This window comes from Castor canadensis, chromosome 8 (assembly GCF_047511655.1).
Source record: "Castor canadensis chromosome 8, mCasCan1.hap1v2, whole genome shotgun sequence".
Lineage (NCBI taxonomy): Eukaryota > Metazoa > Chordata > Mammalia > Rodentia > Castoridae > Castor > Castor canadensis.
This window is the reverse complement of record NC_133393.1, coordinates 22,506,045-22,620,917: the sequence shown is the minus strand read 5'-3', so window position 1 is coordinate 22,620,917 and position 114,873 is coordinate 22,506,045. Positions and strand designations below refer to the sequence as shown.

The 114,873-nt window shown below is 39.7% G+C and overlaps 1 protein-coding gene across 1 annotated transcript; it reads right to left on the bottom strand.

The window, feature by feature from the left end:
• Nucleotides 1–25,068: 25,068 nt before the first annotated feature.
• LOC109674703 (HLA class II histocompatibility antigen, DRB1 beta chain-like) lies at nucleotides 25,069–88,641 on the bottom strand. Its single transcript, XM_074084802.1, has 4 exons — nucleotides 88,587–88,641; nucleotides 62,279–62,564; nucleotides 57,709–57,739; nucleotides 25,069–25,311 (listed from the first exon to the last, which is right to left on the bottom strand). Exons 1-4 carry the CDS (start codon nucleotides 88,639–88,641, stop codon nucleotides 25,069–25,071), a joined length of 615 nt encoding a protein of 204 aa, XP_073940903.1.
• Between the last annotated feature and the right edge of the window lie 26,232 nt (nucleotides 88,642–114,873).

Below are 114,873 nucleotides of genomic sequence, written 5' to 3'. Positions count from 1 at the left end.
TGTGCTAGTCAGGGTGCATTCACAAGTTCCAGGATTGTAGGAACACTGGCCTCTCCCTTGAAGACAGTGCTCTTTGGACAGCTACAAGTGATGTGGTGTTTAGGAATGAATAAAGGGTGGAGAAGGAAGATGACTGCAAGTCAGGACAACTTTAGTGTTGCCTCACTATTCCATAACGTGGTACAGTAGATTGGGGAAAATTACTTCACTTTTCACCAAATGAAGGCACTGCAATCTTTCAGGATTTCAAATTGTGGGAAATGCTGTGATTGTGTGGACACCACAAACATCATTATGCCCTGGGCGCTGATCATGTGACTGAATTAGAGCCGTTGATTGGGGAGTAGAATCTGTGCTTCTTTGTTATTAGGGACACTTCTCATAAGCTAAAAGAAATCAAAAGCCATCAGTCAGTTAACTGAATAAAAGTGTTTCAAGTTTGTCTCCTGATGTTCTCACCGATTTCAGTGCACCTCCAAAACACATATATGTAATGAGCTGAGAGGAGGCCATCCATGAGGAATGACGGTCTTAATAATAACTTTGCACAGCACTCAAACTGATAGTGTGGTACGTCCACTGTCCAAATCAAAGTATGCATGGACTGAGAAATCTATAAAGAACTTCGGTTCAGACTTTGAAATCATTAATGTTTGGTCCAAAATACTTTTTAATCCTTTAATCCTGGTTTCCATTTTGATTTTGATGCTCTCCGTTCATTGAGGACATATCCATTTATTACTCCTTCACTGCCTTGCCTAAGGACTGACAGAAGAACATGTTGCTACAGAATACAGCATTGAATGTTCAGTAAACAGAAAACTATGAATTAAATCATTTAATGTAATTATAGAATTTCAAATTTATAATTCTACTTTTAGACAATTATCACATAATATGCAAATATATGTTGAATTTTCAGATTCAGAATACACTTAATGAGATAATTATGTATACAAAGTTCTTCATAAGCTTACAATCCATCAGAGTTCTGATAAGCAGTCACTCTTTATATCTTAATATTTCAGGAGATACAACAGTCATCATGCTGTGACAAATGACCCTAATATTTATTGAGTAGTTTTTGAGAATTTTAGTTTTTAGTCAGGAATGTCTTCTTGTCTTTTTATACATAAGATTTTTATTCCTTACTTCAGCTCAGTAAGTTAAGTCCCATTTGTATCCCTACTGATTCAGAGTGTACAATGATTGCAATTAAAAAGATTTTCTAAGAATACAAGGTTAATATAGGGCAGATTCTTTATTTATTTTTCAAAAAATTTCTTTGGACTGGAGTTTGTTAGGTAGGAAACTTATGTGACCCACACCACCAGCCCTAATGTGATAGTCTTCATTGAAACGACTTTTATGTGATTCCAAATTCCACAAGCTCATGCTCAATTTCTCAATAATAATGACATTAATATTGAAATTATTTTATCATTTGATTCCCTTAATTACTTGGCTGCACTTTATGCAATTTTATACACCTACCGAGTAGCAATTCTACCTCCTTGAAAAATTTCCCTCTTTGTCTTTGTTACCCTCCTAAGGAAATGACAAGATTTGCATTCATCTTATGCAATGACACCCATGTCCCTGCACTAATGTCCTTCTTATGGATAACCGTGACCCCAAAAGTTCTAATTTCAAAGTATGGCCCGTACCACTATTTTAAATTTCTGAGCATGATGCAGTGCAAGTTTGATCATCTTGTCTCTCATTGGAGAGGGTCACAGTTCTCGACCCTGCAGTTACTTGATCTGCCAGATAAAAGGATTGATGGGAAGCTGTGTAGGGGAGGAATTTCATGCCATGAGGCTTATTAGAAAAAAGAAACATTATACTCAGAGAAGTAAACAGCTCAATCAGGTGATCAAGTACCCCAGATTCTCAGGGGTTTAAGATTTTTTACACTAGTTAATGAGAGGGATAAGAAGATGTACATAATCATGGAGTTTCCCTGGAAGGGACAGGACAGGAAGGGGATTCACTTACAAAGTCAATTCTGAAACAAAATGGGTATCCCATTTTATAAGATAAGCACAAAAGTAAGGTAGCACAAAAGGCTGTGGTTATAATCATCTGGTAGAAGTGGAAGAAAGGATGTGAGGTATATGGCTGGCAGATCCTGCAGTGTGGTAGATGTCTCATCAACTGAGAAGGATGGTTTGCAAAGTACCTGGATGTGAGTAGAATGTACAGGGAAACAGAACGCTTTCACCTGATTTCACAGCTATCAGAATAGCAGGGCATTTATCAAACTAAAAAGGACTTTGAAGGCTTCCCTTTTGACCTGTGAGTGGTTGTTGACCAGATGCTTTCTTTTCCTAAGACCCACTCAATCTCAGAGTAGAATAGGAACTGTATCTAACTTTAACCTGAAAATAGTATTTCTACTAATGTGGAAGTTCAGCTTTTTGGAAGAATCACTACTGTCCCAGGACCTGAGAAGACACTGTCCCTAGACCCCAATGACAATTCAGAACTATTAGAATTGTGTGATTAAAACCAGCAGATAGCACATTTAATTTGACAAACAGAAAATCATCACTTACTCAGAAACTGATTGTGAAATGTGATAATTTCAGGAAGCCAAGAGGAGCTTCTACTTCATATCACAGGATAAAAATGATGGCAAAAGAAAGCAATGCATTTCAACCTCATATGAAATACAGCTAAAGTGATCATCTGCCAAACCACTTCACATAAATGTGGCTTCCAACTTACAAATCAGAAAAATTTATTTTTAAAAAAGAATGAGCTAAACACTATGCATAAATTCTGTAGGCTGCACACACTTGTGAGTAACAATGTCATACTGCTTTAAATATAATCACACACTCTTTTTCAATATGATTCAACATAATGACAGACAGGCAAAACAGTATGCAGAGATCAGCAAAGTCAATCCTATGGGTGATTTCTGGACTGACTGTCTTCCCCAAAAGCAAGAAGAGAAGACATCCTCTCAACTTCTGCTATGGAAGAGATATGGAATGTGAACTGATTCCTGAGGAAAAGGCAGCTGAGTTAATTCCTCAAAGAAATAGGTTATCAGAACAGATAGCCTATGTTCACTAATCTTTAATATTTTTTCCGTAATGGATTGATCTCAGGGCCTGGGATAAGTCTAGCAAGTACTCTACTATTTGAACTATGTACACCCGGCTCTTTTACTCTTAGTTTCTTTCAATAGGGTTTCACTAAATTTACCCAGGCTACCCTGGAATCTTATGCTCCTTGTGTCTCTGCCTCCCTAGAAGCTCAGATTACAGGCATGCAATCACATCCAGCATGGTTCTCTGAAATTTTTTCAAATTGTCTTATAAATTTGGTAATTGTTCATTTGTTATTTAATTAACAAATAGTCATGGTATATATTTATGTTGTATACTTCTATCAACTAGTGGTAGTTGATAGTTGTATACAATATGGATAGTTAATCAATATACAATATGGAACATTAAAACATATTAATTGACATATCCATCAACTCACATACTTAATTCTGGTGGTGAGAACATGTGAAACTTACTCTCAGCAATATAGAAATATCCACTAGTCACCATCCTATGCATTAAGATGTCAAAAATGTATTTTACGTATCAAATTAAACATTGTCTCCTTACCAATATCTTCTAACTTCTCTCTTGATGTATGAAACCACTGGGTGGTTCTTATGGGAAATAAATCATAACACTCTTAGGAACAAATAGGTGAACAGATTTTCTGGAAAGTTCAAATTTGGAGCATTTATTAAGACTTCAGTGCTATCAGTTGTCACAGAATGGGAGTCACTTCCATTAAGCCTGAAGGTTTGCAAACCACCTTGGAAAAACTGACCTTTGCAGTAACCAGCAAACCACAGTTAGCCTAGAATGTCTCCATGTTCCAAATGGACTCCAGGTATTTGAGGATTTTCCATAAAGCAACCAACACTAAAGTGGAAATCAAAGGGAGAAGCAGGTTACTGGTCTCTTCATCAAAGCATAGAATGATACTAACAAGAAATGGATAGATCAGTTTATTCTTGCAGTGGAAGGCATATATCCCCCACAGAAGAATGCCATTTAAATGCCATGTAAGAATTCAGCAGGCTTGACAAGCTTCTTCCCAGTAAACTGTCAGTGATGTCCCCCTTGAGGAACTTGAGGTGAAGCCATGTGCACAGAATGGCACTGAGTCAGAAGACAGAACTTCCCCAAATCTTCCCAGTGCCATTCTGTGACTCGATTTACCTAGGTTTTACAATCCTATAGCAGAGTACTTTTATTTTAGAACCAGAATGTTTTCCTTGAAGACTCAAAGACAAAGCAGCTAGAATTCTCTTTGACCTGTCCATTAACATTGCATAGGAACTGTTTCTCTTTAACTTAGATATTATATCAATTATATCTCAGCAGTGTCTACTTATACATCCAGTACAGTAAAAGTCCAGATAATTTTTCAAAAGGTGTTTTGATGTTCCACTAGCACACAGCCCAGTCATTCTAGGGCATGGACATTTGGGAAATTGATCAACCTACTGAAATGGTGTCCTCTTTATAATCTTTCCTGCAAAGTATACTCCTGTAGAGTTGTTTATATTCTCCAAAACAAAAACAAAATCTTTTGTAGTTACTTTTGTAATAGTCCATCTTTATAGATGAATAATTTTCTACTTTGAACAATGAAAGTTTGTATTAATAATATCTCTCTATAATACATTACCTAAATCTAACCTATTTTAATACTTGTGTATTGATCCCCAAGGGGAGAATAAGCTACTTCCACCTCATTGACTTCTTATCCAGGAGAGGTGAGTTTTACAGAGTGGATAAAATCAAATTATGGGAGCAAAATATATTTCAATCCCCACCCTTCTAAAGAGAGTACAGATGATCCTGAAGGAAAAGACACCTGTCAGGCTCTATAAGCTGAAAATTTGCTACCTGACCTACTAGAGAGGTATTCGGAGTATTCCAGTCAGATTTTAAAATTAGAACAAGGGACTAGTTAATAAAGAATGATTCAAAACATGGTCAAATTAAAACTACAAGAAAAGTGCTTTGGAATACCATGGGAAATGACAGAAGGGCCATTGAAAAACAAATTTTTCACACCATAAACTACTGATTGAAAAAACAAACTTGTGGCACAAAATCCCATTCTGTTTTCCCATTCATTCATTTCTTATTCTGCAAATTCTCTCACATTATTGCAGTCATCACTAAGGTTCTTCCTATTTTCTTAAAGGATTTCCCATCACTAGAATCATCACTTTAGATTCTTCAAGTGCAGATGTGAATTTAGAAAGCTGCTAAAATTTACCTGTCAGACCAAGCTAAGATTGATTCTGGGCCACTGTTAGAATCACCATATGAGACTTAAGTTTCTCATCCCACTGACACTTTCTTTCCAGGACACCTACCCCGGTCGGATTTCATTCATAACTGGGATTTTAAACCAGAAAATCATGGTCAGTCCAAATTAACAGAAAAGATATACTGAAGTTCTATCAACAAGCAGAATTTTATTGAAAGATTGAAAGGATTAAAGAGAAGGCAATTTAGCACTGTAAGGCTTTTTCAGAAAAAATTTTTGTGTGTACATGAGAAATTCCTGCTTTGTGTTTTGTTTCTTATAATGTCTGCAGAACAATAAGAAAATCCTTATTATCTTCCTTACCTTCAGTCTTTCTCTATACTATCTCTCATATGTTTAGTCATAGCAACCCTTGGTATACCTGTGGCAGTACACAAGAGTAAAACCTGTACATTCTTACATAATCTGGCTGAAAAGGACACCTTGCCAACATGTACAACTAAAAAATTAAGTCACTAGTTAATAAAAATCGCTGCACCATTAACCGGCAAAAAGGCACTTTCTAATAAGCCATGGCAGAAGGTGGCAAGAGGACTGTTGGAAATGCTCAACTTCTGCAGTTCTAAATATATGGAAAGAAACTAATGCGTAACAGCAGTCCCTTCTAAAGACGGTGGTTTCTTACATGGTTCTTTTTTAGTTTGTTTGTTTTTTATTCATTTATTCACATGTGCATATTATTTGGGCCATTTCTCCACCCTCTGTCCCCACCCCGCCCTCTCCCGCCCCCCCAACCCTCGCTTCCAGGCAGAACCTGTTCTGCCCTTTTCTCCAATTTTGTTGAAGAGGAGACATAAGCAATAAGAAAGACAAAGCATTTTTGCTAGTTAAGATAAGGATAGCTATACAGAGAGATTCCTAGCATTGCTTCCATGCACAAATGTGTTACATCCTAAGTTAATTCATCTCTAACTGACCTTTTCGCTAGTTCCTGATCCCCTTCCGATATTGACCTCTGTCGCTTTAAGGTTTCTGTATTAGCTCCTCTGTAGTAGGGAAATCAAAAACTTTCATATTTTGCATTTCCAGCATATCCCCATACCTCCCGTGTGTGCTCTCCCCTCATCATGTGACCCAAGTCCAACAACATTGCTGTATTTGCCCTGGATCTAAAGTCCACATATGAGGGAGAACATATGGTTTTTGGTCTTCTGAGCCTGGCTAACGTTGCTCAAAATAATTTCCATCCATTTACTTGAGAATGATAAGATTTCATTCTTCTTCATGGCTGCATAAAATTCCATTGTGTATAGATACCACATTTTATTGATCCATTCATCAGTAGTAGGGCATCTTGGCTGTTTCCATAACTTGGCTATTGTGAATAGTGCTGTAATAAACATCGGTGTGCAGGTGCCTCTGGAGTAACCTGAGTCACATCCTTTTGGGTATATCCCCAGGAGTGGGATTGCTGGATCATTTGGAAAACCTATGTTTAGATTTTTTAAGTAGCCTCCAAATTATTTTCCAGAGTGGTTGTACTAGTTTACATTCCCACCAGCAGTGTACAAGTGTTCCTTTTTCCCCACATCCTTGCTAACACTTGTTGTTAGTGGTGTTGCTGATGATGGCTATTCTAACAGGGGTGAGGTAGAATTTTAGTGTGGTGGCTAGAGATGGTGAGCATTTTTTCATATGTTTTTTGGCCATTTGAATTTCTTGTTTTGAGAAAGTTCTATTTAGTTCAGTTGCCCATTTCTTTATTGGTTCATTGTTTTTGGGAAAGTTTAGTTTTTTTAAGTTCCCTGTATATTCTGGTTATCAGTGCTTTGTCTAATGTATAACTAGCAAATATTTTCTCCCACTTTGTGGGTGGACTCTTCAGTTTAGAGACCATTTCTTTTGTTGAGCAGAAGCTTTTTAATTTTATGTAGTCCCATTTGTCCATCCTTTCTCTTAGTTGCTGAGCTGCTGGGGTTCTATTGAGGAAGTCCTTGCCTATACCTATTACTTCCAGAGTGTTTCCTGTTCTTTCCTGTACCAACTTCAGAGTTTTGGTTCTGATATTAAGGTCCTTGATCCATTTTGAGTTGATACTAGTACAGGGTGATAAACATGGATCTAATTTCAGACATTTGTTGAAGACACTATCTTTTCTACATCGTATGTTTTTGGTGCCTTTGTAAAAAAAAAATAAGGTGGGCATAACTGTGTGGATTCATATCCAGGTCCTCCATTCTGTTCCACTGGTCTTCATGTCTGTTTTTGTGCCAGTACCATGCTGTTTTTATTGCTATTGCTTTGTAATATAGTTTGAAGTCGGGTATTGTGATACCTCCAGCATTGCTCTTTTTGCTGAGTATTGCCTTGGCTATTAGTAGTCTCTTGTGTTTCCAAATGAAATTTAGGGAAGATTTTTCAATCTCTGTGATGAATGTCACTTGGATTTTGATGGGAATTGCATTAACCATGTAGATTCCTTTGGGTAGTATAGCCATTTTTACTATGTTGATTCTACCAATCCATGAGCACGGGAGATCTTTCCACGTTCTGTAGTCTTCCTTGATATCTTTATTCAGGAGTTTGTAGTTCTCCTTTTAGAGGTCATTCATATCTTTTCTTAGTTTACTTCTAGGTATTTGATTTTTTTGAGGCTATTGTAAATGGAAATGTTTCCATATATTCTTTCTCAGTTTGTTTGTTATTGGTATATAGAAAAGCTAATGATTTTGTAAGTTCATTTTGTATCCTGCCACCTTGCTGAAGCTGTTGATGATGTCTAGGAGTTTTTGGGTACCTTTTTTTGGGTGTTTAAGGTATAGGACCATGTCATCTGCAAATAGGGATATTTTGACAGTTTCTTTATCTATTTATATTCCTTTTATTTCTATTTCTTGCCTAATTGCTCTGGCTAGGAATTCCAGTATTATGTTGGATAGGAGTGGGGATAGTGGGCACCCTTGTCTCATTCCTAATCTTAAGGGAAATGGTTTCAGTTTTTCACCATTAAGTATGATGTTGGCTGTAGGTTTGTCATATATAGCCTTTATAAGGTTGAGGTACTTTCCTTCTATTCCTAGCTTTCTAAGAGCTTATATAATGAAGTGGTGTTGGATCTTGTCAAAGGCTTTTTTCTGCATCTATTGAGAAGATCAAGTGGTTTTTGTCTTTGCATCTATTAATGTACTGTATTACACTTATAGATTTGCATATGTTGAACCACTGCATCCCTGGGATGAAGCTGACTTGGTCGTGGTGAATGATCTTTCTGATACGTTGTTGGATTCAGTTTGCCATTAAATACACTGATGTTGATTAAGGAGATTGGCCTGTAGTTCTCCTTTTTGGAGGTGTCTTTGCCTGGTTTGGGGATAAGTGTAATACTGGCTTCATAAAATGAGTTAGTCAGTTTTCCTTCCCTTTCTATTTAGTGGAACAGTTTAAGAAGGGTTGGTATCAGTTCTTCTTTAAAGGTCTGATAGAATTCAGCAGAGAATCCATCAGGTCCTGGACTTTTCTTTTTTGGGAGACTCTATGGCTGCTTTAATTTCATTTCATGTTACAGATCTATTCAGGTGATTAATATCCTTTGGTTCAGTTTTGGATGTTCATAAGTTCTAGAAATTTGTGTGTTTCTTCAAGATTTTCAAATTTATTGGAATATAGGTTCTCAAAGCAGTCTCTGATGATTCCCGGATTTCCTTGGTTTTTGTTGTTATCTCCCCTTTTGCACTTCTGATTTTACAATTTGGGTTTTTTTCTCTCCTCATTTTAGTCAAGTTTGCCAGGGGTCTGTCAATCTTATTTATTTTTTCAGAGAACCAGCTTTTTGTTTCATTGATTCTTTGAATGGCTTTTCTTGTTTCTACTTCCTTAATTTTGGCCCTTATTTTTATTATTTCTCTCCTTCTGCTTGTTTTGAGTTTCACTTGTTCTTGTTTCTCTAGGAGTTTGAGATGTCTCATTAAGTCATTTACTTGAGTTCTTTCTGTCCTTTTAATATATGCACTCATGGCTATAAACTTTCCTCTCAGGACTGCCTTTGCTATGTCCCATAGGTTCTGGTAGGTTGTGTTTTCATTTTCATTAACTTCCAAGAGCCTTTGAATTTCCTCTTTTATTTCATCAATGACCCATTGATCATTGAGCAATGTGTTGTTCAGCTTCTAATTGTTCACATGGTTTTACTGTTGTTTTTGTTGTTGATTTGTAGTTTTAATGCATTGTGATCAGATAGAATGCATGGGATTATTTCTGTGTTCTTATATTTGCTGAGGCTTGCTTTGTGCTCTAAGATATGATCAATTTTGGAGAAGGTTCCATGGGCTGCTGAGAAGAATGAATATTGTGCAGAAGTTGGATGAAATATTCTGTAGACATCAGCTAGATCCATTTGACCTATGGAGTGATTTAGTTCTAGAATTTCTTTATTGGTTTTTTTTGGATGACCTATCTATTGGTGATAGGGGGTATTAAAGACTCCCACTACCACTGGGTTGGAGTCTATATATGTCTTTAGGTCCTTCAGAGTATGTTGACGAAATTGGGTACATTGACATTAGGTACATATAGTTTGATAATTGTTATTTTCTTTTGGTGTACTTCACCTTTTATTAGTATGGAGTGTCCTTCTTAATCTTGTCTGATCAATGTAAGTTTGAAGTCTCCTTTGTCCAAGATAAGTATTGCTACTCCTGCCTGGTTTTGGGGGCCATTGGTTTGGTAAATCTTCTTCCAGCCTTTTACCCTCAGCCAGTGCTCTGTCAATGAGATGGGTCTCCTGTAAGCAACAGATTGTTGGATCTTCCTTTTTAATCCAGTTTGCCAAACAGTGTCTTTTGATGGGGCAACTAAGTCCATTAGCATTCAGTGTTAGTATTGATAGGTATTTGGTGATTCCTGTCATTTAGTTGTTTTTGTTGTTTGAGGGTTCAGTTGTGTGCAGCTGAATCAATGTTACTCTCTACTTTCTTGCCTTTTCTTCTCCTGTGGTTTAGGTACTGCCTGTACTTTCTTGGTTTTGTTTGCTTTCCTTTTCTATGTGAAGAATTCCTTGGAGAATCTTTTATAGTGATGGCTTGGTGGTCATATATTGTTCTGCTTATCATGGAAGACTTTTATTACTCTGTCTATTTTGAATGATAGTTTTGCTGGGTAGAGTATTCTAGGATTGAAGTTGTTTTCATTCAGTGCCCAGAATAACTCACTCCATGCCCTTATTGCTTTTAAGGTTTCCATTGAGAAATCTGCTGTGATTTTGATGGGTTTACCTTTGTATGTTATTTGTTTTTTCTGTCTTACAGCCTTCAATATTCTTTCTCTATTCTCTGTGCTATTTGTTTTAATGATAATATGTCATGGGATAGTTCTATTTTGGTCAAGTCCGTTTGGTGTCCTGGAGGCTTCCTGAACCTGAATGGACATAGTTTTCTCTAGATTTGGGAAATTTTCTGTTATTATTTTGTTGAATATATTATGTATTCCTTTTGCTTGGACCTCTTTTCTTCTTTGATGCCATGATTCTCAGGTTTGGTCTTTTGATGGAGTCAGTGAGTTCTTGAATATTCCTGTCACAGGTCTTGAGTTGTTTCACTAATAGCTCTTCAGTTTTTCCTTTAATTTCCATTTCATCTTCAATTTCTGAGAGTCTGTCTTCTGCTTGTTCTAATCTCCTGGAGTGGCCTTCCATTGTGGTTTGTGTTTCTGTTTCATTCTTTTTTCTGAGGTTTTCCATATCATGGGTTACTTCCTCTTTAATATTGTCAGTTTTCATCTTTAATTAATTTATCTCTCTATAGTGTCATAGTGTCTCTATTTCACTTTGGTGTTTATTTAGGGCTCCTATGAGATCATTTATTTGTTTTTGTGTCTTGTCATATTCTTTATTTTGTTGTCTTGGAATTTTTCGAGTGTCTTTTGTACATGTTGGTTGATCATGTCTACTAACTTCTCCATGAAATTCTCAGTGATTACTTCCAGGATTTCTTCTTTTAGTATGCTCTTGTGGGCTTTGTTGGGTTCCTTAGCATAGTTCATCTTTGTTTTGTTGGAGTCTGGAAATGGGTATCCATTTTCTTCATTTCCCTCTGAATACTGTATTAAATTATTTTGGGGGAGAGAATGGTTTCCATCCCTTCTTCATCTTCCCATCATGCCTTTGGCACTGTGTAACTATGTTCTTGATAGACTATTGATGTTAGTCACCTGTTTTCTTTCCCTTGGTTTAATTTTGTTTTGTGGGTGTGTTGGGTTTTAGGTTAGTATGTATGCTGTTTCTGCATACATACTAATTTAGTGTTAGCTAACTTACAATAGTAAAACTAATGAAAGAAAGAAAGGAAAAGAAAGAAATCAACAGGGAGAGGTGGTGGACAAACAAACAGGGAACAAAACCAACAAACAAACACATAAAAAAATTCCAAGTTCAGGAGCAATAGTTCAGTCTTAGTAGTTCTGGTTACTCCTTCAGCATCCAGTCCTGGCATTGGTATATAAGCAGAAGCTCTGTCTTAGTTAGTCTCACCAGGTGGTTGGGAATACTCACCAGTTTTTTTTTTCCTGTATTTCAGCAGCAGCTGCTTAGTCAGCTTCTCCCTCAGTGAGAAGTGAATGTGGCTTGTCTTCATGTTCTGGAGATCAGCTCTGTGCCTCACCAGCTGTCCTGTTGGTCTGCTGGATGTCTCCCAAACAGGTTTGGAGCTGGCATCTGGCAGCATGGAAGCCCTCCTGTTTTCTCAGTGTAACATGGTGTGGAGAAGCTTTGTACGGGCTGGGGGTTCTCGGTGTCAAAGTTTTGATTCTCTTGGTGCTTTTGTTCCTGCCAAGTGTGGCTCCAGCATCTCAGCAAAATTTTTGATTTACAGAGCTCATGCTGTCTGCTTTTGCACTGTAGTTGCCATCTTGGATCCTCCCTTACATGGTTCTTTGCCATAGATCATACGGGTGCATTCTGAGCAATAATGAAATTTTCCCTAAAATGGTTTCTGCAGTTTAGCAAGTCTCATAACAATCAATTGGTTTATTTTCCTTCTATAAGCAGAAGTCGAATACTAAACACTTCCATTTATCAACATCTTCAATGATATTACTGATATTAATTGTGGTATCATTCACCTTGACCATGGTGTTTGCACATAGCCATGTGACCCTCAGAAATGAGCTTGCTGAGCTGCCATCTGTGCAACACATTGGACTGTGGACCTCAGTAAGCTTCTAAGGGAGCCTCTAATTTTTCCATCTGTGAAAAACAGAATCACAACCTTTATTATTTATTTAAACTCTCCAGTGTATGTAAAAATTCAATATGCATTCATGTAGGCCATATAATCCTAGAAGAAATGTATCACTTCCAGGAATCTTTGGCACACCTTTATCAATGGATGCTGTTATTAACCTAGGAAGTTGAAATATACAACTTCTTGGAAAATAAATAGCAATACCTGAAATCTTCACAAGGTTTCTCACCAAGAAGTGCGGGAAATTAACACTGTGCAAATTTTCCCAATAAGGAAATAAGAGAATATAGCAAAATCTAATCTTTCTGGTTAATGCAAAAATACTTGAGACCAAGAGCTTCCTGGAGTAAAAAAAGAAGAGTTCTCTTTGCCGTTCCATATGCTAGCTAGGTAACAGTACCTGGTCCTGGAACAAGTTTCTACAGACTGTCAACAGTAGGGCTAGGTAGTGTTTGAGTACATGTCTGCCAGACCTAGAGCTAAGAGTATTTCTAGAAATGTGGGACAAGGAATGCTTTCTTTAAATTAAGCCTTTATTGGCTTTGGAGAAGAGGAGTTGAATATCCTGAAGCAAGGAATAGTTAGGTGTGGGATGACACTCCTGAAGAAAACATATTTTTCATTGCAGGATTGGTTAGGATTAACAGCCTTATGTAAATAGGGTGCTTTGGCTCCAGTGTTTAACCAAATGGGATTTAAGTCAAGACTTTCATATGAGCAGTCTTTTTGTTCATTTCCCCCAGAGCTATTAATTAATTAACTTCCCTTGTCTCTTCTACCCTTTTATCCTTCAGCCTTGGTAATTAATTATTGGAGATTGGAGAATTTTTCTTTCATCAATCTCACTGGCACAAATTGATAGTCCTGTCTATATTGAAACTCCATAGATGAAATTGATAATCAGATATAAATTCAAAAACCTTCCAGAATTGAATTCTGATAAAGGTTCTGAAAAGTATGGTGAAAATGTGCTTTAAAATCTACAGTTCAAAAATATTTTTGTCTGTGTAATCTTTGTGCCAGGACACATTAGGTACATGGAAAGCAGGTTGCCATCTCCTATCATTAGTTGCTACTAGATGTGAGTATAGATTTCAGTCCATCACACCAACCCCCAGATCTATTTCAGCTTTGCTGGTTCATCCTTGCCCATCACAATATAATCCTTGCACCCTCTAAGAGACAGTTTCCATGTTCTACTAGTGTTAATCTTCAGCAGATTTCCAGGGAATGAAAGTGGACACTTGTCCCTGCTTGCCTAAGCAGAACTTGTCCAATTTGGAATTGGAGATTTTAGACTTCTTTATATAGACAACATTTTGATGACTTCAAAAATTAGACTGTTGCCAGGCATGGTAGTTCACAGCTCTAATTCTGTTCAGACAGAAATCAAGAGGATCAAGATTGAAGGCCAGCCCAGGTGAAAATTTATAGAGACCCCATATCATTAGTAATCCAGGCATGGTGGCATGTGGCTATGATCCCAGCTATGGGGGAGGTGGTAGGTAGGAAGATCCTGGACATAGTCTGACCCCACACAAAAATTTGGGATAATTCATTAAAAATAGCTAAAGCAAAAATAGGTGAGAGCATGTCTCAATTGATAGAGCAACTGCCTACCAAGTGTGTGATCTGAATTCTAACTCCAATACCTACATAAATATAAAGAGGTAAATAAAAATGAGATTTTTTCCTGTTCACTCATTTAATTTAGTTTCTTCATTTTTTCTTGCCTTAATAGTGATAGTGAGATGCTTAAAACATTTCACATAATTTTTTTGGGGGGGGGTGGGACTGGGTTTTGAACTCAGGGCTTCTTGCTTGCAAACACTCTCCTGCTTGAGCCTCACCTCCAATCCATTTTACTCTCATTTTGGGGATAGGTTCTCAAGAACTATTTGCCCTGGGTGTCCTTGAACTGTGATCCTCCTGATCTCAGCCTCCTAATTAGCTGAGAGAACAGGTGTGAGTCATTGGTACCCGGGTACTTTCTCTGTCTTAATTGTCTTAATTGGCACGGTGGTTTGTGACTTTTGTTCTACTCCATTTTCATAGTTCTACTTCATGGTTTAAAACCCTGTCTGTTTGTTATTCCCTGAAATGACTAACCAATAATTTATCTGCCCTCTATTTAAAAATTCACAGTGTTGTTTTCCTCTGGCATCTTTTACATGTTATCTTGCCTGCATCTGTGAGAACATCAAGATGAATGTCTGCATTATCCAAACTACCCACAGGGGCTGCCAGTTCATGTTGTTGGGGTAATACTGAATATCTAAATATCATCTTGCAGCTTGTGAGAGAATCCATTACATAGTACCTTCTAGTACTTTCTAAGTCCCTGGTTTTAAAAAAAAAAAAAAAGCTGTCTAATTCCCAAGTTGGAAGAGAAATATTTTTCACATTTTTTGAATTTCCATTTTTCTGATTATTTGAAATTTTAGGGCAAAAATTTTACATTTACCCATTCTTCAAACATCTCCTTTGTAAAGACTCAGTCTACATATCCTTTGCTCAGCTTTCTGTTGCATTTTTTGTTCTTAGCTTATGGCTTTGTTAATATTTTCATATAGTAAGAAAGTCAGCCAAAAATTTGCTTTGTGTTTTTTTAAGTTTTTCCTTCAAATATTTCTTTTGATTTTATTATTTTTCTCAATGAAAACAAATTTATAAAATTTTCCAAACTTTTAAAATTACTTATCTTTTTCCAGGGCATGTGTGTGTGGTACTGGGGTTTGAACTCAGGGCCTATACCCTGAGTCACTCCACCCCTTTTTTGTGAAGGATTTTTTTTTGAGATAAGGTCTCACAAACTATACCTGGGCTGGCTTTGAACTGCCATCCTCCTTATCTCTGCCTTCTGAGTAGCTAGGATTATAGGCATGAGCCACTGGTACCCAGCTAAAATTACTTCTCTTTATGTCTTGTGAATTTGACTTTGTCAAATCTCTTTTCTTAAAAACAATCTCATTAACAAATTTATTAATGCATGGTTTACATACAACAAACACAGTTTCTATATATAAAATGCTACTTTAGTAAACTAGTATTTCTTCATCTATCACTGCATTGTATTATCAGAAAATTTCTATCATTCCCAACAATTTCTGCTTACAGTTCATTCCAATCTTTGCCCTACAGCCATCTGCTTTCTGTGTGCACAAATTGAGCTCTATATACATTTCCTGTAAATGGAGTCACATGACATATAGCCTTTTCTGTCTGGTTTCCTTCACCCTTTCTGTGGTTCATCCATAGAAACCAGGGAGAGTGATTTTTTTTTTTTAACCCCAAATCCAACTTTTTTCATTGAGACCCTGAGATCCACAGCTTTGACTCAGAGTAAGAAGTCTACTGCATTAGAAGAACTAGATTTAGCCATTCCTGGATACAGAAACTGTTAGGGTACAAACGTTAGGGTACCTTTGAGGCTTGCAGCCCACTCAGCCTGAAACCCACCATGGCTAACATGACCCAAGCCACCACTTAATGGAACAAAGGGAGGTGGGACGGTTTCTGGGAACACGGACTGTTTCTGGTTAATCTTGCTAAAACGGTATGTGAGTCAATGAGTTGAGACACCTGGTGTTTACCAAATTCCTGATAAATAATCTTCAAGTAATCTGGCCCCACCACCAGGATGTGGGAGATATCAGAAATATGTGACCCCAGGGATCATAAAAATTGCTGTGTAACCGTGACTAATGTCTAAAAAAATATAAAAGCAGCCTGAGTTTTGTATTCAGGGTCCGTGTTGAAACCCACTGCATTGGGCAGATACCCAGACCCCAGCTGGCTGGAAATAAACCTTGCTTTGTGACTTACATTATCGTGAGTGTCTTTTTGTTCCTCTGAGGGGTGGGGTCAACTCTGGACCCCAACATCTGGAGGTCCCACCGAGATCTGAGCCCCTCCCTGAGAGGAACAAATGGCCTCTGATACCGAGGTTTAATTGGGAAAAGACTGCGGAAGGAGGATTGGCCACCTCCGTTTGGAGGGACTTAGAGTCCCCGTCTGAATTTGGTTGAGAATTCTCATTGAGTGGAAGGAAGGGGTTACAGCCCTGGAGGCTTCACTATTGGAAGTTGTGGGAGACATCCCCGATGGTCAGGAGCCGCGCCGGCGTCCCCAGTGGACACCGTTTGGGCGGTCTTTGGGTAAGGATCCAGAGTCTGGTGTGAATGGAATTGCGCCTGTGAGAGTGGTCTGGTTGACCAGCCAGTACTTGTGTATGTTAGAGAGTCCTGTGCGAATTTGTTTGTCTGCTGGAATTGTCTCTTTTGTTCTTTGCTGTCTCCTCTGTCCATCTCTCCTGATCATCATGGGACAGGCTCAGGTAACTCCTAAGACCCTTCTTCTGAGTCATTTTTCAGAACTGTGCGCTAAGGGACACAATTATGGCATAAAAATTAAGAAAGGTAAGTTTGACATCCTTTGCTCAGCGGAATGGCCAACCTTTAATGTAGGCTGGCCTCCTCAAGGTACCTTCTCCTTGGACACAATTAAGAAGGTCCGAGATGTCATTAATAGACCCGGTCTTCATGGCCACCCTGATCAATATCCCTACGTCCTTATGTGGCAGACTTTAGTAGAAGACCCCCCTTCCTGGCTGCGGCCATTTATCCATGGAGCACCTACAGACCGGCCCGCAATACTGGCCATGTCGGGGAACACCCCCACTCCCATTAATTCCCCTAAGAAGCCTATTCTGCAGGAAGACCCAACTCTCCATCCATCCTTGATAGACTTAGATTGTGAAGTAAATCCCCCACCATATGCCACTGCTGCGCCACTCCAGCCAGAGGCAGCTGGCTCCTCTGAGCCTCCCCACTCATCAGCCTCCCTGTCTGCACCCACTGCCTTGGTCTCTGGACCGGCAAGGGGACTCAGGCCCCTTGAGAAGAAACCCCAGAGGAGGAGCCCTCCTCCACTTCCACCGGGCCCCCATCCTCCCGGTGCGGGCCCTGGGTGGTGCTGGTCCCGATGGAGGACGCACCTATCAGTATTGGCCTTTTTCAAGTAGTGACCTGTACAACTGGAAAGCCCAGAATCCTCCTTTTTCTGAGGACCCTAGAGGCCTGACTGATCTGTTCCAGTCCATTTTGCATACTCACAGTCCCACATGGGATGACTGTCAGCAGCTCCTTCGGACCCTATTCACCACCGAGGAACGGGAGCGGATTCTCACTGAAGCCAGAAAGAATGTCCCCGACGACAATGGGCGACCGACCACCCTGCCAAACCTGATTGATGATTGTTTTCCTTTAAACAGACCTGACTGGGACTATGGGACTGCAGAAGGTAGGGAGTGTCTCCAGGTCTACTGCCAGAATCTTATGGCAGGCCTCCGGGCGGCAGCCCGCCACCCTACCAATTTGGCTAAGGTAAAGGCAATAATGCAGGGGGAAAATGAAAGCCGGGCCGCATTCCTTGAGCGTCTTTATGATGCATACAGACAGTATACCCCCCTAGACCCACTAGCAGAGGTGAATCAGTCAGCTGTGATAATGTCCTTCATAAATCAGGCTGCCCCTGATATTAGGAAGAAACTATATAAGCAAGAAGGGCTTGGGGAGATGACTACCCGGGATCTGATGAAAGTAGCTGAAAGGGTTTTTAACACCCGAGAAACCCCGGAAGAACGAGAGGATAGAATCATGAACTACAAGAACGGATTCGGAAAGAGGACAGGGAACACCAGAGTAGGGAAAACAAGAAACAGCAAAAAGAGATGGCTAAGATATTGCTAGCAGGAGTCCAGGGTCTGGCCAGACCGAGTTCTGGATGGACCGGCCCCACACGTCCCTGAAGAGATCAACCCAGGCTAGACCAGGGACAATGTGCCTATTGTAAGGAATACAGACACGGGAAAAAGGAATGTCCCAAACTCCAGGGTCAGCCGGGACCAAATAGCAGCCCTAATAATGACGCCCGAGTCCTGTTAGCTGGAATGGACAGTGACTAGAGGGCACGGGACTCGGACCCCCTCCCCGAGTCTTGGGTAACCATATATGTGGAGGGGAAGCCCATGAGATGCATGGTGGACACAGGGGCCCAATATTCAGTCCTTAATAAACCTACTGAGCCACTGTCCCAGAGAATTAGCCTTGTGCAGGGAGCCACTGGATCCAAGGCATATCAATGGACTAGCAAACGTCAAGTGGATTTGGGCTGACATCAGGTGACCCATTCCTTTCTGGTCATTCCTGAGTGCCCTGCCCCCTTTCTGGGACGCGATCTGCTAACTAAGGTGAGGGCTCACATTCACTTTGAGCTGGACGGTATCAAAGTGACAGATGGACAAGGACAGCCCCTCCAAGTCTTGACCATGTCTCACGAGGTTGAACATCGCTTGTTCTCCTTGCAGGACCCTCCCCCAAAACCTATTGAGTGGTCCCCTGAAATGGCTTATTGGATTCAAACCTACCCCAGGCTTGGGCAGAAATAGCAGGTGTGGGGCTGGTGGAACATCAAGCTCCAGTAATAGTAGAGATCAAGGCTTCGGCTCAGCCCATCCAAGTCCATCAGTATCCCATGTCTTCTGAGGCACGGAGGGGCATTGCCCCTCACATAAACCGTCTCCTGGAGGCTGGAATATTACGGCCCTGCCGTTCTGCTTGGAACACTCCACTCCTCCCCGTTAAGCAACCTGGGGGAAAAGACTATAGGCCAGTCCAAGATTTAAGGGAAGTAAATAAGAGGGTTGAGGACATCCACCCCACAGTCCCCAACCCCTATACCTTGCTGAGCCATTTGCCCCCCTCCCATGTTTGGTATACCACTTTGGACTTAAAGGATGCCTTTTTTAGCATAGCCCTGGCACCCAATAGTCAACACATTTTTGCCTTCGAATGGCATGATGAAAATACGGGAACCCCCGGACAGTTAACATGGACTAGACTTCCACAAGGTTTCAAAAACTCCCCTACTCTGTTCAATGAGGCTCTTAATCAGGATCTGGACTCATATCGCTGGAGCCACAGTTCCGTCACACTTTTGCAGTATGTAGATGACTTGCTTCTGGCAGCTGCATCTGAAGCTGAATGCCGGCAAGCCACTGGAGACCTCCTCCAGAAGCTGGGGAAGTTGGGCTATTGGGCCAGTGCAAAGAAGGCTCAAATTTGTAGACAAACAGTCACCTACCTGGGGTATGAGCTAAAAGAGGGAAACAGATGGTTAATGAATGCTATGAAAAAAACTATTCTCAGACTCCCCGTCCCCACCTCGGCTCGAGAAGTCCGCGAGTTCCTGGGGACGGCAGGCTACTGCAGGCTGTGGATATTGGGATATGCTGAACTGGCAAAACCCTTATACAAGGCAACTAAGGACAAGGCCCCTTGGGCCTAGGGGCCAGATCAACAAAAGGCCTTTGAGGAGTTCAAGACCACCCTCTTGAGAGCCCTGGCCCTGGTGCTGCCAGACCCTCTAAAGCCCTTCACCCTCTTTGTAGATGAAAGAAGAGGGATAGTGAAAGGGGTACTAATGCAGCGCCTAGGGCCCTGAAAGCATCCAGTTGCTTATCTATCCAAAAGGTTAGACCCAGTTGCAGCGGGCTGGCCCCCATGCCTGCAGATCATAGCGGCAGTTGACCTAATGGTAAAGGACGCAGATAAGCTCACTTTTGGGCAACATCTGAAGGTGGTAACCCCCCATGCAGTAGAGGGAGTCCTAAAGCACCCTCCAGGTAGATGGATGACCAACGTCCAACTGACTCATTAGCAAGGGCTCTTGCTGGATGCTCTCCGAATCCTCTTCTCCAACCCAGTCTCTCTAAATCCGGCCACCTTGCTGCCAAATCCGGACCTGGAAGCCCCTCTACATGACTGTCAGGAGATTATAGCTGAAATCACCCAAGTGTGCCCTGATCTCCAGGACTCAACCCTACCCAACAGTGAACTGGTATGGTATACAGATGGGAGTAGTTTCGTCTTGGATGGGGTGCGTAAGGCGGGCACAGCGGTGGTGGACCAAGGTGGGAACATAATTTGGAGTGCCCCGCTGCCCCCGGGGACCTCAGCCCAGAAGGCCAAACTGATCGCGCTGACAGAGGCACTCGAGCGGGCTGAGGGAAAACGAGTGACTGTTTATACCGACAGCCGTTATGCTTTCGGCACTGTCCATGTACATGGCACCATCTACCGGGAAAGGGGTTTCATTACAGCGGAAGGAAAGGAGCTACATAACCTCCCGGAGATCCAGAGACTACTGACTGTGGTGCAGAAGCCCCAAGCTGTGGCAGTAGTACATGTTCCTGGTCACCAATCTGCCCAGACTCCAGAAGCTACGGGGAGCCAGCATGCAGACATAGCGGCCCGAAATGCTGCTTTGGCCCCCACAACTCTAGCGCTGACCTTACCCGTGCCCAAGCTTCCATGCTTGCCACCGCGACCCGAGTACACCCTGGAAGACAAACAATGGATCCAAGATCACCGGTGCCCAGAGCCCAATCAGCAAGGCTGGTATCGTGATATCGAAGGGCGACTGATCCTTCCTGAAAAGTTAGTACTGTTTCTCTTCTCCAGTTTACATCGAGCCAACCATTTAGGCAAGAAGAAACTACTCGGCCTCCTCAAGTCGGCCCGCCTCCGGTTCCCGCATCAAACAGCCCACGTTCAAAAGATTGTGGACCAATGTGCCGGGTGCCAGGCTATGAAACCCAGCAAAAAGGGACTCCTACATACAGGTACATGGGTACGGGGGAGGGTGCCAGGACAGAGCTGGGAAGTGGATTTCACTGAGGTGAAGCCAGGAAGGTATGGGTATAGGTATTTGTTGGTTCTGATAGACACCTTCTCAGGCTGCGTGGAAGCCTTTCCTACAAAACGAGAGACTGCTCAGGTTGTAGCTAAGGTTTTGCTGGAGGAAATCATACCCAGTATGGCATCCCCAAAACTCTAGGCTCTGATAATGGTCCGGCTTTCATCAGTAACATCCTACAAGGGCTGGCCCAGGCAGTGGGGACTAATGGGAAGCTGCATTGTGAATATAACCCCCAGAGGTCAGGGCAGGTAGAAAGAATGAATCGGACCCTGAAGGAGACCTTATCTAAATTAGCCATCGAGACTGGCGGAGACTGGGTGGCCCTCCTACCTTATGCCATCTTCCGGGTTCGAAATTCACCATATGTACATGGATTGACACCTTTTGAAATTCTATATGGGGCTCCGCCCCCCATTATTGTCCAAACCCTACCGGACCAAGACCCCAGTATGGCCCCAAATTACTTGGCCAACTTAAAAGCCCTACAGGAGGTCCAACATGAAATCTGGCCCATAGTGCATGCCTTGTATGAGACAAAGGACACATCGAACCCGGAATATGGCATCGTCCCAGGGAATTGGGTATGGGTAAAGAGGCACAGAGCCCGCACTCTGGAAGAAAGATGGAAAGGCCCTTACCTGGTCATTTTGGTTACCCCCACTGCTCTTAAGGTTGACGGCATCGGGCCTTGGGTCCATCACTCCCATGTGCGTCAAGCCAATCATCAGGAACAGAAAAAGGCTAGAGAGTGGACCGCACGGCGGCACCCAGACAACCCATTGAAGCTGAAGCTTTTGCGGCCCTGGGAACATGCAGAGTCTTCAGGAGCAGCCACGGATGGGTTGGCTGGTCACTCTGATCTTGCTCAATGCCCAGAGCAGGAGCCTCACAGAAACCAATCCTCACCAGCCCTATAAGCAAACCTGGATACTCACCAATGGGGAGACTCATACCACCCTTAACAAGACTACTCGCACTGCCCCCATAGGAACTTGGTGGCCGGAGCTTCAATTCTGCTTCAGAGACATCAATCCTGCCTACAAGTCTACTGCCCTGGAGTCAGCCTGATGTTATGGTTTTTATGCTTGCCCTGGCCACAAAAAGAACAAGGACTGTGGGGGGATACAATACTCCTTCTGTAAGTCATGGGCATGTGTCACATCCAACGATGGTGAATGGAAGTGGGGGATATCAAAACCGGACCTAGTCAAATGTGCCTTTGTAAACGGGATATCCTGGGGGCACAGAATTCCGTCACCCACCCATAAATGCCAGCCCACAGATACAGATAGAATCAAGGTCACCTTCACTGACAGTGGCAAAGAGGACACCCCTGGGTGGATACAAAGTAAGGTGTGGGGACTTGTGTTTTATAAATATGGTGGACATTCTGGCTCGACCATAGTAATCAGATTAAAAGTTGAGCCCATGGGGCCACCATCCAAAATGGTAGGCCCCAACAAAGTACTTAAGCCACCCTATGTAGGGCAACCTCTCCAACCTCGCACAACCCCAGACCCTACCCAGCCTCACACAAAGGCTAGTATTAAAACTCCAGGACCATTAGGCACCGGCCCTCCCTTGGTGAAGCCCAGTCTCATGACCAGGTCCACAGACCCCCTCTGGAATCTGGTAAATGCTGCATTCCTAACATTGAACCACACCAACCCTAATATGACTACCTCCTGCTGGCTGTGCTATGATGTGAGGACCCCATTCTATGAGGCAATAGGGCTAAAAGTCACCTACGATATCTCAACTAGTGAAAACCCCACCCAATGTTCCTGGGGAGACCATAAGAGAGGTCTGACCATACAACAAGTGAGCAGCCAAGGAACCTGCTTAGGGAAGGTGCCAGTGGGAAAACAGGACCTATGTGCTGTTGTAAAAGACAACCCCACCTGTGGCGATGGTATTAAGTGGGTAATTCCAAAAGGCAATGGATGGTGGATATGCTCACAGTCCGGGCTCACCCCTTGCCTATCAACTAATGTGTTTAACGGCTCTAAAGAATTCTGTGTCCTAGTGGCTGTGCTGCACCGCATCCTCTATCATTCTGAGGAGAGCCTATATTCATACTGGACTACAGGAACAGGTGAGGGAAAGAAGAGAGAGCCTATTTCTGCATTAACCATTGCTACCCTACTTAGCCTAGGGGTGGCTGGGGCAGGAACTGGCATAGCCTCCCTGGCTACTCAACATAAAGGGATGTCCTCGCTGCGCGGCCATAGACGAGGATATAGAGAGGATAGAAGCCTCCATTAGTCACCGAGAAAAATCCCTTACCTCTCTATCTGAGGTAGTGCTTCAAAACCGACGGGGCCTAGACTTGTTGTTCCTCCAACAGGGGGGACTATGTGCAGCCCTAGGGGAGGAATGTTGTTTTTATGCTGATTATTCAGGGGTAGTTAGGGATTCTATGGCTAAAGTGAGGGAAGGACTGGCAAAAAGGAAATGAGAAAGGGAAGCCCAAGAAAACTGGTTCGAAGCTTGGTTCAATAGGTCCCCCTGGTTCACTACCTTGGTCTCTACCCTGGTGGGCCCTCTGGTCATACTACTGCTTATCTTAACCTTTGGTCCTTGTATTCTGAATAAGATAGTGACCTTTGTGAAAGATCGAGTTAGTACAGTCCAACTAATGGTCCTGAGGCAGCAATATGAACAATTACCTAGCCCTGAGGATGTTTACGCTCATTGCCCAGATGAGCATGATTCCTCATTATGAACAACTAAAGGGGGGAATGTTAGGGTACAAACGTTAGGGTACCTTTGAGGCTTGCAGCCCACTCAGCCTGAAACCCACCATGGCTAACATGACCCAAGCCACCATTTAATGGAACAAAGGGAGGTGGGACGGTTTCTGGAAACACGGACTGTTTCTGGTTAATCTTGCTAAAACGGTATGTGAGTCAATGAGTTGAGACACCTGGTGTTTACCAAATTCCTGATAAATAATCTTCAAGTAATCTGGCCCCACCACCAGGAAGTGGGAGATATCAGAAATATGTGACCCCAGGGATCATAAAAATTGCTGTGTAACCGTGACTAATGTCTAAAAAAATATAAAAGCAGCCTGAGTTTTGTATTCGGGGTCCGTGTTGAAACCCACTGCGTTGGGCAGATACCCAGACCCCAGCTGGCTGGAAATAAACCTCGCTTTGTGACTTACATTATCGTGAGTGTCTTTTTGTTCCTCTGAGGGGTGGTCAACTCTGGACCCCAACAAAAAGTCATACTGAGCAGTCACAAGACTCATACAATGACCTTATTTAAATATTACCACCCTGAAATACCACCTGATGTGTGGGAAGCCTAGAACTCAGTGAGGTTACAGAGCTTGTGAAGGATGGTAGCTAATAAAAAGCAGAACAGAGATTGGACTTCCTCATGTCAGGAAAGACCCTGCATTGCTCCTCTTCTCAGATCACAATGAGCAACTTAGAAAAGTGGCAGCAGCAGAAACACAGGAGTAGCTCTGAGACAGAAACTGGAGTCACAGCATAGGGGGTGACCCAGATCTATGTGATCACAGGAAACTTTAAAACAGTATCTCATAGTCATAATTGATTTCCTAGGGGGCATAGGTATTTGTAGAAACATCACAGGGACACCCCCCATGACCCTTGCTGAAAGAGAAAACATGGAATAAATGAAAAGCCAGTGTAGAAAGAGAAACCTGAAGTCTTGGCCTAGGGACAAAAACCTGGCACTCATGAGTAAACCAGGTCTCTATGGACTGTGTGGAATCTATAAGTCAGGGAGCTTCTCACTCACTCCACTCCACTGCAGCAGGGCTCTTCAGGATTGGGTGCTCCACCTGGCAGGTGTAAACCTCTCCACTCTGAGGAACTGTTTCCAACATCACCAGGGTCTGGAAGGTCCAGTCTCCATTCTGCAGCAGGCCTGTGGACAAAACTCCAGCCTCCTCCTCATGGCCATTCCAGAACCATCTGATTTCAATGTGGCCTGGGTAGAACCCACTCATTGAGCAGACCAGGAGGTTGTGGTCCTGCAGGGTGCTATGCACCAGTTTGAAGTGTTGCAGGCTGGTGTAGAGGGTCCTTGCCTTCACAGGCCAAGGAACTGGCTTGTGAAGCAGCTGAATGATTGGCCAAGGCCAGTGTATTTAGTCGGATTTATTAGAGAGAAAAGAAAGGCTACAGTGAGAGTGTGCAGTGGAGCCCAGAAGCCAGTAGCTCGCTGCTCAGGTGAAAGCTGGGGCTTTTATGGATGTTTTAGTTCTGGATTAGGTGATTTTTTTTATCATTGGCTGTGGATTTGTGGGCTTTTCTAGGTGAACTGGTTTGGTTTGCACATTTATTGGGGGAGGGGAACAATTTGAGAGCATTTTGCTCATCAGCCTTGTCACAGATCTATCAGGCCTGTATCTCCTCTTCAGAGTATAGGAGTGCAGGTTTATAACCCTTTCTCAGGATGCAGGAATGCAGGCCTTCAACTTCTCAGGATGCAAGAAGGATATGGCTCTCCATGGGGGGATGGGATGCTCATTCATCTGCCTTAGGTCTCCAGACCCAACAAGGGGGAGGGTCTTTGTGAAGCACATGGTCACCCAGGTGCAACTAGGGGAGAAAAAGACAAAGAAATTAAGTCAGGAAGGCAGAGTAATCCTGCTTGGTCAGCTGCCTCACTGTCTCTGTACAAGCCCAGGCTCAATTCCTTACCAGCTTCAGTCAAAGTGTCCCTAGGAATTCAAGAAATTAAAAAATTCTTTTTCAGCTCCAGCTCTCTACTGGAAATTCCATGCTGGCAGTAAAAATGGCCTAGCCAAACCTCTGAAGCAAGGAGAAAAATTATGTTCCAAAATCACTGGTTAACTGGGGCCCAGAAATATACTTACATATGTATATTTCCTGAGTTCTATTTCAGCTTTCCTAGCACTGGTCTGTGCTAGGCAAGATAGACTGAGAATTTCTTTCTCCCCAGTTTTGGCCAACACTGTAAATATATTCATTTTTCATTTATACACACATACATTATGACATTTTGTCTTAAAATGCTGAACATTTGGACCCAGAGCCAAACCCTACCATTGGTTGGAGGAGTTTTGGGGCTTAAGGCCTAAATTCTTGGGTTTCAAAAGGTCAGAACTGACCGGTTGCTCCAACATGTCCCAATATGCACAATAGAGCAACAAGATGTCAGAGAAAAGAAATTTAATTGACAGGGCATGGGCAGAATGATGGAAGAGGAAGGGTATGCATTTCAACAAATCTTTCTCTTGCAGACATTTGTTTGGGGTTTAAATAGGAGAGGAAGACTTCAGGGCAGGGAAAGAAGTAGGCATAAATATTAAGCAGTCCCAGCCACAGGTGTGTTTTTGTGTTCTAGGAGGCTAAAAGACCTGGTCATTGTCTCAGGATTGGTCAGGTGGGGCCTTGTTAGTAAGTGTCATTGCTTCCTGGCAGGTGGTCTGTCCTGTAGAGGCTCTGCTATTCCTTTCTTTGGGGGGTAGTTTTGGTTGTAAACATGTTATCTCATAAGTCCTGTTCTTCTGGAATACAACCTGATTATAGAAGAAAGATGCAAATAAAGAAGACAGGTGCAAAACAGAGGCAAGGATACTAATCTTTTATGCTACTTTAGTTAATTCCTGGACTCTAGGAGGGAGATAGTGCTTTTCAGCAAAAGCAGCTTTTGAGTAACTGTTAGACTCACAGCTGGCCATGGGGCATAACAGGAGCCAACATCATGAGCTCTATATTTAATTCCTACAGCAAGGACCCATTAGGTTTGATGAACATTGAGGAAAGTTTTCTTTTTTTAATTAGCAATATTTTATTAGTATATAATAATTGTAGGAAGGGGTTTCATTGTGCTATTTCCAAACATGCATATAATGTACTTGATCATATTCATCCTTCTATAACTTCTTATCCCTCCCTTTCCTTTTCTCACAATTTTTAATGATTTTCATTATCCTATTTTTATGCTTGCATAGAATATATTTTAATTGCTTTTTAATAGCTTGAAATGATTATCCATTACAAAATTGTTGAAAAATCTTTCTGAAGCACATAGAGCATTAATCAGAGATTTGATTTCTGGAGCTACATTCCCTAGGTTCAAATCCAGGGTCTGTTTCTTTCTGGTAGACCCTGGGAGAGAGATTTTGTATTTCTTTGTCCCTTATGTTCTCACCTATACAGAGGATAATTATATACACTTATGTCTTAGGGTTATGTGAGAACACATACATGTATAATATGTAACTACTGTTATAGCCAGAAGTTAGCATATTTATTTATTATTCTCATTTCTTCTGAGAGAAGTCAAAGTAGTATGGATAAACTGGAAACAACCAGGGAATGGAATGGAAGGGAGTGTAGAACCCTGGGAATGCCACCACCACACACTCACACTCTCAGATGCCACAAGGGCACTACTCTGGAACATAGGACAGACAGAGCTGGTTCTTTAGGCTGAGAGCTGAGCCCCAGAAGAAGCAGGAGTGCTGAGGGAAGGAAAGCCTCAAGGGAAGTCATGCCTTAAAAAGGACTTAACTTTACACCCACTGAGAATCCTTTTTGACAATACATCCATGTCTATAACTAGAATTATTATCCTATCTCAACTGTCTCTCTTTCTTCGTTGACATTAGAGGTCAAACCACATCAGGGACTCATTAAGTTGGGTACTTTGTGCCTGTGACATTCCCTCATATCAAGCTCAATAAATGCATTTTTTAAGAAGGAGAAGTCTCAGGAAAACATTTTCACAATATCACAGAAATGATAGATTTAAAGATGGATGGTAAGTAATTATTAAAATCTGGAAGCTTATTTCCTTAAGTAAAATAATTACATCCTTAATATGGAAAGTAAAGAACAAAAGTAAAATATGAATCACAAACTGAATAAAATGCTGATTCAAATATCAACAAAGTGTCAAGAATCTTACAGTACAGAGAACATATAAAATCACTTAGAAAAACAATAGAATCCCAGAGACAAGCGATAATAGATAATCATTCTTTGAGTGATGAAACTTTAGGACAATAAATGTGAAATTCTTTGATAAACTTAGAAATCAAGGAAATAAAAAGCAAACACTGAAAAATATGTTTTTAGAGTATGTTGGCCTTCTAGATTACCAGGTTCCATGTTTGAGTGAGGCAGGAGAAATAAGTGCCTGAAGTTCAGAGGTAAGCACTGTGTTAGTGAAGCACTTGATTAAAAAGCAGCATGTTCTCTCTCATGTGTGGATTATAGACCTAAAACAAATGAAACAATATTATGGGACATGGGTCAGGGGAGGTTGAGCATGGGAAAGAGAAGGAAACTAAAAACTTGAATGTGGTTGATGTGCCCTCTGTACAGGAATGAATATAGAAATCTTAAACTGACTGGGACCACCATGGGAGGGGACTAGGGAGAAGTGAAGAGGACTAGAAGAGATGAACCAATGAGGGGTGTAATACATGTATGCATGGAAACAACACAAGGAAACTCCCTGTGTAGCTATGTTTATCTCAAACTAGCAAAAACTTCATGTTTTTCTTTTTATCTTTTGCTTTTTCTTTTCTACAAAATTCGAGAACAGGAGGGTGGAACAGGATCTGCCCTGGGGTGGGAGGGGGCAGGTGGGTGGGGAAGGGGTAGGAGGATGAATATGGTACAAATAATGTGTACACATGTATGTAAATGCAAAAATGATACCTGTTGAAACTGTTCCAGGAATCAGGAGAAGAGGGGTGAAGGATAACTGTGGAGGGGGTGAAGTCAAGTATGATATATCTGATACATTGTAAGAACTTTTGTAAATGTCACAATGTATTCCCACTCAGCACAACAATAAAGGAAAACACACACACACACACACACACACACACACACACACGCACTATTTTTTTTTCTTTCCTTTAAACTACACAAGTGCTCCATAAACTGCAACATATAGTAAGAAAGACAGGAAAGAAGGGGAGAGAGAGAGAGACAGAGAAAGAGAGAGAGAGAGAGAGAGAGAGAAGGAGGGAGGGAGGCAGGGAGGGAGGAAGGAAAGAAAGAAAGAAAGAGAAAGAAAGAAACTCCCTCTGACTTTGCATGCTTGTTCAAATAGCACATTCTGGTAAATAAGCAAGGATATGTTAAATAAGACACATCTCAGAAAAAGAAACATTTGGTAAAATGACTTCTTTGATCACACAAGTGTTTGCAAAACAGACAAAATCATCTGCAGAAAAGATGCCTGGCTTAAAAGGATCATCTGATGAAATCTGTCCTTTGTTTAAACAGATGTTCAAGGAAAACAGACATGTATATCACAATGACCCAAATTTCTTAAACTTGGGCTTTATCTCAAGGCATACATGTTTGGGCTTGATATCTCAGGCACACATGATAATGTCAAAACAGCAAAACAGCAAGAATTTTTGGATGTGTTAAAACACAGGGGAGCACTTATCCTAAGGCAAATTTAAACCCGGAAGATTCTCAAGCTTTTATCAGCTGTATCAATTAAGAAGACTTGGTTCCTATGAATCCCCAATTTATCAGTTCCAAATCCATAAGATACAATTAAAGGAGGGGTGACACAGCAAGAATTTTACAATACAGCTGGTCCAAAAGAGAAAGCACGCACAGAGATGAGGAGAGTTATGATAGGTAATAGACAGATATGAGAAGTGGCCACAGATGAAGAAAATCATTGTAATTAAACTTCCCAATTCTGAGGGTGACTAATGTAGGTTGAAATCAAAGTAGCCCATGAAGGCCAGGGAAGATCACAGGATGCTTTTAAGTTGCCACCCACCTAAAGCTCTATCCTTTCTTTACAGAAGAACAAGCCAGACCCTAAACATCAGGTAGGCTTGGAGCTGAGAATTTCACACAGATAGACCAAGGGCTGATAATTTCACATAGGTAATCTCTTTAATTTAATAAGACAAAGACCCAGGACCATAGCCTGCATCCAAAGGATCAGATGGACCTAGGACAAGGAATTCCTCAGTAAATATTCCAGCCCCAAAAGCTCATACTGTTATTCTCACTCTAGAGATGGCTCTGCTTTCAGTCTATTGAAACTGTACTCCTCTCCTAATAATTTTTGGTATAATTTTCACAATATTTTTATGTATTTTCTGAATTCTTCTCTCACTGATGCAAGGACAGAGGTAGATACCAGTGGTAAACATTTCGATAACACCTATTAGACCTCGAGACTGACTTGAACCTTATAAAATTTGCCTTATACAAAGGACTTGGCTTGCTTCTCATGTTTCCACATCTCCAGTCTATCAGGAAGTGCTTTGTTTTCCTACTTTTCTGCTCTGCTAATAAAACGGGTATACTCTTCTCATCTAATTAGATTCATATTTAAATTACTTTCTGTAATGATGTCACAGATTTGTTTGGCATGGGTACCATGAATACAGAACCCCATGGCACAAGCTTGGCACCCCAGGTTGAGATTGTGCTCTCTGGGAACCTCTGGGCTCTGGTGTCATAAGCATCCAGCTATCTGCAGATGGAAATATTTGGGGGAAAACTGCATTTGTATTGACCATGTGTAGACTTTTTTCTTGTTGTTTACCAATACAGTATTTCCATTATGTACTTAGCATTTACATTTTATTAGGTGTTATCCTAAATGAGCCTCTTAATATTACAAGTTTAAAGAACTCTTAAAATTGTTTTTGGTGTGCTTTGTTTTGTTTTTCAGTTTAAGCTTCCTATAGGAAATCTTATGCTGGGAGCAGAAACTGTCAACCCTAGCCCTAGAACCAAGAAGCTTTCAACAAAGGTCACAACACCAGAATCACAACAAGCATCTATGCTGGACCCAAGGCCCACAGTTTGGGGAAATCCACATATGTGTATTTATTACCTGAGTATTATTCTAGCCCTCCTCTAAATTGTGACACCTCTGTGAGTTCATGGAAGGACACATTGCTTTTATTCCTGGCCTGGCCAAGCTGAGAGTGAATAAATTCTTTTCTCTCTTAGTCCTGGAGTGAGTAGGTGGCAGAATCTCATCAGTTAGGACCCCAAATTGAGGCTTTTGACATAGGTTTGGAAATATGAATCACCAACAGATGATTTAAAGATTTAGGCTAAATGCAAATACAAGGCCATTTATATAAAGGATTTGAACATCCACTGGGGTCCAGGAGCAAATTCCCTTCCTCTACACCAAGGGGCTACTCTATTTGGCAGTTTTGAAAAAAAATAAAAAGATCCAGCAAAGGGAATGTGGGTTAATTTGTGTTACAATTATACAAAGAAATAATCCTGGTGCTGGTGGCTCAAGCCTGTAATCCTAACTACTCAGGAGGCAGAGATCAGGAAGATCACTACAGGAGGCCCCAGGCAAGTAGTTAACTAGACCCTCTCTTGAAAAAATCCAGAGAGGGATCCAAGATGGCAACTAGAGGGAGGAAGCAGACAGTGTGAGCTGTGTGGATCAAAAATCTTCCTGAGAAACCAGAGCCACACTTGGCAGAAGAAAAAGAAAAAAAACCCAGAAATAAGCAAGACTCTGACACCCCTAGCCTCCAACCAGTACAAAGCTTCTCCATGCTATGTTGCATTGAGAAAACAGAAAGGCTCCTGTGCTGCCAAATGCCAGCTCCAAACCTGCTTGGGAGATGCAGACCAACAGGTGAGCAAATAAGCAGCATGCAGCATTCCTACAACCACCCCTGGGATAGACTGATTCCTGCCCTGCAATAACAACAACAAAAAAAAAAACTGAATAATAAACAAGGAAGTAAAAAGGCATGCAGCAGAAAGAGTGGGGTCCTTCAACTGCACCAGACTGGGGGGAGGGGCAGCTCCCTGCATGAACTTTCAAATAACAGAGCCCTGCAAGAGTTCCCAGTTGACAGCAGGTGGCAGATGAGCTGCTGCCTGAAATAGGACAGATAGCAGTTCACAAAGTTCATCTCCTAAACCAACCACTTGGCAAGATGACGACAGGACTACTGCTTAAATACCAGCACCAGGACTGGATGCTGAAGGAGCAACCAGAACTACTAAGACTGGAATTCCATTTTTCTTGCACCTGGAATTTTTTTTCTCTCTTTCTCTAAGTGCTTGTCTTGATTACTATCTGTTAGTCCACCATCTCTCCCTGGAGATTTCTTTGGTTCAATAATTATTTTTATTTTATTTTAATTTTTTTCGTTTTTCCTTTTCCCTCTTTTCTCTTTCTCATTGTTTGATAGTCCACCATCCCCCCTGTTGATATCTTTGGTTCTTTTTTTTTTTTGCTTGTCTTTTCTTTCTTTTTCTTTTCACTTTTTCCTTCTTTGTTTCATTAGTTTTAATATTGGAAGTTAGCTAATACTAAATTACACACAGAACAGGGAAAGAAACAGCAGCAGGTGGAATGATGGGAAGACACAAAAGGGACAGAAACCATTCTCCCGCAAAAAATAAGTTAGTACAGAATTCAGACGGAAATGAAGAAAACAGATACCCAGTTCCAGACCCCAAAAAAACAAAGATAGACTATCCCAAGGAATCCAATGAAGCCCACAAGAACATTCTGAAAGAAGAAATCCTACAAGAAATCACTGAGAATTTCATGGAGATGTTACTAGACAATGTCAACCAAAACATACAGGAGCACTCAAGAAATTCCAAGACAAAAACAAAAAAAGAATATAAGAAAACACAAAAACAAATAAGTGAACTCATAGGAGCCCTAAATAAATACCAAAGTGAAACAGAGACCACCATAAATAGAGAGCTAAATGAATTAAGGGCAAAAATTGACATATCAAATCAGAAGTGACCAATGATACAGAAAACCTCAGAAAAAAAATGAAACAGAAGTACAAAACACAATGGAAGGCCACTCCAGCAGACTAGAACAAGCAGAAGACAGAATCTCAGAAAAAGAAGATGAAATGCAAATTAAAGGAAAAACTGAAGAGCTATTAAACAACTCAAAACCTGTGGAAGGAATATGCAAGAACTCACCAACGCAATCAAAAGACCAAACCTGAGAATCATGGGTATTGAAAAAGGAGAAGAGATGCAAGCAAAAGGAATTTATAATATATTCAACAAAATAATAAAAGAAAATTTCACGTATCTAGAGAAAACTATGCCCATTCAGGTACAGGAAGCCTTCAGGACACCAAACAGACTTGACCAAAATAGAACTATTCCATGACATATTATCATTAAAACAACAAGCAGAGAGAATAGAGAAGGAATATTGAAGGTTGTAAGAGAGAAAAAACAAATAACATACAAAGGTAAACCCATCAAAATCACAGCAGACTTCTCAACGGAAACTTTAAAAACAAGAAAAGCATGGAGTGCCATACTCCAGGCACTGAATGAAAATAACTTCAACCCTAGAATACTCTACCCAGCAAAACTATCATTCAAAATAGATGGAGCAATAAAAGTCTTCCATGATAAGCAGGAACTAAGACAATATATGACCAAGCCACCACTACAAAAGATTCTGCAAGGAATTCTGCACACAGAAAATGAAAGCATACAAAACCATGAAAGAACAGGCAGTACCAAACCACAGGAGAAGAAAAGGCAAGAAAGTAGAGAGTAACATTCATTTAACTGCACACAATCAAATCCTTAAACAAGAAAGACAACTAAATGACAGGAATCACCACATACCTATCAATACTAACACTGAATGTTGATGGACTTAACTCCCCCATCAAAAGACACCTTTTGGCAAACTGGATTAAAAGAGAAGATCCAACAATCTGTTGCTTACAGGAGACCCACCTCATTGGCAGAAACAAGCACTGTCTTAGGGTGAAAGGCTGGAAGAAGATTTACCAAGCCGATGGACCCCAAAAACAGGCAGGAGTAGCAATACTTATCTTGGACAAAGTAGACTTCAAACCTACATTGATCAAAAGAGTTAAAGAAGGACATTCCATACTAATAAAAGGGGAAATACACCAAAAGAAATAACAATTATCAACCTATATACATCCAACATCAATGCACCCAATTTCATCAAACATACTCTAAAGGACCTAAAAGCATATATAAACTCTAACACAGTGGTAGTGGGAGACTTTAATACCCCCTTTTCACCAAAAGATAGGTCATCCAAGCAAAAAAATCAATAAAGAAATTCTAAATCACACCACAGATCAAATGGATCTAGCTGATGTCTACAGAATATTTCATCCAACTATTGCACAATATACATTCTTCTCATCAGCCTATGGAACCTTCCCCAAAATTGATCACATCTTAGGACACAAAGCAAGCCTCAACAAATATAAGAAAACAGAAATAATCCCATGCATTCTATCTGATCACAATGCATTAAAACTAGAACTCAACAACAAAAAAACAGTAAAGAACATGCAAACAGTTGAAAACTGAACAACACATTGCTCAATGATCAATGAGTCATTGATGAAATAAAAAGGAAATTGAAAGGTGCCTGGAAGTTAATGAAAATGAAAACACGACCTACCAGAACCTACGGGACACAGCAAAGGCAGTCCTGAGAGGAAAGTTTATAACCATGAGTGCATATATTAAAAGGACAGGAAGATCACAAATCAATGACCTAATGCTACATCTCAAACTCCTAGAAAAACAAGAACAAGCAAAACTCAAAACAAGCAAAAGGAGAAAAATAATAAAAGTAAGGGCTAAAATCAATGAAATAGAAACAAAAAAAGCCATACAAAGAAACAATGAAACAAAAAGTTGTTTCTTTGAAAAAATAAATAGATTGACAGACCTTGGCAAACTTGACTAAAAGAAGGAGAGAAAAAAACCCAAATCAGTAAAATCAGAAATGAAAAAGGGGAGATAACAACAAACACCAAGGAAATCATCAGAGACTAGTTTGAGAATTTATATTCTAATAAATTTGAAAATCTTGAAGAAATGGACAGATTTCTAGGTACTTATGACTATCCAAAATTGAACCAAGAGGACATCAATCACCTGAATAGATCTATAACACAAAAGGAAATTGAAGCAGCAATAAAGAGTCTCCCAAAAAAGAAAAGTCCAGGACCTGATGGATTCTCTGCTGAATTCTATCAGACCTTTAAAGAAGAACTAATACCAACCCTCCTTAAACTGTTCCATGAAATAGAAAAGGAAGGAAAACTGCCTAACTCATTTTATGAAGCCAGTATTATACTCAACCCAAAACCAGACAAAGCCACCTCCAAAAAGGAGAACTACAGTCCAATTTCCTTAATGAACACTGATGCAAAAATCCTCAATAAAATAATGGCAAACCGAATCCAACAACAAACACATCAGAAAAATCAATCACATGACCAAGTCAGCTTCACCCAGGCGAAGCAGGGGTAGTTCAACATACGTAAAGCTACAAATGTAAAACAGCATGTTAAAAGAAGCAAAGATAAGAACTATTTGATTATCTCAATAGATGCAGAAAAAACCTTCGACAAGATCCAACACCACTTTGTGATATAAGCTCTTACAAAGCTAGGAATAGAAGGAAGTTACCTCAACATTGTAAAGGCCATATATGACAAACCTACAGCGAAAATCATACTTAATGGTGAAAAACTGAAACCATTTCCTCTAAAATCAGGAACGAGACAATTGTGCCCACTATCTCCACTCCTATTCAACATAGTAGTGGAATTCCTAGCCAGAACAATTAGGCAAGAAGAAGAAATAAAAGGAATACGAATAAGTAAAGAAACTGCCAAAATATCCCTATTTGCAGGCAATATGATCCCATACCTTAAAGACCCAAAATACTCTACCCAAAAACTCCTAGATACCACCAACAGCTTCAGCAAGGTGGCAGGATAAAAAATCAACTTACAAAAATCCCATGGGCAGTGTGATTCAAGCAGTAAGAGCACCTGCCTAGCAAGACCCTGAGTTCAAACTGGTACCGCCAAAAGAAAAGTATACAAAGAAATTATATGCAACTACTTAAAATAATGTTAGTATAAGATGGTAAATAACAAAATAATAAATTAAAAGTCAGCACACTATCATTTCATCTATGTAAAAATGCACTAAAGTAGCAAACAACAACAACAAAATATTAGAAAACTTAGACCTAAAAGAAACCTAAGAAAAGTCAGAGGTGCCTCACAGGTCACAACCCAACCTACCTACCCTCAGATTCACACATGCAAATTATTCTGATGCTTTATTTTCAATGAATTATTTATGCAAACAATACAGCACACTTTTATTTCAGGGGTGGCTTCAGAATAAGAAGAGGGCATATCAAGGACAGTCTATGACCAGCTTCCTTATACTGTCCCTAGCCATTTACAGACCTCATCTCTCCTCCTCCTAAACCTTCATTCCAACCATAACAACTAAGTTTCTCTTTCCCACAGTTACCACTCACTCTTACTCTCCACAGAGGTCACCAGGAACTCTTGATGTCACCTCCTGCCACTCTTATCCCTTCTCTCCCAGGACCTCACCAACTCACATGTACTCACTGTCACTGTCAACGCAGGGATACACCCCTTCTCTCTCTCTTTCTCTCTCTCTTCCTCTCTTTCTCTCCCTCTCTCTTTCTCTCCCTCCCTCTCTCTCTCTGTCCCTCTCACTGTCCCTCTCTCTCTCCCTCCCTCTCGCTCTCTTTCTCTCTCTCTCTCTCTCTCTCTTTCTCTCTCTCTCTCTCACACACACACACACACACACACACACACACACACACTCACACACAGGTCCCTCCCACTCTCCCTGGCCATCTCCCTCCCGATGCTCACCTCTCTTCTGCACAGTGAAGCTCTCACCAACCCCATAGTTGTATCTGCAGTAGGTGTCTACCTCCACCCACATTAGCTCCAGAAAGTCCTTCTGGCTATTCCAGTACTTGGCATCTGGCTGCCCCAGCTCAGTCACTGCCCTGTAATGCCCCAAGTCACTGTCAAAGAGCAAGTTCTCCTCCCGGTTATAGATGTGTCTCTCCAGGAACTGCACCCACTCCATCCGGTGGGAGAAATGACACTCAGATTTAAGATACTGCAAGAAATGTGCTGTGGAAAAGAAACTTGTTTATCTTTGAGGACTGAGTGCCTGAAGGATCAAGTTCCTCCGCAGTAGCCCAAACCTGCTGAACCTACAATGGCTGCCTGAATGACCCAGACATCCTCTACATTCACATGATGCCATCTGCATGCATGACACACAGGGCAGCGTGTGACAGTTGATGATGGCAATGAAGGAACCATAAAAGAAGAGAAAAGGGTTGGTGCTCACATCCAGGGACATCTCCCTGTTTCCCAGAAAGGCTGAACACTTCCCCCTTTACTAGCTTATCCTTATCCTGCATCTCTTTTACCCTGTATCTGTAACTTCCCAGTCCCAAAATGGTGTTGAAGGGAAATTGCAAGTTGATCAACAACTTTTCCTATTCTTGGTCAAGAATAAAACTCACTCTTTCTATTCGTTCTACAATTTCAAAAGGGAAAAATGACCAGTTAGGATCACAAATTGGTAGCTGAACCAATCCTTTCACAGACCAACAAGAAGAGACTGATGCGGACACCCACAATCTGGTCACTTTCCCAAAGATCAGCCTCCCACAGGCTCATCTTTCATATCACAGAGGCAGAGGATGCCCATGGGGCTGGAACACCATTTTATTCCTTTGCCAGTAAGGACAGGCTTCTTCTCGGTGCTGGGCAGGAGAGGACACCAAAAAGTAGGAGCTATACAAAGATTTGCCCCTCATCACTGCCTGCACCACCTCCTGTTGGAGCCACTACAGGGAAGACCCCACTCCTGACTCTCATGGCCACAGCTCTGCACACTTTCCTTAACAGGACTGTCTAGAATATTCTGTGAAATCTCCCTTGGTGCGACCATGTGCCAGGCCTGTGCTGCTCTTGACTTTCTAAAGAGGGAACAGCAGACACCTGCCCCCAATTCCTAGAGCTTAAGTTAGTGAAACTGAGGGACAAAGCCAAACAGTCCAGAAATTACCCAGGAATGAGACATGTCAGAAGAGACGTGTGGAGATCTGTCAACAGAACAGGAGGACAACCTAAATGAAATGGGCCAAAGAAGGACTCTGGGAGTCACATTTAAGATGTGACATGGAAGGTTAAGTTGATGTGAGCAAGAAGAAGAGTGTGGTGTATGCATAGATTTTGGGGAAAAGACGGTGAGACGAGGAAAGCATATTTAATTTTAAATAAATCTTTCTACATTATGTTTTGTTCATTTCTGCACATAGAGCTCTAATCTTATAGAGACCCCACAGAGATTGGTAAACAGTCCTATTAACACGCCAGACCTTTACAAAATATGTTAAATACCAATATCCACATGAAGTGTGCTCCTGTAGACTAATACTTATAAATAACTATGAGTCCTCTAGTTTGCGAGGGGACTATTGAAAATCACATCATAGGGACAGGAGTCATCTGATAAGGCTCAAAAACAGAAGCCTCAGATTAGAAAGAGTAAAGTCAAAGTAAAAACCGAGGAACCAGAAGGTCAGTTTAAAAAAAAATCATATAGATCAGATCCCCTAAAATTAAGTGTAGAAGTATGTGTGTGTGTGTGTATGTGTGTGTGTATGTGTGTGTGTGTGTGTGTTGCTAAAGGTGGGATGGAGGGCTTCTGTAGGTCTACACTCAACTCCCTGTGTATCCTATTTTTGCTAATAAATCTGCTTAAATCTCAGGTCTAACTTGACTTGCCTTTAAATTCTTTTCTGCATCCAAGTCAAGATATCTCCCTCCTCTTCTCTTCTCTTCTTCTCTTCTCTCTCTCTCTCTCTCTCTCTCTCTCTCTCTCTCTCTCTCTCTCTCTCTCTCTCTCTCTACACACTTGATAGGCACATTTCAGAATTACATGAAGAAACCAGAAGAATGAAACCAGGTAAAAATTGTTCGAGAAAAGAAAGGGGGGAGAGAGGATACAAAAAATAGAGTACATTTGATCAAACTACATTATATACATGTATGGAAATATCACAATGAAAAGGGAAATCCTTTTATTTAAAAGAAAGAAGGAAGGAGAGACAGACAGAATAGAAAGAAAGGAAGAACAGAATTAAAGAAAGAATAGAAAAAAACCAGAATTTAGGCAGGAGCTGGTAACTCAAGCGATAACCAAGTACTTATCAAGTGGGAGGCTGAGCAAGGCATGGTGGCTCACACCTGTTATCCTAGCTACTCAGGAGGCAGAGATCAGGAGGATCACAGATATAGGCCAGCTTATGCAAAGTTAACTAGACCCTATACCAAAAAAAATTTTTTTAAAGGTTGGAGACACTGCTCAAGTGGTAGGGAGCTTGCCTAAAAAGAACTAGGCCCTGCGTTCAAAAGGAAGGAAGGAAGGAAGGAGAGAAAACTAGACTAGAGAAATCATGGGGAAGCCAGGGTTTAAAAGCCTTGGTCAGCATCAGGATTTGAATTTATACAAAGGAATTTTGAAACATTTGGAAAGATTTTAAAATATTAAAATTATGGTCCTATTACAAGTCCACAGTCTTTTTATCTGAACTTCCAAATTGGAAAGCTCAGAAAAGCAGATCTTTTAAAAATTTGTAGCCACATTTATTTGTCAAATCTCACCTAATGAGGCAAAATAAAGATGGGCCTCTTTTTCCTTACATTCTCGCCAACATTCATTGTTGTTTGGGTTTTTGATGGTAGCTATTCTAACAGGAGTGAGGCGGAATCTTAATATGGTTTTGATTTTCATTTCCTTTATGGCCAGAGATGTTGAGCATTTCTTCATGTGTTTTTGACCATTTGGACTTCTTCCTTTGAAAAGGCTCCATTCAGTTCATTTGCCCATTTCTTCATTGGGTCATTGATTAATGGGGAGTTAAGGTTTTTGAGCTCCCTAAATATTCTGGTTATCAGTCCCTTGTCAGATGTATAGCTGGCAAAGATTTTCTCCCATTCTGTAGGCAGCCTCTTTGGGGGAGGATGTGGGGAAGGGGTGTAAGAGGATGAATATAGTGCAAATACTGTGTACATGTGTATGTAAAGGGGAAAATGAAACTTGTTGAAACTATTCCAGGAAAGGGAGGAGGGGTGATAAAGGAAAATGATTGATGGGGTGAGTTCAAGCATGATATATTTGCTATATTGTAAGAACTTTTATAAAAGTCACAATGTACCCCCAGCACAATAAAAAATTTTAAAAGAATGAATTCTATACATAAAGATTATACTAATACTGTGTACATTTGAGCAAAAAATCAAAACAAAAGATGAAAGAGAGAAAATTCTTAAAAAAAAAAGATCTCTTGTGGGTTGTCAAGTCATGTGTGCTACTATGGTTCCAGTATATAGAAACATACATGCCTAGGAGAGTGAGAGAAAGAGAGAAGCACACACATATAGTATAAATGTTTTTATCTTTAGTTTACTCAGAAAATGTTGTAAAAACAGTTTTAAAACTGTGTGGTTGGGTGGGGCATGGCTCAAGAGCACCTTTCTAGTAAGTGCAAAGCCTTGAGCTCAAATCCCAGTAATGCAAACAAACAACAACCCTGTAGCTAAAAGTGACACAAATAAATGGACACATCCACCATTATCTCTAGTACAGAATGTAGGATAACTGCAGAAAACATTTTACTGAAAAAAATGGAAGTTAGCAGATATGTTGAGGACCGAAACTCATAAAATATTAAAAACATTGCATAAGGCAAAAAGTAAATAATAATGATCTTGAATTTGCATTGATTGACTGTATCCCAAAAGTGGTGATTTTCTGCAATTGCTTAGTTTTGGTGTGTTTCTTCCTTTATGGGACAGCCTAAAATAAACTACAAATGACTTACTTGGAAAGTGGGTGTTTATGAAACTTGTGAGTCTAGAATTTTAGAAGCAGCACAATGTAAAGCAATGATTTCAACCTCAACACTATTGACACGTCGGACTGGAGATTTGCTGCATGTCCCCTGGTGGGTGCAGGGAGCGGGATGTGGCATGTATACTGCGCTGGGAGAGAACCACTGAGGGACTCATCTGAAAATCCATGGTGAAGAAGACAGGGGTAATTGTGAAGTAGCTGAGAAATACACTAAAAAAATTACCTATATACTGTCAGATGAAAACATAGTGACTGAACAAAATTATTTATCTTGAAAAATAACTCTTCACTGGGATCACATTCCTAAATATGTTCATAATGCTTAATAAGAGAATTTTGAAAGTTATCAATTTTCAACCAAAAACTTGGTTGTTCTTGGGTGTGATAATGCTGTCCCCACACCAACGGGGCAATGACAAGAAAAAGCCAAAACTCAGGATGCCTGAAAAGTGTATTTTACTTATACATTATTTTTTTAAAAAACAGAAAATATGGACAACTACAGATCCAGTTCCTGGATGGTTCAATAGACACTTTGTATCAGTGGCTTAAAATCATCTTGGTCAATGTTGAACAGTACACAGTAGGGAGGAAAGAATAAGGAAGACTAAAAGAGGGGATTAGACTGATTAAAGGACAATATATTTACAGGTAAAATACCAATGCAAAACCCCACTGAACAATGAACAAACAAACAATGAAGGACAGGAATGTAAAGCAAGTGATGTGAAGAGAGGGTGCTGACAGAAGGTGGAGGGTAAATGAAGAGGGTAGAGAGTGAATGCAGTTGATGTACTTTCTACACATGTATGAATATGGAGCCCTGCAACCTGTCAAAACCAATTTAAGAAAGGGCAAGAGGTAGAATAATGGAGGGGATGAACCATACTAGGGTATGTTGTATGCATATATGGAAATATCAAAATGGAACAACTATTATAAATAATAAAACTATTATTATAATAAAAACGTTAAAAAAATTTGAAAGACTTTTCAGTCAAGCAGGGCTCTGAGGAACTGCAAAATGTTCCTGTACACCTGCTCCATGCACCACACTGGGGAACTTCTTGCCTAATGGGAGTTTGGGCATTTGTTTTTCAGTGCTGGATTTGAACTCAGGGTCTCACAGTGGCTAGGTATATGTTCTACTACTTTAATCACACACTTCATGCTTTAGTTATTTTTCAGATAGAGTTTCACACTTTTTGCCTGGAGTGGCCTAGGTCCAGGATCCTCCTATCTCTCTGCCTCCCGGTATTGGGATTACAGGTATTAGTCATGGTACTGGTGAGCTTTGAGGTTTTAATGTCCCTCAGCATGACATCTATATTGAAATATTGTGTCCAAGGATTCTTGCCCCACAAAGAACAGGTATAAATAGTTTTTAAACTCTATTTTTACTGCAATTTACAGAGACCTAACAACCCACAGCTTTCTGAAGAAATCAGTTGTTGGAGCTTATTCCAAAGGTAGTAACTAATAAATCAGCCTTAGCAAATGTTTGTCATGGATGTGGGGTTATACTCATGTTATCAAAGGAACTTGAAGATAAAGACAGGGGACTACTAGGGAGGAGGAAGGGGAAGGAAATGGGAGAATAAGGAGAAGAGAAATAGGAGCATAGAGGGGATGAGTATGAGCAAAGTACATTATATGCTTGCATGGAACTGTCATGATGAATCCCTTTACTATGTACAATTCAATATATACCAATAAAAAAGTCACTTTACCAAAAACAGATTGTGAACTATTATGCCATTATGAGAAAAAATCACATACATTTCAATATGTGATAAAGGTTTAACAGTTAAAATCTAAATAAATCAAAGGAAGTTGACATCACCAAAATACTGAGCAAGGCCATGAGGCTCTGGTGGGTCCAGGGAGGGAGATGTGGGGTACAAAACTGTCCCTGGGTGAGAACATGGCACTGGGGACCATGAGAGCAGAGGGCAAGATGACCAAAGGTGACATGGTGAGAATGGGATCAGCTATGCTGTGGCCTTGACAATGAGCATTCACCATGGAGACAGAGATAGTGAAGCCTCCTCAGTGTCCTCAGTGACACAGCTGAGACATTGCAAGGACATTGAGAAGTCTTTAAATGGCACCACTGGGCCTGCTGCTTCACCTATGTAAATCTCATCCATTGAAACCATTAAGTATTCAACTCAATTTGTTCATGATAACAATAGCGACCCTGATGTATCTTCAATTTTCAGTTCCTCCCAGAATCAGATACAACAGCCATGCTTCTATATTAGCTTAGTTTTAGCTTAATATGAGCCACATGTATGTTTGAAGTTTTACTGTATTACTAAAGGTTCTTTTCTTAATAATAGGGTACTAAACTTCATTCTATGTTTATTCTACTACTACATTTATAATTTTGTTGTTATGAAAATATATGGAATTCTATTTATTGTCCTTAAGAAAATGGAGATAATCCTTTCCTCCTGCATGGGTGTTCACAGGTTGGGATATAGAAATATTGGTAGATTTAATTACAGGCTTTTTTGCCTTTATCTCTCTGAAAATGTTATATAACTATTTGGGAAAAGAACTATTAGTTTTCTAAAATTCAAAATACCAATTCCCCAAACAGTTTGAGTTTCAGAAATGGGATTGTGCATCACTGACAGCAGAGTAGAGAATGGTTGTGATGAATAAGAAGGGAAAACTGAGAGAAAGTTGATGGGTTTGGAGGATGCTGAGATAATCCAGGTACAAGATTCTGACAGCTAGCAGTAGGCATTGGGACTGACAGCTATTTGAGACAGCATGTGTTGATGGATGTGCTATGGAAGGGGAGGATGTACTAGCCTGCACAGAAGTAAGCACACAGCGTGGCAGGTGTTATCCCTAATGTTTCATGCACATTGTTTCCTCTAACTAGCAATACAACTCTATAAAGTAGAGAACATCTTCTCATTTTACATTTAAACCATTAAAAAGGGACTAAATGACTTGTCTGTAGTCACATAGTGCATGACAGGTCAGGCAAGTATTAGAAATTGGGAAATCTGGCTCTAATGTCCTAGCATTTAACCATTACATATACTCCACAAAAATTCTTAGATATATTTAGTATATTTTTTTTGCCTTGTGTCATAGCTACCCTGCAAGTCTTCATCTGATTTATGGATTTAAAGTAACCTAAAAATCCCTAAAATCAGTCTATTCCCAATAATTTAAATTTCTCTACAACTTTTATGAATGGTTTGACTTTTCAAAAAGTGGGAGAGGAGGAATGGAAATATTATGTTAAGGTGAAATTGTTCAAAGTACACTGTACACAAATATGGAATTATATCAATGCAATGTTCTCAGTATTAATGAATGCTATTTCAAAAATATTCTTAAAAACTATTTTTAAAAAGAATGATACTGTTTGGATGAGTGTGTGCCAAAGATCCCTGCGTTAAAAGATTGGTACCAAATATGGCCCTATTGGAAGGTGGTGGAACATATTAGAGGTAGAGTCTAGTGTGAAGACATTAGGTCAATGGTGTCTGCCCTTCAAAAGAATGTTGGAATTCCCTCCCTCTCTTTCCCCTCCTTTCTCTCTCTCTCTCTCTCTCTACTACTGGTTGCTATAAGGTGAGCAGTTTTCCCACAAAACACCCCCATCCTAACATACTCCTTTACTACGATCCCCAAAGCAATAGGGACAACTGACCAGTGACTGACACAACAAGCCAAAATAAACCTTTCCTCCTCATAACTGGTTCATCTCAGGTAATATTTCAAGTGATGAAAAGATGACAAACAAAAACATTATTAGCCATTCTATCTTCTAAAATTACACTAACTTCTGAAATGTTTAAATGAGGTTATCGCATGTGTCATCAACACACTTCATCATCTCATGTTTTTGCAAACAATCATGTAGTCAATACATAAATTCTATATAGAAATTTCTATATAGAAAATTTTAGAAATTTCTCTCTCCTCAAACAGTCCAATCTGTTTTCTGTCCTGGATACTCCACTGACTGCAAAACTCATGTGCTGGAAACCCAGTGCTCACTTCTCTGTCATGTCTCCCTTTAGCTCCCCTGGCATCTCACTTTCCTTGGGAAAGTTTCCTTTCTTTGACTTCAAAGAGTAAAATTCCCTTGCTTTTTCTCCAACATCACTGGTCCTCCTTCTCAATTCCCTGTGCTTGCCCTGCCCTTTTTTTGTTCTCTACAAACATTCTTTCTCTTCACCCTGGACTCTAGTCTCTTATATTCAACTGACCACTGAAATGTTCCACATAAATGTGTAAAAATCATCTCACACTTCACTTAAACAAAGTCTGTATTTTCAAGTCTCACTCTGTCTTCTCTCTGTCACTAAATACCACCACCATTTACCTATGTACATAAGACATAATTCTTAGGATAAAGCTTGATATTCTGACCCAACATACATTTAATCCATTAACAACTTACACAAAAACCTGCACAAACTCTCCACTTTATTATTGTCTCTACCATAACTGCATTACTTGAAGCAACATCTTGTCTTCCCTAGAGATCTGCTGTGCTCCTGCATGGTCTGCCTGCTTCCACATAGCACCTGCAGTTAATATTTGCAATTGAATTAAATTGCCTGTCCTTGTAACCCTAAGTAACTTCCCATATCTGTTTAGATCAATGGCTATTCCTTACCCTGGGTCTCAGGATCTACAAGGATAGATCTGCTGAATTCCTTTAGCCCTACCTTGCCTTATGCCACTCCACACACACCTGCCTCATTGCACTTCAGACTTTCTAGCTTTCTACATGTTCCTAAAACAGCACACATCTTGCATTACATAAGCATTTCCCTGTTCTCTCACCCTTCATGTTTTTCCCCTTGGTTCTCACAGGCTGTCTGCTCCATATTCTGCTCTCAGCTAAATCCATGTGTTCAGGGAAAGTTGTGTGGTGCCCGAACAGAAGTTAGGGCAACCTATATCCCTGTCTCATCACCCTAATGTCTTTGCTTCAGAACATAATCCTCTCTGAAATTTTCTTCTGTGTCCTCTGTATTTGATATTTGTCTTTCTTCCCCATTGTTAGGAAGTTCCATGGGAGTAAGAGAGGCCAATTCTATTTTATACAATAGAATCATCAAAGTCTAGAACAGATCCCAAAATACAATACTTGCTCAGAAAGTATCTGTGAGGTAAAGGAAATAACAAGGGATCTGTTGAACTGATAATTCTGAGGATTATTCTCAGAATAATACTGATAATTCTGTTCTTTTTGAACAGCACGTAGCATCTCTCCTTTCTGTGAAAAATTTAGAAAAACTTACATTTTATCTTTCTTCTAATTATGAGGATTCACAGAAAGGAGAGTATGGCTGTAAGGAACAGGAATTCTGGGCTTGGTGGCCAGTGCCTATAACCCCAGCACTTGGGAGGATGAGGCAAGAGGGCTGCATGGGAAATTTTGTTGTTTCATGGTTCTCTTCCATTGCTGGGTACCTATGCCTAGTCCAGGTATTTTCAATCATGGTAGTGGATGGATGAGGAAAGAATAAGGAGCAGGTGAAGGTAGAGGTAGATATGTCTAATTGAAGAAAAGAGAGTTTGATGAAGGCCTATAAAATTGGACATAAATCTGTAGGACAATGAGTGCAATTGGATTACTGGCTGTGAGCACTATGAGGTGTTGCCAACGTGCACTTTCTCTCTGTACCTCTGTTCATCTGTAGGTTTTGGCACACAAAAAATTTCTAATAATTTATTATTTTGGCTTAAAATGGAATTCCATATAATTTATTCTGTAGGACTTGTTTTCCTTCTTGAAGTCTCTAACACTGTAGAAAAAATAATAGTGTAGAAAGATTCAAACAGTATTTCCAAGTCCTCCCAAGAACATCAGGGAATGTCATGTAATATTGGCAAGGTTTCATTGGAGGGGAACAGGGAATAAACGATCTATATAGAGTCCCAATATGCACATCTCATGGATAGAATACTCATCCAGGCTCCATTATTGTGTGGAATAATTTAAGATCCACAGGATAAATATAAGTGCCCACAATATTTAAAGGATACAGCCTAGAAACAATGTTGTTAACACTTTTCCTTCCCCCACTCACAGTATCTCAGAACTTTAGTTGCAACTTACATGAGGTATCCCTGGACAAAGCCAGAGGATGGCAAAGGACCATCAGTATCACTGTCAGATCTGCCATGTGGGAACCTCTGACAAGCCACAGTTATACCAAGCTGGAGAATAGGTTAAGATGGACGCCAGAGGAGAAGACAAACCTCACTGATCCTTCTCCATATCCAAAATAATGAGAAGCAAAAAATTCATTGCTTTGATTTGGGTTGGGTAAGATCAGTGTAGTAAAACCACTCAGCATCAGCAGTGAGTAGCATCATCAGTTGAAGGTCAGATTTTCAATATGAAGAACTCTGCTGAAACTTAGAATTTCCCTCTGTAAGTCATTGTTTGAATTTAGTATTTTAAAATTTGATCCAGTTGTATTTGAAAAACACATTAACTGGGCCACCATGATGAGTCATCTCTGTGCTTGTCAATATTGCATTCACAAGTTCTAGCATCGTAGGAGCACTGGCCTCTCCCTTGAAGACAGTGCTCTTTGGACAGCTACAAGTGGTGTGGTGTTTAGAAATAAAGGGTAGAGGAGGGAAGACAACTGCAATTCAGACAACTTTAGGCTTGTCCTCACTATTACAGTACTTGGTAGAGTTGATTAGGAAAAATTACTTCACTTTTCACAGTTGAATGAAGGTATTGTAATCTTTCAGGGATTTCAATTGTGGAAAATGCTGTAGTTGTATGGACACCAGAAAGACCATTATACCCTGGCCAGATGATATGACTAAATTAGAGCTGTTGATTGAGAAGTAGAATCTGTGCTTCTTTGTTATCAGGAACACTTCTGATAAGCTAAAAGAAATCAAATGTCATCAGTCAGTTAATTGAATAAAAGTGTGTTTCAAGTTTTTCTCCCAATGTTCTCACTGATTTCAGTGCACCTCCAAAATACATATAGGTAATGGGCTGAGAGGAATCCATCCATGTGAAATGAGGGTCTTAGTGACATCTTTGCAGAGCACTCAAGCTAATAATGGGGTAAGGTCACTGTCCAAATCAATGTGTGCAGGTACTGAGAGACCTGCAAAGCACTCCAACTCAGACTGACAATCTCTGCTTTAAACACATTGTTTTCTTCTAAATAGTTTTCAATTCCTTAATCTTGGTTTCCATTTTGATTCTCTCCTTTCATTGAGGATGTATCCATCTATTACTCCTTCACTTCCTTGCCTAAGGATTTACGTAAAAACAGGTTGCTACAGAATACAGCACTGAGTGTTCAGGGTATAGAAAACTATGAATGAAATCATTTAATATAATCATAAAATTTTAAATACATAATTCTACTTTTAGACAATTATCACACAATATGCTAATGTATATGCAAACTTTCAGATTCAGAATACACTAAATGAGACAATTATGTATAGAAAGATCGGCATAAGTTTACAATCCATCCCAGTTCTGATAAGCAGTCATGCTTTATATACCTTAATATTTCAGGAGACACGACAGTCACCATGCTGCAATAAATGTCCTTAACATTTATTGAGTAGTTTTTGAGAATTTTATTTTTTAGTCAAGAATGTCTTCTTGTCTTTTTACACATAAGATTTTTATTGCTTACTTCAGCTCATTAAGTTAAGAATCATTTGTATCATTACTAATTCAGAGTGTGCGATAATGGGGATTAAAAGTTTTTTAAAGAATACTAGATTAGTATATGGCAGATTTTTTATCTATATTTTTAATTTTTTGGTACTGGGGTTTGATCTCAGGTCCTCTCACATGCTAGGCAGGAAACTTATGTGTATCACACCATCAGTCCTACTGTGATATTCTTGATTGCACCAAGTTTTATATGATTCTAAATTCCAGAAGCTCATGCTCAATTTCTCAAAATAATAATGAAATTAATATTAAAATTATCACTTTATTCTCTTAAATACATGGCAGAATTCCATATAATTCTGAGAACCTGCTGAGTGGCAATTCAACTCTGTGGGCAATTTTCCTCATTGCCTTTGTTATCCTCCTCTGGAAATGACAAGATTTCCATTCATCTTATGCAGTGACACTCATGTCCTTGCACTAATGTCCTTTTATTACAGATAACAGTGACCCCAAAACCCCAAGTTCAAAGTATGGCCCTTACCACTGTTTCAGAATTCTGTGCACTATGCATGCAAGTTTGATTATCTCGTCTCTCACCGGAGAGGGTTGAAGATTTGGACCCTTCAGGTTCTTCATCTCCCAGATTAAAGGATTCAGGGACAGGTTTAGGGGGAAGAATTGCACACTCTGAGGCTTGAAAAAGAAATATTACACACAGAGAACTAACACACAGCAATCAATTAGGTGATCCAGTACCCCAGATTCTTTGGGGCTAAGGATTTATCACACCAGTTAATGAGTAGGATAAGAAGATGTACATAATCATGGAGTTTCCCTAGAAGGGACAGGAGAGTATGGGGATTCACTTACAAAGTCAATTCTGAAACAAAATGGGTATTCTAAAGAGTGCTTGCACAAAAATCTCTAGGTGAAATCTTGGTAGAAGTGGAAGAAGATGTGAGGTGGAGGGTTTGGGAGAATCAGCAGTATGAGAGGATGTCTCATCAACTGGGAAGGATGGTAAACAGAGTAGCTGGATAGTAGTAGAATTCACAGGGGGAAAGGATACTCTTATCTGATTTAACAGTCATCAGAATAGGAGGACATTTATCAGACTAAAATGGACTTTGAAGGCTTCCCTTTGACCTCCAGGGTGGTTGTTGACTGGACCCTGTTTCCCTTCTTAAGACTTTCTCAATCTCAGAGTACAATAGGAATGGTATCTAACATTAACTTGAAAATAATATTTCTATTAAGGTGGAAAGTTCAGCTTTTTGGAAGAATCACTACCGCCCCGGTTCTGAGAAGACACTGTGTCCCTATACTTCAATGATAATTCAGAACTCTTAACTGCTGTGCAGTTGCAAGCAGCAAAGAGCACATTTAATTAGACAAATAAAAAATCATAACTTACTCAAAAACTGTGAAATGTGATAATCTCATAAAGCCAAGAGGAGCTTCTATTTTGTATCATAGATAAAAATTATGGTAAAGGAAAGCATTTCAACCTCATGCTGAAATATAGTTAAAGTGATCATTTGCAAAACTACTTCACATGAATGTGACTTCCAACTTACAAATCAGACCAAGTTTTCTAAAAAGAATGGGCTAAACACTATGCATAAATCCTGTAAGTTGCACACACTTATGAATAACAATGATATGCTGTTTAAATATTATAATCTCACACTCTTCTTTAGTATTGATGTAACATCATGACAGCTCAGGCAATACAGAACAACGGAGATCAGCAAAGAGTCAACCCTATGGGTGATTTCTGGGATGAATGTCCTCCTTGAAAGCAAGAAAACAAGCCATCCTCTCAACCTCTGCTGTGGGAGAGATATCTAATGAAACCTGACTCCTGGGGAAAAAGCAGTTGAAATGATTTCCCAAAGAAAATGGTTATCATTACAGACATCCCACATTCATTATTTTTAAAATATTTTTTGTACTAGGATTGAAACAGCACCTGGGATCAACCTAGTAAGTACTCTACAATTTGAACTATGTGCCCCCAGCTCTTTTATTCTGATTTGGTTCTCAAAATAGGGTTTCACTACATTTACCCAAGCTACCCTGAGTACTCATGATTCTCATGCATCTGCCTTTCTAGCATTTGGGATTATAGGCATGAACCACCACACCTAGAATGGTTCTCTGATTTTTTTCAAATTACTTTATAAATTTGGTTATTATTCTTTTGTTATTTAATTAACAAATATCCATGGTATATATCTATGGAGTACAATGTGATAGTTGATAGATGTATTCAATTGACATATCCATCAACTCACATACTTAATTCTGGTGGTAAGAACATTTGGATCTTACTCTTAGCCATATAGAAATATCCACTAGTCACCATGCTGTTCATTAAGATATCAAAAATGTATTTCACTTATCTAATTAAATATTGTCTCCTGTGACCAATATCTTCTTGCCTTTCTTTTGATGCATGAGACCACAGTTTGATTACTATGGGAAATAAATCACAACACTCAGAAACAAGCAGGTGAACAGAGATGAACAAGTTTTCTTGAACAACAGGGAGGTTCAAATTTGGAGCATGTCTTATGACTTCAGTCCTATCAATAAAGAATGAGAATCTCTGTAGTAAGCCTGAAAGTTTGCAAACCATCTTGGAAAAACTGGCCTTTGTAGTAATCAGCAAACCACCATTAGCCTAGAATGTCTTCCATGTTTCCAAGTGGACTCAGAATATGTTGAGGATTTTTCATAAAGCAACCAGCACTAATGTGGGAATCAAAGGGAAAAACAGGTTACTGGTATCATCATCAAACTATAAAATAATACTAACAAGAAATGGATACACAAGTCAGTTTCTTCTTGCAGTGGATGGTATATATCCTGTCACAGACGACTATGCCATTTAAAGGCCATGTTAGAATTCAGCAGACTTGACAGGCTCCTTCTCAGTAAGCTCTCAGTGATGTCCTCCATGAGGAATTTGAAGAGAAGCCATCTGTACAGCATGGCACTGAGTCAGAAGGCAGAACTTCCCCATCTTCCCAGTGCTATCCTGTGACTCAACTTACCTAGGTTTTATAATCCTGTAGAAGAGTACTTTTAGAGCCATAATGTTTTCCATGGAGGACTCAAAGACATAGAAGCTAGAATTCTCTTTGACATATCCATTATATTATATGGAAAGATTTCTTTTTATTTCTCTTTTACCTAGATCTTGAATCAATTATACTGTAACAAAATGTCTATTTATATATCCAGTATATGAAAACCCCAGGTTTTTTTTTCAACATTCTAATTTGATGCTCCACTAGCACAATGCACAGTCATTCTAGCTGTATGGATGGTAGAGAAATTGAGCAACCTATTGAAATGGTGTCCTCTTTATAATCTTTCTTATAAAGTGAACTCTGGAGGGGGGGTTGTTTATATTCTTCCAAATAAAAACTAAAATCTTTTGTAGTTACCTTTGTAATCATCCATCTTTATAGATGAACAAGCTTATACTTTGAAAATAGAAATTTGTAATAATTATGCAAGGAGTGATGTTTTGTCTAAATACAGTCAACTTGAACATAGTTCCCCAAGGAGAGAATGAGGTACCCCCATTTCATTGATATCTCATCCTCAAAGAAGCAGGTTAGCTGAGGTGACATGTAACATAAGCAAATAAGGAGCAAAGCATGTTGTTGTACATTCTCCTAGAGACTATAAAGGTGACCTAACTGAAAAAACAGTGACATGACTGAAAAGACACATTGCCAGAGTCTGTAACTCAAAATTTGCCACCTGATATTCAAGAGAGATATTCAGAGGAGTCAGTCAGATTTTAAAGTTAGAATAAGGTAACCACGAATAACCAAGGCAATACTCAGTAAAAAGAACAACGCTGGAGGTATCACAATACCCGACTTCAAACTATACTACAAAGCAATAACAATAAAAACAGCATGGTACTGGCACAAAAACAGACAGGAAGACCAGTGGAACAGAATAGAGGGCCCAGATATGAAGCCACACAACTATAGCCAACTTATCTTTGACAAAGGCACTAAAAATATATGATGGAGAAAAGACAGCTTCTTCAATAAAAACTGCTGGGAAAACTGGTTAGCAGTCTGCAAAAAACTGAAACTAGATCCATGTTTGTCACCCTATACCAATATTAACTCAAAATGGATCAAGGATCTTAATATCAGACCTGAAACTCTGAAGTTGGTACAGGAAAGAGTAGGAAATACTTTGGAACTAATAGGTATAGGCAAGGACTTTCTCAATGAAACCCCAGCATCTCAGCAACTAAGAGATAGCATAGATAAATGGGAACTTCATAAAACTAAAAAGCTTCTGCTCAACAAAAAAAAAAAATGGTCTCTAAACTGAAGAGACCACTCACAGTGTGGGAGAAAATACTTGCCAGCTACACATCAGACAAAGGACTGATAACCAGAATATATAGGGAATTCAAAAAAGTAAATTCTCCCAAAATTAATGAACCAATAAAGAAATGGGCAAGTGAACTAAACAGAACTTTCTCAAAAGAAGAAATTCAAATGGCCAAAAAACACACGAAAAAACACTCACCATCTCTAGCAATAAAGGAAGTGCAAATTAAAACCACACTAAGATTCCACCTCACCCCTGTTAGAATAGCCATCAGTAGCAACACCACTAACAGGTGTTGGTGAGGATGCGGGGGAAAAAGGAACCCTTGTACACTGCTGATGGGAATACAAACTAGTACAACCACTCTGGAAAAAAACTTGGAGGCTTCTTAAAAATCTAAACATAGATCTACCGTATGATCCAGCAATACCACTCTTGGGGATATACCCAAAAGACTGTGACACGGGTTACTCCAGAGACACCTGCACACCCATGTTTATTGCAGCACTTTTCACAATAGCCAAGTTATGGAAACAGCCAAGGTGCCCCACTACTGATGAATGGATTAAGAAAATGTGGTATTTATACACAATGGAATTTTATGCAGCCATGAAGAAGAATGAAATGTTATCATTTGCAAGTAAATGGATGGAACTGGAGAACATCATTCTGAGTGAGGTTAGCGTGGCCCAAAAGACCAAAACTCATATGTTCTTCCTCATATGCGGACATTAGATCAAGGGCAAACACAACAAGGTGATTGGACTTTGATCACATGATAAAGCGAGAGCACACAAGGGAGGTATGAGGATAGGCAAGACACCCAAAAAACTAGATAACATTTGTTGCCCTCAATGCAGAGAAACTAATGCAGATACTCTAAGGTGACAGAGGCCAATAGGAGAAGGGGACCAGGAACTAGAGACAAGGTTAATTCGAGAAGAATTAACTTAGAAGGTAACACACATGTACAGGAAAGCAATCAGAGTCAACTCCCTGTATAGCTATCCTTATCTCAACTACCAAAAACCCTTGGTCCTTCCTATTATTGCTTATACTCTCTCTTCAACAAAGCTAGAGATAAGGGCAAAATAATTTCTGCCTGGTAGTGAAGGGGTAAGGGAGGAGAAGGAGGAGGCGAGAGGGTAAGACAGAGGGTGGGGAAAAGTGGGGAGAAATGACCCAAACATTGTCTGCACATATGAATAAAAGAAAAAAAGAATAAGTTGATGAGTTAATAAAAATGGTTTAAACCATGGTTAATTTATAATCATAAGAAAAGTGCTTTTGAATAGCATGGGAGATGACAGAAGAACTAATGGAATTTTTTTTCAAATCACAAATTACTTTGAATAAAAAGACATATGACTCACAATCCAGTTCTGTTTTTTGCATTCATTCATTTTCTATTCTTCAACTTCTTTACATTTGTATTCATCACCAAGTTGTTTTCAATTTTCTTGAAGAATTTCCCATCACTAGATCCATTCCTTTTGATTCTTGCAGCTACAGAACTGAGTTGAGAAAGTTGCATAAATTCACATGCTAGACCAAGCTCAGATTGATGTTGGCCGCTGGTTCCCTCATGGGCACCTTAGGGTCCAGTTCAGCCAAGGGGCATAACTGGGGAACAACAAAATGGCCCAATACCACTTTTTTGCTTCTTTATAGAATGTAGACCTAAAATGCTGCTGCTGATGATAACAATAATGGGATGTTGATATATATATATATATGGGACTGTCCTGGGGAATCAGAGGGATAGGGGAGGAAGAAAGGAAAGGACACTGAGGTATAAAGAGGATTGGAGCATGATAGACAGATATATAGAAGATAGATAGATAGATAGATAGATGATAGATGGATAGAATATTTGAAATAAATCAAACACTATTTAGAAGGGGGAAGAGGAAGAAGTAAGGGAATATAAAGGAGGGTGTAAACTTATTCAAAGTACACCATATGCACATATAGAATTATCACAAAGACACCCCCTTACACTATTAATGTAATGTATTAGAAAGTGTGAGGTCTTGAATTCAAACTCCAGTACTGACAAAAAAAATCTAATTTTCATGGGATGGAGTGGCTCAAGTGGTACAGCACCTGACTAGCAGGTGTGAGACCCTGAGTTCAAATACAAGTACTATAAAAAGAAAAATCTGATGTTCACATTTTTATTTCAACATATTCATGCATGTGTAAATGCTTTTTGGTTGTATTTGTTGGTTGAGTGCAGCTAGGGACTTAAACCAAAATATATTGAAATGTATCATCACTTTACTATACTGGGAGACTATGTATTATAATATGAAGTCACTTTCTAAATTCCTGATTTTCTTTTTGCATCAAAGCATTAATTTTGTTAGCAATAGTTAAGATAACCAGTTTCTACCAATTTTAATTTTAACATATTCAGCACAGAAGAAGAATAATTTCCCACAGGTTCAGTTGGAGTTGAAGTGAGCATTGAATAGACACAACAGTAGTCCCAAATTATGGTGGGAGAGTTAAGATGCTCATCTCCCTGATGTTTTCTCTCCAAGCCACACTCCCAATACAATAAGATTTCATTCATAGCTGGGATTTGTAAACCAGAAAACCATGGTCAGTCCAAATTAACACAAGAAGCTTACTAAAGTTATATCAATAAGCAGCATTTTAATGAAAATTTGAAAGAATGAAAGAGGAGGCACATTATCACTGTAAGCTTTTTTTTTAAGTGTGCACATGAGGAAACTACACTTTCTTTTTGTTGTTAAAAATGTCTGCTGGACAATCAGAAAAATCCTTAATGGTCTTTTTCCACTTTGCTCTTCTCTAAACCATCTCTCATAGGTTTAACCATAGAAATCTTTGCCATACCTATGGCAAGACACAAGAGTAAAATCTTTTGCTATTACACAGCCTTCTGGACACTGCTAAAGATGATCTAGCTGAAAAAGACACCCCGTCAGTACATATAGCTCAAAATTTGGGACCTGAACTTAAAAAACACTAGGATTATAGAAAAGTCCCCATATTTTAAAATTAGAACAAGACTTTAATTAATAAAAAAGCTACATTAAAAAGTAAGTGAAAATATGTTTCAAAATCTAAACTTCTAAATTATTGTTGACTATGTAATCATTGTGCAAGGACACATTAAGATACAGTGGAAAGCAGTTTGCTGTCTCATGTCATTAGTTGCTAGTAGACATGTGTTTTATTTGGACCTTTGTATATTTCAATCCATCCCATAATCACACACTTGTTCCTGCTCACCTAAGCAGAACTTGTCTGTTTTTGAAATGTGAGCTCTTCTTTATATCAATCTCTTTGAAGACTTTAAAAACAACATTTTAGCCAGAGGTGGTGGTTCAAGCTTTAATCCCAGTTATTAAGAAGGCAGAAATGGGGAGGATTGAGGTTCATGGCCATTCTAGGTGAAAAGATCCCATATAAATCAATTGTCCATGGGGCTGATGATGCCTACCTGTGTTCCCAGCTATGTGGGAGGTGGTAGGTAGGAACATCCTGGTTGTAGTCTGGCCCTAGGCAACCATGTGAGACCCTACTTAAAAAATAAGTAAAAAGGAATGGGAATGTGACTCAAGTGGTCAAATGGAATTCTAAGCCCAGTACCGAAAAAAAAAAGTATAATAAAAATAAGAGTTTTTTCCTGTTCACTTACTTAATTTCATTTCTTCATTTTTTTTCTGGCTCAAATAGTGATAGCCATCATCCTTGTAACTTTCTATGTCTTTTCTTTTTGCTGGTACTGGTGTTTGAACTCAGGGCCTCAAACTTCCTAGACAGGTACTCATTTTTTCAAGACAGATTCTCAAGAACAGTTTTCCCAGACTGGCTTTGAACTATGATCCTACAGATCTCTGCCTCCAGAGTAGCTAGGATCAGAGGTGTGAGCCACCAATCCCTGACATCTATGTCTTAATTGGCACTGTGGTTTGAACCTTTATTCTGGTCCATGTTTTATTTACTTCATGCATTTAGAGCCTTGACTGTTCATTATTCCCTAGATTGACTAAACCACAATTTATCTGCCCTTATCAAAAAATTCACAATGTTTCTTTCCTCTGACATCTTTTATATGCCATTTTGCCTGCCTATGTGAGAATATTTCCAGGGTAAACACTAAAATGGATTTTTCAAGATTATCCAAACTACCACAGGGGCTGTTAATTCATGGTCAAGGTGTCATGCTGAATCTCCAAGTGTCATCTTGCAGCATGTGAGAGAATTCTAAGTCCTTTGTTTAAAAAGAAAACAAAACATGACAAAAAAAACCCTCTATTATCCCAATTTGGGGGAGAAATACTTTTCACATTTTTCATATTGGCACTTGGGGATTAACAAGTTTAGAAGGCATGGCCCAACCACAAACACCGATAGGAGCATCAGAAGGGGCCCTGCAAGGTGCAGCAGCCAGCATGTACAATTTTTAGTCTTAAGTTAGGTAAACTACACTGTTTTTCTAAGAAAAAGACAAAGCCTATCTTTTTTTATCTGTCAAAAGATCTACTTATTCATTTTGAAAAGTGACAACCATCAGAGAGTCTATTGGTTACTTTTCCTATAGGTGTCAACACCTGTAGCTATCCGTAACCATTAAATGGCCCTCTTTGTTTGGACTGCCACTGTAGTGGGGCAGTTAAGGACTGATTGTTTGGGAGTAATACTTACATCAGGGGCCAGGTGTACCATGGGCAAGTATATACAGGGACAGTACAGTTAGAGGGTAAACATCAATAGTGTAAGGTACTGCTGAATTAAGACCATGCCACGTGTGGAAAGGAAAGATTTATTAATCCAGACCGTGGGCTGTCACTCTCGGGTTCAGAGTGAAAGCGGCTTGGTTGAATTGGGTAGTGGGCTTTATACTAGGGGCCAAGCCATGGGCGAGGGAGAGAGTCTCTGGTCTCTGATTATCTGTGATCACCAGATGGAGCAGGTCGACATGCCTGGCTAGTTGAGTAATTGGAAGTTCCTGAGTTGTTTTGCAAGCCGAGAAACAATCAGGCAGGGAGAAACAAGTGGTCATAAATCAGGGGGTCTGGTTTTAAGGTGTAGCCTCGGGTCCTTCCGCCTGCCCCAAGAATGCCAGGGACCTAACAAATAGCAGTCAGTTATATGATAAAAGAAGACTCAAGGGTCTTTAAGCAGAAGTTAAACACCATTATAAGGTAGAAAACAAGAGGGATTAAGCAACTCTATGAGTATGAGCTATTAAAAGGACATACTTGGAGCTAGAAGAAATAGTCAGATTGCCTCTGTTAAGCAGAAGGCTCTGGCCAAAGACATGAGTTTGCCTTTTGCCAACTCCTAGAAGGCTTTAGTACCAGACAGCACAAGTGTAAGATCCCCATTTTTTAATCTCTTAGCTTTGGTTAATTTTAAAGATCTAGCATAGTTGACTCCATCTAGATCTGGAGGAAGTCCCCTCCTTTGTGTAGTCCTTTTAAATTGTAGTCCTCTTATACTGTTTCTCTGAACAGTTGCTTCTGAATATTTTGCTGATTTGGCAGTTTGGTGCCTTATCACCAGAAGCAGCTTTCTCCCAGAAAGGCTGATTTGGTCCACCATTGGAGGGGAAGTAGCACAGCAGTCAGATCAGAAGTTAGTGCCAATGTGAACTTTCTGGCAAAATTAAGCAACAAACAGATTTACAAAAAACGGATCCTGGGCTGTGCTTAATTAAGTCTAGTTTTTGTCTGTCTTATGGGGAATGTACTGGCATCTTAAAAGTGTTGTAAAATATCAACAGACAACAGTTACAACGTTTTATAAAAAAAAAAGTAGAAAACAACGGTATCTTAAGAATGTCTGACTTGGTTGACAGATCAGTGCTTGTCAGAGTCATTTTCCATGGGCTTGTCTGTAAATGTTTCAGAAGGACCAGACCCTCTTGGCCTCACCCTTTCTTTCTATCAACAAAGGTAAGATTTTGCTCCTTTCCTTCCCATGACATAGGGCCCAATATGAGGTGGAAGAGGTGGATAAGGACACAGAGAACACACACTATTTTAATAAATATTTGAAGGGCCAGACTCAGACATTGGAATAAGGAAGTAAAAACTGAAAAGCCACAGTACAGAGCCCTGTCCCGTCCCCTTTTAGATGTTAATTTACAGGAGCAGACAGACTTGAAGGGCTACCTGCATCTGCCTTCCTCTGAGATGTTAACAAGTTACAGTGCTTCTTGAATGGGTAGAAGGAAAGACTTGTCTGGCAAAGGGAAATGCTAACATTCACCTATTTTCCCTTTGGATAGGCCTAGATAACATCTCCTTATTTTGCAATAATAAATATCACTCATCTTGGGCACTTGTTTAGAGTTCCTAGACTTCTAGTGACATGGATTTACCCATCCCAGGAAAGATTAAAATTACAGATACTAAACCTCCATTTTGAGTCTATTCCCATTTCCTTTGTGGGGAACAGAAAATGTTTCTTTCTCCTCTTCCACCACCACCTTGTTCATACTTCCTTATCCTGTTATAATAAAATAAATTATTTCTAAAACTTCTACCTTGTGAGACTTCATGTTGTGAGATAACTTTAAATGCTTTACACATCTCTGGATCTCAAGAATCTGTGATTTTCTGTGGAGACTGGGAAGCTGTGGGAAAAGCCCCTCATCTATCCCCTGGCAACATATACACATGTCTGAATCATAGTTCTTCTAAGCCAGCTATGGTGATCTGATCCAACTTTCCTTCCCATGTGTGAGGAGGTGTGTCTACTGAGCAATCTGGGAGATATTTATCTACTTCTTAACAGAAGCACACCAGAGGAAACAGTTTCCTTTTCCTGCCTTTGGAAATTGTTGTGAGAATATGTAAACTAAAGTGGCAGCAGGTATCCTTTTAACCTCTCAGGGAAACTGACAAGCTATGAATGAGAAAGAGATGATCTGTGAAGTTCCAGGATCATTGCAGATATCATTGGCCTGCAGAACTGAGCAGCCCTGGAGATGCACCATCTTGGAGTCAGCTGCTGTGGAATGTAATGAGTTATAGTAATGCAGACTAGAAAATAGGGAAAGATGGGACTATTAGAGCATATTGCATTTCAAATTGTATATTCTCTCTCTCTCTCTCTCTCTCTCTCTGGACTCCTTTTCAATTGCAAATATGTGCAGAGTAATCCATCACTATCCATATCTCTACCCGCTCACTGATTATTGCTGATCTGGAACTGCTGGGTCTTTCCCCTCCCACAGATTATTATGGTTTTAAACACCTTGAAACAGAGAGAACTCTCTCTCTCTCTCTCTCTCTCTCTCTCTCTCTCTCTTTCTCTCTCTCTCTCTTTCTCCCTCTCTCTCTCTCTGCTTCTGGCTCCTCCCTTCCACTTGGCCCACCTAGTCAGATGAGGCCACCGTTGTTTCTTGTGATGTGTTCTCTTTACCTTTAATAAGTATGAGGGTTGAGACCTGTAGGGAGGAGATGGTAGGTGTGATCTAACCAATGTACAATGTAAGAGTATTCAGAATTGTCACAAAATCCCCCCTATATAATGAATATATCCTAATAAAAAATTTTAAAAGATTCCACCTTACTCCTTTTAGAATGCTATCATCATGAACACAAACAGCAACAAATGTTGGTGAGAATGTAGGGGGAAAGAGCCCTCATTTACTGTTGGTGGGAATGTAAATTAGCACAACCACTATGACTATAGTATGGAAGTTCCTCAAAAAACCAAAAGTACAACTACCATATGATTCAACAATACCAGTCCTAGGGATATACTGAAAGGAATGTAAGTCAGGTTACAATAAAGTCACCTGCACACCCATGTCGATTGCAGCATTATTCATAATAGCCAAGCTATGGAAACAGCCAAAATGCTCCACAACTGATAAATGAAATAAGAAAATGTGATACACATGTTTATATACAATGGAATTATATTCAGCCATAAAGAAGAATGAAATCTTGTCCTTAGAAGGTTAATGGATGGAACTGGAGAACATTATCCGAAGTGAGGTTTGCTAGGCTCAGAAAGCCAAAGGCTGCATGTTTGTTCTCATATGTGGAATATAGGCCCAATACAAATACAAGCAATGTTACATATACATACAAATACATACAGAACATGTACCCAAAAATGGGATTAACCAAATCGGGATATGTCATAATGAAACTTTCTGTGTAGCTATCTTAAACAAAAATGTCATTTTTCAAAAACAAAGGACAGGAAGATAAAACAGGCCCTGTCCAAGGGTGATACTAACAGGAGAGGTAACCTTAGAAAGAGAAGGTGAAGGAGGGTGAATATGGTGGAAATATTATGTACTCATTTATGAAAAAGGAAAAACGAGACTTGGTGAAACTATTCTACCATGGGGGAAAGAGGATAAAGGACAATGATGATGGAGGGGGAGAATTTAACTATGATATATTGTATGTTCTTTTGTAAATGTCACAATGTACCCCCAGTACAATAATAATATGATAATAAAAATAAAATAAATTTAAAAAATAATATAAAGGCCAGTAGACTATCATTTCAACTATGTAAAAGTACACTAAAATAGCAAACAAACAAAAAATAATAACAGGGAATTTAGATCGAAAAGAGACCTAAGAACGGTCAGAGGTGCCTCACAGGTCACAACCCCACCCACCCACCCTCAGACTCACACATGCAAATTGGTCTGATACTGTATTCTCAATTAATTGTGTGTGACCAACCTCCTCACACTGATCCTAGCCATTTACAGACCTCATCTCTCCTCCTCTCTATACCCCAACCATAACAACTACATTTCTCTTCCCCACAATTATCATGCACTCTCACTCTCCACAGTGCTCACCAAGACCCCCTGATGCCACCTCTTGCCATGCCCATCCCTCCTCTCCCAGGTCCTCCCTAACTGACACACACCCTCATTTTCATTGCTACTGTCACCTCAGATATACCTCTTCACATACACACAGACATGCATGGTCACTCCATCTCAAACCATTAAACACAGACAAAATCCCACACTATCTCAGGACATACACTCATAGTGACCTCCTGATGTCACCTCCCTCACAATACCACACAGCCTGGAACAAGTCTCTCTCTCTCTCTCTCTCTCTCTCTCTCTCTCTCTCTCTCACACACACACACACACACACACACACACACACACACACACACACACACACAGGGTCCCTGGCCACCCCACCCTATGTTCACCCCTCCTCTGCACAGTAAAGCTCTCACCAATCCTGTGGTTGTCTCTGTAGAACCTGTCCACTGCAGCCCGTTTCTGCGCCAGGCAATCCTTCTGGCTGTTCCAGTACTCAGCATCTGCCTGCCCCAGCTTGGTCACCACCTTGTATTGCCCCAAGTCACTGTCGAAGCGAACATACTCCTCCTGGTTATAGAAGTATCTCACCAGGTACTGCACCCGCTCCATCCCATTGGAGAAGTGACTTTCATGTTTAACTTGCTCCAAGAAACGTGCTGTGGAAACAGGAACTGTTACTGGCTCTAATCTTGCTTTGAGGACTGGGTATCTGAAGGATCAAGTTCCTCCTCAGGAGCCCAAACTCTCTGGACCTATGATGGCTGCCAGAGTGACCCAGACATCCTCCACCTTCACATGATGGCATCCGCATGCATGACACATATGGCAGTGCGTGACAGTTGACAATTGCCATGAAGGACCCATAAAAGGAAAGAAAAGGATAGATGCTCAAATCCAGGAAAATCTCCCCTGTTTTCAGTGTTTTCAGAGAGGCTGAACATCTCTCCCTTTATTAGCCTATCCCTTCCTCCATTTCTTTTATCCTATGATGGAGAATTTCATGTATCACCATTTTACCTATTCTTGGTCAAGAATAAAACTCACTCTTATTATTGGTTCTACAACTTCAAAAGTGAAAAATGATCCAGTTTAGGGTCAAAAATTGGGAAAAGATCAATACTGCCACAGACCAATTAGAAGAAATTGACAAGTATACCCACAATCTGGTCACCTCCCCAAAGATCAGCACCCCACAAGTTCATCTTTAATATCCCAAAGGCAGAGGAAGCCCGTGGGGCTGGGACACCCCTCTTTTCTGTTGTCTTTAGGGACCCACTGCCCCTCAGCTAGGCAGGAGACCAACAAGTAGGAGCTGGACAAAGATTTGCCCCTCATCACTGCCTACACCACCTCCTGCTGGGAGCTTCTAGGGGAAAGAAGCGACTCCTGACTCCTGATTCTCATGGTCACAGCTCTTCACCCTTCCCTTAAACAGGACCCATCTGGAGCATTCTGTGAAATCTCTCTTAGTGCTGACTATGTGCTGTGTTGTCCCTAATGCTTTCTGTGCATTGTCTGTTTGAACCCTCAAAACAACTCTATGAGAAGATAATATCTTCTAACCCTCAAAGTAACTCTACAAAGTAGATAATTTCTTCCTCATTTTACATTTAAACTAAAGCAAAAAAGGAGCCAAATCACCTGTCCACAGTCACATAGTTCATGACAGGTCAAGCAAGTATTAAAAACTGAGAAATCTGGCTATGGTGTCCTAGCATTTAACCATTACATATACTCCATATAAAATTTCTTGGAAATGATTAAGTATGAGTTTTATGCCTTGTGTCATAGCTACCATACAAGTCTCCATCTGTTTGTAGATTAAATGTAACTACAGAAATCATGAATCTAACTTATTCTTCTCAGTGATTTCAATTTTTAAGAAAGATATGGTTTGACTGTTTTTTAAAAAAAAGGAATGAAGAAGAAGAAAGAGTTGAAATATAATGGAAGGGGTGAACTTGTTCAAAGTACACTCTATGCATGAATGGAATTGTTACAATGAAACCCCCTCATATTATTAATGTATGCTATTTCAAACATATTATAAAAGTATTTTTAAAAAATGAATGATATGGCTTGGATAAATGTGACCCAAACGTTGCTGTGTTAAAAGGCTGGTACCAGCTGTGGCCGTATTGGAAGGTAGTAGAAACTTTTTAGAGGTAGGGACTAGTGTGATGAAGTGACATCACTGAGATGTGCTATTCAAGGTGATACCAGAATACGACACCTCTCTCTCATAACCACCTGGCTGCCACAACACACTCCCACCCTGACATATGGCCTCACCACAGTACCCAAAGCAATGAGCCAACTGACCATGGACTGAACCATGGGCCAAAATAATTCTCTCCACCTTAGAGATGGTTTATCTCAGGTAACTTTTCACAGTGACTAACAGAAGCATTATTAGCCATCCTGTCATTTAAAATCCTACTACCTTTTAAAAATGCTTATTTGTGCTTATCTCATGCCATGTTCTCAACATACTCCATCACCTCATATCCTCTGAAACAATAATGTCATCAGTACATAAATTTTATGTAGAAACTCTACCAATTTTACTCAACATACTTATAACTGATTTTCAAGCTTTTCATTTCCTTTTCTCTTGCATACATAGATATAAATAGAGATATACTGAAACACATAATACTTTAACTGAGATATATATGTGTACATTGTTTTATGTATATATTTGTACTCAATTGTACTTCAGAGTATATGAACAGGATTTGAGTTACTCAACAGATGAAAGTTTCAGTCACTTATCTGATGTCCGTGTCTTTTCAACAGTCATTAAGCCAAATGATTTGATTTTACATCACATTCCCGTGTTTTCTCTCCACTATCCACTACTTATCAATAGCAATCACAACCACTTCTTTTCTATTCAATTGCTCCAAGTACTTTTCTTCTGATTTTCAGTCTCCACCTCCAAATATTCATCCTGTGGATGCAATGCCTCTGTTTGTAGGCCCCCACAGAAAGGGCGAAGCTAAGAAGAAGATGGCATCCACATATGCACAGTGTGGAAGAGCAATCCGTCTCCAACTTTGAATAGAGACCTTCACCAAGCTCCCTCTGCATGGAAAAATGCAGCACTGGAAAATGAATTGTGGACCAGAATAGATCTGTCTGTTCACAAATCCTCTAGGTATCTTCTTACCAGATGAAAAAGGTAAAAAATAAAACAGGGAAATTGTTACTCAGTGTCACCTGTCCATATCACCTCTGCAATTAGCACTGTTGGCCCATGCTCTCATGCTGTCTGTGAGAGCATGAGACATTCCCAGCCATGTGCCCAACTTAGGATGCCAGCTACAACAAATAAAAACAAATGATGTACAATTGAATTATTGTGTTATCTGAAATTTAGATATAACTGGGCATCCTACATTTTATTTGTCAATGTTTTCAAAACAAATAATGAATTTAGTATTTCTTTGTCTTCTTGAATTCAGCCTCCACCCTTACAACATGTACTGGCACATGTAAAATCACAAGCTTTACCAATATTTCACACTCTGTTTAGCCACTACTCACTAATGGAGGGGGAAAACCCAGGCTCTAGAATAAGATTATCTGAATTTCAAGGTGCGCTTTTCTACTTGTGTCTGTTTCTAATATCTAGCCTTCTTTCTTTGTCCCTAAAATGGATTTTAAAATAGCATATTCCTTACAGCACTACTGTTAAGGGATACAATAAATAGTGACTCTCTCTAGTGGTGACCACATAATAAATACTGAACAAACATCATTATTTTAATTTTTATCACTATTGTGAAAGCAAACTCATGAGATTTATTCTCTAATTTCTTAAAATAATACATTTATCATAATATGGCAATTTTCTGTGCTTATTTTATCACTAATTGCCATTTTACCACTTCAGGGCAGAAACACTGGTTTACGTATACTGATGCGGCATGAATACATCACACATAAGAAGTACACTGACATGGAAGAGGAAATAGTGAACCTGATTTGCACTATAGTCTGGGTTCTAACACTAACTGTGTAAAACTAATTATGAGCTACTTGAATCATTTGGGTTTAAAATTCCATAAATATATATGCTGTTAAATGCTTCAGAAATGACAGCATAATTGTTGCAATGTCATGCTAAAATGCATAGGTCTGTGAAATGTGACAGTGCAACATGCTGCAAAGCTGATTTGTTTTGCTCATGTCTGCATTGTCATCAGTAGTGTAATAACTGATGTATTCTGAGTTATTGAGAAATAATGGCTATGTGAAGAATGAAGTTTTGCATGACTTAAGGCACAAGTCCTTTTGATACTTTTTTGTGACCATCTCTATCTCTGGTTGTCACGTCCTCTCATTTATCTTCAGTCACCTTATTTTGTTACTTTAGTTTAAGTGGCCTCTTGGTCCCACAACACAGTTCTTCCCTTTGACAAATCACTCACAGTCATCTCTACTCCAGCCTTCACTTTTCCACATTCACCCTGCTCAAACAGTCCAATCTGTTTTCTGTCCTGGGTACTCCATTGACTACAAAGGTCAAGCCGTTGGAACCAAGTGCTCAATCTCTCTCATGTCTACCTTCAGCTTCTCTGGTATCTCAACTCCACTGGCCACAGCCTCTTCCCTGAGAAGTATCCTTTCCTTGATTTCCATGAGTCACATTCCCTTGGTTTTCCTCCAATATCACTGGTCTTCCTTCTCAGTTCCTTTTGCTGGTGTTGTCCCTCTTTTTGTTCTCTACACACACTGTCTCTCTTTGGCTAATCTCCTTTGTTTTTCCATAAACTTAGCTCAATACTTCTGTCACAGATGCCAACAAATATCCTTACAACCTTTGCCTCACACAAGACTCTATTCTCTTATATTTAACTGAACTCTTCACATTCCACATAAATGTGCAAAATTATCTCAGACTTACCCTGAACAAAACCTGTATTTTCATGACTCTCTCAGTTTTCCCTATATCACTAAATACCTCTACCTTCTACCTATGTACTTAAGACATAATCCTTAGGGTAAAACTTGGTATTCTGACCCAACTTATATTTAATACATTGATAATTTATACAAAAATATGCCCCAAACTCTCCTCTTCATCACTGTCTTTACCATAACTGCACTACTTGAAGCATTAGCTTGTGTTTCCTAGAGATTTGCTGTGCTTCTACATGGTCTGCTTGCTTTCACATAGCACCCTTAGTTAATATTTGTAATTTAATATAATTGCCTGTCATTGTAACCCTAAGTAACTTTCTATATCTGCTTAGATCAATGGATGTTCCTTACCCTGGGTCTCAGGATCTACAAGGATAGATCTGCTGAATGCCTTTAACCCTATCTTGCCTTATGCTACTCCACACACATCTGCCTCATTACACTTCAGCCTTTCTAGCCATGTTCATTTCCCTAGAACATCACACATCTTGCTACACATTAGCCTTTCCCTGTTCTCTCACCCTTGATGCTTTTCCCCTTAGGTTCTCAGTAGGCTGTTTTCTACATATACAATGCTCAGGTAAATCCACCTGCTCAAGGACAGCTGTCTGATGTTTGAACAGAAGTCAGGGTAATGTACAACACTGTGTCCCAATACCCTAATATCTTAGCTTCAGAGCACTTATTGCTCTCTGAAATTTTCTTCTATGTTCTCTGTTTATTAGATTTTTGTCTTTTCCCCATTGTTAGATGAGTTCCGTAGAAGTAGAGAACAATTCTATTTTATGCAATAGAATTATCAGAGTCTAGAACAGATCTGTGAATACAACACTTGCTCAGAAAATATCTGTAACCTAAAGGAAACAGCTAGGGATCTGTTGAATTGATCATTGCAGAAATCTTTGAAAGGAAGTGGGGCTCTAGTCTTACACTCTTTTATTTGAATGGCACATAGCATCTCTCCCTCTTGCTGTGAGAAATTTAGCCAAATTTCCTTTCTGTCATTTTTCTAAATATCCATGTTCACAGAGAAGGAAACTGTGACTGTAAGGAACAGGAGTACTAGGTTTGGTGGCCCATGCCTACTACCCCAGCATTTGGGAGGCTGAGACAAGTGGGCTGTATGTCCCACAAAGTGGGACATTTTTGTTGTTTAATGGATCTCTTCCATTGCTGAGTATTTGCACATGGTCCAGTTACTTTCAATCATGGCAACAATTGGATCAGAACGAAATAATTACCAGGTGAAGGTAGAGGAAGCCAGATATGGCAAATTGAAGAAAAGATAGGGCATGATAAAGGCTTCTAAAATCTGACATAAATCTGTTGGACAATGAGTACCTTTGGATTATTGGCTTTCAGCACATGGAGGAGTTATCAGTATGCACATTCTCTCTGTACCTCTGCTCATCTGTATACTTTGGCACACAAGGAATTCCTGATATTTTACTATTTTTGAGTTACAAAGTAGAATTTCGCATAATTCATCCTCCATAACTTGCTTACCTTCTTGAACTCTCAGACAATGTAGAAAAAAATATACTGTAGAAAGATCCAGGGAGTCTTTTCTCTTGTTTCCTATGTGGGGTGCAAGAACTCTTACTCTTTCCCCGACTTCTCTCTATTTTATCCTGTTATACTAAAATAAATCCTTGCTAAAAAGAAAAGAAAAATTCAAATAGATTCATAGAGAATTACACCTTCAAAATTTTTCATCATATGCCTTCAGTACTTTAAGGCACCAAAGAATAACCCATAGATACTCATTAAGTATGAGATCATCTAAGTATTAAGGTCTGTACTTCAGCAACAGGATGCTTTCCAAAGGAAACATGAAACACACAGATACAGGCTATATAAACACTGTGATTGAGAGAGACAGAAAGAAGACAATGGAGGACAACTCTAGGTGTTCCAGGTATATTACAGAAGTAGCAACATCACAGGATTTTGAAGACAAAACACAGGAGGGACACTAATGAATCCTTTTGACTTCTCATAAACTTCTCTGGAGAATCACTGCATAAAAAAGGGTACTGATGAATGAGGAATTATTTTAACATCATTATTTCTAAGTGCTTTCAAGATCCTCAGGGAATGTCCAGTAATATTGGAGAGGTTTCATTGGAGAGAATTGAGAATAAATGTCCTATATAGAGTCCCAATATCCATGTCTCATAGACAGTATACATGACCAGGCTCCATTACAATGTGGAAATAATTTAAGATCTGAAGGATAAATGTAGGTAACCACAATTTTTAAAGGATACAGCCTAGAAACAATGACAAAATTAACTCTCTTACTTCTCCAACCCACAGTAGCTCAGCACCTTAGTTGTGCACTTATGTAAGGTGTCCCTGGACAAAGCCAGGAGAGGACAGAGGACCATCAGTATCACTGTCAGATCTGCCATGTGGGGTCCTCTGGAGGGCCACAGACCTCCATGCTGATTAATAGAAGAGGATGGGAGACAGAGAAGACAATTCTCACTGACCCTTCCACCCACATCCAAATTAATGAGAACCAAGGTATCCATTGCTGTGATGTGGGTTGGGATAATCAGAGTGTGAGAAAATCAATCAACATTAGCAGTGATTAGTATCATCAGTAGACAGTCAGAATTTCAGGATGAAAGTGCTCTATCTAAAACAGGATTTCCTTCCTTAGGTCATTAATTGAATTTAGTATTTTAAAATTTGATCCAGTTGTATTTGAAAAACACTTTAACTGGGCCACCATGGTGAGTCATCTCCATGCTAGTCAGTGACACATTCACAATTTCTAGGATTGTAGGAGCACTGGTTTCTCCATTGAAGACAGTGTTCTTTAGACAGCTGCATATGGTGTTGTGTTTAGGAATAAAGGGGGTGGAGGGAAGACAACTGAAATTCAGGATAACTTTAGTCTTGTCCTCACTATTCCATTACTGTAGATTGGGGAAAATTACTTCACTTTTCACACTTGAATGAAGGTACTGCAATCTGTCAGGAATATCAATTGTAGAAAATACTTAGATTCTGTGGACACTACACACACCAGAATTCCCTGGCCACTGATCATATGACTGAATTAGAGCTGTTGATTGGGGAGGAGAATCTGTGCTTCTTTGTTGTTTAGGACACTTCTGATAAACTAAAAGAAATTCAAAGTTTGTCAGTCAGTTAATAGAATAAAAGTGTGTTTCCAGTTTGTCTCCTGATGCTGTCACTGATTTCAGTGGTCCCTCCAAATTACATATAGGTAATGAGCTGAGAGGAGGTCATCCATGTGAAATGAGGGTCTTAATAATAACTTTGCACAACTCTCAAATAACGTTGTAAGGCTACTATCCAAATCAAAGTAGGCAGGGACTGAGAAATCTATAAAGACCTCAAATTTAGACTTTTGACAATTTCTGCTTTAAAATCATTAATATTTCCTATAAAATAATTTTCAATCCCTTAAACCTGGTTTCCATTATGATTCTCTCCTTTCATTGAGGATGTATCCATCTATTATTACTTCACTTCCTTGCCTAAGGACTGACAGAAGAATAGATTGCTACAGAATACAGCATTGAATGTTCTGGAAATAGAAAACTATGAATTAAATCATTTAATATAATCATAGAATTTCAAATGTATAATTCTATTTTTAGACAATTATCACATAATATGCTAATATTATGTGTAATCTTTCAGATTCAGAATGCACTAAATGAAACAATTTTGTATACAAAGTTCTGCATAATTTTCCAGTCCATCACAGTTCTGATAAGTAGTCACTCTTTATATACTTTAATATTTAAGGAGACATGAGAGTCGCTATGCTACAATAACTGTCCCTAAAATTTTTTGAGTAGCTTTAGAGAATTTTAATTTTTAGTCAGGAATGTCTTCTTACCTTTTTACACACAAGTATTTTATAGCTGGATTCCAAGATGGCGGCTAGAGGGAGGAAGCAGAAAGCGAGCCTCCTATAGTGAAATCTTGGACAGAAACTGGAGACACACTTTGCAGGCATAATCACTGAGAAGAGGCATAACTTTGACCCCTCCACACCTCCAGCTGGCACAGAGAATCTCCACCTCACATTAAACGGAGAAACCAGGAGAGCCCCCAGGACGCCAGTCGCCAGCGCCCAGACGGCTTGGGAAGACGCAGACCAGGTGAGCTTCGTGGTATGTGGTACTCCCACAGACAAGCCTTGGCTACAGCAGCATAGCCCCCTGGACAGACTGACCCCAAACCAGTTTCTCCAGGAAAAAGGAGAAACTGAGTAATAAGCAATAACAATAAAGACACATTGCAAAGAGAGTGGGGCACCCTGAGCTCAGAAGAGGGGGAGAGGGAAATCCCTCCCAGAACTGTAAATAAACAAGCTGGACCTGGCTGGAGAGGGTGGGAGTGGGGGCGCGCGCCCAGCAACCAGGAGCGGGAATGCTTGTGAGAGTGGCGGAGGGAGGAAAACTCCACAGGAGAGGAGGGAAGACCCACTTCCCACATGAACTGTAAACAAACATGGCAGCTGGCAGGAGCAGCAGCACCACCCAGTAATCAGGAGCAGGAAAGCTTGTGAAAGTGGCGGTGGGAGGAAAACTGCAGAGGAGAGGGAGGAAGACCCACCTCCCATGTGAACTGTAAATAAACACACAGGCCTAACAACGCAGGTGCAGTGTCACCTTTCCCAGTGTGCTTTTTAAAGGGGAAAGCTTGTAGCAGAGGCTCACGCACAGGAGGAATCTGAGTAAACAAAGCCTGCAGGGCCAGGTGAGTGCTAAGCTCACCCCAGAGGTCTGCATAAATAATGCCACCAGCAACAGCAGGCTGACATCAGCAGGCAGGGAAGCCACAGCTGCAGATACCATTCTCAGAACTGTCTCCACACTCTTTTTTTTTTTTTTTGTCTCCCTACCTTTGATGAGAAAACAACCGAATTACACCTGCAAGCTGAAAAACTTACTGAAACTGTATTGCATTTGAACTTGGGACACATGGTGGAGGTTTTTTTGTGTGTGTATGTGTAGTTTTGTTCTACTTTATGCGTCCCCTTTGATGACACAACTACAGAACAATATCTGAGGCACTATCTCCAGGATTGGAGACTGAGACGGACACCCAAATTATTAAGACTGAAACTTCATTGCATTTGAACTTGGAGGGTTTTTTGGGTTTTTTGGTGTTTTGGTTTTTTTAAATTTTCTATTTTTTACATTTTATTTTAATACATTTTTATATATAGATTTTTCTTTCAATTACTTATTTTTTATTTTTATAATTATCTTTATTTTTTTATTTTTGATTTTCAATCCTCTCTCTATCTCTCTAATGTCTGTTCAGCCTACTGTCAATTAGTACACTAAACCTCCCTGTTTATACCTTTGAAACTTTCTTGTCTGATACCTTGTTCTGTTTTCTCCTTCCAGTCAGTGTTTTTTCCCATTCCTTTAACTTCTTGCTTTCCATCTCAGCTCACCCTTCCATTCTAAATATTACCATTGTTATTATTATAAGCTAGAAAATACTTAATTGCACACAGTACAGGGACAGTAACAACACCAAAGACAATGACGAGAAGACAGAAAAAACAGGGAAACCAGTTTCCCTACAGCAAAAAATTAGTACAGGAACCAGAGGAGAATGAAGAGAACAGAAACTCAGACCCAGACTCCAATAAAATGAGGATAAACTATGCCAAAGGACCCAATGAAGCCCACAAGAATAATTTAAAAGAAAACATACTACAGGTACTCAATGAGAATTTTATAGAGATGATACTGGATAGGGTCAACCAAAATGTACAGGAGACACTCAAGATATTCCAAGACAACAAAAATAGAGAATTTGAACAAGCAAAATAAGAAATAAAGGAAACCATAGAAGCACTATATAAACACCAAAGTGAAAGAGAGAACACGATGAATAAATGGATAAATGAACTCAGGACAAAAATAGACAACATTAAAGAGGAAACCACTCAGTATATGGAAAACCTCAGAAAAAAGAATGAAGCAGAACTGCAAAACAAAACAGAAGGCCAATCCAGCAGAATAGAACAAACAGAAGACAGACTCTCAGAACTTGAAGATGAAATGGTAATTAAAGGAAAAACCAAAGAACTATTAATTAAACAACTCAAGACCTGTGAAAAGAAAATGCAAGAACTTACCAACTCCATCAAAAGACCAAACATGAGAATCATGGGCATCAAAGAAAGAGAAGAGGTGCAAGCAAAGGGAATGCGTAATATATTCAACAAAATAATAATGGAAAATTTCCCAAATCTAGAGAAAGATATTCCCATACAGATGCAAGAGGTATCCAGGACACCAAACAGACCAGATCAAAATAGAACTACACCACGACATATCATTATTAAAACAAGTTCAGAAACTAAGGAAAAAATATTGAAGGCTGTAAGAGAGAAAAAATAAGTAACATACAAAGGTAAACCCATCAAAATCACAGCAGACTTCTCAACAGAAACATTAAAAGCAAGAAGAGCGTGGGGTGAGATCTTCCGGGCACTGAATGAAAATAACTTCAACCCCAGGATACTCTACCCAGCAAAACTATCATTCAAAACAGATGGAGCAATAAAAGTCTTCCATGATAAGCAGAAACTAAAACAATATGTGACTACAAAGCCACCACTACAAAGGAGTCTTCAAGGGATTCTGCACACAGAAAGTGAAACCCAACTTAACCATGAAAAGACACGCAGCACCAAACCACAGGAAAAGAAAAAGCAAGATAGTAGAGAGTAACCTTAACTTAGGTACATACAATCAAACCTTCAAGCAACTAAGAAAACTAAATGACAGGAATCACCACATACCTATCGGTACTAACACTTAATGTTAATGGACTTAATTCACCCATCAAAAGGCACTGCTTGACAAAATGGATTAAAAAGGAAGATGCAACAATTTATTGCTTACAGGACACCCATCTCACTGACAGAAATAAGCATAGGCTAAGGATGAAAGGCTGGAAGAAGATTTACCAAGCCAATGGCCCCCAAAAACAGGCAAGAGTAGCAATACTTATCTCTGACAAAGTAGACTTCAAACCTACAATGATCAAACGAGATAAAGAAGCACATTCCATACTAATAAAAGGGGAAATAGACCAAAAGAAATAATAATTATCAACCTGTATGCACCCAATGTCAATGCACCCAATTTCATCAAACATACCCTGAAAGACCTGAAAGCATATATAAACACCAACACAGTGGTTGTGGGAGACTTTAACACCCCATTATCATCAATAGATAGATCATCCAAACAAAAAATCAGTAAAGAAATCCAAGATCTAAAATATGCAATAGATCAAATGGACCTAGTTTATGTCTACAGAACATCTCATCCAACTTCTACACAATATAACTTCTTCTCAGCAGCCCATGGAACCTTCTCCAAAATAGATCATATCCTAGGGCACAAAGCAAGTCTCAGCAAATATAAGAAAATAGAAATTATACCGTGCATACTATCTGATCACAATGTAGTAAAAGTAGAACTCAACAACAAAAGTAAAGACAAAAAACATGCAAACAGCTGGAAACTGAATAACTCATTACTAATGAACAATGGGTCATTGATGAAATAAAAGAGGAAATTAAAAAGTTCCTGGAACTCAAAGAAAATGAAAACACAACCTACTGGAACCTATGGGACACAGCAAAGGCAGTCCTGAGAGGAAACTTTATAGCCATGAGTGCATATACTATAAAGACTGAAAGATCCCAAATCAATGACCTAATGATACATCTCAAACTCCTAGAAAAACAAGAACAAACAAATCCCAAAACAAATAGGAGAGAAATAATAAAAATAAGAGCTGAAATCAATGAAATTGAAACCCAAAAAAACCATACAAAGAATTAATTAAACAAAAAGTTGGTTCTTTGAAAAAATAAACAAGATGGATAGACCCCTGGCAAACCTGACTAAAATGAGGAGAGAAAAAACCCAAATTAGTAGAATCAAGAATGCAAAAGTGGAGACAACAACAAACACCATGGAAGTCCAGGAAATCATCAGAGACTACTTTGAGAACCTATATGCAATTAAATTTGAAAATCTTAAAGAAATGGACAGATTTCTAGACACATATGACCATCCAAAACTGAACCAAGAGGAAATTAATCACCTGAATAGATCTATAACACAAAATGAAATTGAAGCAGCAATCAAGAGTCTCCCCAAAAAGAAAAGTCCAGGACCTGATGGAATCTCTGCTGAATTCTATCAGACCTTTAAAGAAGAACTGATACCAACCCTCCTTAAACTGTTCCATGAAATAGAAAGGGAAGGAAAACGGCCAAACACATTTTATGAAGCCAGTACTACACTTATCCCAAAACCAGGCAAAGACACCTCCAAAAAGGAGAACTATAGGCCAATCTCCTTAATGAACATTAACGTAAAAATCCTCAACAAAATAATGGCAAACTGAATTCAACAACACATCAAAAAGATTATTCACCATGACCAAGTAGGCTTCATCCCAGGGATGCAGGGGTGGTTCAACATATGAAAATCAATAAATGTAATAAACCACATTAACAGAAGCAAAGACAAAAAACACTTGATCATCTCAATAGATGCAGAAAAAGCCCTTGCTAAGATCCAACACCATTTCATGATAAAAGCTCTAAGAAAACTAGGAATAGAAGGAAAATACCTCAACATTATAAAAGCTATATATGACAAACCTACAGCCAGCATTATACTTAATGGAGAAAAACTGAAACCATTCCCTCTAAAATCAGGAACCAGACAAGGATGCCCACTATCTCCACTCCTATTCAACATAGTACTGGAATTCCTAGCCAGAGCAATTAGGCAAGAAGAAGGAATAAAAGGAATACAAATAGGTAAAGAAACTGTCAAAATATCCCTATTTGCAGATGACATGATCCTATACGTTATAGACCAAAAAAACTCTACTCAGAAGCTTCTAGACATCATCAATAGCTACAGCAAGGTAGCAGGATATAAAATCAGCATAGAAAAATCATTAGCATTTCTATACACAAACAATGAGCAAACTGAAAAAGAATGTATGAAAACAATTCCATTTACAATATCCTCAAAAAATCAAATACCTAAGTGTAAACCTAACAAAAGATGTGAAAGACCTCTACAAGGAAAGCTATACACTTCTGAAGAAAGATTGAGGAAGACTATAGAAAGTGGAGAGATCTCCCATGCTCATGGATTGGCAGAATTAACATAGTAAAAATGTCGATACTCCCTAAAGTAATCTACATGTTTAATGCAATTCCCATCAAAATTCCAATGACATTCATTAAAGAGATTGAAAAATCTACTGTGAAATTTATATGCAAACACAGGAAGCTCGAATAGCCAAGGCAATACTCAGTCAAAAGAACAATGCAGGAGGTATCACAATACCTGACTTCAAACTATATTACAAAGCAATAACAATAAAAACAGCATGGTACTGGCACAAAAATAGACATGAAGACCAGTGGAACAGAATAGAGGACCCAGATATGAAGCCACACAACTATAACCAACTTGTCTTTGACAAAGGTGCTAAAAATGTACAATGGAGAAATAGCAGCCTCTTCAACAAAAACTGCTGGGAAAACTGATTAGCAGTCTGCAAAAAACTGAAACTAGATCCATGTATATCACCCTATACCAAGATTAACTCAAAATGGATCAAGGATCTTAATATCAGACCACAAACTCTAAAGTTCATACAGGAAAGAGTAGGAAATACTCTGGAGTTAGTAGGTATAGGTAAGAACTTTCTCAACGAAACCCCAGCAGCACAGCAACTAAGAGATAGCATAGATAAATGGGACTTCATAAAACTAAAAAGCTTCTGTTCATCAAAAGAAATGGTCTCTAAATTGAAGAGAACACCCACAGAGTGGGAGAAAATTTTTGCCAGCTACACATCAGACAAAGGTCTGATAACCAGAATATATAGGGAACTTTAAAAACTAAATTCTCCCAAAACTAATGAACCAATAAAGAAACGGGCAAGTGAACTAAACAGAACTTTCTCAAAAGAAGAAATTCAAATGGCCAAAACACACATGAAAAAATGCTCATCATCTCTAGCCATAAAGGAAATGCAAATTAAACCACACTAAGATTCCACCTCACCCCTGTTAGAATAGCCATCATTAGCAACACCACCACCAACAGGTGTTGGCGAGGATGCAGGGAAAAAGCAACCCTCTTACACTGTTGGTGGGAATGTACACTAGTACAACCACTCTGGAAAAAAATTTGGAGGCTACTTAAAAATCTAGACATTGATCTACCATTTGATCCAGCAATACCACTCTTGGGGAATATACCCAAAGTACTGTGACACAGGTTATTCCAGAGGCACCTGCACACCCATGTTTATTGCGGCACCATTCACAATAGCCACATTACGGAAACAGCCAAGATGCCCCACCACTGACGAATGGATTAAGAAAATGTGGTATCTATACACAATGGAATTTTATGCAGCCATGAAGAAGAACAAAATGTTATCATTCGCTGGTAAATGGATGGAATTGGAGGACATCATTCTGAGTGAGGTTAGCCTGGCCCAAAAGACCAAAAATCGTATGTTCTCCCTCATATGTGGACATTAGATCAAGGGCAATCACAACAATGGGATTGGACTTTGAGCACATGATAAAAGCGAGAGCACACAAGGGAGGGGTGAGGATAGGTAAGACACCTAAAAAATTAGCTAGCATTTGTTGCCCTTAATGCAGAGAAACTAAAGCAGATACCTTAAAAGCAACTGAGGCCAATAGGAAAAGGGGACCAGGAACTAGAGAAAAGGTGAGATCAAAAAGAATTAACCTAGAAGGTAACACACACGCACAGGAAATTAATGTGAGTCAACTCCCTGTATAGCTATCCTTATCTCAACCAGCAAAAACACTTGTTCCTTCCTATTATTGCTTATACTCTCTCTACAACAAAATTAGAAATAAGGGCAAAATAGTTTCTGCTGGGTATTGAGGGGGTAGGGGGGAGAGGGAGGGGGCGGAGTGGGTGGTAAGGGTGGGGGTGGGGGAAGGGGGGATAAATGACCCAAGCTTTGTATGCACATATGAATAATAAAAAAAAGCACTACCTGAAAGTCCAGAAATAAAAAAAAAAAAGATTTTTATTGCTTACTTCAGCCTAGTAAGTCAAGTGTCATTTGCATACCTAGTGATTAAAAAGTTTTGCAAGGATACTAGATTAGTACATGGCAGATTCTTTATTTTTTAAATCTTTTTGGTTCTGGGGTTTGATCTCAGTTAGTGTCACATGCTAGGTAGGAAAATTTTGTGACCCACACCACCTGCCCTAATGCTATATTCTTGATTGATCCAAGTTTTATGTGATTCTAAATGCCACAAGCTCATGCTCAATTTCTCAATAATGACATTAATATTAAAATTATTTTATCACTTATTCTTTTAAATACATGACAGTACTTTATATAATTTTGTGCACCTGCTGAGTGGCAATTCTACTCCTTGGGCAATTTTTCTCATTGGCTTTGTTACCCATGAATGACAACATTTGCATTCGTCTTATGCAATGACGTCCATGTCCTTGCACTAATGTCCTTACTATGGATCACAGTGACCACATGCAAGTTTCATCACCTTTTCTCTCACTGGAGAGAGTCAGAGGTCTGGACCCTGCAGGCTCTTGATCTCCCAAATAAAAGGGTCAGGGGCTAAGTGTATAGGGGGAGGAATATCGCCCATGAAGCTTATTAAAGAGAAGTAAAAAGCAGGCAGCATTGATCAGGTGAGCCAGTACCTCAGATCCTCAGGGGCTTAAGATTTATTACATCAGTTAAGAGCAGGATAAGAAGATGTATATAATCATGAAGTCTCCCTGGAAGGGACAGGAGAGGATAGGGATTACCTTACAAGGTCAATTCTGAAACAAAAAGAGTGCTAGCACAAAAGGCTCTGGTTGTAATCATTTGCTAGAGGTGGAAGAAGATTAGAGTTAGTGGTCCTGGCAGAACCTGCAGTATGGGAGGATATCTCATCAACTTTGAAGGATTGCTTACAGAGTAGCTGGATGCTACTAGAATGTACAGGGAAACAGAATGCTTTCATCTAATTTCACAACCATCAGAATAGCAAGACATTTATCAGACTTAAAAGGACTTTGAAGGATTCCCTTTTGACCTCATGTGTGGTTGTTGACTGGGCCCTATTTCCCTTCCTAAGACCCCTTCAATCTCAGAGTAGAATAAGGAACGGTATCCAACTTTAACTTGAGAATAATATTTCTATTAATGTGGAAAGTTCAGCTTTTTTGGAGGAATCTCCTGAGAAGATACTGGGTCCCTATAACTTGATAATTCAGAACAATTAACTGTCCCGCAGTTGCAAGGAGCAAATAGAAAATTATAACTTACTCAGAAACTGACTGCGAAATGTAATAATTTCAGAAGGCCAAAAGGAGTGTCTCCTTCATATCACAGGATAAAAATGATAGCACAGGAAAGCAGTGGTCTTCTGAGCCTGGCTAACCTCGCTCATGATGATGTTCTCCAGTTCCATCCATTTACTTGTGAATAGTAAGATTTCATTCTTCTTCATGGCTGAGTAGAAATCCATTGTATATAAATACCACATTTTCTTAACCCATTCATCAGTAGTGGGGCATCTTGGCTGTTTCCATAACTTGGCTATTGTGAATAGTGCTGCAATAAACATGGGTGTGCAGGTGCCTCTGGAGTAACCTGTGTCACATTCCTTCAGGTATATCCCTAGGAGTGGGGTTGCTGGATCATATGGCAGATCAATGTTTAGATTTTTGAGAAGCCTCCATATTTTTTTCCAGAGTAGTTGTACTAGTTTGCATTCCCACCAGCAGTGTACAAGGGCTTCTTTTTCCCCACATCCTCACCAACACCTGGTGGTGGTGGTGTTTCTAATGATGGCTATTCTAACAGGGGTGAGGTGGAATCTTAGTGTGGTTTTGATTTGCATTTCTTTTATGCAAACCATCCTCTTAACTTCTGCTGTGGGAGAGATGTCAAATGAGAACTGATTTCCTGAAGAAAAGGCAGCTGAATTGATTCCTCTAAGAAAATAGTTATCAGTACAGACATCCTATGCTCAATAATTTTTAATATCTACTCACCTAAATGCTCCAAAGAGTGTTATGATTTCTTTCCCAAAATAACCAACCAGTAGTATCATGCATCAAGAGAGAGGCAAGAAAATATTGGTCACAGGAGACAATGTTTAATTTTATATGTAAAACATACTTTTGAGATGTTAAAGCACAGCTTGGTGACAAATGACTACTTGCTGAGAGTAAGTTTCAAATGTTCTTACCACCAGAATTAAGTATGTGAGTTGAATAGTCAATTTGTTTTAGTATTCCGTATTGTATACATCTATCAAATATCACTAGTTCATAAATGTATACAGTATAACTATATACTCTGGCTATTTGTTAATTTATAAAGCAATTTGAAAAATTTGGAGAACCACGTTAGGTGTGATGGTACATGTCTATAATCTCAGCTACTAGGGAGGCAGAGACATGAGAATCATGAGTATCGAAGGTAGCCTGGGTAAGCTTAGAGAAACCCTAGCTTGAAAAGTAAATAGGAGTAAAAGAGCTGAGTGTACATAGCTCAAGTAGTAGAGTATTTGCTAGACTCAATACTAGTACTGAAAAAAATGTTAAAAATTAGTGAGCATAGGATGTCTGTACTGATAACTATTTTCTTAGAGCAATCAATTTAGCTGCCTTTTCTTTAAGAAATCAGTTCTCATTTGACATCTCTCCCACAGCAGAAGTTAAGAGGATGGCTTGTCTTCTTGCTTTCAGGGAAGACATTCAGCACAGAAATCACCAATAGGGTTGACTCTTTGCTGAGATCTGCCATACTGTGTTGTCTAAGCTATCATGATGTTGCATCAATACTGAACAGGTAGGTTTAAATTTGTAGCATTTCTTCTGAATTCAGTCCTATCAACAGTCAGAGAATGAAAGTCTCTTGTAGTAAGCCTAAAGATTTGCAAGCCATCTTGGAAAATCAGGCCTCTTTAATAATCAGCAAGTCACAGCCTAGACTGTCTACCATGTTTGCAAGTAGGCTCCAGATATTTTGAGGATTTTTTGTACAGCAACCAACACTAATCTGGAAATCAAAGTAAGAAGCAGGTCTTCATCAAAACATAAAACAACACTAACAAGAAATGGATAGATAGGTCAATTTATTCTTGCAGTGGAAGGTATATACCCTCCACAGAAGACTGTGCCATTTAAAGACCATGTTAAAATTCAGCAGGCTTGATAGGCTCTTTCTCAGCAAGTTCTTAGTAACTACTCCTCCAGGAGGAACTTGAGGTGAAGCCATCTGTAATACATGGCACACTGAGTCAGAAGACAGGACTTCCCCCATCTTCCCAGAGCTATCCTGTGCTTCAAACCTGTGCTCAATAGGTTTTATAATCCTGTCGCAGAGTATTTTTATTTTAGAACAAGAATGTTTTCCATGGAGGACTCAAAGAAAAAGTAGCTAGAATTCTCTTTGACCTGTTCATTACTATTTTATAGGAAGAATTTCTTTTTATTTCTCTTTAATTTAGATATTGTACCAATTATACTGTGGCCAAGTGTCTACATCAACATCCAGTACAATAAAAGGCCAGATAGCTTTTCAAAATCTGTTTTGATGTTCCACTAGGACACTGCCCATTCTAGCATATGGAGAGTTGAGAAATTGAGCAACCTATTGAAATGGTGTCCTCTTTATAATCTTTCCTATAAAGTGCACTTCTGAAGAGTTTTTTATATTCTTCAAAAGAAAAACTAAAATCTTTTATAGTTACCTTCGTAATGGCCCACCTTTATGGATGAACAACTTTCTACTTTGAAAAAGGAAAGTTTGTGCCAAATATGCCTCCTCATAATCCTTTATCTAAATCTAATCTATATTAATATTTACATATATATCCCCAAGGAGAGAATAGCTACTCTGAATGCACTGACATCTCATTCAGGAGAGTTTAACAGAGAGGACATAAGGAAATTACAGGAGCAAAATGTATTGCAATCACACACCCTTCTAGAGATAATACAGATGATCTCAATAAAAAGACACCTGTCAGGGTCAATAGATAAAAATTTGCCAACTGACCTTCAAGAGAGGTGTTCAGAGTAGTTCTATCAAATTTTAAAATTAGAACGAAGGGACCAGTTAATAAAGAATATTTCAAACCATTGTTAACTTAAAAACCACATGAAAAGTGCTTTTGAATACCATGTGAGATGAGAGAAGGAATACTGAAAAACAAATTTTTCAAACCACAAACTACTGAATGAACAACAAACTTGTGACACACAATTCCATTCTCTTTTCTCATTCATTCATTTTCTATTCTGCAAATTATCTCACATTATTACAGTCATCACTAAGTTGTTTTCCATTTTCTTAAAAGATTTCCCATCACAGGATTCATCATTTTATATTTTTGTAAATACAGAGGCAAATTTAGAAGGTTACTAAAATTTACCTGTCAGACCAAGATTAATTCTTGTCTGGCACCGGTGCCTCAAGCCTGTAATCCTAGCAACTCAGGAGGCAGAGATCAGGATGGTGGTTTGAAGCCAGCCTGGGCAAATAGGTGCAAGATCCTATCTCAAAAAAACCATTACAAAAAATGGCTGTGGAGTGGCTCAAGTTGTAGGCCCTGAATTCAAGCTCCAGCATGACCAAAAAAAAAAAAAAAAGATTGATTCTTGGCCACTGGTTCCCTCACCTGACTTCAAAATTTTAAAACACTAAAGACAAAATTACATTATACTGAGTGACTGCTTACAAGTGTATCAGAATAACTGTTTACAAACACCAGCACTGGAAAGACAGAATATTAAACAATTGATGTGGTAGAACTGTGAGAAAATTTGTCTTCTTTTTCACTGTTACATTTGTACAATGAATAATAAAGTAGAGAAAATCCTCCATTATGTAATGGTAAGGTTCTGATATAAACTAATACTTATATACTTCTCCTTAGCAACACTCTTGACCATAGATGACTCCCATGTTCTTAAGATTTTATCCTATTTCTACAGAACAGCTTAGAAACAAATAATGTAATTACATTGTAACAGAAATAGACTTCCCAAGTTTTTATAATTGATGATGTGATGTCTTTATGGAATTTTTTTCTGTTGCGTTTTTGGTTATCATTTTTTGTTTGTTTGTTTTGTTTTTCATTTGCAGAGCTGAGGAACAATCCTATGACCTTGTTCTTGCTAGGCAAAGGACTTTATTTCTGAACGAGCTTGGTTTTTTTTGTTGTTGTTGTTCTTTTTCTTCCTTTACTAGGAATGGAACTGATATCCTCATACCCACGAGGCAAACACTCTACATCTGAGCTACATCCCCAGCTCTAAAAGAACTATTTTTAAGTAACTAATTAAGAATCCCAAAAATATAACGTTGGCAGAGCATTGTAGTGTAAGCCAGAAATCTCAGTTTCCCAAGAGTCTAGTAGGAATGTAGTACTCAGAAGCTGTTTACAGGTAAAAACCAAATCGTTCTCTGAAATACCAAAAGCAAAGAAAGTCTAGCTAAAAAGATCAGGTTGGTTTCTTTCCAGGGAGTCAAGGATGGTTTAACATACACAAATCAATTAATAGATTACAGCAAGTAAACAGAAACCAGGAAAAAAATCACACAATCACATCAATTGATGTAAAAGGTCTTTGACAAAATTCAACATCCTTTCATGATAAAACCTCTGAAGAATCTAGGAATAGAAAAAACATACCTCAACATAATAAAGGCTATATATATGACAAACCTAAAGCCAACATCACTCTTAATGGGGAAAACTTGAAATCATTTCCTCTAAAGTCACTAATGAGACAAGGGAGTCCACTCTCCACATTCTAATTCAATATAGCTCTGGATTCCTAGCTAGAGCATTAAGGCAAGAGAAAGAAATAAAAGGGATTCATAGGGAAGGAAGGAGCCAAATCATTACTATTTGCAGATGATATGACCCTATACTTAAAAGACCCTAAAGATCCACCAAATAAACACTTACATCTGACTGGCATCTTGGCAAAGCAGCAGAATACAAAATTAACATACAAAATATAGAAGCTTTTCTATATACCAACAACGAACAGACTTAGAAAGTAATGAGGAAAACAATTCCATTCATAATAACCTCAAAAAAATTGAATTAGCTATGCATAAACCTTACTAAATAAGTGAACGTCCTCTTCAATGAAAACTTGAAAAAAAAAAAAAAAAAAACTAAAGAAGACATTAGAAAATGGAAAGACTTCCATGCTTATGAACTGCAGAATTAAAAATGTGAAACTATCTTTACTACCAAAAGCAATCTACAGATGCAATGCAATGCCCATCAAAAGTCCTAATATCATTCTTGCCAAAATAGAAAAATCAATCCTAAAATTCGTATGGAAGCATAAAAGAACCCGAACTACAGAAGTAATCCTGAATGAAAAGAGCAACACTGGAGATATCCGAATATAGGATTCAAATTATTCTACAGAGCTGTAGTAATAAAAAACAGCATGGGACTGGTACAAAAACAGACACGATGACCAATGGAACCAAATAGAAGACCCAGAAATAAACCCACACAGTTATAGTCACCTGATTTTTTACAAAGGAGCCAAAAACATGCATTGGAGAAAAACAGTCTTTTCAAAAAATAGTGTTGGGAAAACCAGTTATCTACATGTAGAAGATGGAAGCTAGACTCCTATCTCTCACCTTATGTGAAAAATAACTCTAAAGAGATCAAAGATCTTAATGCAAGATCCAAAACTGAAACTACTATATGAAAACAAGGCTGCAGTATTAACTGGCAAAAAAAGTCATTTCTAATAGCCATGGCAGATGTTGACATGAGAACTGTTAGAAATGCTAAACTTCTCCAGTTCTAAATGTATGAAAAGACTAAAGCATAACAGGAATCCATTCTAAATAATGGTTTCTTACATGACTCTTTGTCATAGAGCATACAGATGCATTATGAGCAATAATGAAATTTCCTCTAAAATAGTTTTTGCATCTCAGTAAGACACAGAACAATCAATTGGTTTGTTTTCCTTCTATAAGCAGAAGTCAATACCAAATACTTCCACCTATCAACCTCTTCAATGCTATTGCTAGTATTAATTGTGGTGTCATTACCTTGACCATGGTGTTTGCACATAGTCATGTGACTTCAGATCCTCAAAAATGAACTTGCTGAGCTGCCACCTGTGCAGTACACTGGAGTGTGGACCTTGATAACCTTCTAAGGGAGCCTGTAATTGTCCTTTCTATTAAAGACAGTCTACACCTTTTTATATATTTAAACTCTCCAGTGAGCAGTAAAATTCAAGATGCATTCTCAGAGGCCATGTAATCTTGGGAAAAATTTATAGCTTCCAGGAATCTTTGGCACACCTCCATCAGAGGATGTGTTATTATACCTATAAAGTTAAAATATACAACTTCTTGGAAAATAAATAGCTATACCTAAATTCTCCACAGGTTTATAACCAAATAATATTGGAAATTGTGCAAATTTTCCCAATAAGGAAATCAGAGAACATGGCAAACTCTACTCCTATTAATGCAAAAATCCTTGAGACCAAGAGATTTCTGAGGAAAAAAAAAAGAGTTCATTTTTGCCTAGGTAACATAGCCTGGTCCTAGAATAAGTTTCCACAGACTGTCAGAAGGAGGGTTAAGTAGTAGTTGGGGAAATGTCTGCTAGCACTGGAGCTAAGAGTATTTCTTTAATGTTGGGCAAGGAAAGCTCTGTTTAAATTAAATCTTCATTGACTTTGGAGAAGAGGAGTTGAATATCCTGAAGCAAGGAATGGTTAGGTGTGGAAGGACACTTCTCAAGAAGACACACTTGTCATTGCAGGATTGGTTAGGACTAACAGTCATATGTAAACAGGGTGCCTTGGCCCCAGTGTTTGACTAAATGGGATTTAAGTCAAGACTTTCATAAAACAGTCTTTTGTTCATTTGCCCCAGAACCATTAACTGAATAACTCCCCTGGTCTCTTCCCCTTTCATCCTTTAGCCCTGGTAATTAATTTTAGGATATCAGAGAATTTTTTCCTTCATCAATCTCACTGGCACAAATTGATAGTCCTCTCTGTTTTGAAACTCCAGAAATGAAATTTACAATCAGGTATAAATTCAGAAACCTTCCAGAATTATATTCTTATAAAGTTCCCAGAAAGTATAGGGAAAATATGCTTAAAAGTCTGCAGTCCAAAAATATTTTTGGCTGTGTACTCTTTGTGCCTGGACAAACTGAGGTACATGGAAAGCAGGTTGCCATCTCCTATCATTAGTAGCTACTTAACATGTGTTCTATTGGATCGCTACAGATTTCAGTCCATCGCACAGCCCACAGAGCTATTTCAACTTTGCTGCTTCATCCTTGCCCATCATAATCTCCTTCTCAGAGTCAGGCCCATGTTCTACCAGTGTTAATCTTCAGCAGATGACCCAGGGGATGAGAGTGGACATGTGTCCCTGCTTCCCTGAACAGAACTTGTCCAATTAGGAATTTGGAGATTTTAGACTCTTTGAAGATTTCAAGAATAAGATTATTGGCAGGTGTGGTGGCTCACAGCTGTAATCCCATTCACCCAAAAGACAGAGATCTAGAGGAACAAGGTTTGAGGCCAGCCCAGCTGAAATTATCAAGACCACACATCATTAATATGCCAGGCTTGGAAGCACATGCCTATGATCCCAGCTATGTAGGAGGTGGTAGATTGGAAGATCCTGGTCTTAGTCTGGCCCCAGGCATGACTCAGTTGAAAGAACAACTGCCTACCAAGTGTGTAATTTGAGTTCTAACCCTAGTACTGACAAAAATATAAATAAGTAAATAAAAACGAGATTTTTTGATTTTTTTTTCCTGGTTCACTCATTTAGTTTAGTTTCTTCATTTGTTTCTTGCCCTAATAGTAACAGCAATGGTGCTTTAACTTCTTATGTCCTTTCTTGCTTTTTGTTTTTTTGTTTTTTTGTTTTGTTTTGTTTTGTTTTTTGGTGGAACTGGGTTTGGACTCAGGGCTTCTTGCTTGTAAATGCTCTACTGCCTGAGCCTCACCTCCAATCCATTTTGCCTGGTTAATTTGCAGATGAGGTCCGCAGAACTATTTGCCCTGAACTGTGATCCTCCTGGTCTTAGTAGCTAGGATTATAGTTCCCAAGTAGCTAGGATTACAGTTGTGAGCCACAGGCACCCAGGTGCTTTCTCTGTCTTAATTGGCAGTGTCATTAGTGACTTTTATTCTACTCCATAATTGATAGTTCTGCTTCATGGTATAAAACCCTGTCTATTTGTTACTCTCTGGAATTCCTAAGCCATAATTTTATCTGCCCTCTACCAAAAAATTTACAATGTTTTTTCCTCTGACATCTTTCACATATCATCTTGCCTGCATCTGTGAGAACTTTTCTAGCCTATAAACACCAGGATGAAAATCTAGATTATCCAGACTACTCAAAAGGGGCTTCCGTTCATGGTCAAGGTAACATGTTTAATATCTAAATGTCATCTTGCAGCATGTGAGAGACTCCATTCCCTAATAACTTCTAAGTCCTTGGTTTAAAAACAAACAAATAAAAAATCTGTCTATTTTCCAAACTGGAAGAAAAATATTTTTCACATTTTTTGAATTTGCGTTTTTTTGATTATTTGAAACTTGGGGCAAGATTTTTACATGTATTTATTCTTGGCATATTCTCCTTTGTAAAGACTCAGTGTACATATCTTTTATTTCAGACGTAAATAATTTGATATAGTAACAAAGTCAAGCTGGGCACCTGTGGCTCATGCCTATTATCCTAGCACTGTACGAAGCCAGTCGAGGGAAACAGTTCACAAGATCCTATTTCAAAAACACCAAATAGAAAGCAGGGCTGGCATGGTGACTCAAGAGGTAGAGCATCTGCATATCCTGAATTCAAACCCCAGTACCCTGAATTCAAACCCCAATACCACAAAAAAAGTGTTTTGTGTTTGTCAAAGTTTTCCCTGAACTTCGAGTACTTCTTTCAATCTTTCAATTTTGTTACATTTCTCCATGCAAAGAAATTTATGACTCTTTCCAAGCTTTTAAAATTATTTTCCTTTATATCATGTGGGTTTGGATTCGACAGATTCACTTCCCCCCCTCCTTTTTTTGTGGCACTGGATTTTGAACTCCAGGCCCCATGCTTTCAAGGCAGATTCTCTACTACTTGATCTTTGCCACCAGGCCTGTTTTGTATTGGATATTTTTGAGATAGCATCTCATGAACTATTTGCTGGGGTTGGTGTTGAGCTGATCTTTGTCTCCTGAGTAACTGGAGTTACATACATGAGGCTCCAGCACCCCACTGGACCTTTTCTCTTAAAAACAATCTATTAACAAACCTATTGAGGCATGGTTTGCATAGCACAAACACACTGTTTCTACAGGTAAAATGCCACGATTTTAATTAATACATTTCTTCACCTACCACCACATTGTACTTTCAGAAAAGTTCTATCTCTCCCTACAATTTCTGCTTACATTTCATTCCAACCCTTGTTTCATACCCTATGCACCAATGTGTGCACTCTGTGCCCACACTGACCTCTATACCTACTTGTGTAAATGGAATCACATGACATCTAGACTTTTCTGTCTGGTTTTCTCACTTAGTATGCTCTTTCTGAGGTTCATCCACTCTGCAGCACTTACCATCACTTTGGGCCTTTTCTAGATTGTGCTGCATCACTGTTGAATGGTATTGCATTGAACGGCTGCAGCATGTGGTGCTTATCCACTCACTAGTTGTCAGGTCTTTGAGTTGTTCCAGTGTGGGGCTAGGATGCCCTAATGCTGCTCTGAACACTGTCACACCTACTTTATGAAGATTATTTTTATTTCCAAGGAGTAGAATTCATGAGTGTCATGGCAAACAGGTGTTTAATTGTGTAAAAAATTGCCATTTGTTTTCCAAAGCAGTTGTATAACATTATACACTCCCACCAGCAAAGCATCAATGTTTAGAAAGGCTATTTGTCTTCAAAGGAATTATAATAATGATAATTATCATGATAGTAATATAAATAATACTACTTGTACTGTTAATTTAAACCTTTTATGTGTGAAATTTATTCATCAGAGGTCTGTTTTGTTGAAAGTGATGAGTTAGTAATATAGGATACCAAGATCATTTTGTTTGGGTGTGTGTGCAGTACCGAGGTTTGAACTCAGGGCCTGGGGATTGTTAGGCAAGCACTCTACCACTTGAACCACCTTCCCAACCTTTGCTTCAGTTTGATTTTCAGATAGATTCCAACACTTCCCCAGAACCCATGCAGGCCTCAGACTATCAACGTACTACTTCAGCTTTCAGAGTAGCTGGGATTATAAACCTGTACCATACCGCCCACCTCTCCATGTATCTCAAACTGAATCAGAACTACTTAGAGCTAAATTGTCCTCTGTTTTGCTAGTGTATTTAATCAATAATGAATAACAGAAGTGTCTTTACAGTACAGGAATAATAAGTTTTATTATCTTATAAAGCAAGTTCTTCATTATGGTTTTCTCAAAAAATAACTGACAACTTATCTTCCTTATAAAATTCCATAGCATCATATTAAGTTCTAAAACAATCTTTTGCTTGTTGTTTTGTGTCATTCTTATGAATGGCTAGCACACAATACTCAATGTTTCAAAAAAAAAGACTGAAAGTGACTCAGAATGCCTCTCATGAATCTGTAGCGCTTCATGAGAAGTTACATAAAAATGCTTACAGTGCAGTAGCATCAGGAGGTATCATTTCCATAACATAAAACTATTCTTTTCTACTACATCCAACATTTTTTTCCATATCAAGGTTTGGCACAGAGCTTCAAGCTTCCCAGGCAGGTGCACAATTAACAGTTTCCGTTCCTGCATTTAGAAGTTGTGAGACTGTCGTGGTAAGTGCTCTTGTACCAACTCAGGCAAGCTGGCATGCTGTGAATGATTAAGGAATGAGCTATGAAGATCCAGCATCATTGGACATGTCACTGACCTGCTGACTGAGCAGCCTGTAGATGTATCTGGAGCCAGACGCTGAGACAATAATGAGTCATAGAAAACTAAGTCAGTTATACTGGATTTCCCGCTATTCTCAGCAGGAAACCATCTTCATTGGAATATTTGTGCCTTATTTTTAATTCTACCACATAATGGCACACTGCAGTCTCAAATAAAAAGAAACAACTCATTTCTTCATATCAGGGAACAAGGGCAGAGAAAATTTGCAACTGTGAGATCAAGCAGAACAGTCATCAATGCCTGTATATCAAATCCCAATAAGAAAGTCTGCTTTGCAAGAACTATGCACAATAAAACTTAAAATAAGGCTGAGACGAACTCAGAATTTCCTCAAAAGCAGGAGCTGCCTCTGACAGTGGAGAACTCACATTAAAACGGTACTACACAAACTCGATTATTTGCTTTTTGGTTTGACTTAAATTTGAGACTCTTTAGATGGAACATAATTGCAGAACTTTCAACTTCTCAACAATTCATGTTCCTTTCTCTGAAACCCAGACAACTGCCTTATGGTAGCCTATGAGCAAAGTCCATGGAGTATAGATCCAGACACTGACTTGCAGTGATAGTTATGCAATGTTTTAGGAAAGGGCCCAAACAGGCTTTGATTTACTTTTCTAGCTGGATTCAATCATGTACTTTTTGATTGAATACATGTTATAAATCTGCTCTAAGGTTTTAGGCATTGTCTTTTAAATTTTGATTTTAAAATTATCTTAATTGAGAGGTAAAATATATACATTACCTCAGATACTTCCCATATATAAAGGAAAAGCATTTTGTAATTTGATGCAATCCTTCCTTTGCATTATTCTTTTCAACATCTTCCCTTGAAACTGTGAAGCAAGTAATGTTTCACTCCATGTTTATTTGAGAAAACTGTAGCAAAACAATGGGGCACAAGATGACTTCAGATGCACAGAAGGCAGTCAGGGTTACATGAAAAGGGGGCCAGGGAAGAATAAAGGGAAGGTGCTGAAGTATGTATTGGGGCTTCCAGAACTGGAACAGGAGCTGAAGAGGTCATTATGATGGACATATTCGGTAGTCACTGACCCAGAAGGGAGCCTGGTCCTGAGAACCCACTCTCACCATGGAAGAATGAGAATCAAGCAGGAATTGTTTTCATGACATAGAAAAGCAGGGACAGAGGTTCCTCCTCAGTGCTATCATCTTCATTTCAGCTCAGGAGTCCTGCAGAAGACAGAGGACCATGGTATTTCCAGACCTACCTCTGAATGTGACTTTTCCCCCAATTTTGGCATCCCATGATAGCACTGCAGTAAGGAGAGAAAAACTCTTAAGTCTCCCTGAGGCAGTGCTACTTCAGAGCCCGGCTTTTCATTAAGTGCAAAGAAGGACTGGGGTGTAGTGCAGTGGTAGTACACCTGCCTTACACGAGTAGGACCTGAGTTTGATTGCCTGGACCACAAGAACACAAAAAACATACCAAAATAAAAAAAAGAAAGAAAGAAACAACAACAAAGAGTACAGAGAACAAAGCTGAGTGCATGTTAGAAATAAAGTTAATGGTGGTCCATTTTCAAGGCCAGGCATTTAACCCTAGCCACTTGCTTGTGTATCAGCTTGAGGATGCTGGGGTGGGGTGATTGATAAGGGAACTTAAACTGGGAGAGGTAAATCATGATAAGGTGAGGGAATGGGTAAAAACTGTACATGCCAGAAAGGTGAAAACCACCTCCTTTAAATATACCTCTAAAATTTAACCAGTCCCAAGAGAGACATATTTTTAAATAGCTCAACAGGAAATCTACGTGACATCTAGAAAAAGAATGTACACCCAATAGTACACAGCCAATGAGAAACCCGGGGAGGGACTTGTGCACCAGACAATATAATGCTTATTATAACCACTTCTGGGGTCTCTGCTCATTAGGCACCCAATTTTGCAAGATCACCATTAGTCTAACTTTCACTGCACTCACAGGTCTCTGAATCCATTTTTTGAGTTTGGGCAGGTGAGTGTATTTCTCACCATGCACACTTCTGCCTGATCAGAAATTTGGTTCCAAAGCCATTCCCAGTACTTGTGCCTCCTGTCTAATCTTCCATTGTAGGGAAAGCAAATCTAACTTTGAAAGAGACTTAAAGGACCTTACCTGTTGGCTAAAGTCCAGAGTGTCCTGAAAAGAGGTGAGAAGATAGCGAGTTAAATATATGAAGGCTCATCTGTCCCAAAACAAAATGTGCTCAGCCTCAGCTTGCCACCTGAGATTTCTTTAACACCACCACCCACACCAGCCAGGCAGAGAATGGAACACAAACTGGGGACAGTTAACCAAGGAAGCTTCTGTCACAAATCCAGTGTAAGTGGCTCTTATTGCTTCAAGTTCTCAAACCGGTATCTCCTTAACCTTTCCTTATCTCTACAAGACACAACCCCCTTGGCTTCAACACAGTAGCCACAGGCAGCTGGTCTTAGAATTTCCTTCAAATCTGAAGTCACCTAAGAAAAGAAAGACTTCACACAGGTTCACCGATATGCTGTGAACTAAATCAGAAAAGCCATATTCCTTCTCCCAGAAATGCTATGGGCCATGAGTCTCAGCCTCCAACAAGTTTATTACCTTTTGGGTTCCTGAAGTAGATGAACAGCCCCAACCCATGAGCAGCCACTAGATTCACACAATGAACTTATTTAAAAATCACAGTCCTGAAATATCACCTGATGTGTGGATAGCCTAGAACTCAGTGAGGTTACAGAGCTTGTGAAGGATGACAGCTAAAGAAAGGCAGAACAAAGATTGGACTTCCCTTAAGACAGAAAGGGCTTTGACATCCACCACGAAGAGCATTACTGCTCTCCTCAGATCACAATGAACAACTCAGCAACAGCAGCAGTAGCAGGAGAAATATGTCTAGCTCTTAGATAGAAGCTGGAGTCAGGGCAGAGAGGGTGACCCTGAACTCTGTGGTCACAGGAAACTTTAAAACAGTGTCTAAAGCCAGGTACCAGTGATTACACTTGTGATCCTAGATACTCAGGATCAGATACTCAGATCTTAGATACTCAGAGATCAGGAGGATCACGGTTCAAAGCCAGTCCCTGGCAAACAGTTTTCAAGAACCTATCTCGAAAATACCCAACACAAACAAAAAAAACAGGGCTGCTGGAGTGGTTCAAGTGGTAGAGTGCCTGCCTGACAAACACAAGGCCATGAATTCAAACTCCAGTATGCAAAAACAAAAATAAACAAATAAAAACAGTGTCTGATAGACATAATAGCTTCCTCAGGGGGCATAAGTATTTGTAGAAACATCACAGGGACACCCCCAGTGACCCATGTGATAGAATAAATGAAAATTCAGTATAGGGAGAGAAACCTGAAATCTCAGCATAAGGACAGAAACCTGGCACTTAGAAGTAAGCCAGTCTCCTTTTCCATGGTGTGTGAAGAACCTAAGGTCAGAGAGCTTCTCACTCACTCCACTCCACTGTGACAGGGATCTTCAGGCTTGGGTGCTCCACCTGGCAGGTGTAAATCTCTCCACTCTGAGGAACTGCTTCCAACATCACCAGGGTCTGGAAGGTCCAGTCTCCATTCTGGATCAGGCCTGTGGACACAATTCCAGCCTCCTCCTCCTCCTGGCCATTCTGGAGCCATTTGACTTCAAGCTGACCTGGGTAGAATCCACTCACGGAGCAGACCAGGAGGTTGTGGTGCTGCAGGGGCTCGGTCTTTGTGGGATATATGGTCACTGTAGGCTTAACTAGGGGAGAAAAGACAAAGAAAGCAAGTCAGGAAGGCAGAGTAATCCTGCTTGGTCAGCTGCCTCACTGCCTCTGTCCAACCCCGGGTTTAATTCCTTGCAGACTTCAGACAAAGGGTCCCTAGGAATTCAGGGAATTGAAAATTTCTTTTTCAGCTCCAGATCCTTACTGGAAATTCCATGCTGGCAGTGAAAATGGTCCAGCCAAAACCTCTAAGGCAGAAGAAAAATTATCTTCCAAAATCACTGGTTAATTGGGGCCCACAAATAAATTTATATGTGTACATTTCCTGAATTTTATTTCACCTTTCCTAGAAGTTATATTGAGACAATTCAGAATTAGGGAAAGTTTGGGACTGAGACCCTGGCCTGACTCACCTAAGGGCTCCATTTTAACAACAATAAGTTAGAAAGAATGGGAACTTCATCCCTCATGAATGGGCACCTGAGAATTAACAAAGGTGTTTATAGAAGTCAGCCCAGGTAATGTTCCCATAGGTTAGAAGCACCTGCTCTCTCTACCTCCAGATTCCACCTGTGTCCCACCATGCTCCCTTTTGATTTCCCTTCCCTAACTTTTAATAAACTTCATTTTTACCTATGTGTCCTGCCATTGATTCCTCCTGGTGGTACACAAAATTTGAAGTCTTCTGATCACAAACTCCACTGCCACTGCCAACATATGGTAAAATCAGCCAGAAGAAACAGTGAGACCCCAGACCCTGTATTTTAGAGGGTCATTTCTACTCTTTTCTCTTCTTCCTTCTGCACAGCCAAGGGAACTGGCCAAGTTCTGCCCTCAGGAAATGCAGTTGGAGGATGCAGGACCTAGCAGTGTTCATCTGTCCAATGCGTACTACCCCCACAGCTTGGTGTTCATGGAGAACACTCACACCAAGTTTCCCACATCCCACAATTTCCCTGGTTTCCCTCCAGGGCAGGCCACCTTAAAACTGAGATGCCCTTTTCCCCTTAATCCCTCCTCTTTCATCCCTCCCTCCTCTGCACAGCAGTGACTCTTACCAAAAATGCCATTGTGCAGGGCTCATGCACCAAGGTCTCTGGCCACCAAGCCCAGGCTGCCACATGGTCCAGGGAAAGTGATCAGAACTGCCCTAGAGCCCTGGGCAACAACAGCCATAGTAGGCACTGGCCATGGCAGCCATCACTCCAGGCACTCAAGTTGATCCCCTCTTCACCCATCCCCCACCCCCTAACCTGTCCCATGCTATAGGCCACCAGCAGGATCCTGGAGGGCAAGGAACATGCCCCACCCAACCCAACTGATCCCAAGCCTTAAACTGCATTCGGTGTTACCAGAAAAATGGCTTTGAAAATTCATCTTGGTTCTTGCATCCAGCAGGGAGGAGAAAAAAGAGAGATTTCCTATTCCCCATGCAGGAAATGGGAGCAAAAATTCAAAATGGTGGTCCCCACCCCCTAGTATTATACTGGAGAGTTGGGGGAATACACATGATCAAAGGTGATGGGTCTGGGTGGCTCAGATGGCTGTTAAAACAGGGAAGGGTCATTCTCACCCCTGGGGTGATTTCCTGGATTTGGGTCATTGTCTTGTTAAGAGAGACATTGAGTAATCTACTAGTTCCTGTTCTAATTGATAGAGCATTTCTGTTTGAAATTCCTAACCTTTGCTCTGTCTAGCTCCTAGGTTTGGGTCTTTGTTTGTTAAATTCACTTGTGAAAACCTCACTGTTCCAGACATAGTTGATGGTTAGAATGTGGATTACTCTTGGGTAGAGAGTGAATTAAATTTTGGGTAGTGGCTAACATCTTGTGATAGCCTCTTGGCTCTGGCCACCTGATCTTAAATAGAGATTGGTGGAGTTGGGAAGTTTAATTATTTCTTCCTGTCTTCCTCTTTTTTTTTTTTCACTGCTTGAAAAGTTTTTATTATTCAAGTGATCCTAATAATGAACTATTATAGTGATAGGACAAGCAAACATTTATGCAGAAAAGCAATTAGGTGGTAAAGATCTCTGCTTTAGTCTACTATATGAGAAGAAATTTCCAAAGCTATTATCAACTCGGAGTGTGGGACTGGAGAAACTTTTCCAGTACGGTTAGTGGTGTTCACAAAAGAACTACTGCTTTCCAAAGAGAGAAACTTGGACACTGAGAATAAGCTCATCACTTCCATTATTTCTTATATAAGCAAAAGGATCTTAATGTAACTTTCAAGGCATGATTCCACACTCCCTTAGTATCTGATTTGTCATGAACAATGAAGTCTCATTTGTAAAACTCTTCAATGCTCAAGAAATAGGAAAACAGTTGCATAGCAAGGGCAGAAGAGTCTGGACAGGAGTTGGCAAGTGATAGCCATGGTCTGGCCACCTGTTTTTGTAAATAAGTTTCTACTGGAGCATAGCCATGCTCACTGGTTTACATGTTGTCTATAGTTACTTTTATGCTACAATTGCAGAGCTGAGTCATGGGATAGGCACTGTATGGATAACACAAACCCTAAAATATTTGTCTCTGAGTTTTTACTGAAAAAGTCTGCCAGTCCTGGTCTAGACAAATAGTCAGATGACCCAAATGTTGGCTGAAAGTCCTCGACTTACAATGCCAAGAGGAAGATTGCGTTGGCTTTAGTTGTTGTCATGCACTGAGTACTTAAACCAAAAAACCTTACAAGCCAGTAAAGTAAAATTCCTACATTCACCTTAATTTAGGGCAGCAATATGGAAAGTAAAATCAGGTCTGAATATATTTTACACGCAACCTGGATTCCTAAAACATTGCTGGATTGCATAAGTCCCCGTCATTTCTCAAAATTTTTAATAGATGCAAATGTTGGCAGTCGCAAAGGTACTGGTGTTATGCATATGTCTATGCAAAATTCTACAATGCTCAAAACTGAGCCCTATAAGCTACAAATGGAGTCCTACTTCAAGTAAAACTCTCCAGTCTAACTGCTTCCCTATCTTTCTAAACAGTTTCAAGATTTATCAGAAATCCATCATTTAAGGGAGCAGGAAGACCTAACCGAGCCTCCCAGCACCAACACGCGCACCTGTTCAATAAAACATGCCATCAATTATATGACTGCTGTCTCTAAACTAGTGGGACATTTTTCACAATGGCAGAAACTGCTGCCAGGAGTTCAGAAGCCAGATGTGGGCTCTGGGGTTTTTTTTATGTACTTCTCATGGAATCAAATCTGTCTCCTTTGTGGCCAAGTTTGACCAGTCTGATAAGGTGTTCAGGTTATGATGATGAACAAAACTAAAAGACCTGAAGCAGTTTGATTTCTATCCCACTAGCTCTGAGTTGAACCCCTACACCAAGAAAACTACAAGATAGTTGGCTGGAATGTTATTGGACTGACATGTCGAGAATGACCTGAAAGCTTTGAAATGCCATGAAGGATAGGTCTCTGAACTTTGGTATATACCTCCCATCACAAAATTCTACTTGTAAATTCTAATTTTAAAAAGGACCCTTATTTTCAAAGGTGGATTTTTATGGCAGTAGTTTTCAGAAAAGCAGTAGTTTTCCTCTTGTGGGCACAACTTATGCTTCCTCTTCCTCCACTGTCTCTCCCCCTTGCCTGACTACCCAGCATGTCTCTGTTTGCCTGGGCAACTCTCCCCACACTCTCCTTGTCTCCGTGGCCTACAGAGGTCACAGAAGCACTCAATCTGAACTCACATTCTCCAGTCCCAGGGGCATTCTCCAGGGCCCAGGTGCCCTGGGCCCACCACTAAGTGGATGGCACGCTTCACTGATGGAATTAATGGGATTATTAATCAGATTCTAAACATAGGGTTTGCAGAATGACTCTCTTCATTAGGATAATAGTTGGGTTAGCATTCAGGATCAACATTCCATTTAGGAACCCTCAAGCAGGGGTGTAAGATTCTGGCACTATGGTGAATGGTACTCTTGAATTCAGGGGACACTGCCTCATTCTTACATGGAGATGTCCTCTGAGGACCTTTAGGACAAGTTAGCTCAGAAGGACCTGTAAAAGATACTTCTTTGATATTGATCAAGAAGATTATCTCAGACAGGGCTGAAGGACATGTGAAATTGCTAATTAAAGCTATAAAAGAAAGTTCAGGGCTGAGACAAAGGGCACCATGTAGAGATAATTGCCCATTCCGGCCTCCTTTGTCTCCTCTTGTAAATAAACTTTCCAAAGCAGCTCTCCCCTGCTGTTCTTATCCAAACAACTTTAGGTCTCTAACCCTAGCACTAGCTCATCTGTTAATCCCAACACATTCCTTGTAACCTGATGCCCTGCACTGCCCTTTAAGTATCCTGTGAATTCTATGTTCTTGGCCCAGATTATGAGTATGAACTCATCTGGGACTGCTGGTATAAAATAAAATCTGAGTTCTCCACTTCTCTGAGTGTTGCTTGGTTTCTCATCTGACAATATTTGCACATTTCTGGAGGCCCCAGAGAGATACCAAGCATTCTGGCCCCTTGAGCCACTGGCCGGTGGCTGGGCTGCACCGGAGGAGGGAGGGACTCGGGACCAAATGAGGCAATGTGCCACCCAATGGTATTCCGGGTCCTCCTTTGCCCAAGAGTTCCAGCTATCTGAGCTGTCTTGACCTGACTCAGGCTCCATGGAGAAATGGACCAACTTGTCTGGCAGTTTCACCCAGACTCGGTGAGCAGCCCCACCACTCTCTTGAGCCTTCTACCACCATAAGCAAGCTGGTTCACCTGCCTGAACCTAAAGGACACTTTCTTCTGCCTCCAAAGAAAGTGGCCCCAATTAGCCAGCTGCTGTTTGCCTTTGAATGGAAAGACTCCCATACTGGAAGAAAAATACAAATGACTTGGACTAGACTTCCTCAGGGATTTAAAAACTCACCAACCTTGTTCAGGGAAGCCCTAGTGGTGGATTTGTCAACTTTCCCAGAAGAAAATCCAAGCTGCACCTTGCTCCAATACATGGATGATCTGCTCCTGGCAAGCCACAACCAGGAGAAATGCTGGGAGGGGACAAAAGCATTGCTAGCCCGACTCTCCAAGGCATGCTACAAAGCTTCCTGGAAAAAGACCCAAGTTTGCCAGCAAGAGGTCTAATACCTCAGATTTGTCATCTCAGAAGGACAATGTGTCCTAGGTCCAGAGAGGAAACAGGTCATCTGCTTCATCCCTCAGTCAAAGACCAAAAGCAGGGTTCAAGAATTCTTGGGAGTAGCAGGATTCTGTCACATCTGGATACCCAAATATTCAAACCTGGCCAAATCACTTTATGAGGTCACAGCAGGCTCCAGAAAGGACCCTCTAAGCTGGGAACCTGACTAAGAAAAGGCTTTCCAGGAAAAAAAGAGACTGTTAAGCAGTACTCCTGAACTAGAGTTACCAGATGTAACACTACCATTCAATCATTTTGCCTGTGAGAAAAATCACACAGCTCTGGGGGTCCTCATTCAAACGGTGGGTCCATGGCAGTGGCCAGTGGCTTACCTATCAAAGTGGCCTCAGGGTGGCCCCCATGTCTCCAAGCCCTGGCTGCTACAGTAACCCTAATCAGGGAGGCTGACAAGGTCACCCTGGGACAGGACATTAATGTTAAGGTCCCTCATGCAGTCATGGCTTTAACAAATGGGCAAGGTCATAAATGCCTGACCAGTTCCAGAATGGCCCATTACCAAGGACTACTATGTGAAAATCCTCGAGTCAAGCTTGAAACTGTATGAACTTTAAACTCTGCCACCTTCCTGCCAACAGACGAAGGGCTTCTGGATCACAACTGTGAAGAGCTGATGGACGAAGTGTACTCCAGCAGACAAGACCTAATGGATGTCCCCCTCTTAGATCCAGAACTCAAACTCTTCACAGATGGAAGCAGCTTTGTCCAGGGTGAATGGTGAAAGGCCAGGTTCACAGTCATCACTGCTAATGACATCATACAGGCTGAAGCCCTACCACAAGGCTGGTATGCACAACAAGCTGAACTGTGGGCATTGGTCCTGGCATTACAATATGCAAAGGGAAAGTGGGTGAACATCTGCACAGATTCTAAGTATGTCTTTGCCACCTTGCACATGCATGGAGCAATAGACAAGGAAAGAGGATTATTAACAGCAGGGAGAAAAAAGATTAAAAACCAAGAAGAAATCCTCCAATTGCTGGAAGCAGTCTGGGAACCGTCTCAAGTGGCTGTCATGCACTGCAGAGGCCACCAAAGGGGCACAGACTATGCTAGTAGAGGAAACCACCTGGCTGACCAGGTGGCAAGAAGGACAGCAAAAGAACTAAGCTCCCCTGAAATGCCAAAGCAAACCACCAAACTTCTGCTGGCTCTGGAGCTGCCTCCCATCCCAAATTACACCAAAGAGGAAGAACTATGAGCAAAAGATGAAAAAGGAATAAAAGAACAGGGGGCTGCTGGAAGTTGCCTGACCAGAGACTCTTTGTCTCCAGTGCTGTAGCAGCCCCTCTGGTAAAACAACAACACGAGCTAACACACTTGGGGAAAATGGCCCTGGAAAAACTACTGGACAGATACTATTTCATTCCCAACCTCCCCACCCGTGCACCCAAATAGGTGCCAGATGCATGACGTGTGCACAAAACAATGCAAGTCAAGGGCTTAAGTCAAACCCTGGGATACAAATAACAGGCACTATGCCTTTTGAAGACCTGGGAGTGGACTTCACAGGGGTGAAGCCCTGTTGAGGATACTGGTACCTCTTGGATCTTGCCTGCACTTACTCAGGGTGGGTTGAGGTTTACCCCACAGATACAGAAAAGGCACAAGAGGTAGTAAAGACCCTCTTAAGAGAAATTGTCCCCAGATATGGGCTCCCTCTTTCTATAGGATCAGATAATAGACCAGCCTTCATGGCAGAAATAGTCCAGAGTCTGGTTAAAATTGTAAAAATAAAATGGAAGCTCCACACATAATACAGGCCTGAGAGTTTAAGGAAAGTAGAGCACATGAACTGGACCCTCAAAATAACCTTATTCAGCCAAGAAACAAAATCTCCCTGGATAGACATGCTACCATTAGCCCTGCTTAGAGCACACTGTACCCCTAGACCCTCTAACTACTCACCCTTTGAGATTCTCTATGGCAGACCTCCCTCTCATAATAAACAGGCTCAGAGGGGACTGCAGACAAATTGGAAATCTAAACATGTCCTGACATCTCCAGGCCTTAGGAAAAACCTTACACCACATTTCCCAGGAAGTCTTAGAAGGGACCCCAATTCCCATGGGTAACTGGGCCAATCCTCACCAACCTGGGGATATGGTAAGGGTGAAACACTGGAAAAAGGAACCACTTCATCCCAGTTGGACAGGTCCCCATCTAGTTATATTAGTAACTCCCATGGCTGTTAAAGTTGCAGGTATCACTCCCTGGATTCATCACTCCCAGATAAAAAAGGCAGCAGCCCCTGCAGAGCCCAACGACTGGTAGGCTGTCCATGATTCAACTAACCCCTTCAGATAAAGGCTCCAGAGGATGTCACAACAGCACATCATCGTCTGAGAGAGCTCCAGCCCTTCTCCAGCCACCTCCTGGAAGCTGGTTGGTCAACACATAGAGGAAGCCTGAAGATTCCCCCACCAGGACATAAATGTATCCTCTTTTCTGCCACCCATACCCTATCCTGCTAATTAGCATTGTTGCAATACTATTTGCACTAGGACTGGCTGTCACTGCTCCCCAGAATTGGAACGTAGGCCAGAAATTACTGCTGGCCTCCTGTTATCTCCTCATAGTAGGAAGCCTTACTGCTGTCTGGTGTTATCTGTGGCCCAGACCCCAGTCTCAAGCATGAGGTCTCTGATGTGTTATTTCCTTCTGACTCTACTGCATCTTAAGGTTCTTCTATCAAGAGGCAGGGATGACCGCTCAGCCTGTGTAAAACCACTCTCCTTCCAGGGAAAACTGCAGTATGCCTTCACCTTTTATCAATACCTGTCACCCACATGCATCCTATCAATTTCTGAATGCACCAGAGTAGGGACTATTTACTATAAGGGAAAACTGACAGGCTTGACAGGGTCCTGCAAGAACAAAGTCACTATAGGGCAGATGGTTTGCTGGCAGAAAGATGGGGACCCCTTAAATGCATGGGACAACAAAATGACAGGGGGAGGAAATAAACCTTGTTATGTCTGGGAACCCTACCTGTCCACCCCATCCACATACAAGTTTACTAAGGGGAGAGCCACAGATCTAGAGAGGACATCCAGAGATGATTACCTGGATTACAAGCCTATAAAAGATGTTGATCTGACACCACCACAAACCCCATTAAGGCTTCCTTCTGGGACAGGGAACTTTAACTTGGAACCCCAACTGTACAACCTGTTAAATGAAACTTACCACCTCCTTAATCTTACAAACCCACCACTGGCAGGTGATTGTTGGCTCTGCCTGTCTTCAGGTCCCCTCCATTATGTAGCAACCCCAGTGAGCTTCCTCAACCAGAGTGTGCATGAAACTACTCTCAACTCTACCAATACAAAACCCAAAGTAAAAAATATACAGCTATCTCAGAGGGCCCCTAATTGTATCTTCAATTCAAGAGGATACTATCCAGTTCAGGAACTGACTGCTAGCCAGTGTGCTGGGATCCAAAACTGTACAGCCACCACTATTAGATGTACAGTTGACAGACCATGGTGCAGCAGCTCAGGAAACTTCTTTGTTTGCAGGATCCTTGCTTATCAGTGCTTGCCACCTAACTGGAAGGGCATTTGCACATTAGTATTCCTCCCTCCCCAAATAAACATAGTGCCTACCAATCAGACCCTTCCTGTAACTTTGATGGCCCACACAAAGTGAAAGAGAGCTATCCAATTTATACCTTTATTAATTGGATTAGGGATAATGGCTGGAATAGGAACAGGCATAGGAGGAATTCCCTCATCAGCCTTCTACTATAATCAATTATCTACAGATTCAACAAATGACATAGAACAAGTGACTAGGTCCATAGTGACTATGCAGGACCAACGGGACTCCCTACCATCAGTGGTCCTCCAAAATCAGAGAGGGCTAGACTTACTCACTGCCGAGAAGGGAGGGCTTTTCCTTTTCCTAAATGAAGAATGCTGTTTTTACATGAATCAGTCAGGAATGGTCAGAGATATGGCTTAGAAATTGCAGGACTGTGTCACATGTAGGAGGCAGGAATTAGTGAATTCCTGGAACAGATGGAGCAGCATCTGGAATTGGGCCTCATGGCTACTCCTCTTGTCTGGTCCTCTCTTCATGCTCCTACTCGTGCTGGCATTGACCCCGTGCATTCTCAACACCATAACTCACTTGATTAGCTCATGAATGGAGGCAATAAAGTTGCAGCTCTTGATAACTCAATATAAGCCTTTGGGACAGGAGGAACCTTATGGAATTCCTGAAATTTAGTGTCAATGCTGGTCCACAAGTGGGAAAAAGCATCAAGAGTGGGGCAGTGAACAAGAAGATTATCTCAGGCAAGGCATAGGACATGAGAAATTGCTAATTAAATCTATAAAAGAAAGTTCAGGGTGGAGACAAAGGGCACCAGGTAGAGATAATTGCCCATTCCTGCCTTCCTTTGTCTCCTCTTGTAAATAAAACTTTCCAAAGCAGACCTCCCATGCTGTTATCCAAACAGCCTTAGATCTGTAATTCTAGCATTACCTCACCTATTAACCTCAACACATTCCTTGTAACCTGATGCCCTGCACTACCCTATAAGTATCCTGCAAATTCTTTGCTTGGGGTCCAGATTCAGAGTATGAACTCATCTGGGACTGCCAGCACAAAATAAAATCTTAGTTCTCCACTTCTCTGAGTGTTGCTTGGTTTCTCATTTGACAATATTTCTGCAACAATATGAGGGACACCTTGAGAATTATGGGAAGCTCTCACTCTCAAAGGGCAATTTTCCTTCTTCCCTTTCCCTCTCTCTATCCACCAGCCAGCATAGGGAAATCTATTCAGGAGCCCTCATGCTGGGGTGGAAGGGTGACCCTTAGGAGAGTGGTCCTCTCTCTAAGGGCAGATTCCCACATCCCTTTCCCACTCTCTCTCTACCAGCCAGTGTAGGGGAAGACAACACATTCACCTGACTGTATCCTTAAATACTGGGAGCACTTTGATCCTGCTAATCTAAAAAAGATGACTAACTGATATGCGCAGTAACACTTGTCTCTAAAGGGGAGATGTCTTTTATTCCTATAACAGATTGCTATTTTGAGCCTGTATGTTGCATGTAACATGTCTTTGTGTTCCATTTTAAAGCCCTTTTGGAAAGATTGTGTGGTCACAGAAAATGCTGCCACCATGATAAACCCACCACAGCACCATCCTGCCACTCCATAGGGAAAGGGAATTCATGGGTGACGCCACCTTGCCATCATCCAGGAAAATTATAACTAACTTGTTAAAATTCTCTAAATTAATATAATTTTTATACATGTTATTTTTAATACACTAAACTGTTAAGGATTAATACCCTATTAAAGAATAGGGTGTTTGTGTTAAATATCTGTTATAAACTACTTAAGAATCTTGCTAGCTAACCTACTAAAGATAATGACAAAAAATGATTTAAGAGTGCACTCCAAATTAATGTGATTGTCTTATGTCATTGTGTGCTTTCTGAATATGACTTTAGTCTATCTCCTACCAATTGTGGCCACTTAATTTTTACTTTATTGAGTTCATATATGTGTGCTTAAATGGACATTTTTTGGCATGCATAGGTCAAAACATCTGTGTGTGTATAAAGGTCTTTAGGATGGTTCTTAAGCTACTTTTATAAAGTTAATCTGTAAAACTGTCTCAAAATTTATGTAATGTTCTAATCCCAACCAGGCCTAGCTATCCTTTGCTTTAGGACTAAGAAAACTTATGGACAATAATCTCAATCTGTATCATTCTATCATGAGTATAATTTACATTTAACTCTTTTATAATTAAGTTTATTAACCCCAGAAATCAGGAGGGCCCCCAGGCTACCGCCAGATGCCAGCACCCAGATGGCTTGGGAAGATGCAGACAAGGTGAGCTAAGTGGTACATGGTACTCCTACAGACAACCCTGGGCCAGATCAGCATAGCCCCCTGGACAGACTGACCCCCACCCAGGAAAAAAGGGGAAACTGAGTAATAAGCAATAAGAACAATAAAGACACATTGCAAAGAGGTTGGGGCACCCTGAGCGCAGAGGAAGGGGGGAGGGAAATCCCTCCCAGAACTGTAAATAAACAAGCTGGGCCTGGCTGGAGAGGGTGGGAGCGGCAGCGTGTGCCCAGCAACCAGGAGCGGGAAAGACTGTGAGAGTGGCTGAGGGAGGAAAACTCCACAGGAGAGGGAGGAAGACCCACTTCCCATGTGAACTGTAAACAAACACACCAGTTGGCAGGAGCAGCAGCACATGCCCAGCAATTAGGAGCAGGAAAGCTTGTAAAAGTGGCGGTGGGAGGAAAACTCCACAGGAGAGGGGGGAAGACCCACTTCCCACATGAACTGTAAATAAACACACAAGCCTGAGAAAGCTGGTGCAGTGTCACCTCCCCCAGTGTGCTTGGAAAGGGGAAAGCTTGTAGCAGTGGCTCCCACACAGGAGAACTCTGAGTAAACAAAGCCTGCGGGGCCAGGTGAGTGCTAAGCTCACCCCTGAGATCTGCATAAATAAAGCCGCCAGCAACAGCAGGCTGACAGCAGTGGGCAGGCAAGCCACAGCTGCAAATAGCCATTCACAGACCTGTCTCCAGACTCTTTTCTTTCTCTCTCCCTAACTTTGAAGAGAAAACAACCAAACTATACCTGTATGCTGAAAAACTTACTGAAACTGTATTGCATTTGAACTTTGGACACTTTGTTTTTTGTTTTTTTTTTTTTTTACCTTTGCGCAGGTTTCTTCTATTTTACTTTTCCCCCTTGATGAGACAACTAGAGAACAACAACTGAGTCACCATCTCTAGGATTGGAGGCTGAGGGACGAACACCAAAATTATTAAGACTGAAACTTTATTGCATTTGAACTTGGATTTTTTTAAATTTAATTTTACTTTATTTTTATTTTTTTTATTTACTTATTTTTTATTTTTATTCTTTTTATTTTTTATTTTCAATCCTCTCTCTGTCGTTCTAATGACTTTTCAGCTTATGGTTGATTAGTACACTGTCTCTCCCTGTTTTTATATTTGAAATTTTTTTTGTTTGTTTCTCTGTTTTGTTTTCTTCTACTTCTTTATTTGTTTTTCCCTTTTCCTTTAACTTCTTTGCTTTCCATCTCCTCCCACCCTTCCATTCTAAATATCACAAGTGCTATTATTACAAGCCAGAAAATACCTAATCACACACAGTACAGGGACAATAACAACACCAAAGGCATTGACAGGAAGACAGAAAAAAACTGGGAAACCAGTTTCCCCACAGCAAAAAATTAGTACGGAACTGAAGGAAATGAAGAAAACAGATACTCAGATCCAGACTCCAACAAAATGAAGATAACTATGCCAAAGAACCCAATGAAGCCCACAAGAATAATCTAAAAGAAGAAATACTACAGGTACTCAATGAGAATTTTATAGACATGATACTGGATAGGGTCAACCAAAATGTACAGGAGACACTCAAGAAATTCCAAGACAACAAAAATAAAGAATTTGAAAAAGCAAAAGAACAAATAAAGGAAACCATAGAAGCACTGTATAAACACAAAAATGAAAGAGAGAACACGATTAATAAAGAGATAAATGAACTCAGGACAAAAGTAGACAACATTAAACAGGAAATGACCCAGGATACAGAAAACCTCAGAAAAAAAAAGAAACAGAATTGCAAAACAAAACGGAAGGCCAATCCAGCAGAATACAACAAACAGAAGACAGAAGCTCAGAACTCAAAGATGAAATGGTAATTAAAGGAAAAACCAAAGAACTATTAATTAAACAATTCAAGACCTGTGAAAAGAAAATGCAAGAACTCACTGACTCCATCAAAAAACTTGAGAATCATGGGCATCGAAGAAGGAGAAGAGGTGCAAGCAAAGGGAATGAGTAATATATTTAACAAAATAATAACAGAAAATTTCCCAAATCTAGAGAAATCCATTCCCATACAGATGCAAGAGGCCTCGAGACCACCAACTGACCAAAATAGAACTACCCCACGGCATATTATCATTAAAACAATAAGTACAGAGACATGAGAAAGAATATTGAAGATTGTAAGACAGAAAAAACAAATAACATACAAAGGTAAACACATCAAAATCACAGCAGACTTATCAACAGAAACATTAAAAGCAAGAAGAGTTCGGGGTGAGGTCTTCCCAGCACTGAATAAAAATAACTTCAACCCCAGGATACTCTACCCAGCAAAACTATCATTCAAAATAGATGGAGCAATAAAAGTCTTCCATGATAAGCAGAAACTAAAACAATATGCGACCACAAAGCCACCACTACAAAAGATTCTTCAAGGGATTCTGCACACAGAAAGTGAAACCCAACATAACAATAAAAGGACAGGCATCAACAAACTACAGGAAAAGAAAAAGCATGAAAGTAGAGAGTAACCTCAACTTAGGTACACACAATCAAACCTACAAACAACTAAGACAACTAAATGACAGGAATCACCACATACCTATCAGTACTAATTCTTAATGTTAACGGACTTAATTCACCCATGAAAAGGCACCGTTTGATGAACTGGATTAAAAAGGAAGATCCAACAACTTGTTGTTTACAGGAGACCCATCTGACTGACAGAAATAAGCATAGGCTTAGGATGAAAGGCTGGAAGAAGAGTTACCAAGCCAATGGCCCCCGAAAACAGGCAGAAGTAGCAATACTTATCTCTGACAAAGTAGACTTCACACCTATATTGATCAAATGAGATAAAGAAGCACATTCCATACTAATAAAAGGGGAAATAGACCAAGAGGAAATAATAATTATCAACCTATATGCACCCAATGTCAACGCACCCAATTTCATCAAACATACCCTGAAAGACCTAAAAGCGTATATTAACTCCAACACAGTGGTCATGGGAGACTTTAACACCCCATTATCATCAATAGATAGGTCATCCAAACAAAAAATCAATAAAGAAATTCAAGATCTAAAATATACAATAGAACAAATGGACCTACTTGAACAATGGGTCATTGATGAAATAAAAGAGGAAATTAAAAAGTTCATGGAAGTCAATGAAAATGAAAACACACCCTACCAGAACCTACGGGACACAGAAAAGGCAGTCCTGAGAGGAAAGTTTATAGCCATGAGTGCATATATTAAAAAGACTGAAAGATCCCAAATCAATGACCTAATGATACTTCTCAAACTCCTAGAAAAACAAGAACAAGCAAATCCCAAAACAAATAGAAGCAGAGAAATAATAAAAATAAGAGCTGAAATCAATGAAATAGAAATCAAAAAAACCATACAAAGAATTAATGAAACAAAAAGTTGGTTCTTTGAAAAAATAAACAAGATCAAAAGACCCCTGGCAAACCTAACTAAAATGAGGACAGAAAAACCCCAAATTAGTAGAATCAGGAATGCAAAAGGGGCAATAACAAGAAACACCATGGAAGTCCAGGAAATCATCAGACACTACTTCGAGAACTTATATTCAAAAAAATTTGAAAATCTTAAACAAATGGACAGATTTCTAGATATATACGATCATCCAAAACTGAACCAAGAGGAAATTAATCACCTAAACAGATCTATAACACAAAATGAAATTGAAGCAATGATCAAGAGTCTCCTCAAAAAAAAAGTCCAGGACCTAATGGATTCTCTGCTGAATTCTATCATACCTTTAAAGAAGAACTGATACCAACCCTCCTTAAACTGTTGCACAAAATAGAAAAGGAAGAAAAAGTGCCTAACACATTTTATGAGGCCAGTATTACACTTATCCCAAAACCAGGCAAAGACACCTCCAGAAAGGAGAACTATAAGCCAATCTCCTTAATGAACATTGATGCAAAAATCCTTAACAAAATAATGGCAAACCAAATTCAACAACACATCAAAAAGATTATTCACCACAACCAAGCTGACTTCGTCCCAGAAATGCAGGGGTCATTCAACACATTAAAATCAATAAATGTAATAAACCACATTAACAGAAACAAAGACAAAAAACACTTGATCATCTCAGTAGATGCAGAAAAAGCCTTTGATAAGATCCAACACCATTTCATGATAAAAGCTCTAAGAAAACTAGGAATAGAAGGAAAGTACCTCAACATTATAAAAGGTATATATGACAAACCTACAGCCAGCATTATACTTAACAGAGAAAAACTGAAACCATTCCCTCTAAAATCAGGAACCAGACAAGGATGCCCACTATCTCCACTCCTATTCAACATAGTACTGGAATTCCTAGCCAGAGCAATTAGGCAAGAAGAAGGAATAAAAGAATACAAATAGGTAAAGAAACTGTCAAAATATCCCTCTTTGCAGATGACATGATCCTATACCTTAAAGACCCAAAAAACTCTACTCAGAAGCTTCTAGACATCATCACTAGCTACAGCAAGGGTAGCAGGATACAAAATCAACATAGAAAAATCATTAGCATTTCTATACACTAACAATGAGCAAACTGAAAAAGAATGTATGAAAACAATTCCATTTACAATAGCCTCAAAAAAAATCAAATACCTAGGTGTAAACCTAACAAAAGATGTGAATGACCTCTACAAGGAAAACTATAAATTTCTGAAGAAAGAGATTGAGGAAGACTATAGAAAGTGGAGAGATCTCCCATGCTCATGGATTGGTAGAATCAACATAGTAAAAATGTCAATACTCCCAAAAGTAATCTACATGTTTAATGCAATTCCCATCAAAATTCCAATGACATTCATTAAAGAGATCGAAAAATCTACCGTGAAATTTATATGGAAACACAAGAGGCCACGAATAGCCAAGGCAATACTCAGTCAAAAGAACAATGCTGGAGGTATCACAATACCTGACTTCAAACTATATTACAAAGCAATAACAATAAAAACAGCATGGTACTGGCACAAAAACAGACATGAAGACCAGTGGAACAGAATAGAGGATCCAGATATGAAGCCACACAACTATAACCAACTTGTCTTTGACAAAGGAGCTAAAATAATACGATGGATAATTAGCAGCCTCTTCAACAAAAACTGCTGGGAAAACTGGTTAGCAGTCTGCAAAAAACTGAAACTAGATCCATGTATATCACCCTATACCAACATTAACTCAAAATGGATCAAGGATCTTAATATCAGACCCCAAACTCTAAAGTTGATACAGGCAAGAATAGGAAATACTCTGGAATTATTAGGTATAGGTAAGAACTTTCCCAATGGAACCCCAGCAGCTCAGCAACTAAGAGATAGCATAGATAAATGGGACTTCATAAAACTAAAAAGCTTCTGCTCAACAAAAGAAATGGTCTCTAAATTGAAGAGAATACTCACAGAGTGGAAGAAAATATTTGCCAGCTACACATCAGACAAAGGACTGATAACCAGAATATATAGGGAACTTAAAAAACTAAATTCTCCCAAAACTGATGAGCCTATAAAGAAATGGGCAAGTGAACTAAACAGAACTTTCTCAAAAGAAGAAATTCAAATGGCCAAAACACACATGAAAAACTGCTCATCATCTCTAGCCATAAAGGAAATGCAAATTAAACCACACTAAGATTCCACCTCACCCCTGTTAGAATAGCCATCATTAGCAACACCACCAACAACAGGTGTTGGCGAGGATGTGGGGAAAAAGGAACCCTCTTACACTGTTGGTGGGAATGTAAACTAGTACAACCACTCTGGAAAAAAATTTGGAGACTACTTAAAAAGCTAAACATTGATCTACCATTTGATCCAGCAATACCACTCTTGGGGATATACCCAAAAAACTGTGACACAGGTTACTCCAGAGGCACCTGCACACCCATATTTATTGCAGCACTATTCACAATAGCCAAGTTATGGAAACAGCCAAGATGCCCCACTACTGATGAATGGATCAAGAAAATGTGGTGTCTATACACAATGGAATTTTATGCAGCCATAAAGAAGAATGAAATGTTATCATTTGCTGGTAAATGGATAGAATTAGAGAACATCATTCTGAGTGAGGTTAGCCTGGCCCAAAAGACCAAAAATCATATGTTATCCCTCATATACAGACATTAGATCAAGGACAAACATAACAAGGTGATTGAACTTTGATCACAAGATAAAAGAGAGAGCACACAAGGGAGGGGTGAGGATAGGTAAGACACCTAAAAAATTAGTTAGCATTTGTTGCCCTCAATGCACAGAAACTAAAGCAGATACCTTAAAAGCAACTGAGGCCAATAGGAGAAAGGGACCAGGAACTAGAGAAAAGGTTAGATCAAAAAGAATTAACCTAGAAGGTAACACACATGCACAGGAAATTAATGTGAGTCAACTCCCTGTATAGCTATCCTTATCTCAACTAGCAAAAACCCTTGTTCCTTCCTACTATTGCTTATACTCTCTCTTCAACAAAATTAGAGGTAAGGGCAAAATAGTTTCTGCCGGGTATCAAGGGGTTGGGTGCAAGAGGGAGGGGGTGGGGTAGGTAGTAAGGGAGGGGATGGGGGCAGGGGGAAGAAATGACACAAGCATTGTATGCACATATGAATAATAAAAAAGAAAAATAAACAGATTAAAGTGCCAGAACTGCTTACTTTAAAAGTCATTTAAATAAATAAAATTCATAAAATTTCAAAAAAAAATTTATTAACCCATGTGTTCTTATAGATTGCTATTATAAAAATAGTTTCAATTACTTTTCTTCCCAAGTCTTTTAAGATATAAGGTTGCTAAGAGTTTTATTAAAAGCAGTGTAAGTTTGTGTGTTTCTAAATTAAGGTCTTAAAGCTTATAAGTTTATATTGCGTGACTGGGTTGGCTATAGCTTAAATTTTGCCTAGAGAATTTCCTGAGGTCAAAATCTAAGGCACTAATATACATCTAAAAATGGGATTTTGTTAGCTCTTTTATCTAAGGTATAGTCTATCTAATAAGGTCTTTGACATTTCTGCCATTTAGGCCTGGCATTTGTCAAATGTTTATCTGACATTGGCTAGATAAACATTGTTTCATATATATATGATATGCAATTGAGCATTAAAAAGGGGCTGTTTGAGATTACTGACACTGCCTTCCCTGAACCATAAGAAAATTTAGGGTCAGTACTGTCAACACAGCACTGGCAACCATTAACTTATTACTTTACCTAACCAATTTAAGGTTTAAAGTGCGACTACTGACTCCTTTGTATGTTAGTCATGGTTTGTATTCAAGTATATAAGCCTTCTAAAATAGTTATAAAAAGGTACTGTACAAAGCTTGTGTCTTAACTTCTTTTAGAAGTTAGTGCATATGTTCCCAACTGTAATACAGAGGTTTAGTAATTCTATGTACAATTAAAAGTAGACTGTTATGTTAATTGCTAAACTGTTAACCATGGTTACTTTAAGTTTTGTCATTATAGTTCTGATCCTACCAGGACACTTACAGAAAAGCACATGGAAAATGACTCTGATAAGTACTTATCTGTCAACCAGGACAAACAATCTTAAGTATTAGGGTCATTTTATATTTTCCTTGTATAATTTTAAAACTGTTGTCTGTTGACACTTCACAACAATTTAAAGGTATCAGTACATCCTCTATAAGACAGATAATTAGATTTAATTAAGCCCAGTCTAAGAGCCAGTTTTTTTAAAATAAATCTCTTTGCTTCTTAATTTGGCCATAAAAGTCACATTGGCATGGAATTATGATCTGTTTGATGTGTTACTTCCCTTCCGCCCTGGGACAAATCTGACTTTAAGCTATGACTTTCTTGGAGAAGCTACTCCTGGCTCCAAGAGACAAAACTATCAAATTGGCAGAATCTTCAAAGATGACTGTTCAAAGAAACAATTTAAGAGGACATGACCTCCTAAGTAGTTGGTATCCTCCAGCTTCTTAGAGGGACAAGTGGCATTCAGTCACCCAAGACAATTGAAAAGCACTACACAAATGAGGGGACTTCTCCAGATCTAGATAAAGACAATTGTGCCAGACCTTTAAAAGTAACCAAAGGGAAGAGATTTTAAAAAGGGGCTCTTAAGCATGTGCTCTAATATTTAAGCCTTCTAGGCTTCTGGCAAAAGGCAAACTCATCTTTGGCCAAGACCTTCTGTTTAAGTAAAGGCAATATAACTTTCAATGGTTTTAACTTCTGCTTAGAGACACTGTGAGTCTTCTTTCTGTAGAGAACTCACTTCTATTAATGTTTGCCCTCTAATTGGACTGCAACCTGCCCCTGGTACACCTGGCCCCTAATGTAGATATTACCCCAAACAATCAGTCCTTAACTGCTCACTACAGTGGCAGTTCAGAGGGCCATCTAAGGGTTAAAAATAGCTATATAACACCTATAGGAAAAGTAACCATAAAACTTTTCAAAATGAAAAGTTAGATTCTTTATCCTTCCTGCTACACCTGGCAGGGCCCCTTCTGATTCTCCTATCAGTGTTCATATTTGGCTCATGCATCTTAAACTTGCTAATCAGAGCTGACTTTTCCAGAATGAAGGCTTCTAGAATCCAAAACATGAAACAACAGGGCTGTCAATCTCTGGAGTTGGACAAGATTCCCACGAACAATCTTGATCAGGCTGGACAAAGATTCAGACAAAAGATGTCATCTGATTAAGTATCCAAGGAGAGCAATAGGAGGGGAACAGTATTCCCAATAGATAGGGTCTGCAGTGCCTTGTCAGCTCAAAGAAGATACTGAAGATGGACCTCTTCCCTTCAGCAACCCCCAAAAAAGAGTATTTTAGAATATTGTCCCTCAGGAGGAAATTGAAGCAAGTTAGAATTAGGGAAAGTTTGGGACTGACTCCCCTTTTTAAATCTTTTTTTTCTCTTTTCTTTCTTTTCTTTTTTAGACAATACTAGGATTTGAACTCAGGGACTCACACTTCCTAGGGAATCAATGTACCACTTCCACTTAAGCTATGCATCAAGCCCTTTTGGCTCTGGTTATCTTAGAAATAGGATTTCACTTTTTGTCCAGATCAACCTAGACTACTATCCTCCTATTTGTTTACTTGTTTGTTTGCTTGCTTGTTTGGTTTTTGGTAGCACTGAGGTTTAAACTTAGGGCTTCACACTTGCTAGGCAGGTATTCTTACTGCTTGAGCCACTCCACCAGCCCTGACTTACTTTATGAGCTCCTTTTTAATTACAGTAAGTTAGAAAGAATGGGAACTTCATCCCTCATGAATGGGCACCTGAGAATTAACACAGGTGTATACAGGAGTCAGCCCAGCTCCTCCCCCTGGTTCAAAGGTCAATGGAGCCAGGTAATGACATGTCCATTCCTTTTGCCACTCATTGATTATTTTATGGGAAATGCCTGGTTCTTCCCTTCCCATAGGTCAGCACAGGTTTAAAAGCACCTGGAGAAGAGAAGCATGCTTTCTTTTCCTCCAAATTCCCTTTTGTACTTTCCTTCCCTAACTTTTAATAAACTTCATTTACACTCATGTGTCCTGCCATGGATTCTTCCCAGTGGAACACAAAGAATTTGGAAGTCTGATCACAGACTCCACTGCTGCTGCCAACAATATCACTGCTGTAGGCTAGGAAAGATAGACTGAGAATTTCTTTCTCCCCAGTTTGGCAAAATGCTGTAAATAAATTCATTTTTGTATTTCCATATGTATTATGGCATTTTGTTTCAACTTTGGTTAACATTGGGACCCTCAGCCAAACCTCACCTGTTGTTGTTCATCTGCTGCAGGAGTTTTGGGCCCTAGGTCTATATTTCTGTGTTCCATAGGTCAGGTCTGGCCACTTGCCCCAATATGCCCAATAGAGACAAGTAATGGTTGATGTCAGAGAAAGGAAATTTAATTGACAGGGCATGGGCAGGTTGCTGGAAGAGGAAGGGAATGCATTTTAACCCATCTTCCTCATGCAGATTTCTGCTTTGGGTTTAAATAGAAAAGGAAGAATTCAGGGTAGGGGAAGAAGTAGACATAAATATTAAGCAGTCCCAGTCACAGTGTGTTCTTGTGTTCTAGGAAACTGACAGAAGTGGTCATTGTCTCAGGATTGGTCAGGTGGGGCTTTAATAAACACTCAAATTGCTTTTGCTGAAAAGCACTGACTCCTTCTGACTCCTCCATGAATTAACAAATAGCAGAAG

Bases quoted from the DNA above. Each gene is read 5' to 3' on its own strand.
- LOC109674703 (XM_074084802.1), bottom strand. From the start codon at position 88,641: ATGCAATACCATTCAACAGTGATGCAGCACAATCTAGAAAAGGCCCAA. The intron at 57,740-62,278 runs GTGGCCAGGGAC...GCCCCACTACAG, and splicing joins AGGGGTGAACATAGGGTGGG to TGGCAGTCCAAACAAAGAGG. The intron at 25,312-57,708 runs GTTACGGATAGC...AGCACCCTGCAG, and splicing joins ACAAAGAGGGCCATTTAATG to GACCACAACCTCCTGGTCTG.